The sequence below is a fragment of the Ptychodera flava genome (genome assembly GCF_041260155.1).
Source record: "Ptychodera flava strain L36383 chromosome 23 unlocalized genomic scaffold, AS_Pfla_20210202 Scaffold_24__1_contigs__length_23054250_pilon, whole genome shotgun sequence".
NCBI classification, from domain to species: domain Eukaryota; kingdom Metazoa; phylum Hemichordata; class Enteropneusta; family Ptychoderidae; genus Ptychodera; species Ptychodera flava.
Window position 1 is genome coordinate 9,544,026 of NW_027248278.1, and position 130,645 is coordinate 9,674,670.

The 130,645-nt window shown below is 37.3% G+C and overlaps 3 protein-coding genes across 8 annotated transcripts; 1 reads left to right on the top strand and 2 right to left on the bottom strand.

Annotated features, from left to right (window-relative positions):
* Positions 1–57,485: 57,485 nt before the first annotated feature.
* On the bottom strand, positions 57,486–68,232 carry LOC139124586 (SWI/SNF-related matrix-associated actin-dependent regulator of chromatin subfamily E member 1-like). Of its 4 annotated transcripts, none has more exons than XM_070690721.1 (8): positions 67,910–68,232; positions 66,196–66,260; positions 65,228–65,437; positions 64,717–64,792; positions 63,939–64,025; positions 63,232–63,404; positions 61,897–61,998; positions 57,486–61,306 (listed from the first exon to the last, which is right to left on the bottom strand). In XM_070690721.1, the coding sequence occupies exons 1-8, from the start codon at positions 67,983–67,985 to the stop codon at positions 60,089–60,091; spliced, it is 2,007 nt and encodes a 668-aa protein (XP_070546822.1). In that variant the 5' UTR covers positions 67,986–68,232; the 3' UTR covers positions 57,486–60,088. The 4 variants fall into 4 exon arrangements, with proteins under 4 accessions (XP_070546822.1, XP_070546820.1, XP_070546821.1 ...); XM_070690719.1 differs by having other exon boundaries at positions 63,939–64,052; XM_070690720.1 differs by having other exon boundaries at positions 65,228–65,440; positions 67,910–68,231.
* A 214-nt stretch (positions 68,233–68,446) lies between these two features.
* LOC139124587 (DNA topoisomerase 2-binding protein 1-A-like) lies at positions 68,447–109,671 on the top strand. Of its 3 annotated transcripts, none has more exons than XM_070690723.1 (16): positions 68,447–68,639; positions 70,693–70,774; positions 71,735–71,874; positions 72,890–73,022; positions 73,764–73,871; positions 74,985–75,058; positions 77,703–77,830; positions 78,951–79,016; positions 82,161–82,213; positions 83,055–83,190; positions 83,387–83,502; positions 83,842–84,005; positions 84,461–84,553; positions 84,821–84,996; positions 86,663–87,004; positions 107,921–109,671. In XM_070690723.1, the coding sequence occupies exons 2-16, from the start codon at positions 70,703–70,705 to the stop codon at positions 107,995–107,997; spliced, it is 1,878 nt and encodes a 625-aa protein (XP_070546824.1). In that variant the 5' UTR covers positions 68,447–68,639; positions 70,693–70,702; the 3' UTR covers positions 107,998–109,671. The 3 variants fall into 3 exon arrangements, with proteins under 3 accessions (XP_070546824.1, XP_070546823.1, XP_070546825.1); XM_070690722.1 differs by lacking the exon at positions 107,921–109,671 and adding an exon at positions 89,382–89,512; XM_070690724.1 differs by having other exon boundaries at positions 68,448–68,639; positions 107,916–109,671.
* A 9,115-nt stretch (positions 109,672–118,786) lies between these two features.
* LOC139124391 (uncharacterized) lies at positions 118,787–121,333 on the bottom strand. Its single transcript, XM_070690523.1, has one exon. The coding sequence runs from the start codon at positions 121,331–121,333 to the stop codon at positions 118,787–118,789; it is 2,547 nt and encodes an 848-aa protein (XP_070546624.1).
* Between the last annotated feature and the right edge of the window lie 9,312 nt (positions 121,334–130,645).

Consider the following 130,645-nt stretch of genomic DNA (forward strand, 5'->3'; position numbering starts at 1 on the left):
TTGGAATATCTAGATAAAGAACTACCTTTTCGATAGTATCAAACTCAAAACAAGCACTCGGATTTTGTTACCTAATTATTGAACATTTAAAGTCGGATTTTTGAACGTCTCGATCAAGTAAGATTGGACCAACACAACACAATTTACTCTCACACATAATACTAAATTTGGTATCGCTCACTCTCGTTTGGAGCACAAAGCTTTCGTCTAAACCCTACGATACTCAAACACTTACCTGTTCGTACAATCGCATTTCTTTCGAAGTACGGGTAGACCTTTTGAAATTATTGAAAATATTGTCGATCATATATGTTAGAACAGGAAACTCAAGGATGGAAGAGATCAAACAAAGCCCCTCTAATATAATCTTTGCGTGCTGAACAAAATTATTTTATCTTGACCTCACGCACTGACACCTTTTGACCCATTCATAACTAGCGAACAAGCGTGAAGCTTGCGTGATCCTCATCCCCGTCCTAAGCTTCAGGGGTAATGTGAAAATGAGCATGAAGACAAAGCTACATAATCTGGTCCCCTGACCCTTTTCACCACTGGCTTCGCTGCTGACTAAAATAGGGTCAGGTATGGGCTATTGTAAGCATAGCTGTCATTGGTCAATGGTGTTGCATTGAATTTATTTCCAACTTGGAGTTGCCTTTGAATTTAGTTTTGTTTGCCCATGGAGTAATTTTACCTCAATGGTTTCCCGAACCACGAATTCAATGTTGACATTGAATGAAACACGAAAAATCCCTTAATTTTGAGTCACTGTCGTATTCGTCCGCGAAGGAAGTTGCTATTCGCATTACAGGTGACTGTGCGAATAAGGAATCTAAATTTGTTATTCGCCCCGCAGGTTAAAACCCAACAAAAAAGAGGTTTACATGCGCCAAATCAAATTGTCGCTCTCAAACATACAATGAAGTCTATTCAGTACAGTGAGCTCTGTGAACCTCTTTGGCCAACTCAAAGGCCGAAAAGCGCATCGTGTATTTTGCGAGTGGTCTGTCTCCCAACTAGCACACGTTTCTTTTCTGGTGCTGCGTTCGCCTCTTTGGTGACGAAATTGTTTCCTCCGTTGTTTAGTTCTCTCTCTCTCTCTCTCTCTCTCTTTCTCTCTCTCTCTCTCTCTCTCTCTCTCTCTCTCTCTCTCTCTCTCTCTCTCTCTCTCTCCCCCTGACCCTTCGCTCAAACCATATCCCCGCCCGTTTCTCCATCCCTTGTGCGACTGCATTTGGCATTTTATAGACACATCGCCTAGGCCTCGCCTTTCGTTTTTAATGGCCTGAACATCATGAGAACAAAGCAAATTCAAGAAAAGTGTCGTCCCATGTACCATAAGCCAACCTGTAGATCCTTTTACTACATAGGATATTTGATTCTCACGTCCCCAGTGCGCTGGGAGTGTGAAAACACCAAAGTGAGATCAATTTGTTCTCACACTCTGTATTGTTGCGCGAACGAACACCTCGTATGTGAAACGTATGTTGATTGGTCAATTCTGCTCAGCGCCTAGTTCTCGGTACGAATTATTTGACAAATAGAACATCGCGTAATGTACAACTGGTACTATAGCAGACAGACGACTGAACCGCAGAGTGAACAGGTTGTTCTAGATTTGAGTACGGTCAGCGTCGGCAACAAATACACGGAGGATGACCGCTTTTATGTTGTAACGGGAGAATTCAGGCCATTACAAACCTATCGGCTGTTTACGCTCGTCGACATATTTTCTGGAGAAGAACTTACTTGACAGTGATAGAGTTAGAGAAAGACTTCGATGAGCGAGCCATCTGCACACGAGGCTGTAGCAGACGACAGCGTTCACGCAATGTCATCAACAGATGGCCACCAGAGCTGTTTTGCAACATTTTCCTCAGATGACCTGGAGAATTTTGTGGCTGACCAACAAAACAAAATTGCCATATCGGTAATATACATGTTAACGTATTTGATATGCGCATAAATGAAAGGAACTTTATTTTTCTGTGCGGAATGATACAAATGAAACAAGAGCAATCGAGTGCTGATTTTTGATAGTCCGGGTTGATAGTATAAACTTACCACAATAAAATGCAATTTTCTAAAGATATTAGAGGGACGTGAGAAAAATAATCCCACGCCCCAATGGGTTGGGATGGAATGTCTCACACAAGTTGGGGAATTCTGCTTCGGCTCGTGTGAGACAGAATTCCCCAACTTGTGTGAGACATTCCATCCAAACCCGTTGGGGTGTGGGATTCTATTAATCTGTTATTTAGAATGCATGACATAATAATAATGTAAAGGACACTGTCTCGCTACCATTGATAAGAAATTATGTAAGAACTCATAATTTTCGACCACAAATTGGCAAATTGTTGACAACAGGCGATACACATCAGATTTCACAAATATCATTCAAGTGATTTCAGAGTAGATTTTTTTACGAAAAAATAGAAGAAATTGCTCCAAAAATAACATTACTAATTTAATGGCAAAACATATCTAAAAATATTATCATACTCATGAACACAGTTATCAAGTTAATAGGTGCAACAGTTATCAAGTTATCAACAGAGCTAAAAAAATCAAGGACAACAATTTAAGAACAAGCTGAAAACGGAGATGTCATGATTTACTTTTTGAAGCTGGCCGGTATTCGGTGACCAATTTTTAGCAGCAGAATTTACAAATGCTGTAATTTTTGAACAGCAACTGCATACGTTTATGCAGACAAAATATAAAAAGTAAAAATCCATCTAAAAATATCCCCCTACTTATTAACACAAAAACTAACAGGCTCAACATTTACTAAGTTATCACAACACGTTAATTGCATCAAATGCCTTTAAAAAGTGAGAGCTAAAAACTTGACCAAGTAAACAATGTAATAACAGTGACCAGGGCCTCGGCGCTGTTATGGTATTTTATTTTTGCCTGATGACCATCTATAGTTACAGTTGGTGTATTTGCATCCTGTTTAGATTGCATTAAAACATCCTGAATGGGGACTTGGAGAATTCGGGAAGTAAGGAAACTGTGAGGGTTGTCTGAAAAATTAAGATTATCCAGTATTTGTGAATGCATCCTTACATTTACTTTTGTTGCCACTGATGACATCGCTTGAGTGCCTGCGAGTCCCTGTTGACTCCATATAGGATCCTTAGGAAGAAGATTAGGTAATGAGTTTAGCCAAAATTCACTATACACACACATGAAATGAAGAGTCCCATCTAAAAGACAGTGGGAGGGCAGTTTTTTTCGCAAATGCTGGTATGGGGAGGGGGGAGCAATTGCTAACAGCTTCACTTTGCCCTAAAATTGATTCGACGAGGGTCAATAAGTATGTTGGCTGCACCTATCCCTTGAGACAGCAAATGAACACAAATCAATTATATAAATAAGATCATGTCTCAGAGTTGTAAAACCCTTGTTGCTTTACTCATGCATAGTAATCATCGTAAAGAGCACTGCGAGTGGTTGGGGGGGGGACTCATTATCGAGTAACAAGGCCAAGTGTTTTGGCCTTGCTATGTCTGTCTCTAGTGCAAGTGAGTAATTCGCATATCATTTTTGAAATCTATAATATCTGTAAATATTTCCTTGATTTTTTTCGTAAGTCTATTTTAAAGACATTGTCCAACATGTATGAACCTAATAATGTCGTTGTTGTTCTACGACAAATTTATGTCTCATGCAGACGACCTATAACATTATTGTGATATCAGTATCATTTGATTTGTTTCTTTGTCTTCGTGCAAGACGATCTTCATGATCGTTACTACCAAGATTACTGTTATCTCACGTATGCTGTCAGGCTGTTCAGAAAATGTTTGGGACACTTGGGACGTTTAGCGGACATAAGCTGTATACATATACTTTTTGAGCACAATATTCTTGAAATACACACACACATATTAGGGAAAAATTAAAAAAAACCAGGTTTAACATATTGATAATACTCTACTCTGTGAACAGTTTTGTTTTTCTATCGACTTTGAAATTTTTTTAAACTGTTTTGATTAGATCCTCGTAAGTTCGTTTTTACTTTATTGTCTTACAAAGCGTAAACTGAACAATTAAAATGTGCTAATTGCAATAAAGCAGAACTGTTCGCAAGATGAAACTTCACATTTCATTCGAAGTGGTTTCAATCATGCTGTGAAGTATGCAAATTAATCTCTAGAAAGACCAGTATCTGAGCTTTCTAAAGCTATAAGGTATATAGCATTTCATTTCATCAAGGAAAGAATGTTGTATCCCCTACACCTAACATTTCCATACCCCATACGATACACAGAGCCTAAAATTGGCTCAAGGGAAGTAGTATATCGTTAAACGCCGTCGGGAACTTACAGGACCGTGGACGCACAGTTGAGGGATTACTGATGACGCAGCGGTGTGAATACACTGGGCGGGAGTTTCTGAATTCTCATAGCATCGCTTTGACCGTATGATGAATTTGAATGATTATGATGGGCACTTTCGTGACATATGCAAAGAGGGGTCAAATGGTCGTACAGGGAACACATTTTGAAACATGCGTTCTCCGACAAAAAACGGAACATTTTTTCAGTTTATTTTCCACTCAAGTTTAGTCGCTCAATATTCACAGAGATCATATGCAAGATTCGATGACAATGAACGCCTTAAGCATGGCAAAAATATGGGATTCTGGGACCAAACACGCCACGTCCGATCAGTAGCGTGGCTTTTTTACATTTTGAATAGACTTACGATAATCCGGCTATTATAGGGGAAGTTCCTTTTCAAATATCTTATGTTAACACATATTTTCTTGTCTAATATGTAAAAAATAATCTAGCGAAAAAGGTTGTCAAAATTTTGCTTCATGAAGAGAAAACCACAATTGTTACGTGGTATTTTGAGTAAAAAAATTAAAATTGTCAAAATAAAAACATTTTAAAAGTCGTCCCACTCTATGTACACACAATTATTTTGCTAAAGTTGGTGTTTCTAAAAAAGAGCTCTGTCTAAGATTTCCAATCGCAAAAATGTAAGTTTTGTGTTATTTCACGCTAGTTTACTTAAGCTACCCCTACCCTTATTTTTACCATTTTCTCGGTACATGCAAATAAAAAACCAGCCCAGAGAGGTAGTGCATCTCAAAATATCTAATGTTAATTAGTTCAGCAGATTCTAAAGAACAAAACAATACCCACGTAGTAAATTTATCGGGCGGTGCATGGTAGGCCCCTCCAGCCCACGGACTAGATGTCATATCAGTTAGATAGTAATCAACGTAATAGATATTTTGACATTTCTGATAAACTTTTATCTGATGTATTTATTCCAACTGATGCTCTTTTCTGTGCTAATGTGCATTGTAGTAATACTGATCATGCTCAGAGCATATCCAATTTTTACGACAATATTATAGATTGTCTTTATTCTGCTGGTATGGAGATATCTTCTAGTCACCGTAACAGTACCAAGTATATGGTTCCTGGATGGAATGACCATCTCAAAGAAATTCATTCGATTGCAAGAGATGCTTTTAAAGTATGGCGTGAAAGTGGCAAACCCAGGCATGGTCCGTTATTTGACTTCAAACGCTTGACGCATGCGCGTTTTAAATATGCCTTGAGAATCTGTAGGCGTAATGTTGAGCAAGTCAAAGCTGATGCAACTGCGAAAAATCTGAATACAGGGAATTATAATAAATTTTGGCATTCCGTTCAGAAAATAAATGCAAAATCTCCACTCCGGCCTAGTATTATTCATGGTTGTAGTGGCGATGCCAATATTGCTGAAATGTGGAGTAAACACTTCAGTAATCTGTTTAATGTGGTTCATTCAACAAGAGAAAAATCATTTGTTCTTGATAGTATTGATGGGTGCAAAATGGATGATACTATTCATATATCTCCCACTGATGTTGAAAATGCTATTAGTAATTTACAATTAGGGAAATCGGCAGGGCCTGATTTCCTCTCGCCTGAGCATTTTATTTTTGCCAGCAAAAAGGTGTATATACTTTTGAGTATGTGTTTTACTGCCATGCTTTTGCATGGTTTGTGTCCTCATAGATTCTCTGCTACTATTTTAGTCCCAATTATTAAAGACAGAAATAGTAACATTACTGACAAGAACAATTATCGGCCAATTGTACTGTCAACAATTGCTTCGAAAGTCATGGAATTTGTTATTTTGGGCAAGATTGATTGTTATCTTGATTCATCACACTACCAATTTGGTTTTAAGCCCTCTCATTCTACTGACATGTGTGTATTTGTTTTGAAAGAAATAATTAGCTATTATAGGAAACGAGGTAGCGATAGCAATGTTTTATTATTACGTTTATGGATGCTTCTAAAGCATTCGATCGAGTTAATCACTGGACACTCTTTAAAAGCTGATCTCTAGAAATGTACCAATTCTTTTCGTAAGGTTTCTCCTTGTCTGGTACAGAACTCAGATTATTTTCATTCGTTGGGCCAATTGCCTATCTGACAGTTTTACAGTAGTCAATGGTGTTAAGCAGGGAGGAGTTTTATCTCCGAAGCTTTTCAATGTCTATGTTGATCATCTGAGTACAAGACTAGTTAATTCAAAAGTGGGATGTAACATAGGTGGTGTTTTCATAAATCACTTAATGTACGCTGATGATATTTGCTTGATCAGCCCTTCTGTCAAGGGAACTCAAAAACTGGTTGACATATGTAGCCACTATGGCGACCTGCATGACATAACTTTTAATACGAAGAAAACACAATGCATGTGTGTCATTTCAAAACGCACTCAGATTGTATACACTCCATCTGTTTATCTTAATGGTATGAAAATTACATTTGTAGCAAAGAAAAAGCATCTTGGGTATTTGGTGACGGACCAGTTTAGTGATAATGAAGACATTGAGCGTCAAAAGAGAGCATTATATGTATCTGCAAATATGCTTTTGAGAAAATTTTCATTATGTTCATTGAATGTAAAGTGTAATCTTTTCAAAGCATATTGTTACCAATTATATGGTGGTAATCTGTGGGTTAATTATACTGCTGGTGTCTTGAAAAAAGTGAAAGTTGGTTACAATAATGCAGCTCGCATTTTTCTTGGCTATGAGAGACGCAGTAGTGCAAGCTCTATGTTTGTTTCTAATAGGATTGATAGTTTTGATGCTCTTTTACGAAAGCAAATGTATAGTCTGATGAAAAGAATATCTTACAGTGAAAATACAATTGTAAGAATGGTTAATGATGTACTGTTTTACAGTTCTGACTTGCGTAACCTGTGGAGAAAGTCGATCTTTCATGGTTAGTGAATGAATTTATATATGGATAGTATATCCAACACCATTTTTTTGTATCACAGTATCTGTATTTCCTTTGTGTAATTTATATGGACTAATGTTGTCCGAAATAAACAAATAATAACATAATAAAAAATAAATAATGGAACGTTCCAAAGCGATAAAAGCCTTCACTTTTCGCACATTTGTACATCTATCTCCAGCAGATTCAAGCTACCATCTTGTCTCTCATTTGGTAAGTAACTCAAAATAAATACTTTCACTTCAATAATATTTTCTGACTAAGCCTACAAGCTTTTATTTGGTCTAGAGAGTAATATGACCTGGGACAAAATAGAATACGACTTTGTAACTTTTTTATTGAGCTAAGTTATAACAGCTATCGTTTCTTTCAAGGTAAATTAGTATTAAATCGATGGATGATTTCGATTTATGCTTATGATCGCTTGTGGAAGGTAGTGTTAAGATTGACAAATTAAACCTAAAACAAAAAGTCAATTTGATAGAAAATGAAGGGTATATTCTTGGTTTTTAAGGCAACATTTCGAACTCATCCATAGATCCCATAAAAATACACGGTAAGTTTTCAGTCTGGTTCGAAGTCACAACTTTTTGACAGCCGGTCACCTAGCGAAGAAGCCACAGACAGAACAGCTCGGCCAAATTCCAACTCTCAAAAAGAGTGGTTCAATAACCGAGCTACGTTGTTACAATTCGTCTGACTGCAACCTTTCCACACTGTATAAGACAATATGATCCATAGTATTTGAGTTTGTTTGTGAAGAAGTAAATTTTCCTTTTTTTACTAGTTTCTTTGTTACTTTAATGTACTGACGTATTGATTCAAAAATACAGAGAAGTTCACTTTTTGTGGATAAATACATGAACATGATAACTTTATTATCTACATTAACATGTGCAAATGTGGCGCAACCCTCCCCGCCTTATCTTCACGGTTTATACAGATGGACGTCTGCAACCTGTTTGTTAAGAACAGTATTCATATGTAGTCATTTTACATTTCAATTTACATTTATTAATAATGATATAAATCTTGATGTAAATCAGTTAAATTGTCACTTAAAGTCATAGTTCACATTATACAGTTAATGACATATCATGTAAATATCTGCTAAATGGAAATTGCACAACGCGAAAAGGGATGTGAACTCATATCGATATATCTATCAGTCAAATTCAACTCCTGTCATAAGTTGATCCAAAGAGTTTACAATACGGAAAACGGCATCGTTTATCTCCAAAAATAAAGTACAAAAATGCAAAAAAAGAATAAGAAAATATTCGATATTATAATGCGAACGTTGTATCACTGCATCGTTTACAAAAAACAACTGAAGGCAACAAAGGCAACGCGCATAAAAATAACAACGACAATCGTTACAGTAAAAACTCAAAAAGTACTTTGTGATATGGTAGAGCCACGTAGTGTATTTCACTCTGATAGTCAGACAAAGCAAACTTAAATGTTGCAAAATTAATTAAATCCGGCAACATTCGGAGAAATGCTGTGTAGCCAGCAATCCCAAGCTTTTCTTCACTAGAATACGGGTAGGTACAGTAGATTAGTTAGACGTTAGGATTTACACATCAGTGTTGACCCCAAGACTTTTACACTTAATTTTGGTCTATGAACTCTGTACGGTTCAGAACTGTATCAAGTCTGTAGCCAGAGAAAACTCACTCTCTTTCTCATCCGCGTCTGTCTTGACTCCTCTCCCTGGACACTGTAACTTAGGAGTTTTGTGCCTTCCTAGCTAAGCTAAGTACTGTAATCTTCGCACTGTTTTGTAGCTTCCAGTCACTTTGCCCTCGATTGAGCTATTAGTTTTAATAAATTAATTTTGAAAATTCGCTGAATTCACCGGCCTTTCCTGTCTTAACAATATAGTGTGAACGAATTTTATTTCATTTTTAATGAGGAATGTTGCTTTCAAAAGGGCGTGTTGGTTTAGTGAATCGCTAAACTAAACCATTCAATATAATGCCCAATGGTCAATTTCACCACAGAATAACTCAAGGGGCAAATCAGTACGTCGTTTAGGAATTTCATGAACAAAAGGAACAGTCATTTGAATCGGACGGTTATCTTCGCCTGTAGGAAGTTCAAATCGTCAGCTCTAAAAACCCTATCAAATATGTGAACAAACTCTAAATCCTCTCGATTTCATCTTGCGGTGAATTCAATGAGCGTCGTCCGTAACCCTTGTATAAAAGACCCGCCAAAGTTGCGTCAATCCGGCAATACCGAAAACGTTTGTCCTGAAGCCAACTATAACTTTCCATTGCCCCATTGTACCGTTACTGTATGTCCCGCAGTAATTGATCGGTGTACCATCTTTGCCCTTGTTCCGTAAACCGTTTCAGAGAGCTTGCTCTTGTATGATTAAAATTTTGTGATACACATTGTGATAGAACTAAAAACCATCGCTCAGCATGAACAACGGTTCAAAAATATCATCATTACGAACTCTTTTAGTTCCGATTTTGCTCCAAACTTTCACAGCTATTTTAGAGGACAGTTTTTTCCACGCTTGGTATATCTAGATGGCAAGATACTTTCACTTAAATTAATATCATTTAACTGCAAACGTTGTGTCCATCGCAGCCGATCAACGAAACGTGTCGGAGATCCGTTCTCAAGGGCCGACTGTAAACGGGCCTTGTAGTCCACCTAGACATATTTTAGATAACCATGCCATTTGTTTGTTATGTTGAAGTCTACCTAATCTTTAAGTCACGTCGTTTCACTGACTTTGTAGTATTTTTGTTTATTCTACAAACCTTTTTACTTGAATTACATTTATTACTACCGAGAGACTTTGTCAAGTTGAGAAATCACACTGCACCACCTGAGAAATTTACCAGTCCCAAGTCGTACCAGGCTGTGACAATTTCAAAGAGGACACACACGTAATATAGATGATATCCTCAATGCAAAGAACGTCAAGCCATAGACCCTCTATGGTCAAGCCAAATATGATCTCCGTTTTAGAATAATGTATACAATAGAGGTTAAAACTTCACTGGAGGTTATTTCCACAACTTGGTTGTATGAATGTCGACCATTAAAGATATAATTACAGTTGATTAGAATGTCCGACAAACAAAAGTGACCTACCCATTGTAAGTACACAAAATGGGATGACTGCTCGGATAAGGACGGACAACCCCTGACATAAAATTAAAGTAGTGAGTCCCAACAAGTTAGACAGTAACGATCGGAAAGAGGGTGAAAAGGTGTATGACAAAACAAATCCGACTGACCATCATACACAAATAAAATTATTTATTTATGCTCTACATCATTCTTTTTCAGACCTTCTCTGCAGAACACAATGAAAACGTTTGCATTTTCAATGTTCTTGGTACTATACTACTATGCCTGGTTTGCTGTGGCCACGCTGCCATCCCTTCTGAAGGTGAATTCCTTGAAATCTGTGTCGATGAAGAGACTCTAGATAGATTGGACTCCTGCTTCACCTACACAGGCGAACCAATTTGCGATCAGGTATTCATCAATTATCAACTCGAAAACTCCCGCGCTTGCAACTGTGACCCCAAGTGTCTACGATATGGTGACTGCTGTCCTGATTATCTTGAAGCCTGCAAAAACCAACCCATGAACAAGACATCGGTATATGAAGGCGATTTAGAAGCTCATGACGGCATAGATGTCTGTGTGGAAATCGATGAAATTACAGGAGAAAGGTGTTGGATGGTGAATAGGTATCCTGCAACATGGGAAGAAAGTCACATCCGTGAAAAATGCGAATATGATGGGCCAATAGGTATGTATGATACATGTGTTATGCAGTGTTTCTAGATGTATCACACTGATTGTAAAGAGTTATAAAATACACAAATAAGCAATGAAAGGGCACAATACTTCTTATGTCTATAACGCTATTACAGTACCGAAAGATTAACATCTGTACATAACACTGCAATAAAGTTGATAATATGTCCGTCAAATTTGTTGCAGTATTTCTTGACATGGCACACGAATTAGGGAATTTTAATAAAACATTCAAATTCGCAATTAAATGACATGATACTGCTAAATATCTCGCACACTATTACAGCTATGGTACTATATATATCAAATCCGAGTTCTATCAAATTTAAGTCAGTATTTCTTGGCATGTCAACCAAATCATGAAAATCTATTCATATGCAAATTAACTTGACATTCAAAATGGGCGCCATCCCTGTGTAAACTAAGTGAGGAAATATTTCAATATTTGAGAAAACCGAGTTGGTGATTTATTCATTCTCAACGAACTTGAAAATAAGCTCCGGTATAAGTGCCAGATCAGAAAAAGAATTGTAAAGTTTGGAGAGTCCGAATAATTGTCCCGCGTAGACAATTTTGTAATCCTTGATGTACTAGCCTGTAAAGGTTGAATGCACATTAAAGGCTAAGTATCAGCCACATCACAGGCGAACTGAGCATAACTAGTTCAAGAAATATGATTTTTGTATTGTAATTAGGGTACAATATGAATGTAAATAATATCAATTAAACCGTAAAAGAGATGTAAATATTTCTTCCGCGTACGCACTGTTGGTTCAGACAATAATAACTGAACGTCCACGCTTGGCTGAAACATTTGAAAACCATTCACAGCAATTGATGAAGTGAAACTAAATTTGTCAAAGCATATCCAGAAAATGGCTGAGAAAGGGTTGACCTTGTATAAAACGCATCCTGTGTGCATAATAAAATGTGCACTGTTACTATACCAAATACGAAATCAATGAAATTGTAGTTTAGCTAAATTTGTGTAATAGTCGGGTAACCAGTCACCTATTAAAGATATGATCACAGTCAAATCGGACAAGTGACTCGATTCACGGCAAGTAAGCTGGGGTTGGCAAACAAGCAAGGCCGAATGCTGATGCGCGTCACTTTGCCAAAACAAGCCAATAAAATGCTCTCGTTTTCGAATGAAAGGCATGCCCAATCAAAAGATTTATCTTGTTAAGGTAGTATGCACCTCGAAAGTAAAAGACTTAAACTTTTGCTCTAACTTTCCTCAAGGAATCTTTCAATCATTCTCTTTCAAAATCAAGAATAAAAATAGGGGTCACCGTGCAAAGTTTGGTACTAGAGAAACAAATTACCCAAGATTTACCGATATTAGAAATTCAAAATGGCCGCCATCCCTGTGTTAACTCTATGGAGAAAATAAAAAATTTCGAATTTCGAAAAACTAAGCCGGTGAAAAGTTTTCTTTCACCAAGAGCTTTAAAATGAACCCCCACATGTGGTATATCAGAAGAGAATTGTAAAAGTTTGAGAGTCCGAATGTCTGTCCCCGAGGTGCGTTCTACCTTAAATACAATGTTCTATTCTTCAAATAAAAATTGACTGAGCCTAATTTCAAAACGAATGTGCAACTATTCAAATACAATATGTTTCATCTCAAAAAGAATGTGCTTCTCATCAAATAGAATATGCTGTTACCATAAATTTCGAGCCAAATGTGTTGTAATTCAAACCGAATTTTGAAGCTTTAATTTGGGCCTTGGCTACGAGCCATAGAGTGGTGTTAAAGCAGTATAGAGAGCATCGTAATGTGTATGTAAGAACAGTAATGGTGCAGGTAAAAAAGCCGGTTGATGACGTAGATCCTTTTCAGATTTGTTATCAGTCCTTTATTACGTCACACAGACGAAGATTCGGGAGAATTCATTTGATAATGTCAAGTATAGTTGAGCAGAATAGAAGCTTAACCCCAATGAAACACGACACGGTTTTATTGACGATATTAAAACATCTTAATAGTTCATCATTTTGATATCATATCATATATCTTAGACTGTATTCGTAGATCGCCTGTGTAGATTCACATAAACTTCGCCGCAGTGTTCAAGGCATCGCGAAATTCGTGTAATGTGACAGGATATCACATGCAAATGTTTGTGGAACGATATTTTTGTCTCCAATATCTATAATATGACTTTCTCTTTTTGGGGGTTGTTTTTAATCACAGATTTATCAGCAGAGCGCTTACCAGCTAGCTGGCCAATGGGAGGAGAAGTTTATCGTTACATTTACTGCGTGGTTTGTAACGGAGTCAACACATCAGAGGTCGTAGTGTGGGCAGTGTACGTTAAGGCAGGTGGATATATAGCAGACACTGTCCATGATATGTATGCTGATGGCTCTGCTACTGTTCAAGCTGTAGTGGAAGTTCTTCGCTCGTACCCTAATAACAACATGACGCATGTGACAGTAAAGGATTATCTGGTGTCAGTGAGAGAAGATGCGTGGACTACATTGACTCTTGTGATCCCTCATTGTACACTATCCAAGAACGTTATCAGAATGCAACTCATCTATGTCAATCGTACTTCTCACTTATTTCTGGATATTATACTTACTCGAGTGATGCAAAATATTTCAAGAATATCCACTGTTTCGTTTGCAATGCCGAATTAATGAATTTGTATTGCGGCTTTAAATCCGATGGAGATGGTAAGGAATTCTATTCACTAAATTTGCTGTTTGACATAAGAGTTGATGGCAAAATACAGATCAGAGAAATAACGCCCCGTCTATTCTCCACTTATCCTGTGCTATCAAAAGATTTTGTTTGTGCTGAGAATTAAAGATTCGACCCGTTAAGACTAGTCTGTGATAAGGAGGACTGGGATGATAAAATTAAAACAGAAATGACACCAGAATTTCCTATTGAAAATGTATCGTTAAACACGGCTATAGATTCAACCAATAATTCTTTACGGAGTAATTTATCGACTGAAGATTTAGTATTATATATTATTATTATTTATAATCTTTATGTATTACTCTCGGCAACTCCATAGGTTTTTTACCATGAACGTCTTTGCTTGGAGGTCGAGAGATTGCACTGATTAGATTTCGAAAATCATGTAAATTTCCAGCAGAGATTTTGGTCACTAACAGGGCTTATTTCCTGGTAAGTCAAAATACGTTGATTTCTCAAACTGGTATATCCACCTTTACAACGACACTTTTTTAACTTTATGGAAATGGATCGATTGCTTTTGCTTGCATAAGTATCAATTCACATGTTACAACTCTTACTTACCAAATACTGACCACGATTTGTTCTTCATTGTCAGTCATTTCACTTCTCTTTTACTTATTACAATACTGTCGGCGTTCAAGCTTACATAAATTCCCTGATAAATTGTTGTTAAACTTAGCAATTTCCTGCTTATTTGCTGAGGTTATGTTGTTGTCCAGCATGGGTCTCAATGAATTGCCTAGTTTTTGTTTCTCTGTGGCAGTCTTCTTACATTACTCTTGGCTAGCCAACTTTGTGTGGCTGGCTGTGATTAGTTTTGATATCTGCAGAACAGTTATATCAGTTCACACAAAGTATCATGTCAGTCAAAGTGGTCGAAGATTGTTGTTTCGCATCATATTCGGGTGGCTGTTACCGGCTTTAGTAGTGTCAACTACAGTTGTACTAGATACAGGCTACTTTATCGACTTCGATATTGGTTATGGTGCAAGCAATATTTGTTGGATCGGCAACCGTTTAGCCGTGTTATTGATCTTCATTGGTCCTGTTGCAGTGGTTATTTCATTCAATACATTGTGTTTCATAATAGCAATGAGATACACTTTCCTTTCAACAGCAGAGCAAATTAACAGGGGTGCGGGAGGAAGATTTCGGAGACATCTTCGCACATTTTGTAAATTAATCTCGTTATGGGGTTAACATGGTGTTCCACACTCGTAGACGCATTTCTTGATGATGAAATTCCTGGAATTATAGCCAACTTAATGGGCCCTCTCCAAGGTTGTATCCTTGTTTTAGCCCCTGTGTCTGATTGGAATCCATTAAAATGTATAGACACAATATATATACGTAGTATTTTATCCAATTGTTTGACCTGCAGAAAAAGTAAACTTTCCGTAGTATTTGTTGATTTTGAAAAGTTATTCGACCACTACTACATGTAGTTTACACTTTTAAAATGTAGTATGAAATTAAAAATTTCATTTCCGATGTTATGTCAATGTAGAAGGTTACATCAAGTGTACGAAATACTATGAGAGTAAGTGACATGTTTGAGTGTAGTTTTGGCGTCAAATAAGGTTCTGTTCTTTCTCCCGTTTGGTTATCTGTTTTATTAATGACACTGATATTACTTTGGCCAATGCTCATCACATCTCTAGTGTTGAAATTATATTGATAAAAAAAATATTTGTTGTTCGCCGATGACTTAATTCTTGTTAGTTCCCCAGAATATGATAACAACGTCTTGTTAGAATATGATTATTGCGTCTTCTCAATCAACGTTACAAATAATTTTTTAAGTGTTACGAGTTCAAAATAAGTGAACTGGCCAGCATTTCAACATTTTGGCAAAGAATGTAAAATTACTACTACAAAGCCATGGTGTATGTGATGAAGTATATGTTTACCTTATTGATGTGAAACTATAGTGTTAATAACCTAAGGCAACCTAATAAGTATATATTTTTCGCAATGTACCGTAGAAATGAATATATGAGTACTACAAATCTTACTTAATTTTGTTGTTTGTTTTATGATCGACTTTCATGACTTGTTTGTTACTGTAAGGCCCTTCATCCGGTGACCCATGGAAAAAACAAAGAGATACAGGCAGACAGGCCGAGAGACAGACAGAAAGACAGACAGATAGCTAGCCAGCCAGCCAGCCAGCCAGATAGATAGATAGATAGATAGATAGATAGATAGATAGATAGATAGATAGATAGATAGATATTAGATAGATAGCTCGGTATTGAGGGAGGGATTTGGTAAGTAGAAGGGAAGGAAGACAAGCGGGAGAGATGTAGGAAGGCTGGCTGGCTGGCTGGCTGTACCACTTCATTAAAAATGCTGATAGTAAGGCTTTGGTTCTATATGGTTGAGCCAGCAATTATATGCCTAGGCAAAAGTTCAGATTTTCACTATTCAGTATTACACACCTTGGGATTGTATGTATCGTGATTGTACGCAATCTCTGTATCTTGATGTACTGTTTTGTCAATGAAAACGCGTCGTCGCCATCTTGAAAGTAGTAACGATGCACTGAGAAAGGCGATGAAAGAAGTTCAATATACACTTAGAGGATATTTAAAGGGTTTTGCATTATCTAATCACAGTGTTATTGTAAGCACTAACTGGTACCAACTCTTGGCAGTAAATCTCACCCTAAGAACCTGTTTCCGTGCGCCGCTATAAACTGCACAATGTCGGTAAGGGTTGAATTTGAAACTAGTAGACGACAAACAAAAATACACCTTGTAGGTTGCTTGTTGAAGTAAAGATTCTAAAATATTTCCGCATGGATATTTTATAGCAGACCATTAAATGTCTTTCCTCAGTTTTGAGGATTTTAATATGTAATGTTTTCGTACAATGCAACTGTGTAAAGTAGAGCGTGTTTGTTGATGAGCGCTCGCAAGTTTAGAATACAAGAAGTTGTAAAAATAATTTGTATTGTGACAACACAAAGTTATCTTGTACTGCCATCGTGTCTCATGTTATATTGTATTGAAGTATACTTGAAAATACTATTTCATATTCGAATAAAAGATGTTGTTGGATATAGTGTGAAATATTGCCCGAGTAGTTAATCGTAGTTAATCTCTCGCTTTCACAGCTTCAGAGAGAGAGAGAGAGAGAGAGAGAGAGAGAGAGGAGAGAGAGAGAGAGAGAGAGAGAGAGAGAGAGAGAGAGAGAGAGAGAGAGAGAGAGATTTCGGAATCGACACGCTCTTTGAAGTTTGCTTTGGTTTTTGAATTTTTAAAATATGCAAAATTGCACCTGACGAAAGCCAGCTGAGACTCAATTGTGACACATGATGAAATGGTTAGTACAATAAATAATAACAATGGCCACGGAGGTCCGTTTCTAGTGCCATGCAATGACAGGTGTGAATTTAGCAATAGTACATATTTAGTGATGCGCTACATCCTTTCGTTCCTTGATCTTTTCCACAACCATCCACTGTATAAAAAGTTGCAAATATGTCATAAAGTTAACAAAAACTTAGTTCTTCCCTGTTTAAGGTTACATTTCTACTCGAAGTCATAACAGCACGATGACAGGTGATGTTTCAGGATAACATAGTCTCCGATACTGCGCAAAGCTATTTCATCAGGATAGTATTGCAAAATCTTACTGATATCGATAACACGTGAATTGTTTTTAAAACAGCCTTTCATAATAGTATGCACCTCGAAAGCGAATGACTGCAGCTTTTGCTCAAATTTTCCTCAATTAATCTTTCAAGCATTCTCTTTCAAAATCGTTAATAAAAAGTCGGGAGTAACCTCGCAAATTTTGGTACTGGAGAAACAAATAACCCAAGATTTACCGATATTTGAAATTAAAAATGGCCGCCATCCCTGTTTACAATCTATGGAGAAAATTAAATTTCCGATTTAAAAAAAAAAATCCAAGACCATGAGACCAAGAGCTTTAAAATGAGACCTCACAAATGGTATATCAGAAAAGCATTGGGAAAGTTTGAGAGTCAAGATATCTGTCCCCGAGGTGTATTCTTCTTAAATGTTGGCATAGAGTATATTTCTATCAGTTGGTCAGCTTGTCGTGAAAATCACTAATGAGGGTGATTGCTGGAGAGACAGCAGACAGACTCTTCAAACCATAAACCAATTCAAGCGTAAGTGACGGACATATTTCTTCTCGAACTTTTAAAGAGCGCGATGCCAGACGGCTTGCCGTCAATACGACTAATTAGTATGATTATGAGACGACAGCAGACAGGCTGTTCAAACCAACTCAAGTGTAGTAATGGACTGCAATAAGTCGAAAACGAATATACCGGGACCTACTTAAAGCAATCATATCAGGAGCCAATCTGAAAACTTTTTCACATGGAGGTTTTTTCACTAATCACAGAGACATGAATTGATGCAAAATTACAACAGTCAATAAATATTGAAGTGGTCAGGCTAAACCTTAGTCATCTTTATGGCGAAAAAATACATCATTCGACTTACCGGTCTCGGTACACTCTTTCAATTTTGGACGTACTGATTACTTACGTTTTCGTGTTGCTGAATATAACATTTAATAATATCAGGTTTCTGTTATTCTCGGACAAAACTAGGAATACTGTAGAAAAAGTTATCATCAAACCAATGTCTTCAACTAACTTTAGAACATACCTGTTTTCTCGGTACACTTTGCTCAGGGATTGTTGATTTTTTCGGCCTATGGCCGGATTATTTTTTGCGGACGTCAACAAAAAGTGCCTGCCCCCCCCCCCCCCCCCCCCCGGCCATTTCAACTTTCGAAATCAGGGTAATCTCCGGTAAAACTTTCGAAAACAACTTCTTAAGGCACTGAAATTAAGTAAACAGCATAAAACCGTGATACGTGATATCAGTAAACTATGCCTTATCTCAAGCTATTGCCTATTTCATGCCAAAGATGAACCATCATGGTTTGAGGCTTCAATATTGTCTTCTTCCAAAAGTGCAACTACTAAATAGCTTTGTATAATGTACATTTACCAACCAATCCATATGTTCATCTGTATTACACAGATTTGCTTTTGTTTTGCGCAGGTTATTCCTTTTCTGTTTAACTTCGTTTTCTAGTGAATGTTTTTTTTGTCTTTGTGTGTTTTGTCTCCTCTTCAAATGTTTTATTGTTTTTTTTTCTTTGGCAAGATGTTATACGTCATGTTCTTCATTGTTATTGTATTGTTTTGTTTGCCCTGCCTCTTGCCAGTTCGACGAACATTTTGCCTTTCTCATATTCGGCTGAGGACCTGGGTTTTTTGTGTATCTTCTTTTTATTGATTATGAAATAAAAAGTGATTTATATGTCCCCGCGACAAAGGTAAAACAAAATATGAAATATAAAATATGGAATATATATGTACATGATATTGTTGACCTGTCTGTTGTAAGATAGAAATTTAAAGTTTAAATTTTAAGTATTTTAACGAGCTTTGAATGTTTTTCACACTTTTTATGCATAACCTTACATCATAGGCGGCCCATACATATTGATAAGCTTATTATTGAGTTTTTCTCAGTTTTCTCTGTCACTGTCAGTCCCTCTCCTTTTCTTCATGCTCTGACTGATCGTAGTAAATAAAATAAATGACTATATAGCCTAACCATGCCTAACCTATAGCCTCTTGACTCTTTATTCATTTTACACTCCATTACAAGGACGTATATCTCTCATACACACATGCTGTAATTGATTAGTCAACACAACTAATTATGCTAATCCGTGGACGTATCAGAGGTTGGTCAACATCGGAAAGATAGTGATGTTAATTAAAAAGGAGTAACCATTCCTATCTTTCGCGATGTTGACCAACCCGTAAATCCTGATAAGTCCACGGATTACCATAATTAGTTTGGTTGACTAATTTAATTACAGCATGTGTGTATGATATGAGAGATATACGTCCTTGTATGGGAGTGTAAACTAAATAAAGAGTCACAGAGGCTAGGTTATGTATATAAACCATTTATTTTATTTATTCCGATCATTCAGAGCATGAAGAAAGAAGAGAAAATAATAGAGAAAACACTGTGAAAAATCAGTAATACTTATTGGGTCGCCTGTGCTTACATCTAGAGCTGTTATGCATAAAATGGATGTCAATCGGTAATATCATAGAGAGTGAATAAGTAAATTAAAAACTTTATTTGGTAATCAGACTGTTGCCAGTCATCCATTTACTTTTCCTGCGAAACCATCAAGAGCGCCATTTTCATTGGTTGTAGCCGAATCTGATATGCATGGTGTCTGAGAAGACCTTTTCTTAACCTTGAAACCATAAAAGCACAGCTTACAATGATAAAACTGCCATTTGTTGACTATCATACATAGGTGTAGGTTCCAACCCCGGGTGAAGACACTGTATTTATTTTACTGAAAAACCTGTGACATGAAAAAAAATAGTTGCATTAATGATAACTAAAAATATCTTGTCACTTTCTCTCTTTCAAAAATATGTCACTGTATCAAATGTATAGTCAAATATTAGTGAATGTTACTTTCATATACTCAATTCTCATGGAGAATCATAAACGATATCAGGAACTTGTCATGCTTTTGATATGAACTGCAGATTTCATAATTGTTAGTACTCTTTGCAAAACAGACTTTCAGTTTGCAAACATCAAGATATGTCTGACATATATCTCTGATATATTAAAGTTATGCGCCCGAAGGGTGCACCAAAGAAATCAAATATCCAGAATCGCTGAAACTTATAATGATAGTAAACTCACCTAAAATGGGATTTTAGTATCACCGAAGGGAACAGATACCGTTTTTTCATTCTTACTACAATGTTTGCATCAAGCTTTTGACACAGAGGGCGCTCTCCTAAAAGTTAGTGCCGATGGTCTGGAAATTAAACCCCAGCATTCTTGGCGTGTGTCTTTGTTCATATGCACAACAGTTTTCGTTCTTTTTCTATATTTTGGGCTTGACGATAACGATATCTTGTATCAATGAAAAGGTGGAGAGAGATACTAACTTGCTGATGGCAGTGATATATGTTAATAATGGCATGTTCAAAGATAATGCTTTGCAGATTTCGCATTTGTTGCTTTACAAACTCTCAAAAAAAAGCACGGCGGCGTCTATGAATTTAGGTGAGGGCAATGCCAGTTACTAGAATAGTACATATTCAACCTGCGCATGAGAAGTCAATTCCTGTCGTGACTATTAGATAGTCAGCTTTGTCGTAGCTATCGTCTATGAAATCTTCCATGCATTCCAGAAGAACTTGGCATCATACTCCTGCGGATTTGGCAGAGCGGTTCTGTCTGTTGCCTCTCCCCAGGGTGATTCATACCGTAGGTTTTGGGCTCGAACCCGATTGAAAATGCCGTAAACGCCACAATTGATACCAAGCAAATGAGAACAGTGAAGTATTGACGCATAAGTACATCATACATCACTGGAAATAGGAAAGGAGCCTTTGAAAATAATCTCGGGGTATCTATCTAATGAGAAGTATGATTCAAGGTTTCCTACACCGAGAAGAAGTGGCATCCGTTTTAAGCAGTAACTAGTTGACAACAAATAGAAACCTGGGCGTACAAGAGTTGAATGCCAGAGAGAGAGAGAGAGAGAGAGAGAGAGAGAGAGAGAGAGAGAGAGAGAGAGAGAGAGAGAGCCACTCGGTCTATGAGTCGGCTAGAGAAGTTAAAAGAGCTATTTTATTGTGTGCATGTAAATCACTTTCTGGATGGGTTCAACCTGCGTGGCAAATAGCTGTTTTTTTCGCGGACATGTACGGCTGTGACTCAAAAATGAGGCATTCTTCGTTTGTTATTCAATGTCCAGATTGGATGCTTGGTTCGGGAAACCAGGGAGGTAAAATTACTCCACAAGGAAACGGAATCTTAATTGGAAGCTAACTCCAAGTTGGAAATAATTCAATCCAATAATTGACCAATGACAACAATGATTACAAAAGCCCATACCTGACCCTATTTTCGTTAGCAGCGCATCCAGTGGTAGAAATGGGTAAGTGCACCAGACTATGAGCTTCATCCTCATGCTCATTTTCAGATGACCCCTGAAGCTCAGGATAGAAATGAGGGCGACGCTAACTTTATACTTGTTCGCTAGTTATGATTAGTCAGTTCACGCAAGGGGTCAAAGGTGTCAGTGGATGAGGTCAAAGGTAAAATTTTGTTCAGCATGCAAAGATTATATTAGAGGGGCTTTGTTTGATGTTTTCAATCCTTGAGTTTCCCGTACTAAAATGGTCAGTAATAGGTCGTCAGTTATTATTTTGCTCCAAATTTGAAAAAAATATACCTGTAAAGCGAAATGACTATGATGATCATACGAAGTGGTAAGTGTTTGAGCATTGGATGGTCGAGACGAAAGCTTTCTGCTCCAAAAAGTATTACTGTTCAGGGCTCGAAATTAACGGTAGTCCTGCGTCCACGAACTACCAACTTTTCCCTGGGGCTACCAAAGTCCATGAAATGGTAGCCCACACGGACTACCAAAGCCTGGGATATGAAATACTTGGCGTGCGATGTCCGTCATTTTGGGACAAGCTAAATACAGTCAACATGCAGTTTCATTTGTTTGAAGCAATTATCCTTTCATCTGTGAAGTGTTTTTCTGGTGACTATTAAAATTTTCATTGTTATGTTGTTGTTTTCACAAGATGCAGAGCATTTGATACTAGAATATCGAGTTGCTTTTCCGTGTGTAGTCTTTGCATGCCAGTTTACACTATGTTGTTGGTCGGCAGCATACAAGATGGACTTGTGTCAAGTTTTGGATTTTGATGCTGAAATTTCACAAAACTGTCACTTCTGTATCAAGAGATTGTGTAATCAGTTTGATTTGAAGTAGTAATATAAAACACTGTTCGTTGTCTTTAGGCCAAAAAAAGAAGAAATGTTTCTGGTCAAGTCTTTCTTTAAAAATGGTGCGGCGACGCGCATTTTATTTTATTTTTTATTTTTTTCCCCAAGGGAGGGAGGAGGGCCAGTTTTATAGTTTTATCAATAGAGTCACATATATACTGTTCATGCAGTCACTGAGTCACTGATCATGCTCCCCAAAGCATTTTCTCTTTCTCGTCAGCCATTTTGGTTTGTTGTCAGCCACGGCCGCCGGCAACAAACAGAAAAAAAGGGTGACGCGCTTTGTTCAAGTGACGCGTGCGCTGACCAGAAACATTTCTTTTTCTTTTTTTGCCTTATCTATGGTTGTCGATCAGTATGTATTACGTTCTGTATAGAGAGACTCTGGTGTAACAAGGCATGCCAATTCATAAAGATCATGAGAATATTTGTTTTCTGTTTTTCTTTACTTAAGTTACAATTTCTTTGCAATTGGATGTATAAGCCGATTTTGAAAGTGATAGAAAGTGTTAAAATGTATATAAATTAGCATAAATTAAGCGTTCGTGACACATAACATGGGGTTTCTCGAGTTGAAGCCCCTAGTTTTACTGCTATTTTGTGTTGCTGAACCAGGGCTTATACTCGGACGAGTACAGTATCCTAAACTAAAATATTCATGGACTACCAGCCATTGTCACTGGGCTACCAACTTCAGAAAATGGTAGTCCAAGTGGACTACCAGGGTAAAAAGTTAATTTCGAGCCCTGAGTATTATATGAGATTAGATCTTGTTTTTCATTTAGGTAACGAAATATGAGTGCATTTTTGAGTTTGATACTATCGAAATAATAGTACATTATCTAGATGATGTACATAAGCGAAATCTAAGTGTTTATGTTCAGTTCAACAGTCAAATAAAATCGTCGCGTATTGTTTGAGATTTTCAAACTGGGACTGTAGAGTTCTATTTCTGTCACAAGGAAAGCACACGGGACACATGAACAATAAAGTTTCTAATTAACCATGACTTAATAGCCTAGGCGTCGCGCATCTCGTCATAACACATTATCATGACAATGTCTTTATACTTCCAGTCATTAATGTAGCTGTAATAATTTTTTTAAACTTGGATGATATATTCACGTTTTCTGCAATGTATTATGTGTCTACGGCAATGAATCTGTGACGTCCCTACGACCTGACGATAATTTTGTAGCTTATCGCATGCGTAAGTTTCAGAATTGCCGTTGATGGCGCACCATAACTGGAGTTTATTTCTCGCACGTTCTGGCATGAGTTGGTGGCACAACATAGTTCAACAAATCTATTCTTGCGAGAGCGGGTGATGCACAGAAATAACCGAACGCTGCTTTTCAAAGTGATTGAAAGTAATCGTTCTGCATGTCCTACAGTCTTGGGACAGAGAGATTTCTTTGTCAGCAAAACTCATTGCCAAACAGGATTTGTTGTAGATTACATATTTTATTTCACGTAAATGCACTCACAAAGAAGTCTGAAGGGAGAGGGCGGGAGATTGACAAGGGGATTTCAAAATATCAACGGTTTGTTGGAGGTGTATTTGAAGGCATTTGGGACTTAAAAGGTGTACTCGAAACAAAAGTGTCTTTGATTGATATGAAATATGTGCTGGGTTTCCTTTTTAAAAGGCCACAAAAATAAATTGCATTGAAAAAGTTATCCTCCATTGTGTATTTAGCGCTGTACATAGAATACTAGGGTGTCACAGTCATTAGCGATAGTATATTAAATGACGTCTGATTTCTCATTTGAACCTCGAACTTTCAAAGAATACATTTTAACTTTTACAAACAATCACTTTTTTGCAATGTTTCAAGGCAATGAACAAGAGATCATATTTTCATAATAAATAATTCTATCAACTACTTGAACTTTAATTGGCTATTGAAAGTGGCACGCCCACTTGGTAACATTTTTAAAGCACATTTTTTTAATGCCAACGGTCGATATTTGACGTGGCGACTGCGCGCGGATCGCGAGATATCGATAAAAACATGTCTCTAAAAAAGTAAAAGTTTGAATTCCGGTGGCCCACCTAAATTCAGCTTCCGAACATCGAACGTTCGGCACTGGGGCCATTGTCAACTAAGCTATGGAGTACGAGTCTACGCTGACGCTGCTGTACGCCACAGTACCGCTGGCGTTGGTGATCGGTCATGGCCCGTGGGAGAAAGCTGAGTCTTACTGACTTGGCGTATAAACGAAAAATAATTTTTGTTGATTCCAAGGTGACTAGCACAGTTACGTGCGATTACATAGCGGCCGCCGCGTGGTATGATTGACGCATGCCACGCGCGCATATCACGCGTACTGTGTGGCAAAATGTAGTCATCGGAGGCGGCTAATATTTGACACGTAAAAACTGATGTTTATGTGGTATTGGTTAAAAATATAATACAACCGATTTAGAATAATGAAACCGACAAAAACTAAGGAGAAGTTTTAAAAAATTTACCTGAGGTAAAGGCAAAATGCTGCATCTAAAGTCTTTGCAGTGGAAAGTAAATTAATTGCATCGTTCGAACTTATTGTAGACTCCCTAGAATATCGTCAATCAGCACAACAACAAACCTTCGGGGGATTTCGGGTCAAAATCAGAAACGATCGTAAAACTTCGGGATGTGAAAAATACGCTCGGGAAATGACATGTTTTTATCTATATCTCGCGATTCGCGTGCAGTCGCGACGTCAAATATCGACGGTTGGCATTAAAAATATGTGTTTTAAAAATGTTACCAAGTGGGAGTGCCTCTTTACGATTAAAAGAGACCATAGCTGTAATGTTTACTCTCATTTATACCTCGGCTTGTAATTATACAGAGGGTACTATATTGTTTGCCAAGAAAAAATTATTAAAGCCTAAAAGTCATAATTGAACACAATGTACATCTAAACGCACAAATGTTGCAAGTTTTTGAGGGGAAAACGTTTAATCGTGAGAAATGAATTAATACTATTGGTCGAAGTTCCCATATCTTATTTGTGTTTCACATCTGCACTTTGAAATGCCTTATTCTCATAAGGTACATTTATGTCAATTATCAAACATTTATAAATCCACAGATATTGCTAGTTTTATATTGGGAAAACATTGTTCACAGTTGTCTTATAGACTGCCGTGTTTAGGGAATCAGCAGTTTTGATGAAATCCAGAAATCAAATGTCTTATACACCATCCCCTTTTTACCGCCCATTTCAAGCAGGGTATATTATTCTTTACATGTACAGGTACAGCTTATTTTATGGGAAAATTGTTAACAGATTACCAAATAGACTCTCGTGTATTGTCATTTGATATTTTGATGAAGCACTATATCGCCTACACTATGTCTTCTCATAGTTGCCCACTGACATGGTGACCCTCCAGAAGGCATGTATAAAAATCATGTGACCATTCAAAAATGTTAGCGACCCATACCAGCCAAAAAAAACACTAGCTTCCCACTGTAATTTATGCCAAATTCCTTATTGTTAAGAATACATACATAGACACAGAGGTACTTTCTGTACCGATTCGCATCAACCGAGATCATATGGAACTGTTCCAACCTCTTTGTTCTCTGTGTAAGTAGAAACATGGTTTTAATTTTGTTTTTCATACAGCAGTACGAAGATTATTATGAGCTGCCCTTCCCAATGCACAATATTTAGGATTTTTGAGCGCTCACCCACAGGTCGTGCAGAATTCTTTACCAGAGACAGGACACCTGAAGTCTAAGCGCAAAGTTGTGTAAGAAAAGCGGCAGCAATTTGATAACTTAAAAGAACTTGTGTTCATTATGTACAATTTCCTTTACATGCAAGAGAAGTTACCCTATTTCCAAACATTTTTTATGCGATTGCTGTTTAATAAATTTAAGTAAGATAAAATATGCCAAACAGCGCTCCCATACCTGTACCCGCTCCCACGAACACACTTATCCAAAAAATCTGTCCGTGTTTAGAATTAGTCTGATTTTATCTTGAGGGGGTACGTCAAAATTATATCAAGTCAGCAGAAGAGAGGTATTTGATCACGTTTTGAGTTCGTTAGGTGTTGATTTGATAAAATTAGAGAACCATTTTTGAAGATCCTGGTCCTGGCCTCCCTCCAGAGGGCGTTTGTAAATGAAGTTTAATCAACCGCAAAGTAATCAAAATGGCCGCCTTCATGTAAAGACACGAAGTGCCTTCTTTTCAAACTCGTAGCTATAGTTTCCATTTCATTTTAAATCATTGAGATCATTTTACATGTGTTCGCTGTGAGTCACAAACACGGGTATTTTGGCGAATTGATGCTCTGACAGCTTACAAAGGCCCGCAAATGCCATTGTTGTTTAAGAATAATAGATCACAGGTGTTGTTAAAACGATGGAGGTGAGTTTGGTAGATTTGAGCTCGAGTTTTACCCTGACTCTTCCTTTTTAAAATGGTAATACTACAGAATGAATGCTTCATTTCTTGAAATAAATATTTCATTTAGGACAGGGTGATTCTTTACAAGCTTTCCCAGGAGAGATCGTTTTCCTTTCCAGCTGATTCTTCCCTGTCAAGGTCAGTTTTCACAAAGCTGGATCTATCCTCGTATCTTGTCTACGATCCCTAACAATGAGTCAATTCTCAGAGTGTACGATTTGTGAAGGTATTTTATTGCCCATCACCATTTTTTGCAAATCACATTACTGGGATCACTGTCAGTGCACATCATGCGGAGTCACAGTGTTGGATTACATGGCAAGGCGAAGTTTTGAAGACATGACGTTGTTTGGGGGGCATACAGTATTGAACAAATATCCATTAAAATGTCACTTCCGGTTCAGAGTGACTGCTATACCAAGTACACATTTTAGCTCGTCGATGGAAATAAACTACACATTGTCAATTAATTACATTCCGAAGAACAAACGGTACATAATCTTAAGAGCTGAATTGGACCAGCAGCAGTCTTCAATAATATACTTGACGCATTAACTGATATGTTACACATCATTTTAGACTAAGGTGTATACTGACTACCAATGTGTATAGGCGGTCATGTCAATCAATATATGATACCTAGAAAAATATCGGCTATGGTATAGCCAAGTTGTAAAGTAGATACACATTTCACAAGCCTGCTGATAAATCAGTGATTGAGTTGGTGACGCGGTGCCACTGCGTTCGTAAAAATCTGTGTATGGTTTCATGGCTGTATTTTCATATTTGTGTGGAGTTCAAGGAACACAAAAGTAGGCCTGTATCTGAGTTCTAATTCCATAAAACAATCGATTTCAGGGGGTGGAAATGAGCCAACAGACAGCTATCAGGTCCTTTGAATATGAAATGAACTTGTTCAATTTCCGAATGATGTGTCTAAAGCGGAATCCATATTTGTCTTGATGTCATGAAGGTCTATGAATGCTAGTCTGTTATGGTGAGACGAAATAGTACAAATTAATCTGAGTCACGTAAATACTTTGATCCTCTTTGCAAGGCTTACGCAAGCAAACCTGTCCTTGCAGGAACCCCACTGATCGGAAATTTCATTATACTCCATTCAAGACTCCACATGGATTGGACCTCATAAGGGAAGCAGTGTCACTAAACGTAAATCAAGGACAGTGGTTTGATGATAACTATTACTGCAGTATTTCTTGTCCCGTCTGAGAATAACAGACACCCAAGATTATTATATTATATTCAGGGAGATGAAAACGTAAATAATCATTGCGTCAAAAATTGAGAGAGTGTACAGTGACCATTAAGTCGATTGATGTAATTTTTTCACCGATATGAAGACAAGGAATTTCAGCCTGACCACTTCAATATTTGTTGACCGTTGTAATTTTGCATAAATTCATGTCTCTGTGATAAGTGAAAAACCCTTCATGTGAAAAAGTGTTCAGAGTGGCTACTGATATCATTGCTTTAAGTGGGTCCCGGTATAGTCGTGCAGCTAGCTATTTTCGATCTATAGTCGTGTGGCTAGCTATGTTCGATCTATAGTCGTGTGGCTAGCTATGTTCGATCTATTACATTCCAGAATTACGCTGGCATTGCCTTGAACAGTATGTAGACTTTACTGTCTTCCCGACAATTACCCTCTTTGACGACAAGCTGTACCAACTTGTGGAAGAATGCTCTATGCCGACATTGTAAAGCGTCCTTTAAATCCAATTCACCCGTAATTGATATCAGTACTGTTCTAATCTAACAGCTTTGCGGTCTTTTGGAAGCTCTGTAATCCTGAAAAGCCGCCTGGCATCGCGCTCTTTAAAAGTTCAGGTAGAAATACGGCCTCGCGGATGTTGTCTGTCTAATACACTCCTGTATCACGCTTGAATTTGTTTGTGGTTTGAACAGCCTGTCTGCTGTCGCCTCAACAATCACTCTAATTAGTGGTTTTGAAGATAAGTGTACCAACTTGTAGACATGTGCTCCTTGCCAACATTTTAAAGACTCTTTGAAAACCAATTCACACGTAATTGATATCAGTATAAGCTCTTGCAATACTATCTATTGGAGTCTCTGTAATCCTGAAACACCGCCTGCCATCGTGCTGTTAAAACTTTGAATAGAAATGTCAATCTAAATAGAACTCCGCTTTTACTAAAATTATAACACATTTGCAATTTTTTTTATTAAGTTGATGGTTAATGGTTTAGGAAAATTATGCAGTATTATGATGTAGTGAAACAAATGACAAAATGCACTTGCTAATTCATTCAGTCATTGTGGTTAATTTATTAGACAAATCATTTTATAATCTAACTTTGAAATCTCAGCTGGTTTTCGTCCTATGCTGATTTGCCATTTTTCAAATATTTCAAAAAAGCAAACTGTGATCTTCAAAAGGCGTATTTTACAGGACATCTCTCTCTCTCTCTCTCTCTCTCTCTCTCTCTCTCTCTCTCTCTCTCTCTCTCTCTCTCTCTCTCTCTCTCTCATTAACATACATGAAAGAGGTTGCGAAAGCAAAAGATTGACTACTCGGGCAAATTTCCACACTATTCCAACAACATCATAAATATTAAAAAGTAAACAATCCAGTATACTACGATACAATATGATATGAGACGTGGTGGCAATACAAGCTAGCATTGTGCTGTTACCATTACAAATTATTTGTTACAATTAATGGTATAGCTTTTTCATGGGCAAAATAGTACACAGAGATACACCATAATAAGTACAATCACAACACATACAATCACAAAGTGTCTGATACTGAACAGCAAATACATTTATTTTTGCGAAGTTATGTGGTTAATTTCACAATTTCTGTCACCTTCCTCGTAAATCGGAGAAAGAACCCTTGTATCCATGCTGCTGGGAAATTGTCTGCCTTCAAGACGGAAATAATATCTTACAAATAACTTCTTTAAAAAAAGTGAAGATTGTATAATATATCTACATTCCCACATTTTAACTTACAGTGCAATTGATGAATTTAAGACTTCTAATCCTTCTGAATCGATACTTAAATCGAAGTCATGTTTAAATCATCAAAAAAGTCCTTATCTTAGTTGTAAAAATGTGCAAGATTACAATTTTCCATGCCAGGAGTATTTAACAAAGATGAAAATTGAAGAACTCATACTTGCGAATATTACGTGATTGTGTTTTACCTTACACAAGCGACCAGAAATGCCTTGGATGTGTATCTTCAGAGGCTGAGAACAAATTAACATGATTACACTGTTTGAATTCCTTCTTCTTCTGGCTTACATTTTATCTGTAATCATTCTTGAATCATCAAATCTTTAAAATTGTGAACATATCTGTTGTTCTTATAATAAAGAAATTCGCTCTTTTTAAGAGTCTCTTAAAACCATTATTTTTCATCAATGCTACTGTTGACTTGGATATAATTTTTACCTGCATGTTTAATAGTTTTATTTTTATCATTTTTAGTGAATTTTTTTTAAATACTTTCCTTGTTGTTTTTAGGTGGGATCCTATAGTCTAGATTTTAGCTTGCTTGATTTTATCGATTGTTTTTAATTACACTCTTTCCTCTGTGAGTTATTTCGTATTTTCTGCGCTTATTTTAGTTCTTCCTGTAATTTTCTGTAATGTACAGACCACTGAGACAAGGTGTGTAGTGGTCTTTAAACAAGACATTATTATTATTATTATTATTAATTTAATTTAAGGTAGTTCATGCCTCGAAATTGAAAGACTTAAACTTTTGCTCAAACTTTCCTAAATGAATCGTTCAACCATTGTCTTTCAAAATCACGAAATAAAAATCGAGGGTCACGGTGCAAATTTCGGTACTCGGGAAACAAATAACTCAAGATTTACCGATAATTAAAATTCAAAATGGCCGCCATCCCTGTGTTAACTCTATGGAGAAAAATAAAATTTTCGAATTTCGAAAAACTAAGCCGGTGAAATGTTTTCTTACACCAAGAGCTTTAAAATGAACCCCCACAAGTGGTATATCAGAAGAGAATTGTAAAAGTTTGAGAGACCAAATTTGTGTCACCGAGGCGCATTCTACCTTAATTAATTATATGTTAAACCTTTTACATTCACTCTCATACCATGATTTGTTTGCGATTCTGTATTCCCATGTGGTCTTCCACCGTACCTGTACGTAACCTTCATGTCATCAGCAGCAGATTTTACCATTGTTAACAAACAGTTTGCTGGTCGTTCAATATATTGGCCTGATTAATTGACGAGTTACACCTCTTCTATTTGATATATCATACTTGGAGAAAATCCCAATAGTTCATAAATATTGGTCTCTTATCATCATTCAATATAAATTAATAAATTAATAAAATAACGATAATGAACGATGTATATATACATGATCGTCAGTAACCGAATCTGATGAAACAAGCCCATAGGTTTCTATTTTGAGAGAGTACACACCAGCATCAAACCCAACAGTTGGTGATGAGATTCAATTTTGTTACAGATATGAAAACTAATGATAGTTGGAAAATTACATGACTTTGTGAGCAAAGAATCAAGAAAAATCATTAATAACAATAGAATTTCCACTGCCTGAGTCCTTGAACAACTTATCATTCATATTTTGTTTAAAAATTGAAGCAGACTTCTGCTCGCCTTGGTAAACAAACCATCGCACGGCATTCGAATGTGCATACACAAGTAATCATTTGAAAAAATAACATCTTGGCGAACAAATTTCGCGATACTTCCATAAGGTAATATTTCTCATTTGTAGTGCGTGCATTGAAGTCACCAGAGATATAGAAAAAAAAATTTGAGAGATACCACTGAACTGTGCAAACTCATGATCAAGGGTATCTATCTATCTATCTATCTATCTATCTATCTATCTATCTGTCTGTCTGTCTGTCTGTCTATCTATCTATCTATCTATCTATCTGTCTGTCTGTCTATCTATCTGTCTATCTATCTATCTATCTATCTATCTATCTATCTATCTATCTATCTATCTATCTATCTATCTATCTATCTATCTATCTATCTATCTATCTATCTATCTATCTATCCATCTATCTATCTATCTATCTATCTATCTATCTATCTATCTATCTATCTATCTATCTATCTATCTATCTATCTATCTTCTATCTATCTATCTATCTATCTATCTATCTATCTATCTATCTATCTATCTATCTATCTATCTATCTATCTATCTATCTATCTATCCGTCTGTGTGTCTGTCTATCCATCAATTTCTCTAATCGTCTGTGGACCAGATTGTTCTCTGTCTGCCTATCTGCTTTGATGACAAGCTATTTTATTAAAATGTCTTTGACCCTATCACCGTTCGATACTTGTCAGTATATGCGAATGAAATTTATGTTCATAGCTCTACGTGTTCTGAATAATCGCTTATGTTAACAAATGTTTGAATATACAATTGAGGAATAGTTGAGCATTGATGAAACAAACATCTTATTTAAACAACAGGAATATTGCAAATGAAGTGTGCAAATAGGAGGCTATCGGTATAATGGCCGTAACATGAGTCGACATCATGCGATCTGTGTTTTGAGGACAACGGGAAACTAATGTGTTACCATATAAAGTAGTTAACGACCTTGTCATTTTTTCATTTTGTCCTGAAAAATACAGAAATGCCTTGATAAAATTTTAATATCTGTAGTATGATTCGAAAGGCCATGGCGAGAGCAAATTTTGTCAAGTACAGAGTGACTGAGTTGCACTGGAATTTTGACGCTCAATTTTGCGATACAGTGACTCTTGGTTCTTATATTGTGTTCATACATTTTAATGTCTTCCCATCAGAGAGAAGAGCTAAAACAAGGATACAACCTTGGAGAGCGCCCATTAAGTTAGACATAATTCCGAGGATTTCATCATCAACAAACGCGTCTACCAGTGTGAAACACCATGTTAATCCCATGACGAGGTATATTTTTACACAAATGCGAAGATGTCTGCGAAATTTGCCTCCAGCGCCCCTGTTAATTTGCTCTGCCGTTGAAAGGAAAATGTATCTCATCGCTATTATGAAACACAATGTATTGAATGTAATAACCACAGCAACAGGAACAATGAAGAACAATAGCATGGCAAACCGGTTGCCGATCCAACAAATATTTCTTGCACCATAACCAATATCAAAGTCGATAAAGTAACCTGTATCTAGTACAACTGTAATTGACACAACTACAGCCGGTAACAGCCACCCGAATATGATGCAAATCAACAATCTTCGACCACTTTGACTGACATGATACTTTGTGTGAACTGATATAACTGTTCTGCAGATATCAAAACTAATCACAGCCAACCACACAAAGTTGGCTAGCCAAGAGTAATGTAAGAAGACTGCCACAGAGAAACAAAGACTGGGCAATTCATTGAGACCCATGCTGGACAACAACATAACCTCAGCAAATAAGCAGGAAATTGCCAAGTTTAACAACAATTTATCAGGGAATTTATGTAAGCTTGAACGTCGACAGTATTGTAGTAAGTAGAAGAGAAGTGAAATGACTGACAATGAAGAACAAACCGTGGTCAGTATTTGGTAAGTAAGTGTTGTAACATGTGAATTGATACTTATACAAGCAAAGGCAATTGATCCATTTCCAAAAAGTTCAAAAAGTGTCGTTGTTAAGGTGGATATACCAGTTTGAACAATCAACGTATTTTGACTGACCTGGAAGTAAGACCTATTAATGACCCAAATCTCTGCTGGAAATTTACATGATTTTCGTAATCTAATAAGTGCAATATCTTCAGTCGATAAATTACCCTGTATAGAACTATTGGTGAAATTTATAGTCGTGTTTAACGTTTCATTCTTAATTTGAAATTCTGGTGTCATTCCTAATTCAATTTTATTGTTCAAGTCTTCCTTATCACAGGCTAATATTAACGGGTCGAATCTTTCATTCTGAGAACAAGCAAAATCTTTTGATAGCACAGGATAAGTGGAGAATAGACGGGGCGTTATTTCTCTGATCTGTATTTTGCCATCAACTGTTATGTCAAACAGCAAATTTAGTGAATACAATTCCTTACTATATATATTGGATTTAAAGCCGCAATACAAATTCATTAATTCGGCATTGCAAACGAAACAGTGGATATTCTTGAAATATTTTGCATCACTTGAGTAATTATATTTTCCCGCAATAAGTGAGAAGTATGATTGACATAGATGAGTTGCATTCTGATAATGTTCTTGGATAGTGTACAATGAGGGATCACAAGAGTCAATGTAGTCCACACATGTTCTCCGACTGACACCAGATACATCTCTTACTGTCACATGCGTCATCTTGCTATCAGAGTACGAGCGGAGAACTTCCATTATAGCTTGTACAGTAGCAGAACCATCGGCATACATATTTTTGACAGTGTCTGCTATATATCCATCTGCACTAACGTACACTGCCCACACTACGACCTCTGATGTGTTTACTCCGTTGCAAACCACGCAATAAATGTTACGGTAAACTTCTCCTCCAACTGGCCAGCTAGCTGGTAAGCCCTCTGCTGATAAATCTGCGATTTAAAAAAAATGAAAGCTATATCATAGATATGGGGAGATGGAAATATTGTTCCACATATTACATATTAATCATATTACATTTGCATATGATTTCTTGTCACATTACACAAATTTCGCGATGCCTTGAACACTGCGCAAAGTTTATGTGCATCTGCACCGGCGATCTACAAATACAGTCTAAGAAATATGATATGATATCATAAGAATGAACTATTACGAAGTTTTAATATCATCAATACAATTGTTTAGTATTGTATCAGGGTTTTGAGCTTCTATTCTGCTCAACAATACCTGATATTATCACATGAACTCTCCAGAATCATCACATGTGTGACGTAGAAATAAATTTTATACTATAAACCCACACGGGATTCGAACCCACACACACTTCACGGCAACATCACCTAGCTGCTAGGCCTCACACAAAACCAGTCGGCCACCGTTTCCAACCCAAAAGAGAAGTACGGATTAAAAAATTCGAATTACCACTGATCTACGTCTGACTCATGAACATGTACTTTTTCCTGCACCATTACCGTTAATACATACACGCCACGGCGCTTTTTATGCTGCTTTAAAACCAGTCTATGGTTCGTTGCTAAGGTCCAAATTAAATCCTTAAATTGAATTTGAGTTATAACACATTTGTCTCCAAATTTATGGTTAAAACATATTCAATTTGATGAGAAGCACATTCGTTTGGAGATGAAACATGTTGTATTTGAATAGCTGCAGTTGCACATTCGTTTTGAAATCAAGCACAGTCAACTTTGAATAATAGAACATTCTATTTAACAAGTTCAATGTTTTTGACTGGACACACCTTTGATTCGAAGACGAGAGCATTTTATTAGCCTTTTGAGGCAGAGTGACGTGCATGAGCATTTGGCCTCGTTCGTATGCCAACCCTGGCTAACTTGCCGTGAATGGAGTCATTTTGCCGAGCGTTGTGACTGTGATATCTTCGCTAGGTGACTGGTTACCCGACTCTTAAACAAATTTAGCTAAACTATAATTTCAATGATTTCGTACTTGGTACATCAACGATGTACATTATTATGCACACATGACGTATTTCATACAAATTCAACGCTTTCTCAGCCAATTTTCTGGATATGATTTGACAAATTACGTTTCACTTCATAATTACTGTGAATTGTTTTCAATTTTGTTCAGCCAAGCGTCGACTTTGTCATTTATTATGAACTGTGTCGCGTTATTTCCACTTTGGCTAAGTTGGCGGACGTTCAGTTATTATTGTCTTGACGAATAATGCGTTCGTGGAAGAAATATTTAAAATTCTGTTACATTTTATTGATTATATTTACATTTCATATCCTGTCCCCATTAAGATCATACAAATCTCATATTTCTTGAACTAGTAATTCCTAGTTCGCCTTTGATGAGGCCGTTACTCAGCTCTTAATGTGTATTAAACCGTCACTAGGCTAGTACATCAAGGATTACAGATTCGTCTATGCGGGACAGATATTCAGACTCTCAAATTTTTACAATTCTTTTCCTATCATCCAATTATCGGAGTATATTTTAAAATTCGTTGATAATGAAAAAATCACAGTCTCATTTTTTCAAAAATTGAAGTTTTTTCCCAACTGAATTCACACAGGGATTATGGCGGTTTTGAATTTCAAGTATCGGCACATGGTAAGTGGTGTGTAGCGCTAGTACTGAACGGTGCGCAGTGATCCCTGATTAGGCCACCCATAAGTCCGGTTGATGACACATGATACAGATGTTGATCTTTCAGTGCTTTAATATCATGCAAAGGCATTTGGCAGGATCCTGTGAGTTAATTGCTAATTTGTATATTTAGTAATGCATATCATATTAACTCCAATTTCATTACTCAACTGACAAATTGCCGGTATAGACAAAGTGCATTTGGTAAGGCAATTTGATGAAATTATATTTGGGAAAATCTGAGCACAAGTGCGGGTCTGCAAATTTTAAGGTGCATACTTCTTTTAGATAGGTGACACAGTGACACGTGAGATAGAGAGAAGCAGATGAAAAATATCTTCATTATTTGTTACATTATTCCAAATATGATTTTGATCAGTCACAGTTGTGTAGGCCCTAATCAAGAGCCCAGCTGTCTGTAAAAATTTGGTATCTTATCTCGTTTACCCTTGTGCAGTATTATACAACGTCACACCCTTGGAGTGAGTTACGCACACACATTCACAAAATTCAGCTTATGCACAGTTGAATGAGGGATTGGATGGTTTAACAAAGTCTACGGCAACACACATAACACATGTATCATACATACCTATTGGTCCATCATATTCGCATTTTTCACGGATGTAACTTCCTTCCCATGTTGCAGGACACTTATTCATCATCCAACACCTTTCTCCTGTAATTTCATCGATTTCCACACAGACATCTATGCCGTCATGAGCTTCTAAATCGCCTTCATGTACCGATGTCTTGTTCTGGGGTTGGTTTTCGCAGGCTTCAAGATAATCAGGACAGCAGTCACCATATCGTAGACACTTGGGGTCACAGTTGCAAGCGCGGGAGTTTTCGAGTTGGTAATTGATGAATACCTGATCGCAAATTGGTTCGCCTGTGAAGGTGAAGCAGGAGTCCAATCTATCTAGAGTCTCTTCATCGACACAGATTTCAAGGAATTCACCTTCAGAAGGGATGGCAGCGTGGCCACAGCAAACCAGGCATAGTAGTATAGTACCAAGAACATTGAATGCAAACGTTTTCATTGTGTTCTGCAGAGAAGGTCTGAAAAAGAATGATGTAGAGCATAAATAAATCATTTTATTCGTGTATGATGGTCAATCTGATGTGTTTTGTCATACACCTTTTCACTTTCTTTCCGATCGTTACTGTCTAACTTGTTGGGACTCACTACTTTAATTTTATGTCAGGGGTTGTCCGTCCTTATCCGAGCAGTCATCCCATTTTGTTTACTTGCAATGGGTAGGTCACCTTTGTTTGTTGGACATTCTAATCCACCGTAACTACATCTGTAATGGTCGACATTCATACCACAAAGTTGTGGAAATAACCTCCGGCGAAGTTTTAAGCTCTATTGTATGCGTTATTCTAAAACAGAGATCATATTTGACTTGACGTTCTTTGCTCTTAGGATTTCATCTGAAGTACATGTGTTTCTTCTTTGCAATTGTCACAGCCAGGTACGACGTGGACAGGTAAAATACTTTGTTTGTCAGGTGATGCAGCGTGATTTTTCAACGTGACAATAGTAGTAATAAATAGTAGTAAAAAGTAGTTGTAATAAATGTACTTCAAGCAAATATATTTGTATTTGTAGAATAAAGAAAAATATTTACAATGTCAAATATTCTTTGAATCATGAGATGATGTGTTACTAGAAAGCAATGAATGTTTACAGTACATGTAGTAAATGTACACTACGTACAAAAGCCAACTTGAATTGTAGTAAATGCAAAATGACATTCATTCTACGGGGAAATAATATCAGAGTGTTGAAGATTTAACTCGGGCTTAGTTTCCGATTTGAAAGCAAAGCCGTCAACTTCAATTCAAGTGGTACACCGATTTCTGGTGGACTGAACTTCGTACTGATATTGTTCGTAACAAGTTTGAGCCATTCTCAAGTGGAAACCCTAAAATGAAGGTAAAGAGAGTGGCATTACTGGTAGAGAATCCGGGTAACTGTAACGACATGACTTACAGGCGCCCTTCTCAATCCCAGGTTCTCGCATTAGCAAATGTGTCACAGCCCATTAACAGTTTGTCATTCTTTTGTTTTCCATTGAATATTTCATCAAGTAAATAATGTTTATATTAGATAAATCTGATAATTGAGCGGGGGCTTTAAAGATAGGGTAGACATCAACATCACGAAAAAAATGGCATAGTTATCTGAAGGATGTCTACGTGGACTATAAGGCCTATTTACAGCCGGCCCTTGGGAACGGATCTCCGACACGTTTCGTCGATCGATCTTCTGTAATGGTCACAACATTTGCAGTTACGACATTAATGACAGTGAAAGTATCTTGCCACCTAGATATACCAAGTGTGGGAATAACTGTCCTCGAAAATATCTATGAAAACTTGAAGCAAATTTTAAATTAGAAAAAAGTTCGTAATGATAATGTCCTTGAACCGTTCTGCTTGTTCACGACTTTCGGTGCTGAGCGATGGTTTTCAGATCAACCTCAAAGTGTATCATAAAGCTTGGATCATACTAGAGTGAACTCTCTGCAACAGTTTACGGAACTACAAGGGCAAAGATAGTCCACCGATCAAGTACTACGGGACATACAGTAACGGCACAATTTGGCAATGGAAAGTTATAGTTGGCTTCAGGACAAACGTTTTCGGTATGGCCGGACTGACGCAACTTTGGCGGGTCTTTTATACAAGGGTTACGGCCGACGCCCATGAAATTCACCGCAAGATGAAATTGAGAGGATTTAGAGTTTGTTCACATATTTGATAGGACGGGAAAGCTGATGATTTGAACTTCCTTGTGACGACGATGACCGTCCAGTTTCAAATTAATGTTCGTTTGGTTTATGAATTCCTAAATGACATTCTATGAAGATTTGCCCCTCGAGTTATTCTGTGATGAAACTAAACTGGCCAGTGGCCATAGTATTAATCGGCATAGGGTTGTGATTCACTGAACCAATACGCCTTTTTGAAAGCAACATGACATGAACATTCGTTCATACTATATTGTTACGACGGGAAAGGGCGGTGAAGTCAGCGATTTCTTTAAAATAATTCATTAAAACTAATAACTAAATTAAGGGAAAAGTGACTAGAAGCTACAAAACAGTGCAAAGGTTACAGTACGTAGCTTAGCTAGGAAGGCACAAAACTCCTGACTTTCAGTGTCCAGAGAGTTGAGTACAGACAGACACTGCTGAGTGAGACAGCGGGTTTTTCTCTGGCTACAGGCTTGATGTAGTTCTGAACAGTGCGGAGTTCACAGACCAAACTTCAGTGTGAAAGTCTTGAAGTCAACACTGATGGGAAAATCCTAACGTCTAACTAATCTAACCGCACCGTATTATAGTGAAAAAAGCTTAGCATGGCTTCACAGCATTTCTCCAAATGCTGTAGGATTGTGCAACATTTAAGTTTTCTTTGTCCAAATATCAGAGTGAAATAAACTCCTCGGCCCTGCCATTTCAAAAGCACTATATTAGTTTTGATTGCAACGACTGTCGTTGTTTTTAAGCGTGTTGCCTTCGTCGCCTTCAGTTATTTGTTAATTTCTTACCAATGGAGTGATACGAGGTTCGTATTTCAATGACTTTAAATATTTCTTTTTTACTTTATTTTTAGAGATAAAAGATACCGTTTTCCGTATTGTAAACTCTTTGGGTCAACTTATGACAGATAGAGCTGAATTTGACTGAAAAATAAATATATATGACTTCCTAGCCCGTTTTACTTATGTGTTGTATATCATGAAAATACAGTTGTAATTTATTAAAAGCCGCTGTCGACCTTGATTATCTAACGCTGTGCAATTTCCCACTAGCAAATATTTGCATAGTATTTTTCTAACCAAATGAATGTATACTTTCAATGTTTTGGACAAGTACACTGATTTACATCAATATTTATATCACTATTAATATATGTAATCATGTGAAATGTGTAATTACTACATATGAAGACTGTTCTTAGCAAACAGGTTGCAGAAGTTCACCGGTATAATACGTCAAGAGAAGGCGAAGAAGTTGCGACACCATTGCACATGTTATGAAGTTATCATGTCCATGTACGTATGAACCAAAAGTGAACTTTTCTGCATTTTTGTATCTATATGTCAGTACATAAATTTAATCATCAATGATAAGGAAATTATCAGAAAGGGCAATTACTTTCTTACTTCACGCAGACTATATACAGATAAAGACACAAACCAGCACCAAATACAACGTGCCATATTGTCTTCCTCTCACCAACTATATAAACTGAAGACGAAATCAAACGTAAAATAACAAAATAGGCAACACACACTTAGATCTAAAAGTTGAGTCTAAACTTATTTTCTTTTATGGGACCAACGGCGGAGTTCGAAATGTTTCCTGTAAAAAAACTTAGAATACACTCTTACCTTTTTATCATATTGACTTTTGTTGTAGATTTAATTTGTCAATGTGACACTACCTCCCATTAGCGATCATAGGCATAATCAAACTTATCCATCGATGTAATACTAATTTAGCGTTCAAGAAACGATAGCTGTTATAACTGAGCTCAATAAAGTAGTCATGACGGCGTACTTAGTTCCAGATCATATTACTCAGTAGACCAAAGAATAACTTGTAGACTTAGTCAGGAAATATTATTGAAGTGAGAATATATTTTAGTCACTTACCGAATGGACACGAGATGGTAACTTGAATCTGCCGGAGATAATTGTACAAATGTGCGAAAAGTGAGGGTTTTATCGCTGTGGAACATTCCATTATCTAATTGATGTAACATCTCTCCTTCAACGATGCGACTCAGGTTCAAAGGTCAATTTTAGCAATTTTCTTTTTTAATTTCAAATTTCGAACCCCTGACACGTGGTCTCTCTTTTGGCGAAAAGTGTTGGGTCACATCGTAAAGGAAAATTCCTGAAATATTACTAAAATGGCAAACTATCAGCTACACCGCGTGCCATTATTTCCCTTTTGTCTTAACGGTCGCGGATTACCGACCACGATATCTTTGATAAACACACACAGATTATATATATATATATATATATTATATAATAATATATATATATATATATATATATATATATATATATATATATATATATATATTATATAATCTTCGCGGTGTAGTACGCATGCGCTATCTTCAACGCAATGCTGAGTGCAGCCTCTCCATTCCGTGAATTCACTGTAGACTAGTCGATACTGTCTCTCGAAACACGCTGATGATGACAGCCTGCACTGTTCTACGCTACGGCGTGAGTATTAGTTTGATAAAATCGGTACTCTGTGTCAGATACACAAGAACAAGAACACATGTAAATAAAGTTTGAAAAAATAACACGAGTCAATCTCTCCCGTCGTAACGAAGGGCGACAAGTCTGCAGAGCAGCGCAAAAGCTAAGAAAACACATTTTTACGGCTGACATTTTTAAGTTGTCAAGATCTAGAGTTACATGTATTCATCTCATCTTGAGTTAGGAAAACTAGCAACTGACGTCCCGTTCGCACAGATGTCAGCGCTAACATTAACTTGACAATCACTTCTCACAAAGAACATGCATTAATAGCCGATCGCGAGACAGCAAGTAGACCACCTGAGTCAAGAACAAGTGAATGCTCGACGCGATGACAGCACACAGGATTCGATTGGGTAGACTATTTTACACAAGTTTTGACATCTTCATCTTGACCGTAAACTCTGGTCATCAGACTGTAACCGTTGAGACAACAGTATACAGATAATATGCTAGTTAAACGTTCGATAATTTCTTTCTATTTTCACACGATCTGCAATCCCAAACATGTTCCAAATTCACAAAAACTGACACTAAATATTTCAACTTAGTATCGGCGTTATAAAATTCGGAGAAAATAGTGCGCGAGTCGGACTTCTCGGCTACAATGTGTGACGCACAGGTCGTTTACACAAATCGTTGATTTTCTCAGTTCCGTTTTTGGCAGTGCGTAGGTTATTCAAATAAGTATAAGTCGGCAACGCCTGGACATATTAGCCTATTTTTCACCTGTGGACAGTGAATGAATATATCTGAAAGACAGTGTCCCAGATTTCCTATAAAAGGCCTGAAAGTGAAGATATCTTGACAAACATTAACAAACGCCTATAATTTATGCAAAAATCATCAAATTGACACTTTGAAGGCTCATTGTGCGAAAACAAAAGCGAATTTTAAAAATCCGGTATACGGTTTTTTGTCCAGTGTACCCAGCCGTTGATTGCTGTAAATACTTCACCAAGGCCGATTGGAGATTTGTACTTACACTTTTTTGAGTAAAAAACGAAAAAGAAAAACACATTTTTGAGTAAAGCAACCTTATATGGGCACTGTTTTTGAAAAACTAGCAAATTGTCTGAACTCTTCGGTGACCGAGCTGATAAAGAAGTACCATATGTCGAGCGTGTGACCACTTCTACTATGTGAAAATGCGGATTGCAAATATGTGTCAACTAACCTGTGTAGCATCCTTAATAGCTTTAGTAGCGCTTCTCACTTTTTATGTGTAGAGTTTAATTTGCATACTTCACACCACGACTGAAACCACCTCGAATAAAATGTAACATTTCATCTTGCCGACATATTCTGCTTGAGTGCAATTATCACATTTTGTAATTATCCAGTTTACGCACAAGACATCAAGTCAAAAAAAAGTAGTGAGCATCTAGTCAAAACAGTTAAATAATTACAAAGTTATAGAAGAACAAAACTGTTCACAAATTAAAGTACAACCAATACTGCTATACTGTTCTTTCATTCTTCCCTGATATGTATGTGTGTCTTTCAAGAATAAAAGTGATCAAAAAGAGTATATATATATATATAATATAAAATATATATATATATAACATATACATATGCATATACATGTACAGCAAGGTTATGTTCAATGCAGACGACCTATAACAAAGCGAGATCAGTATCATTTAAAGCATGTAGTTTCTTTGTCTTCGTGCAAGACGATCTTCATGATCGTTACTATCAAGAGTACTGTAATCTCACTTATGTTGTCAGGCTGTTTCAGAAAATGTTTGGGACACTAGGGACGTTTATGGGACATATATATATAGACCATCTCGTGAAACCAAACCACATACATATGTATAAATAAATCAATGTCTTTGTACCAACTTTGAATAAATTCGCTTGATACATGTTTGAGTTATGGTTCCGGACATGACAAAATCGGGGGGAAAAAGGCCCTAAGGCGGCCATATTGGATTGTATCACAAAAAAAATCATTGTGCATATGCATGAAATAGGTCAATGTCCTTGTACTAAGTTTGAATAAAATTGGTGAATAAAATCAGTTGAGACGTGCCCAAGTTTTGGCTAAGGACATGAAAAAATTGTAACAAAATGGCTGCCATGCAGCCATATTGGATCATATCATGAAACAAATTGACCTACATATGTATGACATAGGTTAATGTCCTTGTACCAACTTTGAATAAAATCGGTTGAGATATGCCTGAGTATTATGGTTCTGTACATGAAAAAATCGTAACAAAATGGCCGCATGGCAGCCATATTGGATCGTATCACATAACAAATCGACATGCATATGTATGACATTAGTCAATCTCGTTGTACCAACTTTGAATAAATTCGCTTGATACATGTCTGAGTATTATGGCTCTGTAGATGAAAACATCGTAATAAAATGGCTGCCAAGCGGCCATATTGGATCGTATCACAAAACAAAAGTGCGTACATATGTATGACATAGGTCAATGTCCTTGTACCAACTTTGAATAAAATCGGTTGAGATATGCCTGAGTTATGGCTCTGTACATGAAAATATTGTAATAAAATGGCCGCCTGGCAGCCATATTGGATCGTATCACAAAACAAATCAACGTGCATATCTATGATATTGGCCAATGTCCTTGTACCAACTTTGAATAAAATTGGTTGAAACATGTCTGAGTTACGGCTCTGTACATGAAAAAATCGTAGCAAAATGGCCGCATGGCAGCCATATTGGATTGTTTCACAAAACAAAATGACGTGCATATCTATGACATTGGTCAATGTCCTTGTACCAACTTTGAATAAAATCGGTTGAAACATGTCTGAGTTATGGCTCTGTACATGAAAAAAATGTAATGAAATGGCCGACCTGGCGGCCATATTGGATCGTATCACAAAACAAATTGACATGCATATCTATGACATTGGTCAATGTCCTTGTACCAACTTTGAATAAAATCGGTTGCAACATGTCTGAGTTATGGCTCTGTACATGAAAAAATCGTAATAAAATGGCCGCCTGGCGGCCATATTGGATAGTATCACAAAACAAATCGATGTGCATCTGTATGACATATGAAGTAATCCTTGTACCAAGTTTGAATGAAATCGCTCGCTGCATCTCTGAGATACTGCGTGAACGGACGACGCACACCCAGACGCACGCACGGACATTACCAACGTATAAGTCCCCCCCCCCACCCTCCCCGACTGTGTCCCGTGGGACTAAAAAATGCACTTAGAGAAAATATACAAATCAATTCTCCATGGGCAAAATTTGTTCATCACGTTTTGGGAAGTTACAATCACAGTCGTGTTTTCGTGAATTTAAAGTAAATTCTTATTCTCAGTTATGTAAGAAGTTAAACCAGATATGAACTGAATATGCTCACGTGTTTTACAACAGGTTCATTAATAGTAGTGCGCTTCACAGAACAATGAGATATATGTTATCACTATATGTAGCAGGTTTTTTTTCAACTTCGCACAGTACTCTCAGAGTTTAATCACTAATTACAACACTTTATTTAATATGCAAATGAGCTGTAAATTAACTTGACACTGCTCAATGCTTCATGATACAATTAGATATCCATCAGATCAACATTTGTAGCACGTTTTATTTAATTTATGCTGTGACTTTAGAGTAATGTCACTAATTACAAAGTTCATTAAATATGCAAATAAACCCTAAATTAACTTGATACTGTTCAATGATTTATAGCACAATTAATATTTATCTAATCAATTTCTGTAGCACGTTTAACAAACCTTTGATGCCGAAATTTCAGAGTTATATACCTATTTACAAAGTTTATTAAATATGCAAATGAACCCTTAATTAACTTACACTACTAAATGCTTTACAATACAGTTAGATATCTGTCGTATCAGTATGTGCAGCAGTTTTCATCACATTTGATGCAGTTATTTCGGAGTTATATGACTAATTATCAGACTTCATGAAATATGCAAATGAGCTAATTATTAACTTGACACTGCTCAATGTTTCTCAGTGCAATTGGATATTTATCAGATCAACATCTGTAGCAAGTTTCATCAAATTTAACGCTGTAATTTTGGAGTAATATCACTAATTACAAAGTTCATTAAATATGCAAATGAACCCTTAATTAACTTCACACAACAAAATGCTCTACACCACAATTAGATATTTGTCGGATCAGTATCTGCAGCAGATTTCATCACATTTGGTGCAGTTATTTTGGAGTTATATCACTAATTACAAAACTTCATAAAATATGCAAATGACCTATTTGTTAACTTGACACTGCCAAATGCTTCTCAATTCAATTAGATATTTATCAAAACAATATTTGTACCCAATTTCACTGACTTGGGTGCCGTAATTTCAGAGTTATATACCTAATTACAAAGTTCATTAAATATGCAAATGAACCCTTAATTAATTTCACACTACTGAATGCTTTACACTACAGTTATATATCAGTCGGATCAGTATCTGCAGCAGATTTCATCACATTTGGTGAAGTTATATTGGAGTTATATGACTAATTACAATTCTTCATAAAATATGCAAATGGGCTAGTTATTAACTTGACACTGCCTAATGCTTCTTAGTATAATTAGATATATATCAGGTCAATATTTGTTGCAAGTATCATCAAGTTTGATGCAGGAATTTCAGAGTTATCTCACTAATAACAAAAGTTCATTAAATATGCAAATGAGAAGATAATTGACATGACACTCACAGTATCATCATAATGTTTTAGATTGTCATCTGTGAAAAGTTTCGTGAAATTTCGTTCAGTATTTCTTGATATATGTCTACACTGTCATTACCGTCTCCATAGGGAAACCATTGTACAGAAAAAAACAATATTGCATAACTTCATTATAATATGCAAGCCACACTAACCAAAATCTAATCAGTTCTTGCAAGTAGCATATGGTACCTGTGTACCAAATCTGACTTGAATCCGTTCAGGCGTTTTTGAGTTATCGTGTAAACAGACAGACAGACAGACAGACACACACACACACATACACACGGACAGACAGACAGACATCGCTATGACAATAGCCCACGTGTTTACACACGTGAGCTAAAAATGAGTATGAAAATCAATGCAATCAATCAATGATTCAAGGAAGAATGGAAGTGGTAACAAATTGCGCACTTATAGAATCTTCAAGACCAAGTTGGTTTTGAAAAATATTTAAGAGATATTTCAGATTTCAGGTTACGTAGAAGTTAAACAAAATATAGACCGAGTGATCATAATTTGCGTGTTGAAATTGGTAGGAAATGTAAACCTCATTTACCTTGAAATGAAAGAATTTGCTTGAGATGTGATAGTAATGTAATAGACGATGAGTTTCACTTATTTTTATTCACATGCAAGTGTCATATTTCTGAGAGATCAATTTTGCACCAGAAAAGCGAAACAGATTTTTCTATCACTATGAGTGTTGAAGAAAAAGTAGAAGAGATGAAAAAGATTATGGAACAGAATTTTCTAAACTTTGCTATATTTATAAGGAATTCTGGTGTTTGCTGACCCCTCCAGTAGCTACCTACAGTTAGCTGCATGGTTACAGTTAGAGTTATATGTGTACTTCAAATTCAATTTACTTGGATTTGAATATCCATTTGATGGTGTTCAGTTTTGGACATGTTGTTCTTTCATCTGAAATGTACCATACCACACTCTCTGTTTATGTGTGTTGAGTTATAAAAGATTGATTGATTGATTGATTGATTGATTGATTTAAGACTAGTTTTACAAGCTTACTTGTCAATGTTTGATGATGGAAAGAAACACAAAATATAACTAACTTTACAAACCACGAATAAACCTCAAAAGCAACAAAATTCCAAGCATAACATTACACGATGGTTCAGAATGTTCATTTACAAAGTTCACTCAAAATGTACTTTAAAACGATAGTATTTTGACAGCTGTACCGCGGCAACAATACTAAAAGTCTGTTGAAAAAGAGTACTAAATATCGTTGTTTTTCAGGTCAACAAGTGATTGAATCAAAAACATGTGTCATGAAACGGTAAAACAACAACTGATAAAAAATAAGTATTTTTTCTCAAGAGTAACTGGAAACGCCTCGCCTGAAAGAAAATTTCATCCCGTTTCACAGAAACTAGCGCGTATTTGAGCGCCACAGCAATGAATGGTAGGTCGGCGAATCCCTGCGAAAATCGCTCACACAGGGACGTACTCGTCCAAAACATGAAACCAATGAGGAACGAAATTCAATCTCCCCTGCACAGTAAAAAGGAGATCGGAACGACATGCAGGCAACTAGGTTCGACAAAGATCACAAACCCAAACGCACACAAGATGTTCGTCCCCATCAACCAATCTCGTAATTTACACTGACAGGACAAAAACAATTTGATCGAGCATGGGAATTCTAACGCAAATGCATCATTATCTATCGCATTTTCATGTAAGCCAATTAATACACTCACACGTACGCTCTAAGTTCAATTATAATGTCAATTCATATGCACGATACGATCTGGTTTCACTGATAGTGAGTGTGCAGTGTGAATGAGGTGTGGTGGTATGCAAGAGTCGTATAACCCTGATCACGTAGTGTGACAAAATAGTTTTACGGAAGCTGTTGATCACGTGGTGTGACAAAATAGTTTTACGGAAGCTGTTGATCACGTAGTGTGACAAAATAGTTTTACGGAAGCTGTTGACGGAAATGACGTCAATTTTGCCTCTCCCAACTCTATAAGTTTCCTCAGTTACGTAACTTCGTCGCTAAAAAACTCTTTACAGATGAAAGGATAATTGCTTCAAACAAATGAAACTGCATGTTGACTGCATTTAGCTCGTTCCAAAGTGACGGACATCGCACGCAAAGTATTTCGTGTCCCAGGTTTTGGTATTCCGTGTGGGCTACCATTTCATGGACTTTGGTAGCCCTAGGGAAAAGTTGGTACTCTGTGGACGCGGGAGTACCATTAATTTCGAGCCCTGCAAGATGTCGCCAAATGCTACTGATAGCATCCCCAAGCCACAGGTGTCCGGAGTTGCCGGTGTATATGCATAGAGGGAATGGGAAGGTTTGACACGATTTTACCCGCCGGACCGTGAATCCAAACAAATAAGGAGTTTAGAGTCAAATAAAAGGTCTACGCCGATAGCGAAATACCTCTTGCCTTTAAAGCCCGGGGCGAAATGGACCGGGATCCGGATTAATGCCAAGTTTCGGTGGGCGTTTTTTAGGGCATGGCTCTGCATAATGAGTCTGTTGGTAACGGTTGCTATCGTTCGCATTATCTGCGTAACTGTTTGCTCTCAACTCACGCTCTGACTATAAGCTTACGTACAGCCTTCGCAATACGCGAAAGAAAAAAGAAAGAAGGAAAAAATATCAATTTCCTAAAAACAGGAGCGTGTTGAGTTGATGTACTGAAGTTTTTGCTGAGTTGATTCACTGAAGTTCTGGGGTCATCGAGAATGATTCTGCTACTGACCGCCATATCTACATACGGAATTGGCGCCGTACGTAGTACGCCTAGTGGAAATAATCATCAAGAAAGTAATTAACATAAACATTAAAAATAATCCGAAGCTGGTAATTTCGTATGTTGAAATCACGAATTACCGATCTAAACATTGACTGAGAAACACGGTCAGGAAAATGGTAGGAAACAGGTGAACGACGCGAAGTCATGACCGATCGCTAAAATAGAAAAATAAGTTCATACATCACGGAAGGATCGAGATTTCCATGAATCTCGCGTACCACGATATCTGTAAGTGATCGAGGTCGGCTGCTCGGTTGCTTTGTCCCCGGACAACTCATCACGATCACGAGTTATGTTTATTTTCGGAGCAATGGGATGAACCGGGGACTGGGTTCATAGATATCTTCGTTATTGAAGAAATTGAAGTCCAACCTTTGTCGAAATCATACGAAATAGTGCCAACTCAATGAGCCGATCTCGGACACACGTATCAGTAGGCCCATGGAGGTAGTAGTAGCCTTTCAAAGAAGATCGGGTGATGACGCGTCGACGCTCACTTGCTCACCTTGAACTGACATTGACAAACACTGTTTTGATGTCTTTACAAGCTTTGTTTAATTCTCATGGCAGAAGTCCAAACGTTACTGGGGCAACCGGTATGTCAAAACCTTACCAACCCTCCGAACACGACATGTCATTGTGAGAACACGTGTACACGTACAAACCATACGGCCGTTTTCAGGGCTAGCATTTATATCAAAAGCGACTGTAGCGTACCGGTACTTTCGGCCACAGTCGCTCGAGAGTTATTCAGCTCTGGGACTATTCGCCCCATAGACGAGTATACAGAAGCGAGAATCTCGCTTCTGTATACTCGTCTATGGGGCGACTAGTCCCAGAGCTGAATAACTCTCGAGCGACTGTGTTTCGGCCGTAGATTGGGGGGGGGGGGGGGGGGCTGTTTAAAAAAGTGGCTCTCTTTGAGTTTGACTGACTGTAATTAAATTGATCATGGAGGCTACCGCCATGCTTTAATATTTAGTTGTTTTCGATGTCATTGTAAACTATGGACTCTGCCTGCAGTTCTGTAAAATACAGTGTACGCACTTTTCGCAAGGATAAATCGTACCGGTACTGACTCATCTCTTGCTAAGTCACGACCGAAAATTGCTCACTTTCGCGATGTCATTGCATCATAAACGCTTGTTAGTAAAATAGTTTATGACACCACGACGTTTTCATCCTGTGTGCACGCCAATTACATGTAACTCTGAGCGTACACATGGTTTATTTACATCGTAATTATTCTCGTATGCACAGCAAATGTTTGACCAGTTACACCTTTGCGCGTCACTGCATGATTGACAATTGTTTGAATCGCGGACGACCGTTCCCTTGGGGCCATTTCCTTTGTTACGAAAGCGATTTTTCCCCCAATCGTCGTAATTTTAAAAGGCTTTGTGAAACTTTGCGGATACCTGTATGGCCTACGTGTTTATGAAACAGTCTATGTTTATGGTATGCCAATAATGTTTGTTTGAGAATTGCTTCGGCTGATTTTCACGGAGCGGTCTACCTTGCTGTTGCCAGTTGTCACTCAAGCGCCATTATGAATTTTCGATGAGTTAGGGGTCTTTTATACCCCGCACCGGGGTTTAAAGCTCAAGTTTCAAGTGGGCAAACCAGCCTTTAGTCTCAATATCGGCCTGAAACTCTCTGGTTATCCCGGACATCAGGCTGTTACGTACAGCAGCACCGCGGTTCTCATTAGCATTCCAGATGAACCCGTGACCCACAACCGCTAAATTTAAATCCGCCATCAAACGGGCTACAGATACTGATATACAACGTCCAGCTTTGCGTTTTGAACAAACCCAAGTCGTGGATCCTTTACTATCATTAGCTTGTAAGTATTTTAGAAAATATTTTAGCAAAGGTCACAAGTTCAAATATAACACCAATTAATCCACACTGAACTATGGGTAATTTGCCCAAATCAAAATGTCTGACGTACATAAGACCCTGATGATAATGTACTTGACCAGCAGTTTGGGGCCAAAAGTGGGACTTAATAACGATGAACGAGTCTCAGAGTTGGACATTAAACATCAAAGGTATTTATCTATCGAAGGACGGTAGTTTTTTGACTGCATGCGTTAATATACGTGGATTTTTATCGTCTACAGGATTTCGGAGGGCAAAATCGTGTCAAACCTTCCCATCCCATTCTCTCTATGCATGTACACCGGCAACTCCCGACACCTGTGCCCCAAGCAAGCGTTTACATCCGCAACGCGCTTCATACATACAGTATAGCAACTAACACCTTTGAACTTGTCGTGTTTCCAGACCGGTGGGAGAAGGGACGGTGTTATAAGTGGACAATTTAAAGTCAGCCGACCATAAAGGTTCAAACGGTGACTTTTTTCTCAATGTAAAAAAACACTCAAGTTCAGTTTGGCAGTATTGCAGCTGGGCTGTGGTTTGAAGTCCAGCAGATAAATATCCAAGTTGGCGATGCTACAACGAACTTCAACGTGAAATACATTCACTCAGTGACCGTGATTCAATTTTGAGCGACTGCGAAAGTTGAGGAATTACGAGAGCCAAGAAAAGCGTTGATGCATTTCAAGTTCTAATGGCTGTTGACCGGCAGTTTGCACTACCCATGGACATAACCATGCACCACCGAAGACAAACAGGTCTGAAACTGGACTGGCTTTTTAAAGGGAAACCTAAGTCCAGCGACATTGACCGTTTATTCCTTCCAAAATCACTCTTGATAAAATGCAGCTCAAATTTGCAACATAATTGCACGCGCCGACGACTACGGAGCGACGAAAAGAGACATTGAAGTAGACGACATTTATGGAAATGAGCTCGGAATCCCATGGGCGCGAAAGGGCTCATGGGAGAAGCGTGCGTGACGTCATCGGTGATACACGAACGTGTGCGGCAGCCTACCAAAGCATTGGAGTCTATGACTGCAGGAGTGCAGTTCTGCACGTTACGACTCTTTAATGCTCAGTAGCATAAAAAATGATTAACTGTTGTTCAGTTGAGTGCAAAAATCACTCAAGGAAGAACAAACGGAGTCAGCTTTTATCGTCGTCCCACAGAACTGCTTTTTCGAAGACAGTGACTAAAGAAAGACGGGCGAGTTTTAAAATCTCAAAAGATACAAAGTTATGTTCTACTTCTTTCAGGATGATTGTTTTATAAGGGATTTCGGGATTCTGATACCGATACAAGACGATACTACACAATGCGGTTCGTATCTTGACATGCTGAGTCAGCCTACTACCGCCGGTTTTAACCAGATAAATGTTAATATCGGCGACTTTGGACATTAACTCTGATACTAGACGATACCTTGTCAAAATGTGGGTAAATATCCGATGTATATCGGAGATTTCACCACGTGCCTAACAGTTCTGACCACCCGACCACCTCTGTCCGACTCTTAGTTCATAGCGCCGATAGTCAAGAATACTGTATGTTTTACATTATTAGAATTATTCATGCACGAAATACATTTTTTACATGTAAAGGATTTTTTTCATTAAATTTTCACACGAACTTTCATACACTACAATCGGAACTTCGTCGAGAGGGCCGATCGGATATCACCGTGAGTTGGGGAGCGCCTTGCACGAATTACATTCTTTACATGTAATACATTTTTACTTGGCGATCGGGACTTGAACAGAGGACATATCGGAAATCATCGAGAGTTTGGCTGGTCTTGTATGAAATACATTCTGTACAACAATATAGACGATACTTTTGTTTTAAATAGCGGGCAAATATCCAATATATCGGAGATTTCATCACTTTGTAGATCTGACTTCGACACCAATTTCGAAAAAAGACGACACTATACATTTGTCAAATTGCGAATAAATATTTTCCGATATATATCGAAGATTTCGCAACCTTAAAGATCTGGCCAAGCTCGACTTACGTATCATTCACGAACCACAAAATAATTTTAAGCGACTGATAAAGAAAACTCTGTTTTAGAAACGTAGCGCTGAAGGATCGCAGAGTCACTCAGTGTCTCAAATCCAGTTCGGGGTCTGTACAAGCACGGTGACTCCCTCCGCGGAATTATGAACGATGTGTATGCTTTCCCATTATTACATATCTTTGTTCAAATTAGTATGGTTTGATTTCAGTCGGGGAAAAGTAATACTCGATGTCAGAAATATCGCTGTCCGAACTCTCCAGAGTCGTCTTACGAACGCGCTGAACTGTTCACGGTACTCCTCCAGCTGCAAGCTGCAATCGTCTGTATCGCCGATGACGTCACGCACGCTTCTCCCATGAGCCCTTTCGCGCCCATGGGATTCCGAGCTCATTTCCATAAATGTCGTCTACTTCAACTTCTCTTTTCGTCGCTCCGTAGTCGTCAGCGCGTGCAATTATGTTGCAAATTTGAGTTGCATTTTATTCAAGGGTGATTTTGGAAGGGATAAACGGTCAATGTCGCTAGACTTAGGTTTCCCTTTAACAATACAATTTGCTGTCAAAGAATTATGATTCAGACAGTTCTGTTTCTATGACATTCAAACAAACGTACACGTCAACCAGTTATCCAATCTGATAATGGAACTGTTAGCAGCTACAGGGTTTGAACCCCTGACAAATGTGTACTTAAGGGGGAGCCCCACATTCGCAGACACTTTTCTTTAATCTGATTTTCACCATTAAAATGAATCTTTAACCCGACATGTAGTATATGTTTGGGTAGCTCGACAATTGAAGATTATAAATATTGAAAGAATATTTCAAAACCTGTTTGCGTGTGTATGTTTTGCTAAAAAATGTGTGTTTTTGAGTTTTTTCACTTAAAAAAGTGTAAGTATGAGGGGGTGATGGCCATTGGTGAGCCGTTTACTGCAATCGCTAGCAGGGTAAGGTGTGTAAAAAACCGTGTCTTGGATTTTTGATACTCCGCTTTGTTTTTGCACAATTAGCCTTGAAAGTGAGAAGTGGTGGATTCTGAATAAATTAACGGCTTTTGTCCACGTTTGTCACGATATCTTTTGTTTTTGGAACATTATCGGAATTCTGAGACACGGTTTTGTAGAAACAGCCATTAACTACAACCTGTGCAAAGATAAGGCTAATCCGTCAACGCGGCGCCAAGTTACACTCTCCAGAAGTTGCGATACATTGCCAAAAACGGAACGGAGTAAATCGCAGAAATGTGTATGCGACCCTTAGAGTCGCACAAAGTCAGCTAAAATTCCGGTTTGCTCACATTTTCGGTGAAATTCCCTGCCCATAATGAAGTACAGGACTTTTGACACAATTGTCTGAATTTGTGGTATGAATGAAATGATACATGACGTGAAAATTGGAAGAAAATGAACACTGAAACGGCCAGTTCGCGGCGTAAGCGTTAGGCTTTATTTACACAACTGTCATTCCGAGCTAAATCTGGGGATAATCTTCTAGCTAAATACAAACTAGCGTATTAACTGTGCACTGTTGTGTACCAGTTAAAATTTGATTATCAAGCGAAGAAATGGCTGGCTGCGTATATACTTCGTAAATTATGTGATTTTGCATGCCAAGTCCGATGACATCGTGTTTTCCTCTCTTTTGGTTGCGCAATCGTCACCGCGTTTTCAGCTTCCTGCCCGGAGAGAGACACGTGACAATGAATTACAATGTGGTACATACCGACAAAGACGAATTCATTCAGACGCCGTGTTGCGACGTTAGCTTTTACGTTCCGTACTGCATGTTGAAGTACGACCACAGTCCGCCTTGAACATGGCATGGGGCTAAAAACGGACAGCTACATGAACGCGGTTTCCGACCTCAGAAGCACCATTGCCAAGCTAACTTTGTGTTGTGCCAGGTTAGAACCCATCGTTAGGCTAAACTAAATACAACACTTGACAATATCTGGTATCTAAAACGATTTCCTAATAGAAAGATAAAAAGTTGGCGAAAAACTGAAATAAATCGATTTTGACAAGAAACTTGAACAATTCTAAAAGCGACTTGTTTTGGCTTCGCGAATACCATGGAGGCGAGTACCTAAAACAGATGTGAATCTGAGACCACGCTGACTGAAGACGTCATTCTAAAATCGCGACGGTCGAATTTTGTACAAGTAATGAAATGCATGAACTTCAGTCAAACAGTTGAATATCGCGTTCTCTGATATGTGGAAACGAGTATTCGTCGTTCTCCGGTGGTGACTGTACTGTCCGTTGAACTACTATAATAACGACGATAGACAGGCCAGCAGCACGCTGTTTTTCAACGTGATTGGGTTTATCAACAGAAAAAAGAAGTTGCTGATTCGAAAAAAGCACGTTCATGGTTGTTTAATTTTTTTCAATTTCATGGAAACTATTCTATCATTTTCAATTTTGGTTTCTTTAAATTTATTGCATAAGTTTATAATTACCTAATAACAATTAAATCGCAATGATTTTAAAGCTATACTGACATGAATTTGTGCTGTGAAATATCGGATACTTTTCAATCGAGATTGATTTCGACCCTGGACTTCGACTCACTTCATGAGCAGTCCGCCAATAAAAGTTCAGTTGATCGAGACAAATTATATATGCTCTATGATTGGCTCCGGTACAGATTGAAAAACAAATGCTAGGTCAACATTGTGTTTGCATTGTAAATCACGGCATCATTCTAAACTGTACGTGCATTACCCGCATCACGTTCCCTCTGTGTTCGCATGGAATTTACAAAACAATAAGCTCACGTTTCCTAACCGGGCAGAGCAGACACCGGCGCGATTTTCTCGTTATAAAATTTTGAACTATTGGCATATTTCTAATTTCTACTGAGAGGAATGTTGCTCGCCCAACTGTCGAAACAAAAAGACGTCGCAACCATTTTCAGGAACGTAATCTTCATTGCATGCTTTACGTGTAAACCGTAACGTAAGCAGTAACACTAGCAGTTTTGGTTGCCGGACTTTACGGGCATTTGCAGACGTAAAAAAAATCATCTGACATTTTTATCATCAGTCGCCATTAGTTCGGAGCGGGATCAATTTTGAATGTTGGACTTCATTAGGTGCAGACAAACATGTAAACTGTTATCAGAAAAAGACGTAATTTTTGGATTTTCGGAGTAGCCTAGTTTGATTGGGCGGGGTCAGTTTTGAATGTCAGACTATACTTTGCATTGAGTCCACGTCATTTTTAGCGTACACAAATGTACGTTTTGGTTTTCGGCGGCGATTAATTTTGAATGCTGGACTTTATTTAGCAAACATGTAAAGACAAAGACCTACTATTTGGATTTTCGGCTGTTATTTGTTTTGTACGGGAACAGTTTTATTAAATACGTGTTATAGGAAAACGAGGTAAAAATAACGTAAACTACAATGAGCAGCCTCTCTGTGTGCGCAAGATGTATCACCAGTTTTTGTTCGAAGCTCAGTTTAGTCATGAGTAAGCGTTCTGCGTTACATTCCTCGCTTGCGACCATTTCCAGTTTACACCTTTTCAACGCATCGGAAACTGGAGTTTTAAGCCTGACTGTAACTCTGACAATTTCAACTGTTCTCTCATTCCCGGCCATATGCTTGATATTTCGCTTATGTGGACCATGCTTTTGCAATCGACGGCTACCTGCAGCATGTTCAGTAGCCACGACATACTTCCTGCCGCCAGCTGGGAAGAAGACTGACGCATGCGCACTCCTCCGGACGGAATTAACGTAATCTACTTACGCTCTTGAGATAGCCTTGACTAATCTGGAAACCGTTAAGACATAAGAAAAACACGGCACGCGAACTGGCCTTCAATGCTCATTTTTGTTAAAATCTTACTCATTTCCGAGTATGTTATGGTTTCAAACTTATCGTCCACTCAAAGGCCATATTAGACAGATTCAAAATTTACCATAAAACGAAAAATGACCAAAATCACTAAAGGAAGGTGGGTCTACCCCTTAAAAATATTTTGAAAAAAAAAATCCCTACTGACCTACCTACTCTAAGTTTGAAAACCATGTTATCAGAACAGCACAATTTACTTTTTTTTTGCTTAACGTGTTTACTACCAAGAATTATCTCCATTGTGGTATAAAAGAATGTGTAGGTGGTGTCTAATTGTCAATCAAATCTGAGAGAGACTAACTAATGTGACAACTTCTATCCCTAAGAGAAGGGAAGTATTACCAAAAGTTGTTATGAGGGCAATCAGTGCTATTCTGGGGTTCAATTGCTTCAAGAAGATATTAAAGCCCTCCTAACAGATGCCCGCTGTTTTCATAATAAAGACAGGGCCCAGGGTTCTTCAGGTGCAGCAGTGAACTCAATCCTGGGGCCTCAGCATGCCAATGAACACCCTGTAGCATACTATGTATGTGTCAATAACAAAGTTCAAATACCAGTATTAATACTCCCACAACTATTTTTACTTTGTACAGCTGGATACTGAAAGCACTTTGAATTCTCTGACAGTCACAGTACACCAGACAGAGAACTTTGTGTAATTTTTCACTTATTTCCAAACAAAAATTTGTTGATGGACATTCCAAACTATTCTCATTTGATTTCTACAATAACAATGACTGTACAAACCTTAGCTCTTATGGGGCTTTACACATGGAGTAATGCAACTGAGTTCCATACAGATGATGAGATATCAAATGCTCAATGCATTGTTTCCTTTCAAGCCTTGTTCCTTTAATTTAAGTCACGCTGAAAGGACAAATCATTACAAAACGGCTAAAATAAAACTGGAAAGTACACAATCAGTAACAAATATAATATTTGAACACATGGGACTCTCATCCTCATGTTCCAGGCAGCACCTAATTCCCTATACATAGCCCAACACACCAACTGTTGGTGTCAGGATTGGCTGTCAAACTTTAATATTGGCTATTTGCAGGCACCAGGTTAGCCACTGCTTTCCTTCGGGGACTAGCCCAGCCCCAGCACCTTAAGTGATCCAAAACAAGAAACCTCTTGTAATGTAATGCCTCAACTTATATGACAGAAAGAACAAGTCATCGTTGATGACACAGTCCCCACTTGTTAATGGGTACTTTGATTACATGTCCTAAGAGGATAGAGTCCTCTTCATTAATTGAGACATGCCCAAGTTTTGGCTGAGGACACGAAAAAATTGTAACAAAATGGCTGCCATGCAGCCATATTGGATCATATCAAGAAACAAATTGACATACATATGTATGACATAGGTTAATGTCCTTGTACCAACTTTGAATAAAATCGGTTAAGATATCAGAGTATTATGGCCCTCGACAGGAAAAAATCGTAACAAAATGGCCGCAAGGCAGCCATATTGGATCGTATCACATAACAAATGGGCATGCATATGTATGACATTTAGTCAATCTCCTTGTACCAACTTTGAATAAAATCGGTTGAAACATATCTGAGTTATGGCTCTGTACATGAAAACATCGTAATAAATGGCTGCCTAGCGGCCATATTGGATCGTATCACATAACAAATTGACATGCATATGTATGACATAGGTCAATGTCCTTGTACCAACTTTGAATAAAATCGGTTGAGATATGCTTGAGTTATGCCTCTGTATATGAAAAAATCGTAATAAAATGGCCACACAGCAGCCATATTGGATTGTATCACAAAACAAATTGACATGCATATCTATGACATTGGTCAATGTCCTTGTACCAACTTTGAATAAAATCGGTTAAAACATGTCTGAGTTATGGCACTGTATATGAAAAAATCGTAATAAAATGGCCGCCTGGCGGCCATATTGGATCGTATCACAAAACAAATCGACATGCATATCTATGACATTGGTCAATGTCCTTGTACCAACGTTTGATAAAATCGGTTGAAACATGTCTGAGTTATGGCTCTGTACATGAAAAAATCGTAATAAAATGGCCGCCTGGCGGCCATATTGGATCGTATCACGAAACAAATTGATGTGCATATCTATGACATTGGTCAATGTCCTTGTACCAACTTTGAATAAAATCGGTTGAAACATGTCTGAGTTATGGCTCTGTACATGAAAAAATCGTAATAAAATGGCCGCCTGGCGGCCATATTGGATCGTATCACAAAACAAAATGACGTGCATATCTATGACATTGGTCATGTCCTTGTACCAACTTTGAATAAAATCGGTTGCAACATGTCTGAGTATTGCTCTGTACATGAAAATATCGTAATAAAATGGCCGCCTGGCGGCCATATTGGATCGTATCACAAAACAAAATGACGTGCATATCTATGACATTGGTCAATGTCCTTGTACCAACTTTGAATAAAATCGGTTGAAACATGTCTGAGTTATGGCTCTGTACATGAAAAAATCGTAATAAAATGGCCGCCTGGCGGCCATATTGGATCGTTTCACAAAACAAATCGACGTGCATCTGTATGACATATGAAGTAATCCTTGTACCAAGTTTGAATGAAATCGCTTCTTGCATCTCTGAGATATCTGCGTGAACGGACGGACGCACGCACACACGCACGCACGGACGCACACACGCACGGACATGACCAAACCTATAAGTCCCCCCGGACGTCCGTGGGGACTAATAAGCTGTTAACCTCTGATTCCCAGAAAACATGTCCGCATTCACCAATGTTTACAATGGGTTGAGGTCACGCTGTGGTGATGAAAAATTTTCAGTACAGTCCAGTGAAATAAGCATGACTGTCTGCTCGAGATTTTTGAATGCCTGGTTGATGAGTTGCCAGATCTTTTGTAAAAGTACGTTGACACACTCATATATGCTGATAACATAGCGGTACTGGACTGGATCTTGGCTACCATGTTTCAGTGCTAAACTGTATCAGTGAACAGTTGCAATACACCCTCACAATAGATGGCTTGCACTACTCAGCTACTTAAAGGCCCTTTGCTCAAAGATGTCATGAAAATATGCATCCTTCATCAAACCCACAACTACCTCCCTACATGAAATTAAAACCATGCTATATGGGCCAATATCATTTTAAATTTGTTTGCTCCTTTTTATTCCAATGCCTCCTTCTGTGTGTCAGTGTCACTTTTGTTGTCTGATTTTAAATTTTCATCACTTGATGACGATTTCTCCTCATCATCTTTTTTGTCAATTTTCTCATCACTTTGTGCCGCATCTGCCTCCATCTCAGATTCTTTGTCCTTCTCATTTCCTTCCTTTTGTAGTTCATCTACGGATGTTTCCGTCTCTTGTTTTTCAGTATCACCTGCATCTTTATCAATGTCATCATTCTTCGCTTCTGTGAATGGTTTCTCCGTTTCCTCAGAACTAACACATGGCTGCTCCTCTTGATTCAATGGTGACAATTCACTCTTCTTCTGATTCGTGTCATCTTCTGTATCCTCAGTCTTCTCTTCACAAATTTTCTCTGTTTTGTCATCCACTTTCTCCTCAACATTTGATCCTGTGTTTGCTTCTGATTCCTCCTCTGTTTCCTTTACAGTGCTTGCTTTCGACTCGCATCCTTGTCCCTGGACTTCATCATCTTCATGCTTGGACTTGAGCAACTTTTCCTGCCCATCCTTCTCTGTCTGCTTTCCATTTTCCTCTCCTGTTGGCTCAACTTTCATTTCCCCTATCTCCTCCATCTGTTCCTGTGTACCCTCTGACTTCTCTTCACCTAATTGTTCAACAATCCTTTTCTCTGTCTGTTCAGCTTTCTTTTCCCCTATCTGCTCATACTTTCCAACCCCTAGCTCCTTGATCTTATCATCTGCTAGATCTTTCATCTTTTCATCGCCAAGGTGCTCAATCTTCTCATCGCCAAGCTGCTCTATCTTCTTGTCCCCTATCTGCTCCATCTTCCCTTCCGCTTCCTCTGCCGCCTTCTGTTCACCTATTGGCTCTTGCTGCTTATCCCTCATACTATCTGTCTCCATTTCTACTTCCTTGTCTGCTGCCATGTCCATCGCCTCTTCTGTTTTACTGTTGAAATCCTCCCCTTCTTGATCTACCTCCATTTTTTCAGGGGATTTTGGCTCCGCCTTAACTGGTTTCTCCTTTGGTTTTTTCTGCGACTCTTCAGTGTTCGTCTCAGACCTTGTCTTCAACTGAGCTTCTAGTTTAATGGAATCCTCGGACAATGTCTGGGTGGTGGATACCAGCTGAGGTTGGGGTGGGGCCTGTGGCATTACCTGTGTCTGCATCTGTGGTGCCGGCAGTGGTTTCATCAGTTCACTCCAGTCAATCTCAATCTTCTGTTCACATAGCTGCAGAATAAGGAGAGGCATTAAAATGTGCAGTACGGAATCACATCATTATTAACATGTCACTATATGGATGAAATGATGGTAAAAAATAAAAAAACTGCATGATTTGATCATAAATACTGTATGATTCCATAATAAACGCTGCATGGTTAGATTATAATAAGATCACAACACAGAAATGTTTAAAACTTTTTCGTAAAACCAGAGTGCCTTTGCAAAACTGTATTTTGTAAAACTTGTTCCTTTAATACTATTAGCTGACCTAGTGACATCAGGACTTTTCCCCAAGCTTGATATTGACACAAAGGGGTGACAAATTTATATACCCATACATAATTTGCATAATTTTGACACAAATAATCTTTTGTTTTCAAATGAAACTTTTAAATGAATAGATTTTGCTGGAAAGCCCATCCCTCAAATCCCCTTAAGGAAAACCCAAGTCGGGTGATAGAAAGAGGATACTTTACAATCTTACAACTGGATGTAGCACTAACAATTGTTAACAATGGATGGGTACCTTGCTTTCTCACAATTTTTCAGTACCAACATTACTGAGTATGGGAAAGGCAAGACAATATTCACTTTACCTTTTTCATTGTGTTTGTAAACTGTTCACTGCTTTTTATAAACTTCCTTTTCTTGCTTTCAAATCTCTCTTCTATATGCTGCAGTTCACTTTCAAGTTTTTTCTACATATGAGAAAAAAACTGGGAAAGAAATTATTTGTAAGACTAAAGCATCCTGTGAATGAGAGAGAAAGGCAAATAAATCTGCCTCAGAAAGGTTTGCACAAGATGTAGCATGAGCTGTTAGTATTTACTAAATGGGGCACAGTGTACTCAATCTGCTCGTGGAAGAGTTTATTCCTATTACATTGAATTAACCCTTTGAGTGTCAAAGTCAATTTTTGTAGCATTTATACTACACAACGCCAACAACTTCTTTCAGATCCAGACAATGTTTTTTCAAATTTTTCCCGAACTTTTGGTCAAAAAGTGCAGCCTATAAAAATTTATAACCATTTGCTCCAAAATCATGGAAAAATTACTGAAAAATTCATAAAAAATTGATAAAATGTTGCCCTGATATTTTGGGGAAAAATTACTGTGCTCAAAGGGTTAACATGTGTTTATGTCTTTTACAGTCATTTTGTTTGTAGTTTGCACATTTGAAAAGACAAAGCATAATAGAAATGGAAGGTGCTAAAGAGAAATTCAGTGCCAAGGAGCACAGTCAACAGTTTGCCTGTGTGCATATGTACTTTGCCATAACAGCAGAAATATTCACAACACAATTTCATCACATCATCATGGTTGACAAACATATAATTCCTGCTCCACAATTTGCTTTTGCGAGCTGCTGATCCTACTTTCTGATGACTTGGTTGCAGATTTTCTTATTGACATGCAGGTACATGTACTTGGAAAATTATTGCAGTAGTGACCAAGGGATCATACGGCCTCTGTATTGACATATTTGCATGTCGCATAATATTATATCGATCACATTGCCACATACTTGATATACATCTCTATGTCATAGTACATTGTATCCCACCAATATATTGATGGTGTAAATACATCCATCTGATTGGTTGAAATGTGGAAATATGAGTACTATATTTGCATTATAGCACAGTTGAAATGCATGCAAGCTCTCAGTAAGATAACAATTTTTTTTAAATGTTTCTTGACAGAATTTCAATATACTACTGCGATGTAATAGCAATGGAATACCCAAGCAACACTCAATTTTGCCTTGTTCACTCTATATATGTACATGCTCTATCGCTTGTACATATATCATCACAAGTCGTGAAATGCTACAATTTCATGTTATACCTGAATTGGTTTATTGCTTCATTGTTCAATTATACTATGACATTTAGACAAACATTTACTTTACATTTGGTTTTTACCAACCTGATGCAACATAAGTGAAGAAACCTGTCTTTTCAAGATGTCCATGCGTGCATTTGTGACGACAGAGCGGGGATCTGGTACGACTGTATCACTGAGGATCTCGTTAATCAACCGATGATTACGAAGATACCTCGCTGCTGCTATATGCTTTACTGAAAAGCCATCATCAGTATCTGAAAAGTAAAATTGAAAAAATCCATATATTTTTCATGAGTTCTACATTACATAGCTACATTGTAGTTGAAGACTCATTATGTTGGATTACAAATGAACATTATCTTATTGTATTATATTTTCTGCAATCATTCCCTTGCTGAACTGAGTATGTGACAATGAAGTATTTTGGCTATACAGAGGATGTAAAGAAAATAAACAAGGTCAAATGCTACTGATCCTACAAGATGGATTCACATTGTTCTATGTATGGAGTTAATGGCTTGTGTGAATGAAGTAAAGTAATAGCTGAACAAAACATTCTGGTCAGATTGAGGATAAAAGCAGTACCCAAAGAGTTAACTCAAATAGTGCATTCACTAACTGTGCCCATTAGTAAACTGTAAGTTTCAGTTGGTTCCTGATATAACCACAAAATTTGCACGTATTAGTACTCATTGGAATACACTATTACAAGTACAGCGCTGATTGTGTCAGGTTTGGGTTAAACCGTTGTTGTCAAAGGGATGCACCAGAGGACAAGACAAACTCACCATCATCATCTTCTGCAGGCTGTATACTCATCCTGGGTTCTGGCTGCTTGTTGTCAACGACTTGAGCTTCTTCTGCTTGTTGCTGGGCTGCAAGACGAGATGACATACTGGTTGCTATGACAACCAAATATGGACTAATTTGATGATGTTGGTTTTTCAGTGGATAAGGATAAAGGTTGTAATGGATTGATTGCAAGTACCGAGTGTTTTAACAGAAAGGATTAACAGAATGATTCTTCCCATCCAAGTTTAGAATGTGTACCTGTCTTCAACTTAGACTGTTATTGCCTAAACATTTGGCCTGCAGAGAGTTTTTACGTTCTAATGCCTCTTGAAAGGAGGTTTCAATAGATTTACTCTGACTTGTTATTAACCCTTTTAGTGCTTTAATTTTTCCCACCAAAATTTTGCACAACATTTTACCAATTTTTATGAATTTTTCTGTATTTGTTTCAATAATTTTGGAGCATAAAGACATCATATTTTGATGGCTGCAATTTTTTATCAAAATTTTGGCAAAAATCTGAAAAAATTTGACTAGGGCTTATTTTGTAAAGGCAAAAAAAATTGACTTTGGCGCTCAAAGGGTTAACAGCACACCAGTTTCGTGCAAATGTATTTAAAGCTTCAGAAAAAAGACCTTTTGTAAATGCGCTCGATACCAAAAGTGACACAAATGCTAAATGATTACTGTTAACAGCCTTGATTGGTTGTGTCTTATCATTATGCCTAAGACATGAAAGTGCTGACCAATTAAAAGGTATGTTACAATGCTAACCTCTTCCCTTGGCAACAATCCATGCCTGGTAGGCTGGGGAGTTGTGATAGGCTTTCATGGCTTCATTGTAGTCAATCTGTGGAGGAAAGTCAACAGAAACAACTATAATGAGATGTGTATCATATGAAATGTTAAACTCTCAGTATCGAGAGTTAATATGCCGATATGGTATTCTATTTCTGTTTCGCAGTGTGTGTTTCTAATGCAGAGAAACATGATGACATGTTGTCGATGACAACATAGAAACACTGAAAATTACTACAACATTCCCTAATTTATAGATGCATGCTTGTCAATATGTTAACAAATACATCTGCAGTGTTGATGGTCAGCCCCAGAGATCACTGACTTCAGTTTCCATGAAAGAACAGATTATTTGCGGACAGACAGAACAACTATCATGAAAATATTATTTTTGTATGTTTGCCTTCACTTGAGCCACATATAAAGAGTATACATGTATGTGGTACAAGACAGAGGAAGTAAGGCATGGAGTTAGCAAGGCATTCACCTTTTCAGCTTCATACTCATCAATGAAAGACTGTTTTTCTTCTTCGGCAAGTTCCCTCCACATCTGACCGATGATTTTACCAATCTCCCACAGCTTCAGTTCCGGGTTCTCCTGCTTCACCTTCTCCCATACTTTCCTGCTGTATCTCATGTAGGGCATCAGTGGCTTATCAGGTGCCTTGGGTGGCTTGGGTACACCTGCATTTTTATCCTGCTGAAGAAAAATATATTTCATTGTACATTGTTAGAGTATGTGTAGTATAAGTCAGAGTGACCAGGTCTTCAGGAGTCTATGCACGATCTAGATTTTCAACATGTTTTTTAACCTGTCCACCCCCATAGCCATGTATATAGGTTCACACACACCATTGATAACAATTGGTATGGGTCAAACCATGGTGGTGATAGGGTTGAACAAGTTTGAATTTAATTGCAAGCCTCAATCATGTTCGCAAACACTCTGAATATCTAAGAACAAAATTAAGATAGCTACCAGCGTAATTTTGACATTTCACTGATATCCATCAGTATTCAAGCTGTTCCCATGGTAACGAATAAAGAATTATTAAAACCATTGGAACAAGCAGAAGGCGAGTTTTATTTTCAAGTTTATTGAAAACCGAGTATACTTTCAACCAAATTTACTTTACTTGTACAATTTGCCCATGCACTAAACCCCTCTGAGACAAAGGATTAACGATCTGATATCTGTCAAAATGAGAAATAAACTTTCACAAGTTCTGTTTGATTTGATGACATCAGTTGAATGCAAATCAAGTCTGAGTTTTGATACTGATTTTCTAAAATATCAGAATCACATTTGGCAGATATTATGAATTTGAATTTCTAACAGTACTGAGAGAAATATGGGGAAACAAAAACCTTAAAGAAAAGTTAACTTGACTAAAAATGCTGGTTGATTTGTCTTCTCCTTGCATCCAAAAGTGCATCATGATATTGTATTCTTACCCTGCTGTTTGGACCTCCAAACTTGATTGGATTGAAGGCTGGATGGTTGTATTGGTTACTCAGACCTATCAGATAGAGAGAAAAGAAAGTAGTACTTTTATATATACCACACACATTTTTCTTTGTCCTTAGCTTAAACACTGTACTGGATATAAACCTCTATTCCTACAACCTAGTGTTATCTGTAGTTTCATTTTTTTCTCCACAGAATTGTATAGTGTACTAACTGCGCGTTTCAATTTGGTGTCACAACTCGGTGTACGAGATAGACACACTGTACGTACAATGTAAACCATTAGCTTGGGGACTATCATAACACATTTAACTCGTTGATTAGTTACAGTAAACCTGCATGAGGCAACTCTGTCTGGACCAATAACTGAACAGTTGACTGCACTTAATCTACCATGTAGCTGTTTTTAGTAACGACTGCGACAGAGTTTCAAGATGTTTCCTCAGCTAAACCTGTCTCACACACAGAGATGTGGCACAGAATTGAAACCCACTGACATCAAAATGGAATGTTCACTGAGACACTGTATTCAATGAGAGTAATATAATCTGGTATACAGTTGTTAAATGGCAGGGCCAGGTACTCCAAAAATAACTTTGAACGAATACCCATCAGTTGACGTTCTGACATTGGCAAAGTCTAGTTGATAGGAATGAAGTGACACTGACAGCCAGCATTGCAAGAATTAAATGCATACATTTGATTGGATATTATATCAACTAGCACTTATATCTGCCCCCATCCCACCCATGGAAATCACTTTAATCACTGACTTTCCTTGGAAGAAGCACATCAAATACTATTACATCAAATAATCAGATACTGCAATCAGTGTAACACCAACAGTATTGAAGATGAAACACACTTTTTATTAGTCTGTCAGAAATACAAAGTCCAAAGAAACAACTTTTTCAATAAAATCAATTTCCCAAACGACAATACTGAAAATCAGCTTATTTCTCTACTTACAGAACAAGAGTTATCTTTTAATAAACAACTTGCAGATTATATTTTCACTTTATATAAACAGAGAAATACCTAGTTATATTTATTATTAGCTAATATTATTATACTGTAATACTTTATCTTTATTGAAGAAAATTTGAACTTATTTTTGTATCACACTTTTATTGCCATAAATGTGATGTAAATCCTATATTGACAAGCAAGCAATAAAAATATTATTATTATTATTATTATTATTATAATACAACTTTTGGAGGGGTTTAGAATCACGGTTAGTTTTAGGGTTAGCATACTTAAAAGTGTTGTATATCCTACCTAGAAAACAATTTTGGGTTGTGGGTGCCTTAACGAACTATTTCCCAAAACTACCAATATTTCTCCAGTCCATTCCCGAAGTGTGGATCCCTAAATCCCTAACCCTAGATGCTACCCCATAATTTGAAAGTGTTGAACGGAATAATAACCGTGCATGGAGGTAGAAATAGCTTCAGATGACTAGATGTTGCGGTCATGAAGTGAACGAAGCGATAACAAAACCACGTGTCGGAAACCTATTTGTATCAACAACAACACTTAGCTTAGGGGCATTTTTTACTGAGCAAGCATTTGATTTTTGAGACAGTCACGTTTTGCGAAGCCGTCGGCAAAATTCATATATTCGTGTCGGGACTAAAGTTATGTTTTCGAGGCGGGTCTACTTTAACTGAAGATCGTACAAAAGTATTGGTTACTTACGACCCGAACTCGACGGAGGAGTCACAGTTCCTCCAATCGTCGACCGTCCGCCTCTTTGTTGACCATACGACGACATGATGAACGACAGAGGTGGAGTTGAGAATGTGGTTGTGGTCAAGAAAAATGTGTACAGATGTCCTCTGAACGAGAAAGCGTATCCGCTACTTTTTTGGCGATTCTACTCAGATGCCCTGCGACCAGAAAACAGTGAGGAAGTGATTAGATAAAGGCTTCAGAAGTTACTGGCCATCGCCTGCACACCTTTTCCTATCACAGTTATCACAAAGCGTTCAGACAAAGCGTAACCTCAAAGTTCCCAGAATGCAATGCGCAATAAACCTCCTAGGCTTACCATGCCAAGTAGTACTTCCTTGCACCGATATTTTAGAATTCTATTTCTTCTTGAGGTTTTCTTTAAATTTATTCTTCAGTTATTGTGTTATGTTGTTCTATCCTCATATTTTAATTTTTAAGCTTCCAATTATGTGAAATTTACTACTTATAACTACAATATCAACCGGTATTTGTGTTTTTCAGCCTTGCTAAAGGGTCTAACTTGACCTGTCATGGCGGCAGAAGAGTACGTTTTCGAAACTGAATAATTTGTCTCAAGAGACACTTTTTGGAAATGTTGATATATTTTTGTGTTTTCCGTCAAATGAGTGATAGAAACAGGTCATTGTAAAGATTAGATTTGAAGCAATCACGCTATCAAGAATATTTTTTCAAGGTTAGTGACAATTTATGACTTTGTTGTTTGTGGTCGTACCGATTGAATCCTACACTGCATCACTCGTGACAGTGACACTAGTGTCACTACATGTAATCTAACTTCAACCATGGACGTAAGGTCCATGGTTCAACAACCCATACTCACTCAGTCCCATGCCCAAGGCCTGTTGCATCTCGTGTGTTTAAATCATATGACTCGCGTCTGTACGAACGCCCGTTTTAGCAATTAACCCATTCATGCCTGTATTTTTGTGTGAAGTAGAGTGTTAATGATCAGGTTCGCACAAAATCGGAACATCGCAATTGTACTCGATGATTTGCCCCCCAGGCGACGTGCACCTGCATTCAGTGTTCGGAAGTCTATCTCAAATTGTCATAGGGCTCCTCTCTACTTGGGTAGTAGAGTGTGTTTTTATACATGTGCTTTGCTCCGTTAATATCACTGTATCATGTCAGGGGCTGGTTGTGTTTACTTTACACTATAGTCACGCAGTCATGCTATTATGCACCATTTGATTTCTGGGTTAGGTGTGATGGAGGATTCTGGGATAAAATTGTCAGCCACCTAGGGATTAAAAGATGATTTACTGATATACCTGAAAGCGGAAATATAATTTGATGCCACTTCACTGAGATGAAAGTAAAAAAAAAATATGTGCGGAGGTGCTTAATTATCTGAAATGAGTGTCTAGCATCGATCTTCATGTTTTGAGCTGCTGCCTGCAGTGGGAAAAAACTACTAGATCTATACTTCAATTGACATTTTTATGTACATGTGTTACTTCCTTGCCCCTGCACAGACTGAGGTTACCCACAATGCTCTTTGATTTTGTGCGCTCAGACATTGTTTGCTAAAGGCATTTTCAATTTTATTAATTTCCAAACAATGTGAAACGTAGAATTTAATTTTAAGATTATTTGTTAAAATTATGCTCCAAAATTATTGATTATGTTTAAAAATCAAGAGAATATTGAATAAGAAAGCAACGCGTGTAGGTGCTGGAAAATTTCACACTTTTGAAGGTAAAGTTACAAGCAACTGAGGTATCTTATGTCTTATCATACCACCTGTCAGAGCAACAAATTTCCTTTGTCATGAACATTAAAAAAATTAATACTCTTTCTTTTGCCAACACAGATGTAACTAATTTCCTAAGTTTCATTGAAAGTATTATGTATGGTTGTCCAAAATATTTGTTGAATGACAAAGTTACAGAATTTGTATCTCCTCTGTTGAAGAGTGCTTGATCTTCTGATTATTCAAAGTGGGAAATAAGAAGAGCATGATTATCAAAACGATGCTGTCAGAATTTTCAAAATATGGACCAAGCTCTTCTGTGAACTGAAGAAATTTGATTCAGTTCAATGAGTGATCTCCGTTTGTACAGGGTAAAAAGCATTGCAGTTAACCTTACTTATTCTGGGCCTTGGCTGAAAATTTTGTATTATGCAGACCTCAAAGCATGTACTTTCAGAAACTTCTCATGAGAAGTTTCAAAAGTACACATTTCCATCAGTTTCATTCAGGAAAAGAAGCAAATATTTCTTATATTTCGAATGCAATGTATCTTCCTAACAAATGCAATGCACTGTGTACAATATCAAGTATTATTGTTGTACTTCATAAATGAATTCTAGTTGAGAAAAAAATGTAATTGTCAATACATCTAATGTTGGTCATTAGATACATGTATACATTGTACACAACAGACTGTGTTGACAAGTGTGAGTGGGGCTTTCAACATCATATTTTGAATAGAACACAGGAAATGTATTTTACAAACAGAACAACAATACGGGGGGGGGGGGGGAGGGGGGGACATGACATCAAAATATTAAGGTAATATGCACCTCGAAAGTGAAAGACTTAAACTTTTGCTCAAACTTTCCTCAGTGAAACTTTCAACCATTCTCTTACCGAAGCAAGAATAAAAATCAGGGGTCACCGTGCAAACTTTGGCACTAGAGAGACAAATAACTTGCGATTTCTCGATATTTGAAATTCAAAATGGCCGCCGTTCTACCTTAAGCTTATTATTTTTGTCTTACAGAAATGCAGCTATGTCAAATATACTGGTTGTATTTGTGAATCTATCAAAAGGCAAAGATAGCCAGATTAAGAAGGCATTTACAGTAAGTAAAAATCAACCTTATGAATTACTAGTAACACGTTGAAGTGTAAATTTCATCCATATCTTCTTTTTTCTATACACCTTGGTATATCATGATTAATCTGTTCAGATTATAGGAAAATTAAAAATGTATTGTGACAACAAAAATGCATCTCAACATTGTACTTACATGTACTATGTTGTCATGCTTCAACAAGCAACAAGTCTTTATTCATATGTTCATAACTTCATTGGACATTGGGATTACATTCTTTTCAATTGTGTGGTTGGCAAGGTTGTATCGTGTTGAACACCTGATTTTATATACTTATCTAAAATTTGTTACTTATTCAAAATAAAAACATCAATTACTTATGCTTTTGGTTTGATATTTCAAAATTTCTTGTACTCAGATTGTTAAGTTGAGCATTTTGGGATTGTACACCATTATCAAATTGAAATTGATCATATTTCAGCAGGAATGGCAATTAAAGTTTAATGAGTTTGAGCCGACTGTAAACTAGCAATGATAAAAAGATTGTCACTCTTACCCAAACTAAGATGAAAGAAGAAAATCGTGTATGTCACCATTTTATGGTGAAGCTTGTGTTTTTACATGTAATGGGATGTTGTGATCTAAAGCAGTATTTTTTACTAAGTTTTTGGAACCCTGTGGTATAAGGTATGGGACCTGTTGTACCATTTCTGTCATCCCTCATAGTTGTACTGTTTATGATTGTACATGCAGATATGCATTTAAACAGTAAGTCAAGGTACATGTACATGTAATATAATTGGCGATTTGGATAAAATTTACTTACCTGTAGGTACCGTCTTTAACAAAAACACTGCAAAGGCAGGGAAATGGGACTGATTTTTTAATGCTTTCGTGAAATTTTGGTGTCAGTTTTAATAATGCATCCTTTTCAGACATTCAAGTTACACACTCATGTACACAAATGTATTTATGATCCTCTCACAGGCTGTGCAGCGTGCCAACCTACCATGCAAGCTGGTGGCTGAAACAGATATCTTGCAACAAAAAGAAAAAGATGCATACCTCTATGTGTGTGATCCCTTTGAAGGCCCAGCTTTTGAACACTTGCTGAAACTTCAATGCAGGTAAAGATATTGCAAGAATTTTCTTTGGGGAAAAATGCAGAAAGTACATTTATGATTCTTGTGCCAGGTAGTTAAATACTCTGCCATAAGATATGATTTTATAGTGTACATATATACATTACGGGGTCACCGTGCAAATTTTGGTACAAGAGAAGCAAATTACCAAATATTTACAGATATCTGAAATTCAAAATGACGTCCATCTCTGTATTATCTCTGTTGGGAAAAATGAAATTCCCAACATTCACAGAGCAGGGAAACCTGATGCACTCCATAAGCTTCAAAATGAGTCCTCCCAAGTGATGGCCAAATAAAAATTGAAAAAGTGCTGTCCCTAGCCCTGGGTGGATTCTACCATAAAAAGAACTGAAAAACACAATGTTCTAAGGACTGTGGCTGTAACATAGATATATGTTGCAACGTCTCCCTGATTTCTCATTCACAGTTTTTGCTAAGTTGAACAAAAACTTTCAATTTCGAAGTGATGTACAGTAGAGTATGTCAGCATCGATAGAAATAAGTTGTACATGCAATTATATATTTATCATGTTTGTGCTGTAGCATGTAAACAAAGACACATTCATAATTTTGATTCACTTTATGCAAATTATGACCTTACTGCATTGACACAAGATGTGACCCTGCTGTTCTTGCATAGAGTAATTGTTTTTATCAATCTTCATTATGTTAATTTGCTCCTTAGTGACTTAAATTCTTTTCTGGAAGTCAAAAAAATTCAAGAAAATGGAGAGTGAGCACTCAGATAAGTGATTCTGTAAAACGTTGTTCTGTTCCATACTGACATGATACAGGGAGCTCTTCCTTCTAGGTTTTAAGTTTGCCACAGATCAGTTCAGATTTCCAGTCGACTGTTGGGGCTTGGTGAAAGCAAAAAAATTGTGTGTACATGACAAGCAGGCACACATCCTCTGTATGCAGCGTATTCAAAAAACTAAAATATCCAGCGCAAGACCTGATGTTGTTTATTTAAGACTTTGTCATTTTCTCCTGGCAGGATTGTTGGTCCCCAGTGTGTCTTGAATTGCATGAGACTTAGTCTGGCCATTCCGAGATCAGAGCATCCTGTGTACAACATTGCTATGAAAGATGTGGTCATCAGTTGTACAAGCATAGCCAAGTCACAAAGGGTAAGTTTGTCTAAATATGTGAAGCAAAGTGCAGAATACTGGGATCGCACTGAGCCATAGTACATTTCATCACATTATCACAGAGAGTGTCTGTTCATATACCGTCAAACTTGTGTACGTTAGTCATTCAACGGATCAAGAAACAGTGGCAAGCAGGTATGCGGAGTCAGCATTTCTCTAGAGAAGTTGGTGTTCTACCACTCTTTAGTTATTGTGCCTTGAATGGTGAGTACCAGAAAAAGATTGAAGGTAGAGCAAATCTCAGTGTTATAATTTTGTTAAAAAATTACGATCTTTCATATTTTAAACGACATCAACAAAATATTGTGGCATAAATGACAAAATAAAAAGCCGGTGAAAATTTTACCTACTCAATAAGCTTTAAATGAACACCCCACAAGTGGTAGACCAGAATAAATATTGTCAGAGTTTGAGAGTCCAAATATCTGTGTTCTAGGCTCATTCTACCTCATAATATTGCCTTCATAAATCCCGGTGGATATCCTGATAATGTCAAAACTTTCATGAATGCTCTTGTTCTCTAGAATAGTGTATCTTTTTTTGACAAATAATGAGCTGATAGTTGACAGATTCTCCAAACCAGGAAAACAATCACAGTTGATAAAAATGCAATTATCAGTGGATGAAAGTTATAAAAGTACAGAGTAACAGTGTACAAAAATACAAAATAATAGTGTTAGAATTTGTTTCAAAGGTCATCTGTTTTTCTCTCCTTTACAGCAAGAAATTCATCATTTAGTGGAATGGATGGGAGGAATCATCTCACGAGATTTCACTGAGAATGTCACACATCTAGTGGCAGGAGAAGTCGGCTCAAAAAAGTACCATGTAAGTTCAATCAACTTGTCTCTTTGCCCCATGGGAATAGTGACCTCTATAGGTACAGTTGCCCGATGATATTTACTTTGAAAGGCAGTGCCTGTTGTTGTTTCATGGAATGAAGCACATCATTTTATGAAGCATGCAACAACGGGTGTACACAAATAATTTATGTTTTCATTTATTTATTTATTTATTTTATTTATTGTTTATCAAACTTTTGCTACCAAATTCCATGCCAAGTACATGTACAAACAGATTGAATTCTTAAAGTTAAAAATTCACAAGATGTAAAAAATACTCATAAAGACTTTGCTGAGTAAAAAGCTAAAAAGAGAGTACAGTTCAAAAGAAAACCTGAATTTGATAATTTTAAAGAACATACTGGATAAAACTTTTCTTAAATCTTTGTGTATGGTTCCTGTGAGTAGCATATTGTTTTGAGTGTGAGCCTTTGTGGTGAAAACTAAATTGCCCAAATAGTTCAACTTGTCAGTATCAATGTCAATATCAATGGAACATTGCTGCACAAGCATACTTTATATGAGTATTCATGTATAATATGCAAGGGCATAGTATAATATGAATACTCATGTACCGCATACATGCATTGTATTCAAAAAGAAGTACAAGGATTTGAGCAAGAATTGTGTTTGTCTCAGTGTGTCTATAGCATTTACAAGACGGCATGATTCATATGGTGTAATTGCATCCAAAATGTGTTCCTATGTGATGAATGCATTTTGTGATGTAATGAGACATTCATGTTCTTGTCCACAACTTGAAAATCTTTTTTTTGTGGAGATAACAAGCAAGTGAGCACAAAATATGTTTTCATAGAATTGTTTGGTAAAAGATAGAATTAAACCATAAATTTTAAATTCGATTTTAAATTCATTGTTGAATGATCTGAACAAAAATTTTACCAACTACTTGAATGACGAACTTCGTAAAAGAAGTTCTTTTGGCTTTCAAAAGCTATTTTAACCTGTTGACCCTAGATTTTTTAGTGAAAAGGTACACAATCACAACCGATAAAAATTGGTTGCAGCCAAACCAGTGTGGTAAAGCGGTTAAAAAGTAAAATACAGCAAAAATTTGTCTTTTCTACTCCATGTAAAGGTTGCAGTGAGTCTCGGTAAACCAGTGATGCTGCCAGAGTGGGTAATTCAATGCTGGAACCACAGCAAAAACAGGTAAAACATAATTATGCTTAGAATATCATAATGATGTTCAACAATGACGCGTTACATATGTATCATAAAATTTGAATTTTCAATCCCTAGATAACTCGATATACTGCCACAGAAATGAAAATCAAACAAGATTTCCTTGACCAATCAGATACCAAGCTATAACATAACTCAGTTCTGAAAAGGTGGACGTGTACAGCACTTTGTACTGATATTTCCACACTTATTGTTTCTGACATTTCCAAGCCTTGTACTTTGAATCAGGGGCTCGGAAAATTCTCGTCCGCCCGACGCCCGTGACAATGAATATTTGAGTCCGGGCAAGTGAAAACAACATTCTCCCAGCCCGACGGACAAGTGAATTTCAATGGGGCCACTGTACGTACGCGCTGACACTCTCTGGTTCTTTGAGTGTACCGCTTTCGATATGGCCGGCAATAAAATAGCTCTGTTCTGCTTGGCTACAAAATGGCAAATATTGACGTTTTTGCAGGCTCTTATGTTTTTTTCTTCTCATGAAATCATGTCAGCACGATGCCTCCTCAACAGATAACTACAGCTTACAATAAAATGTTGTAAGGTGTTGAAACAATTTACCCTCCTTCCTACAAAGTTACAATGTATTGAAACACTTTACTCTCCTTTCTACAAAGTTACAAATTCCCTGGTACGTGAAGCAAACATTGTTGCTGTTCAATACTGCAATAACGGTCCCTCTCAGTCTCTCATGAATGGACCGTGCTACAATACATCATGGGCGACCATGAATACACTGACCCTTGGCATTGCCTCCGTGATCTGTGTCCCGCTTACCGGTCGTTATTTTAGTCCAAGTTTTACCTACTTTGCTTGAATCAAAATTTGGCCTGCAATTACTCAGTTTGATAGTAAAAACCATTATTTCAAAGGAAACTTTCACAAACAGAGTCATAATACAAGGGAAAAGGAGAAAAACTTGAGGTTTTCTGAAAGGTCAAATCTGGGTCATCTTATGTGATGTCATAATGAGACCCTTAAGTACACAATTATGGTTCAAAAGAAACCACCTAGAAGGTCCAATAGGTACAATCTTATGATAAAAGGTAATTTCTTGGTGCTTTCCAATTTAATGGCATTCAGCTTGACTGTCAGTTTTCAATTAAATTTTATTAACAGTTATGGCAAAGGGAAATTGTCAACAGTAGTTGCAGTAAGCATATCCATTTCAAATTATCACATTAATATTTCTGCAGATTCCTCCAGTTAATGATGTAATAGTGAACATCACCAGACATTTCTTGATGATATCAAAATATCAAATGAAAATGTTCCTGGGCTGCAATGTTATCATTATCATTAAAACTATTATTACTCTTAAAACATTGGGAAATGAATTGAGCAATATCAATATTGTGTCTTGTTTTAAAGGATTTTGACCTGACCCTTTTTGTCTCAAGAAAAATACTCATGCTGAAGATGCTATTGAGCCTGCTTGATCACAACTATGACACAACACCATAATACTTGTATCTACACTGTCACTATGCTACCGAATGCTTTCTTCTGCATGGAAAATTTGTATTTGTGTGGCTAACAAAACCACATAAGGAGCTTGTAGTGTATATGTATGATAAGTTGTCATACTGTGAATACTGACTGAATGCTGCAGAAATATTTTGTATCTATGGTAAGGTACACTTCACATTGCTACCTGATTTTTAGAATTGCCACCTAATTATTTCTTGTGGCAAAAGTTTACCACTAGAATGAAAAAGTATTTCAATCCCTTCAATGTCATAAAAAACACAGATAATTAATGTAATAAAAACTAAACAAATATTTCTTTAATGTAAAAACTATCATGAACAATATCTTGATTTGTAAAATTAGGAACTCCTGAATGCCGAGAAAGCTGTTGCTACACTTGAGATCATAAACTGTTTAAAAGTTGCTCAAAGTGGCTACAAGATTTTTGATTTGGTTAATGAGTTGGCTAATCATTTTGGTGACTGAGGGGAACCCTGCAGTTTATGCACATACCCGTGGTAGCAGTAAACTAAATGATACTGAAAGTTTCACATGGGCACAATTGACATAACACCGGTGGCCTATTATATACTTACCCTTGGTGCACCTACCTGACTTGCCTACTTAACACAAGCTACCAGGTCATGATGACACACAATGACAATGTACCGGTGTTGTCTTATTGGAATACATTACATGTCCCCCAAAAATTTAATTTGTCCCCATTAAGACCTACTATGGGTCACTGTGTCCCCATGCTAGCAAAAGCTGGCCAAAACACTGTGCATGTATACGTTATATTAGATATTATTTTTGATACACAGAATAAGGAACAAATTTATAAGTAAGTTACAGCTACTGTTTCTTTAAATGACATGAATAAAACCATACACATTATTTACTCCTTAAATCATCTGAAATACAGGGCAAGTGAATTTTTCTTCCGGACAAGTGAAATTGAAGATTCACTTGCCCTATGGCAAGTGAATTTTTAAAAAATTTTCGAGCCTGTGATGAGTGTATGTTTGCAAATTCTTGGAAGTTGCATGGACTTTCAACTCTATAAGGTTTACTTCATCGTGTATAACTACAGTACATCATGCATGTCACAAACCAATGAGTATATGTGTTGTCCCTTCAGATACATCCATGCCACAGATGAGGAGTTTGCTGCCTATCAGTGTCCGATATTCAAAGGCTGTGTGATATGTGTGACTGGTTTGGAGAGTGATAAACGACGAGATGTCAGTCTCTTGACTCAAGAACACGGTAGGACTCTCAATTCATGCATACCTATTCTCAATCCATTCCCTTAGAACCCTATTGTAACTGAATTTAATGTTACAAATCTGCCATTAATTCTCTCTTCTTAACCAAAGTTGGACTGAAATTAATCTTTCCAATTCCCAGACCGCTTTTCTGTACCCAAACTGGGATGAAATCAATTGTGTAAATTCCCCATCTTCAATGCCCCTCCTCGCAAATCCCTGTCAGACTGAACTCAATCATGAAAGGCTCCCTTCTGGTTTCTCCTATCCTCAAGCCATAGTAGGACTGATCTGTCCTCGTCTGCATGACTTTGCTTGCTATTAATTTTTCATGAGATATGACATCAAGAACAGGGCGACAGCAGAGGCAGCATAACCATTAATAAATTGTTTCAGAAAGTCTGTGCAGCACGAATATCCTTGTGCCCCCAAGGCTTTGCTGTAGTCAAGCTCCATCGGCATTACCATTAAATATGCAAACTAGCAATTATCTTTCATGTTATCCCTTTATACCTTTCACGGCTGACATATCCTGGTGTGATCAACATTGGTAGGAAATGTAATCAAGTTGTGTCCAGCCGTTCTCAATGTATATCGTTTTTTTTTCTAAAATCATTAATTATGCAAATTAGCAAAAAGTATACAAGCAACACACACCAAAAACTAATCAGTTCTAGCCATTTGCTAACTGAATCTATGTACCAGACTTGATTATGATCTGATAAGCTGTTTTTGAGATATCGGGCCAATAGACAGACACACACTCAGACACACAGACATCACTGCGACCTAAGTTCACGTGTGTGAACACATGAGCTAAAAACACTGCTGTAATATGTATCTTCATTAAATTGCCGATGTGTGTTCTATTTAAGTACATGACAAGCAGATCAAAGTACTGAATTCATATCATGTTTATTTAAAAGCAATATTCTAGGGCATTCTGCAGAACTGCAGCCATTAGGTGTTACTGAGCTCTACACCGATGCATTGTGGGATGTGCATCATGCATTGAGGTAGGAAGACTCCTCCATGGCATATGCGCATGTCCAGTGAGTTAATACCACAGTAATAATTACTTCAGAGTGAATTTTAAAAATTTCTGATTCCTTGTATTGTAGGTGGAACATACTCCGGTGAACTCAGACAAAATCAATGTACTCATCTTGTGGTCGACAAGCCCAAAGGTAAGTAGATTTTCCATCAGATTCGAACTCACAACATATGACACCCAGACACCCAGTCATGGAATATAATAGTATTATTTATCAGTATTATGGTATTACAAAGAGAATGAAAAGTGCAACACCAGTATTTATGTATCCTTTAGCTTTGCACAACCCTCAACTGCAGGTATGTAAAGTCCCTAAAGGCCAATCTGAGACCATAAACTTGGATTCCAAGTTTACCAAAAATGCAGTTTTGGACCAGTGCTAGATTGTTTTTACGATCCGAAGACCAGTCCTAGACCATTTTTGCAGGGACTGTCCCAGATTGGGATTTTGGCAATCTGGGACCAGTCCAAAATTATGTTTTGGAGTCTTGGACTGGTCCCCAGATTGTTCTTTATCTGCCATCTGGGACAGTTCGACATTGCATTGTTTTTTTTTCATTTGGCACCAATACTAGGCTAAACTGCATCACAATAAAGTAAATCATTATACTCCCTACTTCTGTAACCTATGGAGTTTTGTTGTAAAGTAAGTTTCGGTATCAGGGGATGCGGAGTCCAATAACTTTGACGCAGAGTCCAATAACTTTGACGCGGAGTACAATAACTTTCGGTGTTATTGGACGCTATTTGATGTTTGGTACTTGGGTTGTTTCTTTCTTTATGAATTCAATAGTATGGTTTTCAGTCCCCACGGACACCGTCCGGGGGGACTTATAGGTTTGGTCATGTCCGTGCGTGCGTGCGTCCGTCTGTCCGTCCATCCGTCCGTGCGTCCGTCCGTCCGTTCACGCAGATATCTCTGAGATGCCTGGAGCGATTTATTCAAACTTGGTACAAGCATTACTTAGTATGTCATACAGATGCACGTCAATTTGTTTGCGATACGATCCAATATGGCCGCCAGGCGGCCATTTTATTACGATTTTTTCATGTACACAGCCATAACTCAGGCATGTTCCAACAGATTTTATGCAAAGGTGGTACAAGGACATTGACCAATGTCATAGATATGCACATCAATTTGTTTTGTGATACGATCCAATATGGCCGCCAGGCGGCCATTTTATTACGATTTTTTCATGTACAGAGCCATTACTCAGGCATGTTTCAATCGATTTTATTCAGAGTTGGTACAAGGACATTGACCAATGTCATAGATATGCACGCCAATTTGTTTTGTGATACGATCCAATATGGCCGCCAGGCGGCCATTTTATTACGATTTTTTCATGTACAGAGCCATTACTCAGGCATGTTTCAATCGATTTTATTCAGAGTTGGTACAAGGACATTGACCAATGTCATAGATATGCACGCCAATTTGTTTTGTGATACGATCCAATATGGCCGCCAGGCGGCCATTTTATTACGATTTTTTCATGTACAGAGCCATTACTCAGGCATGTTTCAATCGATTTTATTCAGAGTTGGTACAAGGACATTGACCAATGTCATAGATATGCACGCCAATTTGTTTTGTGATACGATCCAATATGGCCGCCAGGCGGCCATTTTATTACGATTTTTTCATGTACAGAGCCATTGCTCAGGCATGTTTCAATCGATTTTATTCAGAGTTGGTACAAGGACATTGACCAATGTCATAGATATGCACGCCAATTTGTTTTGTGATACGATCCAATATGGCCGCCAGGCGGCCATTTTATTACGATTTTTTCATGTACAGAGCCATTACTCAGGCATGTTTCAATCGATTTTATTCAGAGTTGGTACAAGGACATTGACCAATGTCATAGATATGCACGCCAATTTGTTTTGTGATACAATCCAATATGGCCGCCAGGCGGCCATTTTATTACGATTTTTTCATGTACAGAGCCATTACTCAGGCATGTTTCAACCGATTTATTCAAAGTTGGTACAAGCTTATTGACAAATGTCATAGCTGTGCACTGCAATCTGTTTTGTGATACAATCCAAAATGGCCACTGTGCGGCCATTTTATTACGATTTTTTCATGTTCAGAGCCATAACTCAGGCATATCTCAACCGTTTTATTCAAATTTGGTACAAGGACATTGACCTATGTCATACATATGCACGTCAATCTGTTTGTGATACGATCCATATGGCCACCAGGCGGCCATTTTATTACAATGTTTTCATGTACAGAGCATTCCTCAGGCATATCCGCATGTTTCGACCAATTTTATTCAAACGTTGGTACAAGGACATCGACCAATGTCATAGCTATGCACATCAATTTGTTTTGTGATGCGATCCAATATGGCCACTGTGCGACCATTTTGTTACGATTTTTTTCATGTCCTGAACCGTAACTCAGACATGTATCAAGCGAATTCATTCAAAAGTATTTTTATCACAGACCTAATGAAGAGGACTCTATCCTCTCTGAGGACCGTAATCAAAATACCCATTAACAAGTGGGGACTGTGTCATCAACGATGACTGTTCATTTTTGACCCTTACTATGATGAAGTAAACTTATATTCAGATTCAGTTTTCCCATTTAAGTACACAATTATTTAATATGGATGTTGTAACAAGAACTGGTGGATTTTCGTAGACCTTTGGCTTAAAGCATGGAGTTACAAGTCTTGCTTATTGTGCCTCCATGCTTGAAGCAAGGTCAGTTAGAGCAAATCTAGAGCTCCGTGTGCAGAGGAAGAAGATGCCAATGTCGTGTCTTCATTTGGCTGGATCAATTTATTTGTATATGCTGCAGTAAATGTAATTATTTTTGTATGTGTAATTAGCATGACGTTTAATTTGTTGTTGTTATGTTGTTATAATTGTCAATGTTTGTACACTATTAGTTTTTGAAACAAGGAACAATTTATTCCTTGCCAAGTGGTTTGATCATTATTTGTTCATTTCTTAATAGTGCTGTTGTAGCTATTCTTTTTACCTTTTTTGTTTCCTTTTGAAAAAAATGACATTGGTTATTGCTAATTTAGTGGCTCTAAGCACTGAAGAGTGCTCCAAGGTACTTTTCTGGTGTTCTATTGAATGCTGTCGGTGTCGCTGCTGGTGTGTCAGTGAAATCCTATCTTGATTTCAGTGATTGGAATGTGTTTGAATATCTAGTGAGTTTCTTTGCCCTCACTTTATCACCATTGCTTCTGAACTAAACTCTGCAATGACTTTACCATTTTCTATATTCTCTCATGTTTAGGTCAAAAGTATGAATTCGCCAAAAAATGTAAAATACATTGTGTTACCTCAAAGGTGAGTGTGCACACTGCCACGAAGTGGATCTCAGTATCAACTTCTTTCTGTCCCTGTTCTTGTTAGAATATTTTATTACAATAACGTTTGTTGTGGACTATTGGGTTGTTACTCTGTATACCAGCTGTGAAATCCCCCTTTCCTAAATGTACATGTATTTTTAGCATGATTTGCAGTGTGATTTTGTGTTTTATAGCATGAACACCATAAAGTTGTATTGTAGTAATGTATAGAATTCGTGAAATCCTACCAGTACATGCAAATAATTCATAGTTGTCAGTCTGAAGGTGGCTAGAGCAGATATTACAACCTAGACCTGTCATCTTCTGACTTTGGTTAAAACATGTAGTATGCATCTCGAAAGTGAGAGACTATAATTTTTGCGCAAACTTGCCTCAGTGAAACTTTCAACTATTCTTTTACCAAATCAAGAATAAAAATCGGGGGTCATGGTGCAAAGTGTGGAACTAGAGACGCAAATTACCTATCATTTACTGATATTTGCAATCCTAAATGGCCTCCGGCCCTGTGCCAACTCTTTGCAGAAACAATTTTCAATTTTCAAGAAAGTAAGACGCTGAAAATATTTCCTACTCAAAGAGGTTGTAAATATTTAATAAGCCCCCATAAGGTGTAGAGCAGAAAAGAATTATAGGCATTTGAAAGTCAGAATATCTGACCTTATACCTATTTGTTTTCATTAGACTAAGTTTGGATTGATCTGTGTGAAGGAAACAGTAGTGAAGGTTTATGTCAGTATCATGACCAAAAAATTGCCATGGTTAGATTGTTTTGCTCACAAATTGTAAATGGATTACAAGTTTTGTTTTTCTCACATCAGTGGTTTTACGACAGTCTAGAAAAGGGAGCGTGTCTTGATGAGAACCTTTATGCTGTGGAAGACAATGTGAGAATTGAGCAAGGGAAATTTGTGAGACCAACATCGACACCAAAGAGGAAATCAAGACAGCAAACATGTAAGTGCAGTACGGCTTCAGATAACATTGCCTTGAATATTTGCAAGTCTGTTAAAATTATGCCAAAGCAGAGGGCATTTAGCAACAGGAAAACTTTGAGGTTAAAACCAATGAAATTATCTTCAATTTACCACAGAGCTAATGTCTACTGTGTAGAATTATCTTTTTTCTCATTGTGTTGTATTTTTTTTGACAGTGAGCAGCATTGGTGATGTGAGTAACATCAGTATGGCTTCTGCCATCAATGATACCATCATGTCTGTAGACCTACAGGCTCCATCTCATGAAAATTTGTTCCTAGATGGATGCAAGGTGAGAGACACAAATCTGTTCATCTGACTAATTGCACAAATAGAGAACCCTCAAGTTTCACACTTGATGAAACTCTGTCTAGCCAGCTGGCAGACTTCTTGTTGGACAAACGGACAGATGAGACAGACCAGTTGACAAACAGATCGACAAACAAACCACTTGATAAACATTGGCTGGCAGATGGACAGACAGTTGAGACAGACCAGTAGACAGATTGAAAAACCAGACCAGTAGACATATTGACATTGATATACAGGTGGTGAGAAGAGACAGAGGATGATGACAGGCGTACAGGTAGAAAGAAAGACTATTCAGAAGAGTTTCTGTTTTTGACAATAGATATTCCTGTGTGGTTTCACCACGGCAGAGGTTGACAGGTTGCAAAGAATCATCAACTTAGGGGGTGGTTCTCGATTCAACCAATTAAAGGACAGCATCAGTCATGTTGTCATGGGAACAAAAGATGATAACATCATCAAAATGATCCAAGATTCAGAATCAAGGTAAGCAAATTATTGCATTGTTGGAAATAATAGAAATAACTCATTGTAGAGCTTGCTTTTGATTCATGGCATAAAAGTTCAAATTACCTCCTCAAAATATTTTCTTCGCCACATTTTAGTTGTCAAAGTTCTATCATTTTAGAACCAAAGGAGCCCATTTTTCTTCTAACATAGAATTCAATAAAAGATGTAAATGGTGTAGGAAAACTTTGTCAATAAAGTACAAATCATAGATATAAATCACGCAGTATGAAGAAATTTTAAATCAAAAAATCATGTAAGCAAAACTTGCTGCCTCTACTTGAAATAAGAGGCTATTCTGCAATTACCCCGGTACATGACATCTGACAAAACTGTTATCAGGGCTTTTATATTTGTCAGTTATGTTTTAATGCAATGTGATTGAAAGGATGATAATTTTTTTATTTTAACATGAAAGCGTTTTTGTTTGACAGGCCATATTTCCTAACTGCTCAGTGGCTGGTTGACAGTTATACTTCAGGCGAAAAAATGGAAGAACAAATGTATGAATATATGACACTAACAAGGTACACACACTTTTAATATTCTTTAAAACAAATGCGTACCAGGGTATGTATCTCTTTGGTAACTTTCTGGTCTCAATAGATAAACAGTTGCGTCAAAAGATCCAACATGAGGTAAACTAAAAGCCAAGGCAAAGGACTGAGATAAATCAGTCATTTCTTATGTGCATCAAAACAATTTTCACAATAAATAAATAAACTCAATAAATAAAGAATCCAACATGAGTAAACTTCTTGGCATTTATCTCAGTATTTTCTATCATAATACAGTATTGTAGAGGAAGATCATGGAAGCACTGAGAGTGTACCAAAGGCTAAAACCAAACAGAGGAATAGCAGTGTCAGAGAAAGTCGGGTTGGTGTGGCTGTTAGTCATAAAGAACAGGAGGAAGATGGTGATGAAGATATAACTCTGATGGAACAGTATCTACCCCAGAATGCCACAGGTATTGAAATTGTTGGTGTCACAGAATACCACCTGTTCATATTCTGTGATATTTTTTAAGAACTTTATTATTATACATCTTACATTCATGACTGGGGTGTCAGCTTGGCTGTGCAGAGAACATTTCCTGCAATGGCACAACAACTGTCTGCTGTCCAGGGTCAGTAAGGAGCATGATTCTGTGCTCAGATTCTTCGGTAAACGTATTCATTTGTATTAACCCTTTGATTGCTGTAATTTTACCCACCAAAATTTTAGTGTAGCATTTACCAATCTTTATGAATTTTTCTGTATTTATTTTGATAATTTTGGATAAAATGGACATAACATTTCACTGGGTACAGTTGATCAAAATTTTTGCAAAAATCTGACAAAATTGACGGGATATATTTTGTAAAGGCGACAAAAAATTGACTTCAGCGCTCAAATGAGCAATGTTTGAGCATGCAAATCAAACTATGGAAAATACTCATTGGCCTAAACTTTTGCATTATGTTGCTTCTGATAGCCCTTGCAATTAGACAGTTATGAAGACATAAACAATTCCTTACAATTGTCCAATGGGTTCATTGAAACTGTTCAAAATGAAGTGTGCATCAAATGCCCGGACACAGTCAACATTGACAAGGAATAGACATTCCCTGCAGTTATTAAAGAACAAACTTCTACTGTTCTCAGTGATATATGGACAACAATAATTGATATTTGTAGCATCTGTTAAAAACCAGAATTCAGGAAGGCAGTTTGAAAAAGAAAGGAGATGATGAAAGAATTTTAATGATATATACTTTGAAATCTGTACTACATTTCAACAGAATGCAATATTATCATGTTATAGTCATCTAAAAGGATAAAGAGGGCCATCAGCAGTTAAAGCTGATGCAAACATAATTCCTTGGTTTCAGTTAAGACTGTCTACCTACCCCCTAAAAACTAAAGTTCTTAATATGCAGCGTCAGCATGATACCTTTACTTACATGTACACACCCTCCTTCCGGTGGACACCATATTGCAGTACATGTCCACATAGTAAAATACTGCGGCTACGTAATACTCAACTTCAATTCACGATTTATTATGTTTTAAGGAGACAGAACATTTTAATATATTTTTTATAAAAGAATATTTGACACAGTAAGTTTCCTATGCCAAAAAAACTTCAGCTTGTCAATTCTTACCTTAACTTTGCATCTTTTCAGCAGCTCTGTCTTTTACACCTCTGTGCTTTGTGGTCTCTCTGTTCTTGATGAACGCGATGATAGTATTGTGTAATTGCAGCAAATTGCACTTGGTAACATCAGAGGGCTGAAAGCCACAAATACTTGTGTGGCACCGAAGTCTGGAATCTTTCCTCTTTTTCTTGATTCTCTCCATCTTTGTGCTTTATGTACTAGTAAGTTGTGCCTCTCCTGATGAGACTTTGAGTTGACCACGTATTTACATCCATGGACTGAATAAGTACATTTTGTCTTTGCATATTTTTCGTTCAATGCTTGAAGAAACAGAGGGTCAGGAAAAAATTCAGAAGCCATGCGATTTTCACATCCACAAAACAGAAATGAGCTCTTTCCCCATCCCCTAAAGGGAGGAATTTCGTTTGTCCTGTGTCAGCTTTAATTAGTCAATGGTCCCTAATGTTTTATACGTTATTTTTTTATCTTTCACAGTTGAAGTAGGTAACTCGTGTGCTGGACAAAACAAAAGCCAAGAAGTTGATGCTGATGACACCGCAGATAATGTTGCCATGGAAGCAGAGGATGCAGATGTTACCATGGAGCCAGCTGCCAATGATGCTGATGTTGCTATTGAGCCAATTGGCAATGATGTAGATGTTGCCATGGAGCCTGGGGATGGAAATGAAAATGAAGAGGAGGAGGAAGAGGCAGATGAGACAAATGTTGAGGGAAATAATAAAGTGAATCAAATCTTCTATGGAAAGACTTTTATCATTATTGGGTTTCCAGATGAACAGGCGGATGCTGCTGTAGAAATGATCACTTCACATGGAGGTAGGTAACATTGCATGCATCATTGGCTGTGGTGAACAATGTGAAGCCACTAACCTGCAGTCTTGGTCCTCCCTCACAGAGCTTTCAGATGATGAAGGAAAGGGATTGTACTACTCATGTATGGCAATTTTGAAAAATGTCTAATTTTGATTTCTTTAGGGGCAATCTCAATAAGACATTAAGGGCTGACAAGTATGTGGTATTTTTCTTTTTGTGAGAATACTTTCATGAATTTTGTTAAAAACAATTTTGTTTATAAACAACACTCCCTTATGTGTTCAAATTTGATGTTTCTTAGGGGCCGTCGATAATAGAAGCTGACGCACAAGAAACGTAATTCCTTCGTTTTACTTGAAACCCCCTCCCTCCCCCCACAAAACGAAAGTTCTTATGCAAAATCAATTTCATATTATGATGCCGTTTCTGACAAACCCACTCGCACCTCTCCAATCCACATGCCTATGAAAAAATACCGGAAGTGCACATTAATTATTAAACTCCACTTTACGCGTATCACGTTTTAAGACACAGAACATTTTAATGTATGTCGCACGTAGGAAAATGTTTTATGTACATGTTTCACGTTGAAAAAGCATACAAGTTTTATTTTATATTTATGTCTTTTTTTGTCTTTTCTTCGTATTTTGTGGTCATTGTGTTCTCGATGAACGCGAAGGTAGTATTGCGTTCTCACTGCAAAGTCGCACTTCGAAAACAATAGACAAAAATCCTTATGCGATTTTGACACACACAAAACGAAATGAGCTTTGACCCCCTCCTCCCCCCTAAACGAAAGAATTACGTTTGTCGTGCGTCAGCTTTTTATTATCGACGGCCCCTTAGTGTGTTTTTATGTTTGTCAACTTCCCAAGGGTGTTTCTTTGGGCAGAGACTCTCCCTTAAAACAACCCTTCGGTATTGGCTTTATAACTGACAGCACCATCACACGACTATAAATGGCATATGTTAGGCAGCCAAACATGTCACCGGTTCCTACTGCACTTTAAACTTCAAAATGGCAATACCTACAAGTGACCTCAAGGAACATATCACTGGCGTTTTTTTCCACCAATAATTTGACCAACGATCAAAGAAAGCAGCAAGCTTGATTTTATATTTAAACGGGAACATGTCAGTATTACAAGCATAACTGGCGGTAGCAAATTGAACTTGTGCGGTAAACATTTTGGCTAAAATGCACTGTCCACTGTCCCTCCACCCACCATGGTGCCATGGTCTGACCTACCAAAACAGTGATGTGTACATTTTGTGTTCTGAGTCTTCAGCTTTGTAATGAACGAAGTAGTATCATAGATCAGCAACAATAATTGTCACTGTTAAACTGTGACGCTACCAGTGAGAAAGACAATTAAATCAAATCACTGGTACCAATCAGTTTGAACTGTAATGTGTCTGGTGAGAGTTTTCAGTCAAAATGAGCCAATGGAAATTGCTCACTACAGTCACGTGTGAGTTTGATTTGAAACATTTTATGGCCAAGGCCAAAGCACAATTTGATCTGGCAGTGATTCACCCTGTATCTGAAGATAACAAGATAACTTAACTATGACAATAAACGGGCAACATGTGTATAGTATCACTGACAAAGAGAAACACAACATTAGAAGTTGCCTTTTTTGGTTACATTTCTGTTAATATCGCACACAGCGTTTGGAAAACACATTGGCGGGGGGAATAAATGGTGTTTGAAAAAGACATCAAACGTGTTAGTTTAATGTGCAAGTCTTGGGAAAGTGGTACTAGCGTAAGTGCACCGCGCTCACAGGTCAACGTAATTCAGTTATGAATTCTTGACCACGGTCAATCGGGAACTTGCGGGTTGCACGTCATTTTTGCGTCACACTGCCGTAAGAACAAAATATTGAAGTGTGCATTTTCAACCTTTACTCCAGTATTCAAAGTTTCAACATTATGTCAATGATAAACACTAAGTTGTTCTTTGTCACATAATTTCTGCATTGTTCCCTGTCCTGTGCATAGTCAAATGATAATTCACCACACTCGCGTGCGCGAGATGACAGTGACGTCACTCCTCGGTCAAGAATAGCAAGTAGGGATGCGCTGAAGGTTTTATGTCTGTCAATACAACCAGCATTTGATAAATAAAAACGATCTGTTAGCTCAAAAAACAGGATGCGTGGAACGAGGTTGCCAGGTTGGGCGAGGGTATAATAGCGTTGATCGCGATTTCGGGTTTGTTACTAAATATAGCCGCACGTGCGTGACTTTCGGACAAATAAGCTGAAAATTCGGACAAATTTGTCGTTGTATGCGCGGCTGTTGTCGCAGCTTGTAGTTTCAGTCATCAATTCATACGAATAAGTGTGACGCTAAATAGCCTTTCTAACACTCGCAGGTTTTATTTTCGTCGTTTATGCGGAGAATGCGGACAAATGTTTATTTATGCATATTAATGAGAGAGACAGTGACGTCATTTGCGATCAGCGCTATACATCTGGGACCTTATGTTGATCACACGCAACAAGAGAGGTACGTAAATCACATTGGATGATAATAACCCGATTTTGTCTGAGTGGAATTATATGTTCCGAGAAAAAGTGATAGTATTGATATTATATGTAAGGGAAGTTGAGTGTATGAATGGTGGTACGGGAGTTAGACGGCAACGGCGGTATGATTCTTAGCGAAATGAAGGTACATTACATACATTATGTATTGATTTACGGAAGGACGTTGTGCGTGGGGACACGGTCCCCCCTTGTGATCAAATGCAGTTTGTTGTTTGCATGCTGAGAAGTGCCAAGTAATGTCTTGTTGTGTTCTGTGTTTGTGGGGCATGGGAGGGTGAAAGGTAAACTCACGGCTGTAATGTTTGTATAAGAAGCAGAGACAATAATGTGTGCAGAAATGTGAGTAATGTGGAGAAGAGGTGAATAAGTGAATTAATGAAGGTATAATGTGTGATAGAAAAAGCGAAGTTGAAGCAAGTTTCAGGACCACTTTGTAGAGTTAGTTATTGGTATGTAGAAGCCGGTTTCACAATGAATTGGCCAGCCTATATAATGTATTGATTCAAGGGACAATAGCATGCTAACAGACCCTATTGTGATATGATTGTATGTGCTAACATGGTAATGTCATTAACCAGTGTGCTGTTGTGAGTAATGTGTACACTTATGGTGTAGATGTGTTGACTGAAGTTGAAAATTGGTATTATGACACATGACAAGTTACATTTGGTGCATACCTTTGCTGAACAAACTGGATATGACACAATTGAAAACATGAATGCCAGATTGTACTGTTGTCCATGTATTCATGGAAGTAGTTGTTACTTAGGTACAAATTGATTGTGATGGCAGTGGTCATGGCCGCTGCTCAATACAGGAATGGTCAAAATGGTACTTTTGTGTGTAACAGAAATCAGAGTTATTCACATGCAGATAATAATTCTTGTGATAACTGATAAAGATGTTGTAGTTTTTCATTTGCCTGAATTATACGGACAAAACATGCACCTGTACATTAGTTCAAAGGTTTGTATTGAGTGGCTAATTTGTGATATGAAAATTGTTTGTTCATATTTGTGATAGTGATTCCTAATACACGTGTTAGAGTTGTAATATTCTTGAAATTACTGACTATTGGTAAAAATATATTTCAGCAAGAGTCTTGGTAGGTGTGATATGGACCTGATGAATGGGTAGTATGGTATGTGTGTAGCTAAAATGTTATTTTTTGTGAGCTCATATTTGGTTTTATATATAAATACAAAAAAGAGGTTATATGATGAGTCTAAGTGGTTCTTATGTCTGTATAGTTGTGGGTGGTTGCGGATGTATGTCCGTCACACATAAAGGCTCCCATACTGCCAAAGCTACCGTCTCAGTATTTGGTGTACAGGTAGATGTAGGGGTTGAGATGTGAATGTGTTCAAATGAACACATCAGTGTCAAAAATGTGCAAATGAGGTAAGAAAAAGCGAAAATCTGAAACAGATTGAAAAAGGCGTACTCCACTGACTTGAGTCATTTCCTGTCATTGTTTATGAACTGTTACATATTAACAGACCTGCTGAAATCATAGACAGTAGAGGGGAGGAAGACCGTCAGTAGAGGGGAGGAAGACCATCTATGGTCAAACTAAGAGGGGCTAGCTGCCTTTCTGCTATGCATGTTGCTAAATGACCTCCAGTACCTAAAATTTCAGACCTTAATTACTTTTGTCATTCTTGTTTTTCTGGTTTGAATAGTTATTGTTGTTTTTCTGGTTGTACTGTGCAGAAATCATTGTCATAACATCAATGTAGAATTTTCCTGCACTGAACAGATAGAAACAACATTTATTGTTGATCTTTGGTACCCATAGTGGTATGTACCAATTCTGATCAAATTTGAGCGACACCGTATAATTGCGGTATTTTTGTTGAATTTGAGAATATCATGCAATCATTGATTTGTGAAGATACCAGCAGCATCAGGGCTAGCTAAGATATTTTCCTTACCACTATCAATGTGTGGTATACTGGTGAATTAGTGTAGATTGACTGCAGTTTGCAATGACCTTTGAATAGTCTGTTGGAAGTGTCATTGATATCGGAAGATTGCAATATTGTAAGGGAATCTGATGAGGATAAAACCATGTATTGTAGCTGTACAGCATAGGTGTATTAGTGTAATGTGAAGAGTAAATAGTAATTGTCAAAGGCAAATGTGACAGAATGAACAACATTGTTGGGTGTTTTCAAACGTGTCCAAACTTGAGAGGTACTCCAGTGTGGGAACATACTGTAATGTGAAGATGAATACAAAAGTTTGAAATGATTAGGCAGGGGACAAGGACATTCAGACACCAACAAAGTATACTTACATGGTGAACAGAATAGTTTGCAACCACCACAAACATCTTTTGGTCATGTAAAATATGCTTGTTCTGAAAATTTAGCTGTATTAAAAATGAAGACATGTGCACTACACAAGTTTCAACTGCCTGTATGTGTTGTTGTTTCTGTTATGTATGCCCAAAATATTGCAATTTGCAGAGTATTCACAGTGCATGTTGAAGAAGGGGTAGCATGCATTGTTGAAAACAAAGAAACATTTTCAATGTTAAGAAGAGATGTCAGTCTTCAATAAGCAATACATGTAAAGAAAAATTGAACATTGTGTATTTGTCTAGGAGGCAGAAGTGTTTAGTAGAAAAATCACAAGTACATTGGTTTACTTAATAAAATTTGTAGAGCAGTGTACATTGGATTTATGTTTCTATTTATGTAGGTATATAGGTGTGTGTGCATGCATGCATGAACGCTGCCTATATGTATGTATGCAGGTATGTATGAAAGGATGGATGATGATAATATGTATATGTGTGTATGAATATTGAAATGTATGCATGAATGTACATATATGAACATATATACCATTATGTATACATGTATGTGTGCAATCATGGATGTGTGTATTTTCTAGCGTGCATGCATTATAGATGCATGAAAGGATGTACATGTATGTATGTATATATGTATTCATGCATTTGTGATTATAGTTATGCATACAAATGTGTATGTTTATATACACATGCCGTATCTCTGTGTGTGTGGTTGACATATGACTTCATGTGTAAGTGGTGTATATGTAAGTACATACTTTGTAGATACTATGTATGTGATGTATGGTTAGGTGAACACACTGTTGAAATGAAGTTCTCATGTCTGTTTTCAAAGGAGTTAGTAATGAAATTCAAGGTACATGCTTTGTATATTGTAGATGCCCCGCACTAAGTATTGGAAGAAGAAAAGAAGCTGGAAGAAAGAGGATCCTGCCCTCTCAAACAACAGGATCGTATCCATAGAGGATCCTGACCTTTTCCAAAACAGGACCCAACTCATAGAGGATCCTGACCTTTTTCGAAACAGGACGAAAACCATACAGGATCCTGACCTTTTTCAAAACAGGACCAAACTCAGAGAGGATCCTGACCTTTTCCAAAACAGGACAAAAACTTTGCAGGATCCTGACCTTTTTGAAAACAGGACCAATATCCATAAGGATAAGAAATTGAAACAAATGTGTAAGGACCTAACATGTACAGAAATCCATAAGGATCAGACATATAAGCAATGCCTAAAGGATGAGACATTAAATGAAGTTGGAAATGATGAGACATGTCATGAAGTGCATGAGGAACAAACATGCAATCAAATCTGTAATGATGAGATGGTATATAGTGTTTCAAACATTGTTGATGACTGTAGGGAACATGTACATGCAAATGGCATTTGTGATGATGTAATAGTTGATGAACATGAACAAAAGTGTAACAATTACAGTGAAAAGATTGAAATATTGTCATGCATCAGTTCTCATGAAATGCAAAAGGACTGGAGAACTAATGATAAATTTGAAATGGACCAGAGAATTGCTGGTGCAGATGAAAAGGAGGATGGATCAAGAAATAAACATTGGAAAGAATGTTACTACAGCAAAGCAACTACCAACACCCCAGATGCAAAGAATGATGATGTAATATGGGTAAGTAAGAGAAGAGAATCTAAGTACCCATTCTGTCCTTTGACAATAAGTGTGTGCCAACAGTTGTGTGTCAAATTTGACATAGAGTATGAAGGTAATGTTGGATTTGTTGACAAGGTTCATGATATTGAAGTTGGAGAGCCATGTACACTGAAATCAATTCAAGGTGATGGCAATTGTTTGTTCAGAGCATTGTCATATGCTATCAGTGGAAGTGAGGATAATCATAGGACAATAAGATTGGCTATTGTAAATTACATGTTGCTTAATAGTGATGTATATGATGGTTATATGGGAGAGGAATTCACCTCTGTTTCACAGTACATCAGTAAGTCAAAAATTCAAGAATGTGGTGTATGGGGAACAGAAATGGAAATAATGGCTGCTGCAGCATTGGTTGGCAAAAATATATACACTTATTCCTCAAATGAGTGGCTGAAATTTTCGTGCAGTTTCATTAATAAGAACAACATTGATACAGGTGAAGGTATATACCTGAACCATCTCAATCAGAATCATTATGAATTTGTTGAGTGCATTAAGTCACCATATTCTATAGTATGTCAGTTGACACATATGTGTGATCTAAATGTGGCTAGTGTTAGTTTGACCAAGGAACATAGGACTGCACAATTGGTAGATGATGAATCGAACCTGCCTGAGAATGATGTTTTAGAAATAGAACACAAAAATGTGGACAGAATATCTGAAACCTGTAACGAACAAAGAAGCAAGCACATGTGCAAAGTCAGAAAAGAAAACGTATGGGTGCACGGCTGCGTAAGACAGTAAGGCAACAACAATATCAGTTTCAGAAAAGTGACACATGTACAACAGATGGACAGGTAAATGCAAAAATATGTAAAGCTGCTAGGCAACGTGCATTGTATCATAGTAATGCAGAAGTTAGAGAGGAAAAGAAAATGCAGAGCATGAGAAAATATCATGAGGATGTGATGTATCAACAACTTAAGAAGAGACAATATAGGACGAGATATCATGATGACATGCATTATAGACATGCCAAAAAGATGAAATTTGTTGAGAAATATCATCAAAATATGGAGTTCAGAGAGGGCAAGATTGCAAGCTCCTCACGAAAATACCATGATAGTGCCGAGTTCAGAGAAGTGAAGATTGCGAAACTGTCACAAAAGTATCATGAAAACGCTGAGTTTAGAGAAGCGAAGATTGCAGAATTTGCACAAAAATATCATGGAGACCAACAATTTAGAGAAGCTAAGAATGCAAAAACTGTGGAAAAATATCATGCAAGCACAGAGTTCAGGAAAGCTAAAATTGCCAAAGTTTCACAAAAATACCATGAAAGCGTTGAATTTAGAGAAGCAAAGATTGCAGAATTTTCACAAAAATATCATGGTAATTCAGGATTTAGAGAAGCTAGGAATGCAAAAATTGTAAAAAAATATCATGAAAACCCACACTTCAGAGAAGCTAAAATTGCCAAAGTGTCACAAAAATATCATGAAAGCGCCAAGTTTAGAGAAGCAAAGATTGCAGGATATGCACAAAAATATCATGGAAACCCACAATTCAGACAAGCTAAGAATGCAAAAAATGTAGAAAAATATCATGAGAACCCTGAGCTCAGAAAAGCTAAGATAGCAAAATTTTCACAAAGGTATCATGACAATGCTGACTTTAGAGAAGCTAAGAAAATACATTTTGTTGGTAAATACCATGAAAATCAAGAGTTCAGAGAGGCAGAGAAAGCACGGTTTGTAGAAAGATATAGGAGTGATTCTGATTACAAGCAGCATATTTTAGAGAGACACAAATATTGTAGAATACAGAAACAGGATGAGCTTCGAAATATAGAACGTATTATTGATGCTTTCAGAAATGAAACCTCAGAAGGACCAAATTGCGTTTGTGCAGTTTGCCATCGACGACTGTTTAGAAAGCAAGTGCTTATTTGTAAGAAAGAATCTTATGCTAGCAAAAGTGAATGCAGTCAAATTATGGCTGATAAATGTATAACGCAAGATCATGTGCATAAATGTACTACTATGTGCAAAGCTATGTGCCCTCTTGTTAAAAGTGCGGCTGGTAGGATGTGGATTTGCTATACATGCCACAATGAACTTTTACGAGGAAAAATGCCAGTTCAAGCTGTTGTGAACAACCTTGATGTCAAACCAATCCCTGATGAATTAAAATGTCTCAATGCTTTAGAGCAACACCTGATTGCATTGCTCATCCCATTTATGAAGATATTGGCATTGCCAAAAGGTGGACAGAATGGTGTTCATGGGCCAGTTACTTGTGTTCCGTCTAATATAGAAAAGGCTACAAGTATTCTACCTCGTGGTGAATCAGATGATCAAATGATAAGGGTTAAACTAAAGCGAAAACTGACCTACAAAGGTTATTATCAGTATCAATTTGTGAACAAAGGTCGCGTGAAGAATGCTTTGGAGTACCTTAAGAAACACAACATTTGGTACCAAGATGTAAAATATAATGCAAGTTGGGAAAATAGTCTTGAAAAGACTGGTAACAGTACAGAAGATGTTGAAGATGATGAAAAGTCATCAAATACAGATGATGACAGTGATGATGAACAAAATGTACATGGAATGTTCATGGATACATGTTTTCAACCAGTAAACATTGGTCAAGATATTCTTGATTATCGCTTTGATGACATAGTTTGTGTCGCTCCTGCAGAGGACAATGCTCCTGTAAGACTACTCATGGATGTATGTAATGAAGCTAAATGTTTTCCAGTGTTGTATCCAACTGGAATGCCAACATTGCATGATGACAGACAGGTTAGAATAACATTAGGGAGATATTTGCAAGGTCGTTTGATGAATGCTAGCAACAGATTCTCACAAAACACTGATTATATATTTTATGCCCAGTACCTGTCTGAAGTTGAGCAAGTGGTATCAAATGTGTCTATTGCTTTAAGGAAAGGAACAGGACATGCTTGTGGTAAAAAGGTAACATCAGATGTACTGAAAGATAGAGAATCTCTCAGGGAAATTTGAAGTGTGATGAGGGCTACAAATTTTTGAAACCTATTAGGGGAACACCACCTTACTGGCAAGCAACTCAAAAAGACTTATTTGCTATGTTGAGACAATTGGGTATCCCAACATGGTTTTGTTCATTCTCAGCTGCTGACATGAGATGGAAAGAAGTTGTTGAAACGATACTATGTGAGGAGGGTGATATACGTGAGGCTGATGATCTTGATTGGTCTGAGAAAGTGGTATCTTAAGGAGAAACCCTGTCACTGCAGCAAGAATGTTTGATCATAGATTCCGTTGTTTCTGAATCAGGTCATTATGTCACCTGCTAACCCAATTGGAAATATAAAAGATTATTTTTATCGTGTTGAGTTTCAACAACGTGGATCACCTCATACTCACTGTTTATTTTGGGTTGAAAATGCCCCAAAAGTTGACAAAGATTCTGATGAAGATGTTGTTGAATTTGTTGATAGATATGTAACTTGTGAAATGCCGTCACCAGAAGAAGATGAAGAATTGCATGAAATTGTCAACAAAGTTCAAAAACATAGTGTTAAGACATTCAAAGCCGTGCCTGAAAAAAGGTAGCACCTGCCGATTTAACTTTCCACGTCCAGTTTCCAAAGGAACATTTGTATGTCACTCTGGTGGGGATGATAAAACTGTGTTACAAAAAAGTGAAGATTCAAATGTGCATTCATCAGCCAACATGAACGAATATGACAACAATGAGATACCACAACAATATGACAGCAATGAGGTACCACAATCAAATATTCATGATATGGGAATGAACAAAGAAATGGCCAAGAATATTTTGGAGAAAGTGTGGAAGTTGATTTCTGACAAGGAAAAGCAATTTGATAGTGTCACATCTTTATTTGAAAATGCTGGTATTTCTCAGGAGGTGTTTGAGACAGCATATAGTGTACTGTCAAAGAAAACAAGTGGTGTTTTAAAACGTGAGCTTGATGCAGCTTGGGTAAATCAATACAATGCTGATCTCCTACGTTGCTGGAATGCAAACATGGATATTCAGTTTGTTGTGGATGCATATTCCTGTGTTGTGTACATTGTGTCATATATCTCTAAAGCAGAGAGAGAAATGGGTTTATTGTTGGAACATGCACAGAGAGAGGCGTGCAAGGGAGGCAATATGGATGCCAAGGCTGCTTTAAAGCAGCTAGGTAGTGTTTATCTACACAATAGGGAAGTGAGTGCACAAGAAGCTGCGTACAGAGTTTGTAATTTGAAACTAAAACAAGCATCAAGAAAGGTACAGTTCATTCCAGTTGGGGACAATCCTATCAAGATGACTTTACCCTTCAGTGTCATACAAAAGAAAAGTAAAGAAGGTGAAATTGATGAAAATGATATATGGATGAGTAGTCTTGTTGACAAATACAAATGTAGACCAAAGGGAGCAGAGTTTGACAACATGTGTCTTGCCACTTTCTGTTCAGAATATAGAGTGGTTCCAAACACACAAATTACAGGTGTGAATGATGACAGACGTCGAAATCCAATCGTGAAGTTGCACAATGGTCTTGGTTATATGCAAAAAAGGTGGAGGACTGAAGCAGCTGTAATTAGATATCCTAGATTTTCTGAGACCAAATATCCAGAAAAGTATTATCAAAGCATACTGCAACTTTTCTTACCATATCATTTTGATTCTCAACTCAAACCAGTTGGTTTTGAATTATATGAAGATTTTTACAAAAGTGGTGCAGTAAAATGTGGGTCTAGTGCTGTTGAAAAGTTATCTGTTATAGTCAATAGAAACAAATCACTGTTTGAGAAAGATGCTGATGCCATTGACCTTGCTGCCGATTTACTTGATGTGAATGGCCCTCTAGAGGATGCATGGGCTGCAATATGCCCTGAAACCGAATTAGAAAGATTAGAATGTATGGAAGCAACTAGAGACAAATCTGATGATGAGTGTAATGATGATGATGATGGACATATTCCAGACTTGGTGCAAAAGCCACAAGGTGACTGTCGTGTTGAAGTGTGCACGTCACTCATATCGAAAGTTGAGGCAAAAGTATTATTGAGGTCATTGAATGTGAAGCAGTCACAAGTATTTTACAAAGTCAGACAATGGTGCCTGGACAAATGCAATGGCAAAAATCCAGAACCATTTCATGTTTTTGTCAGTGGTGGTGCTGGCACTGGTAAGAGTCATTTGATTAAAACCATCTATTATGAAGCAACAAGAATATTGGCACATTTGTTGCCAAAGCCTGATGACATTTCTGTTCTATTAACTGCTCCGACAGGTGTTGCAGCATTTAATATACAAGGTACAACAATTCACAATGCATTCTCAATAGCAGTTGAATCTAGGTTACCATATCAGCCACTGCATGAGGAAAAGATGAATACTCTTCGTTGCAAATATGGAAATCTTCAAATTTTAATTATTGATGAGATTTCCATTGTAGACTGCAAGTTACTTCATTATGTTCATGGAAGATTAAGACAAATTAAGCAAACATCTGACCATTCACCATTTGGAAATACCAGTGTCATTGCTTTAGGTGACTTTTATCAACTTCCACCAGTGAAAGGGAGTCCATTATGCATAGGAAATGAGGCAATCAGTTTATGGAAAGATAACTTCCGTATTGTTGAACTGACTGAAATTATGAGACAAAAGAGTTATGAATTTGCCGAGGCACTGAATCGATTAAGAGTTCATAAGAAAGGGGACACATTGAATTCCAATGATATGAAAATGCTGCAGAGCCGTGAGACTGGCGAACCATCTGATGGAATATTCATTTGTGGTACAAATGCAGAAGTTGATGCTTGGAATATTAGGATGCTTCATTCATATTGTTCTGATCGTGTGTGAATTGAGGCACAGAACTTCAGTAGGAATTCTAGAACTGGTAAAATGGAACGAAAAGAGGGAGGTCACAATAAAGTGTACAGGAAAGTGTTGGCACAGACTCTTACTCTAGCTGTTGGTGCAAGAGTACAACTTACACAAAATATAGATGTAGCTGATGGCTTAGTTAATGGTGTATTTGGGACAGTTTGCCATATTTCTTTTAAAGATGACAAAAAGTTCCCATCATCTGTCCATGTAATATTTGAAAACGTAAATGTTGGGAAAAATCTGAAAAGAAAAATGCCTCATACTGTTGACATACCAACGAACAGCACATGTGTATTGAGCCTCAAGAGCTCTCAGTAGGGAAAAAATGGTGCTATTAGGAAGCAGTTTCCCTTAAAATTAGCTTGGGCTTGTACCATCCATAAAGTGCAGGGTTTGACAATTGATAAAGCAGTCATTAGCCTAAAAAAGATATTTGCACCAGGGCAAGCATATGTTGCATTAAGTCGAGTTACACCGTTAGATGGTCTTATCATTGATGGATTTAAAGCTTCGTCAATATATTGTAATGAAAAGGTTCAAAGTGCACTTGAAGAAATGCCTAAGTTTATTACTAATGCTCCTGAGATATCTGAAAGACGTTACAGATTGTCTATTATGATGCATAACATTCAAGGTCTACAGTCACATATGGAAGACATTTGTATGGATAGAACATTTTTACACTCTGATTTTATTTGTTTAACAGAAACCTGGTTACCTGAAGAACACAATGAGTCTGGTGTACAGCTGAAAGGATATATATTTAATCACCGGCCAAGATCAAGGTCCTATAATGAATTGAATGACAATACTCGAATGATGAAGTTAAAAAACAATGGAGGAGTTGGATTCTATGGAAAAAAATCAAATTCATTTGATGTGCTGGATTTACCCATTTGTAACCTTGAGTACATAGCATTTGATGTCAAAGATGTGAATATCAGAGTTGTTGTTGTGTACAGACCACCATCATACCGTGCTGATTTATTCAGGATGAACTTACTTCTATTGATTGAAGAGATGGAAAAGTATCAAGGTGGATTAATGATAATGGGTGATTTTAATGAAAACATTTACAGTTCATCACCAACAATGAAGTTAATGACAAATTATAGTTTTAAGCAGTATGTCAGCAGTCCAACTACAGAAGCAGGAACTCTTATTGACCATGTATATGTGAAGAACCTGGAAAGTTTGTCAGTAGAAGTCGTACCGAGATACTTCAGTTTTCATGAAGCTATTTGTATGAAAATTTAAAGCTTCAATATTCATATCTTTACAGTAAAATTGCCAATATTGTCTGTCAAGAAAATGCTGCCACCAGAATTGTCAATGAGGCAGAGGGTGTTTGGTGTGACGGGCCCTCATTTGATTTTTTTTTGTTTCCTTTGGGGGGGGGGTTGTTATTTTGGGGTGGGGTGATAAAGGGAGGGTTATCAACACTGTGCATGTGCTATATTGTTGTTTGCAACCATTGTATTTTATGCATAATGTCTAGGTGCATCATGTCAACATAGATGCAAAAATTACAATTTTGAGTAAACATTGATGACAAATGTGTTGGAATTGCAATCACTTGTTAATGTACCCTGGATATAGTGTTTTCATCAGTCAGTTAGGGTTGCTGGCAACCATTGAGCAGAGTTATGTCACCTTCTGCCTTGAAGTGTGGTCAAAGGAATAACCATTAAGTAGTTTTCCACCAGGTTCAATAGACATACTTAGTTCAAAAAAAAAGATTTTGTACAAGCATGGCCATATTTGATTCAAATGCATGCTGCTAACCAACAAACTATAATGGCAGACATGTAAAATGTGTGATTTAAGTACATGTATCAGTGTAACAAATATTGTCATTTATTTGTAATGTGTCACTAATATAGTGTATATTGATACAGTTATGACTTTTGTCTTGAAATGCAATATTTTCTTAATGTACTTTTTTGTGTAAACACATAGTATACTGTTAGAACATTGGTGCAATCTTATACTGTATGTATTTATTTATTTATGCATGTTTATATAGGTCTGTATTTATATGTATGCATGTATCTATGAATGTATGTGAGTGTATGTATGTTTCATTGTTTGTATGTATGTATTGAGGATTGAATGTATGTATATATGTAGGAATGTATGTATGTATGGAAATGTGCATATGCATTGAGTATATAAAGTATGTATGTATGTACAAACCCGCCAAAAACAATTCTGCACCGCAAAAAAAAACAAGTACAGAGGAGCTACCCTTTGTAGATGTGTTGACAAAAAGAGTCAAAATTGCAATTCTGGCATACCACAGCATGATTTCAATTTGCAGGACATCATGTAATCTGGACACCAGGCTCTATGGTCTTGATGGTTTAAATTAATAAGTAGAAATATACAGTATTGCAAAGTAGCAGGAAAGTGTATGTGCAATGTCAACCTGATGAGGAGTATGAAAAACACTTGTTCACTCCTACTTTGAAGTTTGACTGTGGTAGCGTCATCATTTGAGGATGTTTGTCAGTTGCAGGTGTTGGAATTGTTGGAAGTATTTACATATACTTCAGAAAGAAATACAACCATCACCACTGAGATTTGTGAGACCCTCCACAATACAGACTCTTCATTGTACATTGTACCGTGCATTTGACACAGCAGGGTGCAGGTTTGAATCTGTACACGTACATTCTCATCATATAGTGAACATTGATGACTTGTACAACCACATAGATACCTCATAGGAACATTTCCAACAAGACACTTGTTGATACTGTGCCAAGCTGGCTATAACAGTTCATCCAGCAAAGGATTGAGGTACCCATTATTGCCATCATCTATTTGGAACTACAATCTCATCCAATACTCGACGCTGATGACCTGTACAACTGTATAGATACTTCGTGGGAACATGTGTAACAAGATGTTGGCTAGAATCATGTAGATATTATGCCAAGCTTTCTATCCGAGGTCATCCAACAAAGGCATGGACATACCCATTAATGACATCACCAACTTGGAACAACATTCTCGTGCAATAGTCAGCGGTGTATTCAGCGTTGATGACCTGTGCAACTGTACATGTAGTTACTTCTTTGGGACATTGTCAACAAGATGTGAGTCTGACAGCTGTTGATACTATTGCAAGCCAGCATGACAGGCCATCCAGCCACTGGATTGACATACCCATTATGACAGTCACATGACCTCAATACTTAAATGTTGCCATTGTTTATTCATTGTTCGGTATTTGTTATTGTCAACACATTTTTACAGCTGAAACTGGTTGAGAGAAGGTGGACTTGGGTGCATGAATTTTTTTTGGCGGGTCTGTATGTTGTTGTTAAGTTGTATGTAGTCAAGTCCCAAACAGGAAAATGTTGTTTTTGTAAATATTTTTCTCATTGTAGTCCTGTTATTTCCTTTGTATCATTATGTATGTCAACATTGTCAACAGACGCTTAAAAACTTACACCTTCCAGAGAGCATTTTCATTGTAACTCTAAGCACCAGTGAATATTGTTTAACTTTGGATATTAGGCGCTATACAAATTTTCTAGATAGATAGATAGATAAATAGATGTATTCAAAGTGTAGACATATCTGTACGATAAGGATGTATCGCTGGTAACAAAGTTAATAAACAAGAAGTCATGATATATGGTGACTTTACCAAACAAAATGCTGATATTGTGTTGACTTTGTGTTTTTATAAAGTCTGAATTTAAAATTGCAATAGAGCATCTTTTACTCTGTATACTAATAAAAAATGCATATATCAAGTTAGACATAGCATTCTATAGTGAAACTTGTGGCCTATGCTGATAAATAGGTACAGCAAATTATTGATCACCTGAAGTTTTATGAACAAATTGTGGTCTGTTTGCAGTGCATGTCACACAAATACTTAACTCAAGAATGGAATGCTTGTGTGGGGAAAGTTGATGATTCCCATATAGTAAGTTATACACAGCACAAAATCAGAACTCTGCCCACTTGAGCCTGACTTTTGCTGAGTCATCAGTATTTAACTGTCATAGACCTCGTATACATCTTCAGCTAAACGCTGGCCAGGTCTTCTTCTCACTTGTACAGAGTGCAATACTGCAATGTCATTTGAAAAGTTCAAGCATTGGACAAACAAATGTACATTTCACGATGACCCTAATTTCGGCCTTTGTTTTAATGCTGTGCAAGGCCAAGTTCGGGAACTGCGGTCATCGTTAACCTCGTAACTAGCACAGGTTATCGTAACGTTGCTTGGATAGTCGTTCGAGGCGGGCGGCCGCAGGTCGCCGTTTACTTACAAAAACTACCGTCACTACAACATCATGGCAGCAAGAGAGCATTGTGGGTCGTAATTTGCCAACCTTCAAGCTGTCTGTTTGACGACGCGTTGTGCGATCGTCACCTCAATGTTTCAGTATCGGCAGTGACAGGTCAAGCACCTGCAGTTCAAAATATTCCCATTTTCGCATACTTATGTGTTCGTGACCAATGTAAATCGAGTTATTCAATCGATACACATAGATCAACAAAGGATTGCATTTTCATTGAGTTACTTTGACGGGCGACGTTGGGAGACATTTTTGAAAATTGGTTACTCTTTCAAACTGTATTCGTTTCCATGTATATATTACGAACAGCGGTTGATTAACCCCTTTACGATAGATAATCTGATTTGTACTGAAACTTTTGTATAAGGATAGTTTTCAATCGCATTCGAACCCACAACATACGGCATCAGTCGCCTAGCTGAGAGGCCACAGACAGAACCACTCGGCTAAATCTCCACTCCCGAAAAGAGTGGTTCAATAGCCGGCTAAGTTGTTACATTTTTCTGACTGAGACCGCTCAACACGTTGTATGACATTTACGTTTTTGCGACATTTAAGTACACTGCTGCTTCATTGCGAACAAAGACAGGGCACAACGCGCCTTATTTTGGAGTAGGCGATTTATGTTTCTTTTTCAAATTTCGTCCAAAATCCTACCCGCACGGGAACGGCAAACAAATGATTTATCACCTATTAAGACCTAGAACCAAGAGCGTCTAGCTTTGATTAACCAGTTTACCGGGGGGGGGGGAGTGACAGCAGCCATTTTAAACCTAGTTTCCTTCCCAACAGACAACAATCAATAAACTATTTGTAGTTTGTAATTGCAGCTGCCTGCTAGCCGCATCGTACACTTGGTTCAAATCTGTGATTTGTGAATGTTTTAGTGGGGTGAAGGCGATGTGAGACGCCTGAGTGTCGTGAACGCGATAGGCCGGGTGAGCGCTATACAAAGAAGTTTATCCCAGAATCACGAGGACATCCTGACATTGCACTTTTATATGATATCCGAAATTTACAGCTACTAGACTATACAATATATAAGTTAGATTTGCTCGGCTAGATACATAAAGTTGTGAAACTCCGGTATATATATCGGATATTCACCCACGCTTTGACAAAATCAAGTATCACATAGTATCGAAGCTAGAGTCAGTCCTTGGAAGTCGGGTTTGACCAGAACTGTAAGGTGGTGAAATCTCCGATATATACCGGATATTTACCCAGGATTTGACAGAATCTTATCGTCTAGTATCGAAGCTTAGAGTCAGTCCTTGGAAGTCGGGTTTGACCAAGCCTGTAAGGTATTGAAATCTCGATATATCGATTTCGGATATTTACCCGCGATTTGACAGAATCTTGTATCGTATAGTATAAAGCTAGAGTCAGTCCTTGGAAGTCGGGTTTGACGAGAGCTGTAAGGTGGTGAAATGTCCGATATATATCGGATATTTACCCGCGATTTGACAAAATCTAGTATCGTCTAGTACCGATATTAGAGTCCCCGAATCGCTGATAACTATCTGGTAAATATCGGCGATTTCACAGACCTTGCGTGCTGAGGCACAGGGCAAGTCATTCTAGTACCGTTTACTTAAGTGATATTAGAGTTCCCAAACTGCCGATAAATATCGAGTAAATATCGGCGATTTCACAGATCTGGCGTACCCCGGGAGCGTACCAAAGCACAGGGCAAAGTCATTCTACTAGCGTCTAGTATCTATATAAGTATCGAAATTAGAGTCCCTAAATCGTCGATAAATATCGGGTAAATATCGGAGGTTTCACACATCCGGCGTACCAAGGCTCAGGGCATTTCATTGTAGTATCGTCTACTATCGATATTAGAGTCCCCAAATCGCTGATAAATATCGGGTACATTTGGGCAATTTCACAGACCGGGCGTGCAAATGGCACAAGGCAATTACAGTGAAATTCGATCAAGCTGCAGAACTTCATTAAACAAGGTGTTGTTTTAATGTATGTGTATCAGCGATTTTTACGACATTAACAGCTGCACTTGATGTGGTCTTGTTTACATTTTTATCAGCTACATGCTCTCAGTTACACAACACACCAGGGCCACTCCATGCATTGTCATGTATCTTTCTTTTGTATTCGTAATAACACGTGAGCATACATTCAAACACCAACATATAAAATTACCTGAATAGCTTCATTTATTATCCTTGACACTCACATAACAGCTGTGAGTAGATCCCAGTAATTGTGCCCTGGCAGGACCTTGTCCCGCTCTTATTCAGTCAATCACAGCAGTCGGCCACCCCTTAAAGCTAGTTGCACACTCTCTAAGTACTTCCGTGGCAGTATACTTGACAACGTCATTCTGGCGTACAAATCCTGGGCGTTGAAGTTGCTATAACCAAGGGGCCGAGATTAGGGTTCGTGCGACTGCTAGCTGAATTTGACAGCGGGCATTGCAGTCTGTTGTTCCGTCTTTGACTTTCAAGTGTACAATATAACATACATCACTGATCGATCTTCTGACTGATGAGGTTTAAAACTGCAGCCTTATGAACATTGGGGCGACTTAACCGATCCGAATGCCTTTCACAAGCTTGAAAGTGCTCGCACTAAGAAAGATATGAGTAACATTTCAGTTAAATCTGTGTGGTGGTTTTTGAGAGGAAAATTTTTAATGATTACATTGCCATTTTCGCTATATCCAATACGGGGAACAAACCTCCTGACTGACCCAAATGCCTTACAGAATTTTTAAAGAACTACCACTAGACTACCATGAGTGTAAAATTTTAGTTCAATCTGTGTATGGTTCTGGAGAAGAATATTTTTAAAGATTAAATAACGAGTTCTGCAAAATCAAATATGGCGGCAAAACCATGTGACCTATCCAAATGCCTTTCACAAACTTGAAAGAGATATTACTATAGATGATACATGTAAAATTTCAGTCAACTAGGTGTGTTGGTTCTAGAGAAGAAGATTTTTAAAGGTGAAATTACAATTTTCGCAAAATCCAATATGGCGGCCAAACCATGTGACCGATCCAAATGCCTTTCACAAACTTGAAAGAGATCACACTAATGATGTTACATGTCAAATTTCAGTCAACTCAGTGTGTTGGTTCTAGAGAAGAAGATTTTTAAAGATGAAATTACGATTTTTGCAAAATCCAATATGGCGGCCAAACCACGTGACCGATCACAACGCCTTTCGCAAACTTGAAAAAGATCACACTTAGGATGATACATGTAAAATTTTAGTTCTCTCAGTGTATTGGTTCAGCAGAAGAAGATTTTTAAAGATGGAATTACGATTTTCGCAAAATCCAAAATGGCGGCCAAACCACGTGACTGATCCAAATGCCTTTTGCAAACGTGAAAGAGATTGCACTCAAGATCATACTGGTGAAATTTCAATTCAATCAGTGCGTTGGTTCTATAGAAGAAGACTTTTAAAAATTACAAGAGTTTTTTAGAAAATCTAATATGGTGGCCAAGGTCACGTGACTGCATGTGATTTTATTTGCAAATTCTAAAGACCTTAGGTCATGCTTGCTACACAAAAAATTTCAAATCGACTAGACCCCTAGGTCTTCTGGAGAAGCCATTTTTAGGTTTTTGGAAAATCCAATATGGCCGCCAGGTCACATGACCAGTCAAAATTTCAAGGGTCAGGTGCACAAGTACTCATTAACACCTATTAGCCCTGCAAATTTGAGAAGTTTTCGTTCAGCCGTTTAAGAGATCTAGGTCGACAAAGAAACGGCAGAAGAAGAAGAAGAAAAGAGGAAGAAGAGGAAGTAGTAGAACTCGAGCAATAACAATAGGGTCCCAGCCGGTCGGCTTGGGCCCCTAACAATATCTGCTCACTGTCCCAGTCCATCTTTCATCAATCCCAGAATGCTTTGATTCAAACGTTTGAACATTTCAAGGATATCTTATGCTGATGTGAAACCTGTGCAAATTATGTCATTTCAGAATTGCTGCAACCTTGATTATGACAAAATCGAGAAAGACATTGTTTAATCACAAAAAGTGCAGAGGAAAAACAGGACAACATTTGCTGCACATTGTGTAATGGAAAGATGTAATACAGCAATTATGTCTACTATGTAGCAATTTGAGAATCTAGTTTATCTATGTACGTTATTTTTGTTTTGTTTTGTTTAGTCTTTCATCATTGTATTTTGTGTTTCAGTGCAGCTGAACCTTCCACTCCAATGAAGAGGAAATCATGTATGAGTGAAACACCAGGGTCTAAAAGAAGCAGAAGACACTAGACTTGTCATTGCTGATATTTGGCATTGTTTTTCCAGTGAAAAGTTGAAAGTTTGTATGTTGAATTAGAAAAAAGTTAGGATGACATCAGGATAGTTGTACATGGTGTCTTTCCATTGGAAACCATTATCAGATCATTTATTTTGGAAACGTGAAAAGTGTAAGGACATTTTTTAGTTTCCTTTATACACCCTTGAGTTAATTGTGAATTGTTAAATGTTATTAAGATATTATTTTTACCACTTATCCAAAATAACAAGAACCCTATTTTACAAATTGAAGCAATTTACTGACACTCGACAACTTGAAATAATATGTGCTTTATTGCCAATTTCATGTTCAAATCTTTCACCATTATGATTTGGAATCTATTTACAAAGAACTGTTGATGAATGGGTCAACAATTTCACCCCTGTCACCTTGTATCTAGGATAAATTGTTACATAGACGATTGCAAGGTTGCATATGCCAAAGCAGGTGACAGGTGGAGAGACAGAAGGATAAAAAGCTTCTTTGTTAAATCCACACAAACTGTAACTACCTAATGCTTGCCTGAAATTCACCAAAAGAGACTGAAACTAAACATTGAAAATTGTTACAAGACATCACTGTGATATGCAGAAAGCTGCTTCTTTGTTAAATTCACGCAAACTGTACCTTCTATTTGTTTGCCAGAAATTTACTAAAACAGACAGAAACTAATATTGAAAATGCAGTAAGCTACTTTTGAGTAAAGTGACTTTATTTCAGCACTTTGTATCGACAGCTGCATTATAAACATGATTTAATTATCATTGTAACTTTTATCGAAAGAATTTACCAGCAAGTACTGCAAAATTTCATCCATCAGTGAAAGAAAATATGCACAAATTTATTATTTGGTGTGGTTTGAATTCATTAAATGTCATTTGATGATGATATTGTAACTTTTGAAAGTACAGGACATTCAGCACTCTTCAACTGTGCATTGCCAAAATGTGTGCCAAGACACTATCAATGTAAATTATGTGATTGTATAGGTCAGATTCAGAATAATGTCTCCCTGTTCCCCTTTTTACAGTTGCCAGCAATAATTTGGTACATTCCTATTTCCATATATGGTCAGATCAACTTTGACCTCTACCAAAGGTCATACAGATTTGGTAATGTACAAAGGTCTAATATACTTAAAAACTTTAAAGAATCAAGATTTATCTCAAGACTTTCTAAGAAGATGTTAAGACTTTGCCGCCTTATCCTTTTTAACTTGTTAACTGTAAAGTGTCTTCTTCCTTATATTGATCATTCCAAATTATAGAGACATAATTCAATATGCAAATTATTTTCCTTGCACAAACAATTTTGCTGTAAAACTTCAAATGTGTGTGTACTACTTGAATAACAAAGTCAGGTCTGTTTTCTTCCAGACAAAAGGAATTTATATTTTTAATGTTTGTGAACAGTATTTGTCATTTGAATAATATTTAGAAAATCATAGAATAATGTACAGATTGTTAGGCCATTTTGAATAGCAGTTATTATTTCTCATTTTTGTAGAAAATTTGTTGACTTTGAATTTTTGTGCCTCAGTACCAAATTTAATACAATTTAATACAATTTTGAATATTTTCTAAATGGAAGTGGAATTATATCAGTGATACTCTTATAAAAATTTCTATTTGCATTATTAATGTGAATTGGCAGTTTCTTGCATGTATGTTGTTCATTTTTTGCTGAAAGTATGTGCTGTCCAATGTGTGTGTGTGTGTTGTGTGTGTACGCGTATGTGTGTCATGTTTATGCGTCTCTGTATCAATGAAAGGGACAAAGTCGGCAATTTTTCATGAATTTTGTTTGATGCAAGATACTGCTCATATTGTTTGACGTGTTGAAAGATTCTGAATAAATGAGTGACCATGCATATATTTGACCTCAGTATTAGACAAATTAAATGAAACCATCGCAAATATGAATAAATGGTCATGACCATTAATTCATTTTTGTGATGGTTTCATGTATCGTGTCTAAAACTGGGGTGGAATATATGCATGGTCACCCATTCATTCAGTATCTATCAACATGTCAAACGAAATTAAGTTCGATCATAACAAAACCCCGGATGCAAAGGAACCGTTGAGGTGACCTATACTGCGTGCAGTGAGTGAGAGGGTGATCTCCTGTAGAAACTGACCGGTCCCTTAGGAAAAATGCACCCCTCCCCGGGTACCGAGCACATACACAGGCATTTGCACAATTACATCAAATTTGCTGATTTAGTTGACCATTCATTTTTCGACTACAAACATTTTGCCGCTTAGGTTGGAGTTGAGTGTCGTTCGATTTTCTGTAAATGTGGCATAAAATTTAAAGGGACGCCACCAAGCGACAAGGTAAGCTCCCACGTGCGCTGTATTGCATCTCGCACGAAACTCGGCCACATATCTTTATCAAACAAAGAAGGTGGTGGATTTTGGCCGCTCGTAGCATCTTGCATCAAACAAAATTCATGAAAAATTGCTGACTTTGTCCCTTGAATCAAGAAAAAGTGGCAAGCAGGTGTGCAGAGTTGGCATTTCTCTATAGAAGTTGGTGTTGCACCACTTTAGAGTTGATGTGTCTTGAATGGTGAGTACAAGAAAAAGATTGAAGCTATAGCAAACCTCAGTGTTATAATTTTGTTAAAGATTATGATCTTTAATTTTTTGAACAACATCAACAAAATATCCTGGCATTAATGACAAAATCACAAAAATAAGCCTGTGAAAGCTTTATTTACTCCATAAACTTCAAAATTAACACACCCGCAAGTGGTAGGCCAAAAAAGTATTGTCAGAGTTTGAGAATCCAAATATCTGTACCCTAGGTGCATTCTACCTCATAATATTGCCTTCATAAATCCCGGTGGATATCCTGATAATGTCAAAACTTTCATGAATGCTGGTTTTCTAACAATGTATCTTTTTTGACAAATAATGAGCTGATAGCTGACAGATTCTCCAATGCAGAAAAATAATCATACATTTATCAATGGATGAGAGTTACAAAAGTAAAACAGTGTACAAAAACACCAAAATATGCGTATTAGAATTTGTTAAGTAAATCAATTATTTGTTTTTTTCTCTTTCACAGCAAGAAATTCAACAGCAGCAATGGATGGGAGGAATCATCTCATGAGATTTCACTGAGAATGTCACACATCTAGTAGCAGGAGAAGTCGACTCAAAAAAGTACCATGTAAGTTCAATCAACCTTTATTGTTTACAATACTGAATTTTAATTAAGACGAATCTTGTGCTCACTTGCATGACATCTCCATAAGTATGAGATTTTCAAGTTGTGAACATTTAAATTACATCACACTATGCATTCATCACATAGGAACACATCGTAGATGCAATATGTAAATCATAAGTTTTGACAATGCTATAGACACACTGAGACAAGCACAATACATACTCAATTTTTGTTAAATCCTGGTATTTTTTTGAATACAATGCATGTATGGATTGTTTGCAGGAATTTTTAATTGTATTTAAAAAAAAGCAAGCTCTCCTGCCAAAGAAAACAATAAGAATTCCACACTATAACAGCATACAATTGTGAAAAGGTCTATCTATGGCACTATGTACTGATACTTCTACATAAATTGTTTCTTGTGTTTCCACACCATGTACTTTGGATGAGTACCGTATGTTTGCAAATTCTTGTAAAGTGCATGGATTTTCAACTCCGTAAGTTTTGCTGTATCATCTAGAACCATACATGAATTGTTAATCATTGAGATTGGTAGTGCACAGAGAGAGAGAGAGCTAGACCAATCAGGTAACCATGTTGTAACTAGTCGTTTCATTTACAAGTCTGTCTGTGAAAGAGACGTGAAATATCCAGCCAGCGTTTTATTGGCAATATGCCTGTCACAAGCCAATGAGTATATGTGTTGTTCCTTCAGATACGTCCATGCCACAGATGAGGAGTTTGCTGCCTATCAGTGTCCTGTATTCAAAGGCTGTGTGATATGTGTGACTGGATTGGAGAGTGATAAACGATGAGATGTCAGTCTGATGACTCAAGAACACGGTAGGACTCTCAATTCATGCATACCTATTCTCAATCCAAAATCCCATCCCCTATTCTCAATCCATTTCCCCATTCCACTGAACTCAAATGTAACTGAATTTAATGTTATAAATCTCCCATTTATTGTCTTTCCTTCACCAAAGTTGGACTGAAAGTAATCTTTTCAATTCCCAGACTGCTTTTCTGTACCCTCAAACCCACACTAGAATGAAATCAATCATGTAAATTCCCTGTCTTCAATTACCCTCCTCGCAAATCTCTGTCAGACTGAACTCAATCACACAAGGCTCTCTTCTGCTTTCTCCTACCCTCAAGCTGTAGTAGGACGGAATTTAATCATCCGTATCCCATATTTGCTCTCCCTCCCATCAAACTTACAGGAAGCCCCCATAAGCTGTTCCCTCTCCTCGAAACCACAAAGGATCTGTTGTCTGTGACATGGAGAAAGTGAGACCATGGAAGTCCAGAGAGATGGTCACCAGTTGTGTTTCTTGCTTCTACGCCAATTAAACCATGTACTTATCACAATGTTCATCTCTGCCCAAATGTACCAAGAGTACTTTCTTTTAATTTGATTAGTATTTTTTTGCAAAATTTAATATCTTTACAACTTGTACATTCTGCAGTGACTCTGTAGACATAGAAAAGCTGCAAGAACCAAATGAAACGACTGTTTCTCAAATTCAGTCATAGGCAATGATGCTCTCAGGTTGTGTATTGTGAAGAAGATTCACAGTTGTCTAACCTTCAGACCTCAAATATACTTCGAAACCATAGTCTGTAGCTATGTTCAATTATGAAACATGCTGAAATATGTTAAAATGAATGTACCATGTATAAAAAAATGATTATAATTACCACACTTAATAAAGATTGGACTCAGAAAGAGAAATGTTGGTTCTTTAGAAATGAGATTCACTGAATTGCATTTCTGTCATAAATTGATGACAGTGGCTTTGCAGTATTTAGTAATATGGACAGTACCACATACTTTAACTTGCCCAGAAGTAGGCAGGTCAACAGCCACACAGCATTATGACCCCTAAGTTATTTAAATATACATGTACATCTCAACAAACCCATTAACGTACTGTCACACTTCTAGCAATAGTGGTATTCTGAGAAGGCTCACTGTGTACATCAGTTCAACAACTTGCGAAAATCTCTGTTTTGCTCAATCGCTTGTGGTAGTGGTGACACTGCAAAGTACTGTCACTGCCGTGAGTGCCAGAACACAATATTGAAGAGCGCCCTCACCAGGTTTTTTACAGTTTTCTTACCAAGGGCCTTCAGTGGTGTAACTAACGGTCTAACTTCCTGTTGGTTCCACCTTGTTATCCAACTTACTACATTTCCCTCCTTGGAATTCTAACTTGGTTGCTAGGTGAAAGGTTCTGGGACACTTTTGGAAACCATGCAGTGGTGTTAATTTGTCACAATGATAAAGTGAAATCAGATGAGAATGATGAAAATATCTGCTGCTGATGTGCAGCATTGAATATAAGCTCTTTCTCTGATTGGTCCATTGTCACTATTCACAGCGACTTACCTTGGTGGCCATAGTTGATATTGGGTGGTCATTTTGGCTTTCAATGAAATATTTTACATTTTATATAACAAAAGAAACTTATCTTTCAGCCTTGAACCCTTAATGTATTAGTCTCTAGGATGCAATTTCAGCTAAGATATACATTGATATTTGTTGTGGAAACCAGCTTTTAGCAACTATCTTGGATTTTCAGTTTCAATTTCAGATTTGATTTTATAGCAAATATAACAAAAGATACCAATTTTTGACCCATAAAACATGCCGAAAGACACCAAAGTTAGTGGCATAGTGTATTGAGATATGACTTACACTGAAACAGGTATTTGGTTATTTATGCAAATTTTTATGCAAATTAAGGGTTGCAAATGTCAGCTAATGAAAGATATGAATTGCTTGACCCAATATACCTGGCAAACGATACCAAAATGACTCCAACAGCTTCTCATTGAGCTGAGATATGATATTTTACCTGTTTTTGGAGGTCGTTTTGGCAGCCATCTTGAATATATTAAAATGCCCAAGGGTACCAGGGTGGCATCATGCAGATCCTGATTCAGTAGGCTTTGAAGATACAGAAACCACCGAGAATCATTGTGGGGCCAAAATTTTGAGTAATTTTGCACCAGACTATAATATCTATGGAACTCACAAAGCATTGTACCAACAAAGACTAGGTAGAAAATAGTGGTGTAAGATGGACAGCTGGATTAGGATGTAAATCATAGTATTGAATAAGCAATGAAATTTGATCATTGGAAAATGTTTGACTATTAAAATGATGCTTTTAAGCCAAGAAAAATAAAAAGCTTGTTTCTCATCCTACACATATTGCAAAACTGATGCAGTGACGCGTTTTTTTTTCTCAATTTCTTTTATTCTTCAACCAACAAGAATTCGCAAAAAACATGAAAGCAACATAGAAATGCACGCAGAGGTAAATGCACAGCAGTAGTGCTTTTTTTGTATAGCAACAGTTCTATCGTTTGATTTTAGTCCACCAATGCAGTTTTTTCAGCTTAATATAACAGTGACATATGTGTACAGTTCTGAATTGAATGTTAGCATCAATTATTTTTATGCAGCACTGTGTTATGTTCAATGCTCCGTTTAGTCCGTAATATTCAGTTTTATATATCATTGATACAGTAAATATTTATGTTGCATTTGTAAGATCTGAGTATTGACCAGAAGTAAGTATTGATGGACAAATAAACTGTTTAATTTGTTCTAGTGAGAACTTTTCACTTTCGTCTGAGATAAACCCAAGATCTGACTATATACCTGTATATCCATGCATCCCAGTCACACATTCTAATTTTCATTAGTTTGATTTCAATTCAGATTATACATTGAATCAAATCAGTGAAATTACAAGTGGGGACTGTGTCATTTACAAAGACTAGTTCACAAAAATTACCAATGTCACAGTTACTGTACAATAATAAAAGGAGAAGTTATGCAACAAAAGTTTAGTGGAGCACAGAGTTAGACTGTAGGATACAAATGACTGATTGAGAAATTTTGAAGTAAAAACCTATGTACAGTGATGTATAAAGGTCATTCTGCTTATCAGTATATTTCTATTTGACACATAAAAAACATCTTAAACTTCAGGTAGCATGTGGCTCAAAATTGTTTCTTAAATTTTTACTCAAACTTTCTGTAATGGAACTTTAAGACATTTCCTCTGGAAATCATGTATGGAAGTCACAGGCCACTTTGCAAAATTTTGTAATGTCAAGAAACATATTACCTAACATTTCCCGACACTGAAAATTCAAAATGGCCACTATTATATATACCTTTGTTCACTGTGTGTGGAATATAAACTTTTTGATTTTCACAAAAACAATGTTATTTACTCAAAGAGTGTTGTTAAAGTGTGGGAATCTGCCCTTGAGGCACATGCTACCTTAATTCAACTTTTAATATCACATTTTATCCTAAAAGATTTTTATATCCCATTCCAATATCAATAGGTAGAAGATAAATACAGGTATAGTATGTACCGTACAGATTCGAATACAGATTTATTTTATATGTGAAAGAATTATGGTCATACTCTAAGTTTCCAAATAATGATAAATGATAAATATACATATGGTATCAGTAGATGATAATATTCTCCAGATTAACATAAAACACTTGTTGATAGTTCTATACCAAAATCATTACATCTGTGCGTTAAAAAAGTTTCAAAATACAACTCCAATACCAACACCTCTTGCCTCCTTGAACCCTGTACCTGCCAAGTTCATATATCACCAACAGTTAAGGTTAAATATGCACCTCGAAAGTGAAAGACTTAAACTTTTGCTCTAACTTTCCTCAAGGGATCTTTCAATCATTCTCTTTCACAATCAAGAATAAAAATAGGGGGTCACCGTGCAAATTTTGGTACTAGAGAAACAAATTACCCAAGATTTACCGATATTAGAAATTCAAAATGGCCGCCATCCCAGTGTTAACTCTATGGAGAAAAATAAAAATTTTCGAATTTCGAAAAACTAAGCCGGTGAAAAGTTTTCTTTCACCAAGAGCTTTAAAATGAACCCCCACAAGGGGTATATCAGAAGAGAATTGTAAAAGTTTGAGAGTCCGAATGTCTGTCCCCGAGGTGCGTTCTACCTTAAAGTTGCTTGAAACTGGTGAAGCACAACATTTCCTCTATTGTGCATTTTAACAAAATGTTTTTGATGATTTTGGCTCAATACTGCTTTTTACCGATCTGATAGATTGGGGTGTGATATTGACTGGCAGGAATAGGGTTTATTTACAAAAACACTGGTTGAAAGCAAACTAATATATTCGAAGCCAAAAATATTTACTGATTTAATGCCAAGTTTAACTTTTTGAATTCATACCATAATCAATCAATGTCTATCCCTTGAAAACCCTCAGCCAAAATTTGATAATTTAAAACGATATACATGAAGAAAGTGGTATGAATTGGTATATTATGTACCTGGTATTCCTTTTTCAATATCCTTCACCAAAATTTGCTAAGAACTAGAATGGTGTGGTTTTCAATATTCGACAAATTTTTGTATTCATGTTTTAAAATTTTCAAGAAAGATTACAAAAATCACAAGTACCTGTCTATGAATAGCTTGAATATTTTGGACCTCTATACTGTGCATATTGTAATCATAATAGTTTCAATTTGAAGCGTTTCAACTTCTCATGAGATCCACAGGAAGGTAAAACAAGTGGATTTTTTAATCCATAGGTGATACGTTAACTAGAATTACAGATAAGAAGTTAACCGAATGAATCCAAATATATGTAATCCTGAATATTGACATTATTATTTCTGATTATATTAAAATTTCAAGAAAAACAGAAAATTTCTAGCATTTTATATTGGGAGTAAAAATAAGCCTTATGAATATTCAGGTTTCAATTTAATGATGACATGTCAACTTTGGATTGGATCCACATGAGGGATACATACATGGATTAAATTTCCTTAGTCTAAGAGAAGATTTTCACATACTGTAAAAAAGTTGTGCTATTCTGGTTCTGCCAACTATTAGCACTCTGTATATGATAAGTGTTGGCATACAAGTGCATATTACTGCTATAAATTATGCAACCAGCTCCACTGAAAGATCCATTGAAAGATTTCAGAAACAGTACTGCATGTAGTGCAAGCTCAATACAAATGTCAGAAACAGTTCTACAATGTCATAGTTTGCAATTGTGATTTAAAATTTGAAAGAGTGAAATTTGTATTCTTTTGTTGTGAAAGCACACAACTAAAAATGCAAAATTTGTCTTTCTATAGTAGAACATATTGACAAAAAATTTGTCAGAGTGTATGTTGTATAATATCACTCATAGTCATAAAACTTTATTTTCCATTAAGTGATGTCCTGTGTGATGCCCTGTCCAATATTTGTCATCAAGAGTTACCGGTATTTCAAAGTAGTACTTACAGCAGTATGCACTTTTAAAATGCAAGACGTAAACTATTGCTCAAACTTTCCTTAATTGACGATTAACCATTATCTTACCAAATCAGGAATAAAAATTAGGGATCATCTTTCAAAGTTTGGAACTAGAGAAAAGTATTAGTACCTGTTAACGTTTAGTGGTGGTTGAAATTCAAAATGGCTATTTAACCCTGTGAGGAACAACAAAAAATTTCTGTTTTCATAAAACTTAGATGGTGAAAAGTTTTCTCATACCAAGAGCTTTAAAATGAACCTCCTCAAGAGGTAGACAAGAAAAACTGTAAAAATTTGAGTCCCAGTATCTGTCCCTGATGCACAGTCTACCTTAAATTTAAATTCTGATAATGAAACTGTTGTAGATTGACAACTAAAAATGACAACTTGTCCTTGGCGGATTGACATTTTTCCACATATAGTTCAAAAGTTTAAATTCAGAATCATTTAGGAAAACTTTATTTTTCGCAAACATCATCAAATTTGATAAGTATATTATTCCCTGATATTTTTCTTCGTTCAGTTCGGAAAATACTTGTGAAATAATGACGTAATAACCATTTGTCTTTGACTGATTATGACACAGTCTATCGTATTGCCAATCATATTTTCCTTCATTGAAAACAATTGGGGAATAATATCTAGGGGTGTCAATGTATAGTTGATGTAACAACACACTCTTTAAACTATATGTGTTGTTCTGCATATGTTTTATATCCCGAGCTCAGCCTCAGCTTTCCCCTCTAGAGAAGTATTGCTATAATTACATAGCCAAATAACACTTGTTTTTAAATTGATAAATAATAAAGAGAATCAGATAGCCATTCTCTTTGTTATTTATTGATGTACAAAACAAGTGTAATATTGGCTCTGTAAATGTAATTATAGCAATACTCCTTTGGAGAGAAAGGTTGACGCTTAGGTAGGGATTTATAATTTTTACTCCTTTCTCTCAAATAGACTTCTCAGGTCTTTAACTGACCCCCTTCTTTCAGGCTCTTCATTCTTAATTTTATGATCACTGTCGTCATCTCTATCCAGATTAGTAGATGTTGAAGGTCTTGATTGTGGTTGACGAGAGGCAGTCTCCTCTTCAGGTTTCAATGATGGCTTGAAATGTGCTGGCTTTAACATTTCTTTCCCCTGTTTGTGAGAAGTTGAGTATGCTTGTGGTAATAATACCTGTGTGTTGTCTGCTGATTTATGCTCAAATATTGCTTTAATACCCTTCACTCCTTAAGCTGTAACTTCCTGTTCATGTTCAACTGACTCAGATGTTTGTGATGACTTATTACTGACATCATGTTTTTTATCTGAGTATTGACTCGATTCCTTTGATTTTACATTATTTTGTTCTGCTGTACTCCTTGATAGTGGGTCTTCTGACCTTGTTTGTGGAGTCTTTTTATGTGATGTAGGCTCAGTTCCAATGTTTGTGTTTGTGACTTGAGTGATGTCAGTCTGGTCCAGTAATTGTGATGATTGACTTGCTAGATTTTCTGATGATAGAACTTCATCTTGTGTAGTACACTCTGATGATGTCTTTTCAGTATGAATTTCATCAATTCTTTGTTGAGTACTGTCAGACCATGTTGATGACTGGGAAAGCTGTTCCGTATTCTTCATCAGTGGCAGTTGTGTATTGGTGTCACCTGCTGATCCTGTGTGTTCATTCAGTTTATACTGAATCAGAAAATTTGTTGTTTGTTTTGATATTTGATTCAAGTCCTGTTCATTCATGTCTAGATTTTCTTGGCTCTTGTCACTAAGAGTCAGCAATCTGCCTTCAGTATCACACTTGATAGTATCAGACTGTCTTTGTTGTTCTAATGGCTCAGCCTGTGTCGGTTGAATATTTAATTCTGTTTTAGAAACAAATCCTGATTCAGTCTGATTATCTTTATCCTCATATTCCTTAGGTCCTGGCATGGATCTTTGTCGTCTCCTCATCCTAGGTAAAGGTGATAATTTCTGCCGATCAGCATATCCTTGCAAGCTGCTACATTCAGTACCCTTAGGCAGTGTCAAAGTTAACTCCTGTGAACTCTGTTTTCTCAGTCTTGGCTTAGGCTTTAGTTCTGGTTTCTTCACTTGTTTTTGAACTTTAGAAGTTGTAAGTCGAGATTCTTTAGTGGTGTCCTGATATTTAAAAGTTCTTTTACCAGTACCCTTTGTGACATCAGAGTGTGCTGATGTGTCATGTTGTTGCCTTGTGGGGTGCGTTTGTATTTCATTGGATTCTGTCTCACTTGGTAATGATCCATATTTGCACTGCTCTGAAGTACTTTTACTTCCAACAGTGTCAGATGTAGTAATATACAATGAATTTTGACATTTAGATTGGTTACTCAAATCTTGTGTTGGGAGAATTTCTGTTTCAATCTGACTCCGTAATGTCTCATCTTGTAGTTTGTGGTGAAGTTTACCATCACTTTCAACAGATTTTGATGTATCATCACGTTCTGTCAGTGTTTTAGCAGGCTGAATGTAAACTCGAAAATGTGAAATGTTTTGATCAGTCTTACTCTCTATATCTGCCTTGTCAATTGGTTGAGAATCGATTGTATTTCCATCTTTGGCATCCTGAGTATCACCAACAAATACTGTAGATATTTCTAGTGGTCCTCGTTGGTCCCAAGTTGGTGGAAATACTTTCTCTGTGGTTTGTACAAATGGAGTATCTTTGTGTGATGCAGACTGAATTTCAATGTCAGTGTTCGTGGCTTGATTGATGTCAGTCTGTGAAGTCTGTTTTCTCCGTCTTGGCTTAGGCGTTGGTGCTGGTGGTATTTTCTTCCCTTGTTTTTGAACTTCAGCAGTTGAAAGTGGAGATTCAGTTGTGGTGTCCTGATATTTAAAAGTGCTTTTACCAGTACCCTTTGTGATATCAGAGTATGATGGTGTATGTTGTTGACTGGTTGGATGTATTTGTATTACACTGGATTTTGTCTTCCTGTCTTGCAGTTGTATACGCTTGCTTTGTTGAGATTGACTTTCAATTTCATCTGTATCAGGGTGTGTTGTATGAAACTGTTTTAATATATTAGGTTGATGACTGAAATCCAATGTTTCTAAAATCTCTTCTTCCTCGTTCCTTGGTGATGGTGTCTTGTGAAATGGTTGGGGGTCAGTTGCACCTCTGTTAGATTGAAAGTCATCTTCAGACTGCATTGACATTTCTGGTGGCGGATTCATTTTTCTTGATGATTGAGATTCTTGGTCTCTCTTTATCATTGATGCTTTTCCTTCACTTGTTTGAGGCTGAAACTGAACTCTATCTCCCATAGTGTCATCCGACACTGCTACCATTTGAGATAACTCTTTTGCAGGTGGCATTTGTATCATCATTTCTGGGTCTGATTGTTTTGCTTGTCTCCGATGATATTTCAATTGATGTCTAGCTCGAGATTGTATTTTCCTTGTCTGATTTCTGTCTGATTTAGCTTTCTTTTGACGTACTTTGCCACCTGTCAATGGTGGTTGTCCTTGTACCAGTTGCACATCATCAGTATCATCATTTGTACTGGTGTCTGATGTATAACTGCTTGATACCTGCCTGTCATTTGGGTTATTTGAAATTCCAGAATCAGATATCTCATCGCTATCGTTGATTGCTGCTTTCTTAATTTCTTCTCGAATCACATTTCGGGCATCTGCATTTCCTATCTGTATGAAAATATCCTCTAATTTCTTCAATATATCGATCACTGAGTAGGTGCTGAATAGATCAGCAAAGATGAAAGATAACAGGAGGCTTGTAGGACTGTCCCTTTTGCTTACCATGTCTATCTGGAGAAGATTTAATCCCAATGCGACAGCAAATCCCCGCCAGTCACTAAGATCAGTATTTACAATAGGACGTGTTATATCTAAGATTTCACAAAGCTTAAGCCATGTAGCTGTCTCAATGAGATTTGTTGTTGGTTTCCAGGGTTTATACCAGTGTCGGAACCTTTCTTCTGTTGACAGTGATTCACAGGCTGAGGCCTATTACAAAGGAATAACAAGTAAATAAATTGAATGTAAATGTTTTTAAACAATGAACGGACTTACAGACCAAACAATGTTTCTGGGGTAACTGCCAAGAAGATTATGTGAATAACCATTTCAAAAATGCAAGCTGCAATCCTCAAAAGGATTGTAACGTTTTCCTTTTTTTGGTAATCATCTTGACTGATGTTTAGGCTCACATAAGGCAATGTCCTGCTGGCTGAGTAAGCAAAATTTTATACTAGATACTCAGTAAATGCTTGTTAACCCTTTACCTGCCAGACAGTATCACTTTCTCTTAAACCAAGTCAGTAAAAAGCGGTATTGAGCCAAAACCAAATGTATTTTCACCCTCTTGGTTTAGTATATTATAGCAGCTTTAGTCTGTAAAAATCATGTTTACAGTATCTCTGTCTTCAGGGACTTTCAAATCTTCAAGTCTTTGTTAAAATGCACCATATGGGATATGTTTTGCTTCACTAGATTTAACCAACTTGACCTGATGGTTAAATATGAACTTGGCAGGAAAGGGTTACTTACATGTATGTTGATATGATCTCTAATAACTAATAGTATAAAAATCTAATATCAAAAATAAAGTACCGGTAATCCTTAAACTTGTGAAAAGTGCTTATACTCTTTCACCTGTGATTTGAGACCACAGACATAGAGATTTATGCCACAGTTGTAAAACAATCCATCCCTCATTGCTTAGTCTGACCACTGCTAAAACAATTTCTGATGTCTGAGTCTCAACACGATCTGACACGGTAATATGCAGCATGAAACTGAAAGACTTAAACTTTTGCTCAAACTTGCTCCAAGAAAGTTTTTAGCCATTCTTTTTCAAAATTACATTTTAGGGTCAACTTGCAAATTTGGTACTAAAGAAAAAAATTACCCAAGAGTTACCAATATTTAAAATTCAAAATGGCCACCATCCGAGGTGTTAATTCTATGGGGAAAAATAAAATATATGATTTACAATGGAAACTTTTTTACCTCAAGAGCTCCATAATGAGCTACCAAAGCAGTAGATCAGAAGAGCATTGTAAAAAGTTAAGCGTCTGAATGACACTTGCCATTCTCTTTCAGAATTTCCCTGAGGTGCATTCTGCCCTCAGTAGTTTTTAGGCAATTTTTCATCCAGACACATACTCACACTGACATAGCATTTTTACAAGAAATGAAAATACTGATAATTGAAGTGTAGATGGAATCTTGTTTTTGACTTACGTTTTCACTATCCCTTGTAATCATAAGGGAAATACTCTCATTACGGCCGGATTCATCCACTGACAGTGACAGAGTACAACATACCAATTGACCTGGTGGAGCAGGTTGGACAGCTGCAGCCGTATTCTGATCTGATTGGTCGTCAAATGCAAGTATAAACTCACTAGTAGCAATTGGTGGGCTGTTATCTGTCAAAGCACAAATATCCCTCCGAGGAATCACCTGAAACAATTTACGATCGTCTTAGTGTTCTAGACATTGAAACAGCTTTTATGTAAAGCAGCTTACATTGGGTATCAATGCTTAAGCCATAGTTATAAAAAGATGCAGAGCTTGTTGTGAATGTGATTGACAATGCCATACCCATAGGAAGATGATCCCTGCCATATCACATGATAAAAGCGCCAAGATTGGTGCTGTTTTCCCATGATTCAAAGTGAAGTGAGTTGATGAAGCCCTAAAATGCAACTTCCACCACTATTTTTGTCCGTTTTTGTAAAACATCATGCAAGTTATAAGTGGCGAAAACTGCTTTTTTGGAATAAGTGACCCAAAAGCTAGCACATAATGTAAATATCAGCCTTGGTGAGACTTCCCCTTTAAAGAGCAAATAAATGATTAAAAAACTTAAATTTGTAGAAAATCACTTGTTTAAGCACAGCCAGGTATCATATGAGTTTGAGACATACCTTATGTGCACAATGCTCATTTCTTGGCCGTTAATTTAAAGTGTCATACCATGCCAAAAACAACAACTTTTAAAATCAATCTCTATGCCTTGGAGATAAGTTCTACCCATATCAGACATTGAGAGAGTTGCGAGCTGTAGATAGATACAAGCAAGTAAATGTTGCAGGTGGGTGTGTCTTCAAAAGCTAAGGCGGTTGATTTTTTTCACCTTCCCAAAGTTCACACGAAGGTTTATCTAAGTATTTCACACCTTTAAAACTCTCCTTTATTAAAATAACTGTGAATTGCGAGGCATTCTGTTTACACAATTACCATACCGCTGAACTACCTCACTCGGTACTATTTTTCCACTGTCGACTTTGAGTTGTTACCTGATAAACGCTCAAGCCGTCGCTCCTGTCTAGTTTCAGGTCAGCTAGATGCAACAACCCTTGACAAATTTGAAGATTTACAATTTTGTCAAATGAACGTGGGAAATGTGGGAAGATCATAAGGCGATCTGTAAGATTTCAACTACCGGTAGTTTGCATAAGGTTTCAGAATACCGGGCCCGATATCCTTTAATTTCTGACGATGTTTTATCAACCAGCCTGGTAACGTATCTGATATCTTGTGAAACTGTACCTCCATTCAACTTGAGTTTCTGACGTCGGCCATTGTATTTGTATTCATAAAATTAGCGTCTTTTGAACTAAACAATGTAATATCCCATTAGATTGAGTATAGGGTACGTACAGTCGATGGTCACACTTTCAAAGCTTGCCTTGCTTTCAAGAGCGATTGGCACGACAGCAATAGATAGAGGTGTGAATGAGATATTGGCTAAAGCAAAACAGACGTTGGGCAAAGCACGGTCCCTCTATAGAGGGACAGTGGTACCGACAATTACGCTTTTCAACGGTTGCCTGCAAACCAGAGCCAATACTGCGAGCGATGGAATAAATAATCCAAAGCCACGTCTGCTGAATGGCATGCCCAAGGCTGTGACGGACGTTGCCTGGCTTGAACTTGCAGAGCTGAAGCCCAGCTTAATACGTCGGATACCAGTTTATAATGGTATTGCCGAGTCGTTCATATCCGTTCCATCGGAGGAACAAGTCGAGCCGTCCCGTCAAATTACATTCTCATTTTCAGTCACTCACAACTGAATAAGTGACTTTCGTCTCGCACCATCGGCACCATCTGCCAAGTAGTTTGCAAGCAGTAGCCTTTTAGATTAGCATTGCCGAGTTGGTCAAGCTCGGTAGCAGTAAAGTGCCAGGGAGCCAAGTACGTCCAACTCCGCCAGAAAACGTCACCATGCATTCCTGCCAAGTCCGCTAAAAAACGGTTAAAAAACCCCCAGCCCCCTCGGGTGTGGGGACTGGCGGACAGGTTTCTGCACCTTTCCCTGTCATTTGACTCCCTGCAAACCCATTTCGAGGGAAAAAGGAGTTCCTTGTCAGAAAAAATGTCCTCGGATGACTCCTAAACGCACAAGGGATAGCACAACATAGTGCCATTGACTTGGCAAAAAAAGGGGTACCGAAAACCGGCCCGATTTCCACCGAGTTTTCCTGCCAACTCGGTGGAAGTCGGGCCGGTTTTCGGTGCTCAGTGCAGATTCTGGCTACCCCAAATTTCAGGCGGATTTTCACTGACTTGGCAGGAAAAGGGTTAAAGAATGTTGTTTAGGGCAGGGCATAGACACTTTAACCATCAACAGTGCTTTGCACTCACACTACAAAAAGCTTGGCCTGTAGGGTTTTGTTGTGTTGCACCTTACACTCAAACCTCAATAATACCTTTCTGTGGTATTCTGTGTCATTGTAGTCTTTGCACAGTGCACCATAAACAGTACAGAGGGATATTTTAAGCGGAAATATTTTGGCAATTTTCTAAACCCCACCCTTGTTATAATTGTTGTTACATGAAGCCATACTGTTCAAGGTGTGGGCAACTGGAAAGTAGTCATATTCCGTGTGCAAGCTACAGGCTAGTTGTATGAATTATGGACAATACTGCAAAATAAGTTGATTTATAAACAGAAACCTATCCTTTTCTCAATTTGTCTTTTTAGTCCCCGCAGACGCAGTCCGGCGGGGACTTATAGATTGGGTCCTTCCATCCGTCTGTCTGTCCGTCAGCAGCCGTTTCTGTGTCACCCCTGGGCCGATTTTCTTCAAACTGTGTGCAAGGATAAAGTACCACGGTGCCATACATATGCACGTCAATTTATTTTGTGATACAATCCACTATGGTTGCCTAACGGCCATTTTGTTGCAAATTTGTCTTGTTTTTGAACCATAACTCAACTATCTCTGAACAGATTCCGTTCAAACTTGGCATACAGACATTGATTGTAGTGTGGATGTGCATGTCGTCAATTAATGGTGCGAGCGGGGAATGTGTCATCAGCAATGACTTGTTAAAATTTTAATGTTGGTATATCGCACCATAATGAGAATCGAGATGCTGTCATGACATCAGTGTTACCCATGTACAATGTTTGTTAACGGGAGAAGAAAGGGCAAATCTGCTTGGCTGAGTCTAAATTTTGTATTTATGTGGTTGATCGATCTGTCGGCTTTCAAGCAAACAGATTGAATGTTAGATGGACAAAGTGGGCCATTTTTCATGAATTTTGTTTGATACGAGACACTACTTATATTGTTTGACATGTTGAAAGATACTTAACGAATGGGTAATATTCGACCCCGGTTTTAGACACGATACATGAAACCATCGCGAAAATGAATTAATAATCATGACAATGTTCTCACACAACAAAACGTTGACATAGATTTGTGTTGTGGTGACGTATAATGACTAGTCTGTAAAATTTCTATATATTTTAGTCCCAACAGACTCTGTCCAAGAGACTGATAGGTTTGGTCATGTCCATGCATCTGTCTGTCTGTGCGTTTGTGCGCGCGTTCGTGCGTCTGTCCGTTCACGCAGATATCTCAGAGATTTCATTCGAACTCGGTACAAGGATTACTTCATATGTCATACATATGCACATTGATTTGTTTCATGATATTATCCAATATGGCTGCCATGCAGCCATTTTATAATGATTTTTAGCTCCGCTGTCAGCGACGCGGAGCTTATCAAATAGGTTGATTTTCCGTCGTCGTCCGTCGTCGTCGTCGTCCGTCGTCGTCGTCCGTCAACAATTGCCTTCTCCTCTGAAACCGCAAGTCCAATTGCTTTGAAATTTTATATGCAGTTCACTTGGGGTGACCTCACTTAAGTTTGTTCAAATCGTAGTGAAATTTGCATATTTGTATTTTTGGGGCATTTTTTGCTGTTTTTGGTAAAAAGATCTTCTTCTCTGAAACCGCTTGTCCGATTTCTTTGAAATTTGATATGCAGTTTACTTAGGGTGACCTCATTTAGATTTGTTCAAATCTTGGTGAAATTTGCATATTTGTATTTTTAAGGCAATTTTTGTCATTTTTGGTAAAAAAATCTTTAAAAATCTTCTTCTTCAAAACTACTGGTCAGATAGCTTTGATATTTAGTACATATGTCCTTAGGGATGATCTATTTCAGATTTGTTCAAATTGTGCAGAAATATGCAAATTTGCATTTTTAAGGCAATTTTTGCCATTTTTGGTCAAAAAATGTATTTCTCAAAGGTGCTGGTCTGATAGTTTTGAAATTTGGTATACAGGTTTCTACAGATGAGCTAAGTTATATATATTGAAATTATGGTGAAATCTGTAATTTTGTATTTTTTTGGGCAATTTTTGCCATTTTTGGTTAAAAAAGTGTATTGCAATTTGGTATACAAGTTCCTACAGATCACTTTAATGATATTTATTAAAATTATGATGAAATCTGCAATTTTGTAGTTTTGGGGCAATTTTTGCCATTTTTGGTCAAAAAATGTGTATTTCCAAAACTACTCATCAGATAGCTTTGAAATTTGGTATACAGGTTTCTATAGATTAACTAAATGATATTTATTGAAATGATGATGAAATCTGCAATTTTTATTTTTTGGGGCAATTGTTGCCATTTTTGGTGAGAAAATTTTATTCTCAAAAACCTACTCATCAGATAGCTTTGGTTGACATGTTCTTAGGGATGATCCTATGTGATATATTCAAAGTATGATGAAATCTTCAATTGTGTATTTTTGCAGCTATTTTAGCCACTTTTCTCTGGCCACTGCATTGAGCTATCAAAGATTTCCACCTTCTTCATCAACATGTGTCAAATATAGTTATTCTCTACATAAACACAGCGGAGCTATATCGGCCGCTAGGTCGCTTGTTTCATGTACAGAGCCATAACTAAGGCACATCTCAACCGATTTTATTCAAAGTCGGTACAAGGACATTGACCTACCGGTATGTCATGCATATGCACATTGATTTGATTTACGTAAGATTGAATATGGCTGCATGGCGACGTTTTTTAGCTCTGCTGTCAGCAACGCGGAGCTTATAATATAGGTTGATTTTCCGTCGTCGTTCGTCGTCTCGTCCGTCATCCGTCAACAATGGCCTTCTCCTCTGAAACCGCAAGTCCAATTGCTTTGAAATTTTATATGCAGTTCACTTGGGGTGACCTCACGTAAGTTTATTCAAATTGTGGGCAACTTTTGCAATTTTTGGTCAAAAAATATGTATTTCTAAAACTGCTCATCTGATAGCTTTGAAATTTGGTATACAGGTTCCTACAGATGAAATAAATGATATTTATTGAAATTATGATGAAATATGCAATTCTGTATTTTTAGGGCAATTTTTGCCATTTTTGGTCAAAAAATTTGTATTTCCAAAACTACTCATCTGATAGCTTTGCAATTAATTATACAGGTTCCTACAGATCACCTTAATGATATTTATTGAAATTATAATGAAATCCGCAATTTTGTAATTTTGCCATTGGGGCAATTTTTAGCTCATATTTGGTATGTATTGAAATAATGAGGAAATCTGCAATTTCGTATTTTTGCAATTGGGGCAATTAGCTCATATTTGGTATGTATATAAATACCAAAAAGAGCTTATATGGTGAGTCGGTGGCGTCTGTTTATCTGTACCGGTATGTATGTATGTCCGTCACACGCAAAAGCTCCCATACCGCCTAAGCCACCATCTCAGTATTTAGTGTACAGGTAGATGCAGGGGTTGAGATGTGACGTTGTTCAAATGAACACGTTAGTGTCAAAAATGTGAAAATGAGGTAAGAAAAAGAGAAATTCTGCAAATGTTCAGGAGTGGTGGCATGCCAGTGACTGAAACAGACTTCTCCACTGACCTTGAGTCATTTCCTATCATTGTTTATGAAGTGTTACATATTAACAGACCTGCTCAAACTAAGGGACGGACCATTCGATCTCGGGAGGGGTGGTGGTCACAATGAAATTGTGAACATTTTTTTTTACTATTGTAAATTTCTAAAAAAAAAATTTTTCCAAATGAGAAAAGCTGTGCTAATTTTTTTTTTTCTGAGTAAATTTTCAGATTTATAATTTTTAGCTGTCTGAGGATACAATGTACATCCATATCACTAGCGCAAATAAGATTGCGTGCTGTAACCCCAACATACATATGGCCTAGTGATTTACATTGCTGATAGATTTCGCGAAATGTTGCAGATCATCTTTTGACAAGCTGAGAAGCTGTTTGCAAAAAAAATGGTGAAATTTCAATATTTGTGTTTTTAGGACAATTTTTGCCCTTTTTTGATCAAAACATCTATTTCTCTGTAGCATCATGTCCAACTTTTGTCATTCTTGTTTTTCTGGTTTAAATATTTCTTGTTGTTTTTCTGGTTGTACTGTGCAGAAATCATTGTCATAACATCAACGTAGAATTTTCCTGCACTCAACAGATAGAAACAACATTTATTGTTGATCTTTGGTACCCACACTGGTATGTACCAATTCTGAACAAATGTGAGCGACACCGTATAATTGCGGTATTTTTCCATTTTTGGTCAAAAAATGTGTTTCTCGAAAAGTACTGGCCTGATAGCTTTGAAATTCGATATGCAGGTTCCTACAGATGAACTAAATTTGAGCTTTTGAAATTATGCTGAAATCTGCAAATTTTATTTTGGAGGGCAATTGTTGCCATTTTTGGTCAGAAAATGTTATTCTCGGAAAAACTACTCATCAGATAGCTTTGGTTGACATGTTCTTAGGGAATGATCCAATGTGATGTATTCAAAGTATGATGAAATCTTCAATTGTGTATTTTTGCAGCTATTTTAGCCACTTTTTTCTGGCCACTGCATTGAGCTATCAAAGATTTCCACCTCCTTCATCAACATGTGTCAAAAATAGTTATTCTGTACATAAACACAGGGGAGCTATATCGACCGTTGACCATTAGGTCGCTTGTTTTAAGATTTTTTCATGTCTGGAACCATTAAACTCAGACATGTATCAAGCGAATTATTCAAAGTTGGTACAAGGACATTGACTTTTGTTATACATATGCACCTCAATTTGTTTTGTAATATTATCCAATAGGGCTGAATGACAGCCATTTTGTTACAATTTTTTTATGTCCTTAGCCATAACTAAGGCCCGTCTCAACCGATTTTATTCAAAGTTGGTACAAGGACATTGACCTATGTCATACATATGCACATTGGTTTGTTTTGTGATATGATCCAATATGGCCACCGTGCGGCCATTTTGTTTGTACAGAGCCATAGTTCAGACATGTTTTAACCGATTTTATTGAAAGTTAGTACAAGGACATTGACCTCTGTCATGCATATGCACATCAATTTGTTTTACGACATGATCCAATATGGCTGCCATGCGGCCATTTTGTTACAATTTTTTCATGTACGGAGCCATAACTCAAGCATATCTCAACCGATTTTATTCAAAGTTGGTACAAGGACATTGACCTATGTCATACATATGCACATCAATTTGTTTCATGATATTATCCAATAGGGCCTCATGGCAGCCATTTTGATACAATTTTTTTATGTCCTTAGCCATAACTCAGGCCCGTCTCAACTGATTTTATTCAAAGTTTGTACAAGGACATTGACCTATGTCATACACATGCACATTGATTTGCTTTGTGATACGATCCAATATGGCCGCTGTGTGGCCATTTTGTTACGATATTTTCATATACGGAGCCATAACTAAGGCACATCTCAACCGATTTTACTCAAAGTTGGTACAAGCTAGGACATTGACCTATGTCATGC

What these genes read in the sequence shown, in the direction of transcription:
- LOC139124586 (XM_070690718.1), bottom strand. Translation starts at nt 67,985, where the DNA reads ATGTCGTCGTATGGTCAACAAAGAGGCGGACGGTCGACGATTGGAGGA. An exon ending in TTGGAGGTCCAAACAGCAGG is followed by an intron (nt 65,441 to 66,195) that starts GTAAGAATACAA and finishes ATTTTTCTTCAG; the next exon opens with CAGGATAAAAATGCAGGTGT. An exon ending in TTACAAACACAATGAAAAAG is followed by an intron (nt 61,307 to 61,896) that starts GTAAAGTGAATA and finishes CTTATTCTGCAG; the next exon opens with CTATGTGAACAGAAGATTGA.
- LOC139124391 (XM_070690523.1), bottom strand. Translation starts at nt 121,333, where the DNA reads ATGGTAAGCAAAAGGGACAGTCCTACAAGCCTCCTGTTATCTTTCATC.
- LOC139124587 (XM_070690722.1), top strand. Translation starts at nt 70,703, where the DNA reads ATGTCAAATATACTGGTTGTATTTGTGAATCTATCAAAAGGCAAAGAT. An exon ending in AGATTAAGAAGGCATTTACA is followed by an intron (nt 70,775 to 71,734) that starts GTAAGTAAAAAT and finishes ATCCTCTCACAG; the next exon opens with GCTGTGCAGCGTGCCAACCT. An exon ending in TACATTGTGTTACCTCAAAG is followed by an intron (nt 82,214 to 83,054) that starts GTGAGTGTGCAC and finishes TTCTCACATCAG; the next exon opens with TGGTTTTACGACAGTCTAGA.